The sequence below is a fragment of the Symphodus melops genome (assembly GCF_947650265.1).
Source record: "Symphodus melops genome assembly, chromosome: 4".
Classification (NCBI taxonomy): Eukaryota; Metazoa; Chordata; class Actinopteri; order Labriformes; family Labridae; genus Symphodus; species Symphodus melops.
Window position 1 is genome coordinate 12,882,921 of NC_136694.1, and position 105,163 is coordinate 12,988,083.

General features: G+C 41.1%; 6 protein-coding genes across 8 annotated transcripts; 3 read left to right on the forward strand and 3 right to left on the reverse strand.

Moving 5' to 3' along the window:
• Nucleotides 1–4,272: 4,272 nt before the first annotated feature.
• On the reverse strand, nucleotides 4,273–9,671 carry LOC306822918 (transmembrane protein 233). Its single transcript, XM_079342219.1, has 3 exons — nucleotides 9,269–9,671; nucleotides 8,137–8,271; nucleotides 4,273–7,232 (listed from the first exon to the last, which is right to left on the reverse strand). The coding sequence occupies exons 1-3, from the start codon at nucleotides 9,452–9,454 to the stop codon at nucleotides 7,221–7,223; spliced, it is 333 nt and encodes a 110-aa protein (XP_079198345.1). The 5' UTR covers nucleotides 9,455–9,671; the 3' UTR covers nucleotides 4,273–7,220.
• Nucleotides 9,672–11,850: 2,179 nt separating this feature from the next.
• LOC306823221 (RNA-binding protein Musashi homolog 1-like) lies at nucleotides 11,851–33,065 on the reverse strand. Of its 3 annotated transcripts, XM_079342656.1 has the most exons (15): nucleotides 32,890–33,065; nucleotides 32,293–32,333; nucleotides 31,505–31,586; nucleotides 31,267–31,351; nucleotides 26,788–26,817; nucleotides 22,887–22,928; nucleotides 22,316–22,408; nucleotides 16,649–16,697; nucleotides 15,877–15,959; nucleotides 15,656–15,773; nucleotides 14,544–14,624; nucleotides 14,097–14,153; nucleotides 12,930–12,989; nucleotides 12,606–12,760; nucleotides 11,851–12,500 (listed from the first exon to the last, which is right to left on the reverse strand). In XM_079342656.1, the coding sequence occupies exons 1-15, from the start codon at nucleotides 32,952–32,954 to the stop codon at nucleotides 12,459–12,461; spliced, it is 1,083 nt and encodes a 360-aa protein (XP_079198782.1). In that variant the 5' UTR covers nucleotides 32,955–33,065; the 3' UTR covers nucleotides 11,851–12,458. The 3 variants fall into 3 exon arrangements, with proteins under 3 accessions (XP_079198782.1, XP_079198781.1, XP_079198780.1); XM_079342655.1 differs by lacking the exon at nucleotides 26,788–26,817; XM_079342654.1 differs by lacking the exon at nucleotides 26,788–26,817 and having other exon boundaries at nucleotides 11,851–12,527.
• Nucleotides 33,066–41,677: 8,612 nt separating this feature from the next.
• LOC306823223 (protein unc-119 homolog B-like) lies at nucleotides 41,678–46,469 on the reverse strand. Its single transcript, XM_079342658.1, has 5 exons — nucleotides 46,071–46,469; nucleotides 45,122–45,235; nucleotides 44,827–44,926; nucleotides 44,476–44,648; nucleotides 41,678–42,993 (listed from the first exon to the last, which is right to left on the reverse strand). The coding sequence occupies exons 1-5, from the start codon at nucleotides 46,294–46,296 to the stop codon at nucleotides 42,881–42,883; spliced, it is 726 nt and encodes a 241-aa protein (XP_079198784.1). The 5' UTR covers nucleotides 46,297–46,469; the 3' UTR covers nucleotides 41,678–42,880.
• Nucleotides 46,470–46,690: 221 nt separating this feature from the next.
• On the forward strand, nucleotides 46,691–66,159 carry tnks1bp1 (tankyrase 1 binding protein 1). The gene is made up of 11 exons (XM_079342657.1): nucleotides 46,691–46,783; nucleotides 48,851–49,090; nucleotides 51,240–52,172; nucleotides 53,539–55,708; nucleotides 62,338–62,450; nucleotides 63,283–63,433; nucleotides 63,548–63,692; nucleotides 63,822–63,952; nucleotides 64,057–64,259; nucleotides 64,360–64,445; nucleotides 65,186–66,159. Exons 3-10 carry the CDS (start codon nucleotides 51,250–51,252, stop codon nucleotides 64,433–64,435), a joined length of 3,912 nt encoding a protein of 1,303 aa, XP_079198783.1. The 5' UTR covers nucleotides 46,691–46,783; nucleotides 48,851–49,090; nucleotides 51,240–51,249; the 3' UTR covers nucleotides 64,436–64,445; nucleotides 65,186–66,159.
• Nucleotides 66,160–66,406: 247 nt separating this feature from the next.
• Nucleotides 66,407–68,387, forward strand: LOC306822497 (beta-crystallin B3-like). Its single transcript, XM_079341579.1, has 6 exons — nucleotides 66,407–66,702; nucleotides 66,998–67,079; nucleotides 67,189–67,304; nucleotides 67,394–67,526; nucleotides 67,610–67,752; nucleotides 67,907–68,387. Exons 1-6 carry the CDS (start codon nucleotides 66,422–66,424, stop codon nucleotides 68,211–68,213), a joined length of 1,062 nt encoding a protein of 353 aa, XP_079197705.1. The 5' UTR covers nucleotides 66,407–66,421; the 3' UTR covers nucleotides 68,214–68,387.
• A 628-nt stretch (nucleotides 68,388–69,015) lies between these two features.
• cita (citron rho-interacting serine/threonine kinase a) lies at nucleotides 69,016–104,588 on the forward strand. Its single transcript, XM_079342272.1, has 50 exons — nucleotides 69,016–69,171; nucleotides 69,430–69,540; nucleotides 69,877–70,018; nucleotides 70,295–70,470; nucleotides 71,557–71,658; nucleotides 73,354–73,496; nucleotides 73,890–73,983; nucleotides 74,062–74,268; nucleotides 74,478–74,631; nucleotides 76,034–76,223; nucleotides 79,847–79,952; nucleotides 80,449–80,592; nucleotides 80,767–80,886; nucleotides 82,200–82,370; nucleotides 82,677–82,730; nucleotides 82,824–82,877; nucleotides 83,197–83,337; nucleotides 83,468–83,593; nucleotides 84,152–84,247; nucleotides 84,772–84,888; nucleotides 85,881–85,990; nucleotides 87,330–87,504; nucleotides 88,957–89,154; nucleotides 89,385–89,438; nucleotides 89,961–90,158; nucleotides 90,388–90,581; nucleotides 90,678–90,813; nucleotides 90,928–91,032; nucleotides 91,223–91,363; nucleotides 91,569–91,676; nucleotides 91,806–92,001; nucleotides 92,474–92,635; nucleotides 93,341–93,364; nucleotides 93,875–94,012; nucleotides 94,494–94,674; nucleotides 94,759–94,850; nucleotides 94,957–95,061; nucleotides 95,304–95,473; nucleotides 95,880–95,924; nucleotides 97,454–97,534; nucleotides 97,628–97,763; nucleotides 98,050–98,189; nucleotides 98,348–98,440; nucleotides 98,527–98,635; nucleotides 98,850–98,978; nucleotides 99,144–99,224; nucleotides 99,686–99,764; nucleotides 100,046–100,228; nucleotides 101,778–102,165; nucleotides 102,575–104,588. The coding sequence occupies exons 2-50, from the start codon at nucleotides 69,451–69,453 to the stop codon at nucleotides 102,596–102,598; spliced, it is 6,402 nt and encodes a 2,133-aa protein (XP_079198398.1). The 5' UTR covers nucleotides 69,016–69,171; nucleotides 69,430–69,450; the 3' UTR covers nucleotides 102,599–104,588.
• The last annotated feature ends 575 nt before the right edge of the window (nucleotides 104,589–105,163 follow it).

The following is a 105,163-nucleotide window of genomic DNA, read 5'->3' on the forward strand; positions in this document are numbered from 1 at the left end:
ATGGTCACAACAGGCTGCGTTTTGACATGGGCAAATTGAAACACAGCAGCCACAAAGTGTTGGGATCCACCTCAGGATTGTGACCCTTATATAGCGGCATCAGTTAAGAAATGGTGATCTCACAGAGGTATGTACATAAGTAAGTATCCATTTCAAGTTAGGATCTGAAATTATAAAGGCAGCAGGTCCAAGTGCTGGGAGAGCAAACAAGCGTATAAGATCAGATGTCCAGCTGAAGATGCTGCAGATACCTGATGAATAGCTCCCATAATCTTGCGGGATTCCTAATAAAGACTGTCAGGACTCGAGTGAGGGATGAGCAGGTGCAGCTCTTTAACCAACCCATTGGTACAACTTGTGCAGGTTGATCATTCCCAGATGCTCATTAGCTCTTGAATCACCTGTTCAATCATTCATCATCTAAAATACCGTGATCCCTCTAGGCTCATAAAACATGACAGCAGATGCCAAAATGTTAAATAGTTAGAAAGCAGGTTTTTCTTGGATAAAATGGAACATGGAAGAAGACTATGACAAAGCAGTACACACCTGAAACAGCATAAAATAACACTCAAAACTTTTTTTTATCTGTCATCTGGATGCCACTAAGTGTATTTCCATGCATCACTAAACAATACAGCAAGAAAAAGTGAACTTCTGTACTGAGGAATTTCCAATTTAGACTGTTTAGTTTGAAAAAATCAACTTGTAAGTGATGCAGAAGACACATTGAAGAGACCAAGATTTTCAGATTGAGTCGGATCTGAAGGAATCCGAATCCGAAAAAACAAACTACATAAAATCTAGATGTGCTAAACATCAGATTTGGAGGTGCAATGTGAACAGATAGGCCTTGGAGACTTGAGAAGACGTTTTTCTCTGTGTGTGTCAGTTTAACTAATTTTGCTATGCACGTCATTTTAGTGTGTTAGCAATTGGAAAAAACTCTAAGATCACCAATTCCATTACGTTATAATTCTTTCAATGGTTACAACTTCGCTCCTATTTGTAACAAGGAATTAGAGGGTTTTATTTCTTCACTCATAACAAGGACAGCAAAACATGCAAATCTGTGAAATCAGTGACACTCACAAAAAGCATGACACTGTAAGAGACACTGTAACTGTATGTGTGTCAAAAGTTAGACCATAACAAAACAAGCTGTAAGTCAGGAGCTGGTCCGATCCCTGGCAGTCCATCCTGACAACATGACAGAGGGTTCTGGGTCTACAGCTTCTTAGCTGAAGTGGAGCCAGAGAGCCAGGTGCTCTTCATTGGCCTAATGAAACCCTTCTCACTCTGCTGGCTACATGGACACAAGTTAATAGTGACAGGGTGAGTTAAATTAGCAGGGAATTCTGTTTATAGTGGCAATTGAATCAAAAAAACATTGGCTTTAATCAACTTTTAAATTGTATAATTTCTGTTTCTATTGTATATAATCGTTCTTCTGCATTTGTCTTGAAATAGAATTTTGTGTCTGTTTAAATAATGATGAAGTCAAGACTCTGTCATCTGACCACTAATTGTCAAGGTCCACTTAACATAAGCTTTGGATCTGTGCTCTACTGAAAGGGGTTGTGAAGCTAATAAAGCAAACTAAAAACAGGGCTATGTGTTAGAAGGAGTCGTTTCAGACAATATTACCAATTAACAACTGATTATAGACAAACCTTTGATGACACAGATGAAATCAAATATTCAGTATTTATTTAAAAAAAACATTTATAATGAAGGATTCGATTTGGCTCCATCTGGTGGTTGAATAAATGAGAGTAGTACACCATGCGCTTCTTTGAAACACTAAATTGGTCACATTTAAATTATAAATACAAGTTTCATGTTCCTATTGTGTATATACAGTATACATACAGTGACATTTGTTATTCTGATACACACACGGATTATTGAGAAACACTCAAAATTTCAAGAGTGTCTTGTGTAAATTCTGTTGGTGCTGGGTAGGTATAACCCAACCTGTTCTTCTCTTTTTGAGGCAGGCCTGTTGCCATTGTGTTCTGGTTTTGGTTTGTTTCCTTGATCTGAGATTTTAGTTGCTATTCAGTTGCTCTGCAGCTTAGTTTTATAAAAGTGTGGGGGTTTTTATTATTATTTTATACACTCAACAAAAATATAAACGCAACACTTTTGTTTTTGCTCCCATTTGTCATGAGATGGACTCAAAGATCTAAAATTCATTCCAGATACACAATATTACCATTTCTCTCAAACATTGTTCATAAATCTGTCTAAATGTGTGATAGTGAGCACTTTTGCTTTGCTGAGATAATCCATCCCACCTCACAGGTGTGCCACATCAAGATGCTCATCAGACACCATGATTAGTGCATAGGTGTACCTTAGACTGTCCACAATAAAAGGCCACCCTGAAATGTGCAGTTTTTGCTTTATTGAGGGTCTGGGGACTCAGAACCAGTCAGTATCTGGTGTGACCACCATTTGCCTCATGCAGTGCAACACATCTTCTTCGCATAGAGTTTATCAGATTGTCAATTGTGGCCTGTGGAATGTTGGTCCACTCCTCTTCAATGGCTGTGCGAAGTTGCTGGATATTAGTGGGAACTGGTACGCGCTGTCGTATACGCCGGTCAAGCACATCCCAAACATGCTCAATGGGTGACATGTCCGGTGAGTATGCTGGCCATGCAAGAACTGGGACATTTTCAGCTTCCAAGAATTGTGTACAGATCCTTGCAACATGGGGCCGTGCATTATCTTGCTGAAACATGAGGTGATGTTCATGGATGTATGGCACAACAATGGGCCTCAGGATCTCATCACGGTATCTCTGTGCATTCAAAATGCCATCAATAAAATGCACCTGTGTTCTTCGTCCATAACAGATGCCTGCCCATACCATAACCCCACCACCACCATGGGCCACTCGATCCACAACATTGACATCAGCAAAGCGCTCACCCACACGACGCCACACACGCTGTCTGCCATCTGCCCTGAACAATGTAAACCGAGATTCATCCGTGAAGAGAACACCTCTCCAACGTGCCAGACGCCATCGAATGTGAGCATTTGCCCACTCAAGTCTGTTACGGCGACGATCTGGAGTCAGGTTAAGACCCCGATGAGGACGACGAGCATGCAGTTGAGCTTCCCTGAGACGGTTTCTGACAGTTTGTGCAGAAATTCTTTGGTTATGCAAACCAATTGTTTCAGCAGCTGTCTGAGTAGCTGGTCTCAGACGATCTTGGAGGTGAACCTGCTGGATGTGGAGGTCCTGGGCTGGTGTGGTTACACGTGGTCTGCGGTTGTGAGGCCGGTTGGATGTACTGCCATATTCTCTGAAACGCCTTTGGAGACGGCTTATGGTGGAGAAATGAACATTCAATGCCCGAGCAACAGATCTGGTTGACATTCCTGCTGTCAGCATGCCAATTGCACGCTCCCTCAATGCTTGCGCCATCTGTGGCATTTTGCTGTGAGACAAAACTGCACATTTCAGAGTGGCCTTTTATTGTGGGCAGTATAAGGTACACCTGTGCACTAATCATGGTGTCTGATGAGCATCTTGATGTGGCACACCTGTGAGGTGGGATGGATTGTCTCAGCAAAGCAAAAGTGCTCACTATCACACATTTAGACAGATTTGTGAACAATGTTTGAGAGAAATGGTAATATTGTGTATCTGGAATGAATTTTAGATCTTTGAGTCCATCTCATGACAAATGGGAGCAAAAACAAAAGTGTTGCGTTTATATTTTTGTTGAGTGTATTTTACTCTCTCATCAAAGTTCTCTGTTGTTTTTTATGTCTAGGATAACTTTTATACATGGGAATGTAATTAGATAACACTGATGGACACTTAGCAGAGTGCCATCAGTGTGTCCATGAGTAGGCCCTTTACCATTGACCTTAATTGCAAAAGATTTTAATCTTGAACTTAAAAGGAAACAGAAAAACTAAACACACTCACTGTTCTTTATTGTTTAATAATCTTTGTAGAGCAGACGTATGCTGATGGAGGCTTTATGCTTGAACCTGAAATGCATTCATTGTTGATGTGCATGCTGCTGCTCTACCCAGATTACAAAGTGTTAAAGAACATTGAGTGTGCTGAGTTTTCTGTTTTCTTGTCAGTCTTTTTGCATTCACCTAAAGATGTATTACCGTTTGAGTGTGATCTTTTTCTGCATTTTATTCCTAAAGAGAGACAAATGACCAACTTCACAGGTTTTTGATGTGTCTAACAATGGCCACGTACCACTTTCCAATTAAAATGAATCAATCTGCATATGTGTGTTCCAATGTTTATTCAGGATTCTTGTCAAAAATAACAATCAAACATTCAATTAGATAATTTAGCTGCACCTGCTGCCACATTTGTTATTTAGAAAACATTTATTCAGTATCTTCTGCCAAATGACTCCCAAACAGTTTTCATCAAAAGTATTCCGGGGACTAATTTTGTGTCGAGTTCCTTCATACAAGTTCATATTTCCCTGTCTTAACTCCTTCTTTACCACAGTTATACTCTTTCATTTATTCAAACTGGAACAAACTGCTGCTCGCAGGAAGGAATGTGTCACAGGATATGTACACATGGATGCTGTATCTAATGGAAACAGAGAGGGCCATTTATAAGTACTTCATGTGAGTCATGGAGTGCTCGCCAAATGTGTTGGCTGTAGTGCAGCTAGCAGCACAACAGAACAGCCAGGACCGGCCCGTGGCATAGGCAGTGTAGGCAAATGCTGACCATTCAAAGGGAGTGTTCTGGCACCCGAAATGAGTGAGGAAGGAAAGTTGAAGATAATAAGATGGAAAAAAAAGGGAAATGTGTTTAACTCTTATTTGCTATTTTATGTAATGTGATTTGCATGCTAATATTCATTAATATAACAGAAGAAGCCAAGAAAACATAACTTCCTTTCCTAAGGCTCTATTTTCTTGCTCCCTGTTCAACACCGCTGCTCGTTACCTGCTCTTTGCGGGGGAGGAGTTCAGACGAGTTATCAGAAGTGACACTGACCACACTGATAAATATCAGTTCAAACAAAGCCAGTTTTCTTCAAGTGTATGAATACTGTGATTGAAGGTGGAATTGGTTGCAATACCAGTGGCACCAGCTACAATCTTGCCTATGGGGCACCAAGTGGGTTAGGGACAGCTCTGAGCACAGCTACAGGTGATTCAACGCTGAACCTCAGCATCTCCTTTTCATGGAAACTGAAAAAGTGATTGAAAGCTATTAATTGAACATGTTTGTGAGTACTTTTTATGTACAAAGGAGCTTCATTACATAATGAGGGAATCATTTTCCTGTCACAAAGTGGCTCTAATTCCTGCATTATCTGAGGTTGCTTTCAAGTCACCTAATCCCTGCACTCGTTTCATTTTTCTTCTTGTTCTCTCAAATTCTGCTTTGGTGTGACATCAAAGAGGTGACACTACAAACACTGCATTTCTCTCTCAACAAATGGGACGTAATCGTACAAGATTACTGCCAAAACTCATTTGTGTGAGTGCCAGTGAAAAACCGCTGAAATTTAGCCGTTGAGTTTACATAAGAGACAGCTTTCAAGAACACCTGCACTGAAGATTGTTGTAAGAGAAGAGGTTTGTACAGCACATAACCTAAGTCAAGCAATACATTTTATTGTAGTGTTGGGCAAAGCATTAATCTGTAATGGTGACACAAAAAGGTCTGTTTCTAGAAAGATTTAAAAAGGACTGCATGACAACAGCCTGAAATAAAAAAATAATATATTTAAATGGACATCAAGTATCCTCCTGCTTGGACACGTCTGAATTATTACTGTAGATCTATCTTTACCTCCAATGATACTTAGATTAGTTTTTGTTACCTCGCAGCAGGTTCAGTTCTGCTGACTCATGTGACATGCTGGGCAACCTGCAACTTGAAGGGAACATCTTCTATTTGTAGACTAGCATGTTATTACATATCAGACTTCAAAAACATGTCCAACACAGATTAAAGTCAGTAAGGCCAACAAGAAGTTTCAGAGTGAACTATCGGGAAAGAAATATATTTTACATTGACCCAGGTCCCTTTTGCTTATCTTAATTATTATACAATAAATACCCATTATAGAATAATAGACAAGGAGTTGGGGTATTAGAAAATCTCAGTTATATTAAGACAACAATCTTTTTGTTTGTGTTGACCTCTTTAATGTAGCTTTGAACACAAGTCGACTGATATGAAGGAAGGAATTAAAAACTTCCCCACAGAAAAATAAATGTCTCTCTATGGTTCTCTTGCAGCTGTTTTTGTTTCTTCTTTTAAGGGTGGGAGCAGGGTCTCTCTCTTTAAAACATTCACTTTTAATCAACACTTGACAGAAAACAATTGATTGTATATAACAAACTTAGTTTAATATAATTAATTACAGACACTATGTAATTATTATAAATGTAGCACAAAATATCAATAGCATTAGATATTTCTTTTGAATGTAATCATTTAAGCCCTTAGGCAAACAGATATTTGTTGTGGCCTCATTCTACAAATAGTTTCAACGTTTTAAGAAAATAGTGGAAAAAACATTCTTTACATGGGGTTCACAGCCAAACACAGACTTGCAGTAAACCATGAATTTCCCAAACTTTGTCAAAAGCTGCCATTTTGGTTCAAAGCATAATTCACATAAGGCACTAAAATGTATACATAAAGGCAGGGTATAATTTTAGAAAACTAGCATGATTTTGATTCTTCACCCACCCCCTCCCCTCTGTGCTCCCTCAAAAGCCACGCCCCTCACTTAACTGCACTAGCGCCATTGGTCCAGAAGTGGATTTCAGCTCATGTTTTGAGTGTGGGCTCCTGCATGCCTTGGTTAGAGAACGAGCAAGGAGACAGAGAGGCATGATTGGTTCATAAAACTCGTACCAAGTACAGCCATTGGCCGAACTTTTTACAAGTTTACAACTGGATTTTTGTCAGAGCACATGAATTATAAATTCCTGTCACGACCTAAAGACAATTTCAACCAAAATCTTAATGTGTATCTGGAGAAAAGTACCAACCCTGCATTTAAACCAATTTTAGAGACCTTTTTATCCAACATGAAGAACAGAAGATGTGAGAGGAAGTGAGAAACACTTTGAAGTCCTTTCATCAGCGGATGGTTAACCAACCACCTCAGCCCATCCACAACATGGATCGTCTCTGTTCCAATATCGTTTTTCTCTTTTTTTCCCCTCTCTTAACTTCTAAAGCATTAAAAATCCATCTGTAACACAAACACAAAAAACATATAATATCTCATTGAAGAACATTTTTGATTACATGATGTTCACCAGCATCTGTTAATCAATGTCAAAGTAATTCTGAACCAGTTGTAGCACTGAGGTAAGATTACTTTATCCCACCTACACCTCTGTGACATACATCTAGAAGGTGAGATGTTACTGTGGCGTACATTTGGTGTCTCGAAGTGCCAATTTGAAAAAAACAACTCTCTTTACTCTTTACTTTGTTCGCAAAATAAGCTCACAGGCAGGCCTCGCCTAACCTGTCACCATAGTAAATAGCTGACCTTGGTAAGCTAAGGCTTAAAACTAAAATGATTCAGTACCTTCTCATTTATAATTTACAGCAGCAGTCATACAGCTGATTAGGAATGTGTTTTTAGCATTTGATGTTGGTCTAGCAGCATTCTAGTGTGAGCGATCCCAGTTGGTAATCCTGTTCTTTCTTCGTTGTGCACACTGTTGGTCATACACTATTGAAGTAACAAAGAAATACTTTCGGTACATTCGTTATTTTTATATATTTTATATATTTAACCTTTATTTTAAGTAAAATTATCCATTAGTTAACATTTTGGTTTGGCAATTAAATAGGCCTTTATTGTCACGATATTAAAAATGCAGGATCACTTTAATGGGGTAGATTATAGTTCATGTTTCCTAATACAGATATATTCAATAAACAACATTGTTTTATTCTGAAAATGACACTTTGAAAGTAAGCTGTTTGTCTGTTTGTCGAGAAATACTTCAATCTAAGTGATTTTTACATTTTATTAATGACATTGAAAGGGTTAATTGTCAGAAATGTCAACCTATATGCCAGCTATACATGCAATTACCCCATGCTGATGAAGAATGAATATAATGAGAAGTGAGTCTTACAGTAGTAAAATGAACAATGCAGGAGATAGCGATGATAAGAAGGCCAATGACGATGGAGGCAACAGCAACATAAAGAGCGTTCTTTCCCAGCCGTCTCGAGCCGTCATAGTCACGCTGATAATAGCTGTTCCTTGACTGTGAATGAGAAATCACTGTAAAAATACAGCCAATATGTTTGAGGGTTGTACTTAAAAAGAAAACCTGTGACACTACTGGTTGGCTGATCTTGAAGAAATCAGGAGTCAAGATAATGAAAGTGAGATTTACAAAATAATCATTGTTTGAAAGTTAAGTTAGTAATCTTTAAATTGTCCAAATAAATCTTTCATTAAGCGATAGGTATTCATGACACTGGTGACTATTATGTGACCTGATGTAATTGCCTTGAGACCCTATATCCGGTGGGTGAAGTTTTTCAACATTGGCGGCCTCCATTCCTATGCTAGAGTTAGTTAATATTAGGTACACAATTTACATTCTTGGCAAGATAAACAGAATGAAGTCTCACAGGATTTAGGACTCATCATGTATTTAAATTGTTCTGCCACAACTATCAAGAGTCATTTGCTTAAATTGCCTTTACATGTGAACTCTGAACAAGCAGGTCCTCACATTTTGTAGACCTGCGATTTCCAACATGGAAGAGCAGAGTGCAGGTCATTTTTAAGTTATATCTTAAAGGTGAAGTGTATTTATTAAGCCTTCATCTAAATTTATTTTCAGTAACTTTTAAATTGTTAGCATAAGAACACTTGGGCCTGGGCTGGGCTGAAGACAGATTACCAGTATGGTTATAAAACCATACTTAGAGTTTGGTTTGTGATATGTAAATATAATAATAATAATAATATCAGTTTTCTAAATGGATAATCTGGTGTCATTTCCCGAAACGGAACATGGTGTTGGTTTGTTTGATGGGCAGAACAGGTGTGTGTGACTCAGTCATATTTAGTGTCCAACACTTCCTTACAGCACATCATATCAGAAGATAGTGTAACGAAAATAAAAAGTCAAACCCTGAATAGAGAGCTAAACTTAAATCTCTCTGACACATATACAGTAGGCCTGCATAGATATACCGCAAAATGATTTATATTCATCAAGTGCTACTTTAGGTATGCTACATGCTCACCATGATAGAGAAGACCAGGGCCACAATGTTGACCGGATATGCAGGACAAAAGCAGGTGAAAATAGTCAAACAAAGGTAGCTACGGAGAGGAGGTGGAGGTCCTTGTTCTTCTATTGAACTGTGGTCAAAAAACACACTCCCACTCAACGAATTTTTGCCTTGTGAATTAAATACTCCAAGAGACATGATGGTGCCTGAAAGCAGGGAAACACCGGTGGTAGAAAAAAAGAAACAAAAAGTTAAAGGGATAAGAAGTCACAAAGGAAGAAAAAAACTGACAGAAATCCAAGTTTTAACCAAAAAAGCCAGGAGTTCGAGAGTCTGGTTGTTATGTCTGATAATGATTTGAGTCCTCTTTGAGGAAGTTTGTTTGAAGGGAGGGAGCAGTAGACGGATGGAAGAGGATCACTAACCCTGCTGGCCTCCCTCCAGAACAAATGTGAGGGATCAGACTCTGTTTACAACTGAAAGCACCTCACAGATACACACACACAACATGCTGATATGAATAATACTGAGTGTTTAGAGAATAAGCTTTTCTTTTTTTAGTTTGGTTCAGTCACTGGTCAGTTGAATACAGGGATATTCTCAGGCTGCATATGGTCACGAAGGTACAGAAATGACCAGCGAGCTTAGACAGAACAACCACTTCTGAGAATTTTAATATGACTCTTATAATCTGGATGAGAGCTGATGTCTTCTCTATGCGTTTGTTTTCTGACCAACCTTTAGTACCAGAACATCATATTAAAAAATAAAGATTTTTTTTTTCTGCTCTTCTCGCTGAAAGCCGACTATGATCAAAAAGTTTTTCACCCGGGGAATTAAGCTATGTTAACAGTAAATTTGAAATGTAATAACCTCCATTGCCTTAATGTCTGCCTTTCACTCAGAGATTTCATATGAGCACAGGGTAAACAATCTGGCATCAGTGTGTTTGCATAAAAAAAGTAATAAGAGCAACTGCATTTGAATGCTTTCGAATAATTTATTAGGATTTTAAAATTGAAATTATCAGGGGGAAAAAAAACAAGGAAAAAAGAAAAGCATTGCTATAAAGCTTGGCAGGGGACATCCCAAATGTTAAACTTCAACTTAGCTCATGTAGAGCTACAAGCTCCATCCAAAGCATTGGCCCTTTTCCTTACATCAAGACAACAAAATACATCATTAAAATCAATATACAAGGGGAACGAGATCTCAAAACAGAAAAATATAGTTTCTTATTTTCTGAAAATAAGTCTTAATGCCGCAGATTTATCCACACAGCGTCTGCTATTACCAATAATAGTACTATTTTCATTTGTAAGGTAAAAAATAACTTATTGCTTTATTGTAAGTTAAAAAGTTACAGTGTTGGTGTCCAGCAGTAGTTTTTTTTGTCGTGTCCCAAGCGCTCTGACAGAGGAACTACTGGCTGGATCAGGAAGTTTTCTGCTGTGCTGAACATCAAACAGGCTGCAGTAAGAAGAGGCTGAACAAACAGGCTTTCTCTTGTTTGCAAGTGTTGACTTTGATCCAGCTTTCAGACTTTTCCTGCCAGTCAGTGTCGTCTGGACTGAGGTCCTATATCAGAGCCGACCGGGAGCGAGACCCTGTTCCATTTCTGGTTCCCTGCCCACACCCCCTGTGTTCATCACTACACGGAGCAGCAACTGTATAGAAACAATAACAAGTCATTCCAGATGAGACAAATGAGTGAAATCTAAAAATGAAATAGGAGGGAGGCAGGGGAGCCAAAGTGGAACAGGGCAGTCTTTTTTTTTTTTTTCAGTACCGAAAAACAGCAAACAAAATGCTCCTTTGTTTGCCAAAAAGTAGTTCCATATTACACCTTGATGTATGCGCACAAACACTCACTCACACACTCAGACGCATTCACATGCACCTTCAATAGTGATAAGAGGACAGAACATGATTGTGATGTTTTTACAATTGCTTCTCTGAGAATGTCCTTCATTTGTTTCCACGGTGGAGAGCACCGCATAAAAGAATTTTTCAAAAAGAAAACAATAAACAGAAAACATTAAGAAGTGACATTGCGCAAACAAAATATATAATATTTCCAAAAAAAGAGGGTGTCAAGTCAGCTCCGGACCCTAGAACCCCTGATTTCTCCCGCTTTTCAGTCTTCATCATCTTATTGTTTGTATGAAGTTAAAAGGATTCTGGTTCATCCATGGTGGTATGAATGAAAAAGTCAAAGCTGCAAACAAGTTGCTGACTTTTGGAACAGAGCTTCTTTTCTTTTACCGGACAAATCTGCAAAACAAACTCCATTAAGTTTGGCGTATGTCAAAAACGCTGCACTGAAGTCGCTGGAGTGGACTGGCCAAAAAGGTATACATAAACAATATGCATACTGATAAATGACATCCAGTCAAAATGCTGTCAACCCTTTCAGAACCAACCAATGACATGCCAGCCGGTTCAGTAACCCCCTCCCCACCTCCCCACTCACCCCAACGTTTATGTACAATATCTTACAGGAAGACATAAAAACATTGTTTTAAAACCAATTACAGAATAAAATACCTTACAGATTATCATTAATATGTCAATATTAATAACAATATTACAAAGGTTTTGTTTTTAAAGACTACCAAAATATACATTTTAGTTTTTTTTTTCATGTTTCCGTGATGCCAAAGTTAAAAAAGGACTTTGTTGGATTTGTTCTTCCTTTGTGAAAAACATTTTTTCTGTCAAAGACCCATCTTGCATCTCTATCTGTCCACATCGGTAACAGCTGTGAGGGATTTCATCTTAAAGCGACATATCACATTGAAATAAAAAATAAAAAGAATAAAAAAACTCAAAAATAGTCCTCTGTGTCATTGTCAAAGATGACAAATGTTTCCTCAGAGATTTTTTTTTTTTTTTTTTTGCAGTTCTTTGCCCCAGCTTCAGTAAAGAAAATAATGGATAAAGTTGGGTTCTAGTTATTAGACTAAATGAGGACAAACGAGGCGAGACGGGGAAATTATGTTGAAGTGAGATTAGTACAGCAAAAAACAGAGTTCAGGATTTAAAAAGATATTCAGTCGGTGGGTGAAGCCACAGGGAGCCAGGAAGATCCCAGAAGAGCCTGTGGTCGGCCAATCAGGTTTTGCCATCAGTGGGCAGCCAGCGTTCTGATTGGCTCGTCAGCAGAGAAGAAGCCCTCCCATCTTCAGTGACCTGGATCCTCTCAGTGGTAGCCGTTAGTGAATGCAGTAGCAATCAGAGGACCCTGAGGATACAAGAGGGGATACGCTTTCTATGAGCTTTGTTAAGAATATGTGCACCAATTCATACATTTGAAAATGTGTGTTTGTCTGTTGGGGCTGTGACCTACCCCTAGTCCATGGCTGAACCCTGTGCTGGGGGCTGGGCTAGCTGCGCTGATGTAGCTGCTGACTCCTGAGTCCTGATTGGCTGCTGCATATAAGTCAGCCATTGGTCCAGGGCTGCTGGTTCCCAGGAAACCAGCTGTGCGTGAAGGGGTGGAGCCTAAGAGAGAGCGCGAGAGAGGACAGTAGTCAGGCTTGACACCAGAGGGCTTCATGCGCACACACATATCTAAAAATATACCTTCATTTGTCCAGCCAGGACTGTACACACATTTTAGGAAAGTATACACTAATTTTCATCTCTCTCACACACATACAGACACACATACCTCTAACTACTGCTGCTGCAGCGGCTGCTGCCATTGGTCCATATGCAGTCAGGGGAATGGCTATGAGATAGAAACAGACAGAATGAATGCACTGATGACAGCCACTGTGGATCCCTCAGTACAAGAGAATGAGTAACAATCGGCTGATTGCACATCTGCTGAAACATCTGTCATCTTGTTTAAATCCATCAGGTGGAGGGGTAAATTGAAAAGGATATATAAAACTGTGCCAAAGATATAACATCTGATAGATGTGACTTGTCACTCCTTAAATGTGAAACAGAATAACGCTCTTCATAAAAGCAAGCATAAACATTTCAAGCAGAGATGCAATTACATCTCAAAGACACTGGATGGCAGCGTGAAGGAAGGGCTAGAGATGTGGGGGTCATATTCACTAAACATATTTGATCTAAAGTTAGCTCCAAACAGAAAGTCCTAAAAACAAATCTGTCCTCACTGAAGGACGTCAGTCACAAGTCCGAGAATACGGGGCAGAACAGACTTGCTCACAATTAGTCAAATGCAGTTCCCTTAGATTGACTATATTTCAAGATATTTGTCACTGTGATTGAGTTGAAATGGATTTTTAAATACATTTTTCCCAGAATGCACCAACTGAGAAATGAGGGCTGATAATTTTTTCTTCATACATTTTTACTTTTTTTGGTTATGAATTACCCAGTGTTAGCTAATGACCACAACTAATCAACAATATAAAAACCTTGGTAAAAAATATTAAAGCCATACCGGCCTTATTTACACTATCTTGACATTTTAAAATGATGCTAACTTTTTCTGTGAAAGCATGGGGAAACAAATGCTTCGAAAGATTTTAAAGCTGGCTTTGCAATCACAATCTCCGAAAAAGCAATTTTCAGTATTCACACAGAGGTGAATTTTTAGATCAAAAGTATTTTAATGTATTAATTTGCCTCGTCTCAGCTGATGAGAGCAACATTTACAAGACAAAGTCTCTGATTCAATTATCAGGAAATTTGTTTTCACCACAGCTAAATAATCATTTGACTGCAGGTTTTGCCTTTTTGATCTCCTGGGAAAACTTTCCAAGTCACTTCAGTGAAACTGAATGGGAAAAAAATACACCGATTGGCTTTTTTTTTTGCCAAGCACTATGTCACTTTTTTCTCTCTAGGTGCCACTGACCTGCCAGCTCAGGGGGGTGGGATGATGTCAGGAGGGGGGTCCTCTCTAAATGGAATTCTAGAAACAGAGAAGGGAGAGAGAGAGAGAGAGAGAGAGCGCTTTGTCAATACAGACCACATACACAGACAATTAGCACAGAACAGGCAAGAAGGTGGTAGCAAAGGAACCAGAGGGTTGATACAGTCAAATAAACACTAAAGAAGATAAAGGAGGAACCAGTCAGATTTAAAACATAAGGAGATCTTTTAGAAGAGAATTCTTTAGAAAGACAGAAAGGAAGAGTTCAAACATCACATTCCTAAATCTACAAGCAGCCTGAGACCCGATTATATACACGCAAGACCCCCGTAGGTCACAGCTGAATCAACTAAATGTAACAGCATGTTTTCTTTAACCTCTTTCCTCTAAAGACCTTAAGACAGAGCTTCAGTTTGTACACAGACTTACCTGGGAACTGATAAGTATAACCAGGAGCGATACCAGAGTAACTACGGCTCGTGTAGGTAGCAGTCTGGAAGCCTGGATAACCTGATAGAAAACATTGAAAACACAATCACTTCAAATGTTTTGCCAAGTTTTGGAAAACTTGGTTCATATCTATCGAACGAAACTTTTTTATTTTTATTTTGACAAACACAACCATCTATATCGCTGGATGTGTGTTGCCATTACATCATCATTATTTGTTGTAATAATGTGGTGATTATCTGTAAAACAAGGAAATGCTCTTGAACACACAGGTTGTATTTAACTCTGTCTGGCTTCCCAAACAGCCACTTTTGACCTTTGTACAAAACACCACATGTCCAGTAGAGGGAGCCAGGCGACGACAAATAAAACATGCAGCTCTTGGTTTGTTTTCTCAATGAGAATCCTTCCGAACCATATTTTACTCCAGTATGTGAACATCATTTGCCCTTCAGCGTGTGACCTCTAAATATACAATACATTATTGCTGTTTTTTCCCAGGAGATAAGCATTGGAGAATCAGCACAGCGTTATTCAAGGAGCCATTTTTAGTTATTCTTCCACATTTCACTGGTTAAGTCAAGACATGTTTCAAATAAACATGTTCATGGTGGACATTTTAAATGTAGCCTTACATTAAAGCATAAAGACAAGAACTGTTTATTGGTATGGACAAAGACATACGTCATTTAGAAAATTAGGTATATTCAGTGGTGAGCGGTCACCATCAACTTCCTGTCCGTAGACATTTTGATTATTGAATCGCATCTAAATGACCTGTAAACTCAGGAAGGTCATTTTCCATCCAGGCTGTAAATAAGCTTCAGAAAAGACCAGTAATTCAAATAGCATATGTTATATATGTAAAAATTCCCTTTAATTACAGATGTAACAGTGACCAGATTATTTGTTATAAATTATTTGAAGGTATAAAAAACGTCCCTTTAGATTCTGCTACTTACTGCCCATTAAGAAGACCTCCCAGGGTCTTTTGGTTGTTATTGCATGGGCTACAGTACTCATATTTGCTGCTATCAAGTGTTATCTTTCTTGAAAATACACTTGATATCTTTCTTAATTGTGTATATTACCCAGCATGCCGATGCCCAGCATGAAGGCGTCCATCCCATAAGGCATCACTCTGGAGCGTCCTCTGGCTGAGCCTGTCGGCGTCATCACCTCTTTGGGCTGAGCTTTCTTACACTCCACCTAAAGCACAGGAGGCAAATGAGCATTCAGAACGTTCAGCTAGAATACAGACATGATAATCAACAGCAGAGTATCAAAGTGGGTTAACTGCTGACATCCGTACCATTTTGTTGTTGATCTCATGGAAGTGGATCTCGCACACTTTCTCGACCACATCTTCGTTCTCAAATGTAACAAAGCCAAAACCTGCGAACACACAATAAACAGACTCTTATTTCAACACATGACCTCTTCGATTGTTTGCGTTTGTGATATCCTGCAGGATGTAACAAAGACAACCTCTGACTTGGGAAATACACTGATAAAAACAGAAGTTCTCTACAAAGAATAAGAAAATGGAATATTCTCAATATGTAAATCGATTTAGTAGCCCAGATGATGCACTACATGTAGCCAATGCGTGGATATACTTTCACCAACATGAACCATTTGTAACAGGATGAGCTGACAACATCAGAACAAGCTGTGCTTGGCTCTCCTGTCAATCATCCAGAGGAGCAGGGGTGGGGCGAGCTCAGATTCACTGTCCTCTCCCTATTATCACACCCAATTTCTCTAACTCCACCTCCACCCTTTCCTGCCTCTTCTCCTTGTCTGCTCTCTCGTCTCATTAAGTAACATCCTCACTGTGCTGCCCCTGCATGGTGACCCTCAGCGGGCGCTGCATTGACTGAAGACAGAGATAAATGAATATGAGGAGGTGAGAGCATCAGAAAGACAAAAGAATATGATTGGAGATTTTATTTTTATTTTTTGGCTCTTTTGCTGAGGCTCACCCAGTGACTCTCTCACGCTGTTTCCCCTTTTTAATTTCTCACTTAGTGTGTCTACACACATTACTGTAATGTGTGTGTATCATCACTGTGCGTACGTACCTCTGTGTCTGTTGGTTGTTTTGTCAAACATGAGCATGGCATCATCGACCTGGGAGAACAAAGCAGAGAATAGATGAGCTTCGACATATTAACACACACACATTCAAATGCATGCAAACACACACACACACACACACACACACACACACACATCATTACACAGCATGGGGTGCCATTGTCCCTCTTTAGCATTGGAGCAAGAGGAGAAAACAGATGGAGAGGGTGGAGGGGAGAGAGGGAGGGGGTGACAGGTGACAAAGGAGAAAAGAAAAAGAAAGAAAGAGAGGGAGGGGGGAGAAAGGAAGAGAGGAATGGGGAAAGGAGGGAGAACAAGGGAGAGAAGGGTGGAGAGTAGGCATGGTGTATACAAATAAAATAAAAATGAAACGCAATCTACCAAGGTGGAATAGAAGTGAATGCTGCCAGTCCACATGGTGCTGGAGTAAGTTCCTGCCCATTCTTTGCGAGTTCTCACAAACTTTTCTCTCCCTCTTTTTCTATCCCCTTTCATTCGTTCACCCTTGCTTGTCTTTCTTTCCCTCTCCACAAAGTTTACTATTCCCATGGAGACGCTGTAAAGAATTTCAATTAGAAGAACTTGCCCCCCAGTCCACCCCGGCTATTTTCAATGAATAGAACGCAGAGAAAGGAGAAAGCAGAAGGAGAGTTAGCATATGACAAAAAAAAAGGGAGAAGCTGATGAATAATGGGGGGGCTGTTAGGGAAAAAAAAACATAGAAGGTAAAGTTTGATGAAGGATGAAAAAACCCTGTCATCTAATATTTTAGATCAGAGAGTGAAGAACAAAGTGAAACTTTGGGTCTTTGTCAACATGCGTCTTTCTTTTATTCTCCTTCCATTTTTCTTTTTCGCACTCACTCCACTGCCCTATTCATATTCCTGCTCCTCCTCTTTTCACCCTCTCTCCTCCCTCCCTCCCTCGCTCACTTGTCTTTCACTGGCAGGAAAGTTAGCAGCCTCTGCTCTAACTCCGACAACATGAGAAGGGAGAAAAGGGAAGCCAAGACCTGGGGCCAAAGCAGGAATCAACGTTTTTATTTTTCATCTATCGGTGTTGATGTATTTTTCACTAAAGAGTCATGATGACTTCTTGAAACCTCTGCAACACAGCCTGTTAACACACGTGAAGTATGACTAGATTTCTATTTTCATTGGGCAACAAGCACTGTAACTCAAACCAGTGTAACATGAGTTGCTGAGACCTCTAAATGACCAGGCCATCTGATTACTCAGACGGTAAACATGTCCTCTATTCTGACTGAGATTTTTCAAAGGTGCTTATGTGTGCAGATATTTCAAGATTCTTCTTTGCTAAGTGATCCCTGTGTAGAGTCGCTTCTTCATAGTCCCTGAAGCTTTTAACTCTCATCCTTGTCACTAAATGCAAACACAGAGCACCCCCCCCCCTCCTCGTTCTGTCCTTCATTCAGATTTTACCTCCCCTCCTCCTTCTCTCATGCTTTTCTTCCCTTCCGGTAGTCCAAACTCAATGACACAGCAGCCAGCGAGGGAACAGGACAGTAAGTAGACAGCTGCAGGCCAACATGTTATCATAAGAGTAGAGTTACATGCACAGCTAGTCCCCCCCCTCCTGTTAGCATAAGCATTAACATCTATTCTGAAGGAGATGTATGACAGTTATCCCTGCATTTTTTAAGGACAGAACAGAGGTAACCTGCTGCACAGTCATGCTAACAGGGTACATCTAATTGCCCCCCATTGGATTATAATGGTGTGATGACTTGAGAAATATTCTGTCACGTGTGTGAGCTTATGCTGTGGTCGCACACTAGCCCCCTGCCCTTCCCATACCCAGTAAGAAGACGATCTCCGATGTCCACTGCCCAGGGTGCTGTAAGACAATCTGATTGGATAGCTGTGGGGGTCTGAGATTGGCTTAGCAGCAGCTCAGTCGCTAGCCGGTCAGCACGCATGCGAGCAGCGAGCGAAGAGAAAAAGTTAAGGTCATATTCTCATGAAGTTCTGACATTCTCAGATGTAGGAGAAACAAGGCCTGACTGTGATGCGGCATCAAAAATATCCCGTTTTTAGTGAAGCGTGCAGCTATTGTCTGAAGAACAAGCGTTTGCTGACAAGTCCATTACACTACTTGTGAGATTATGAAAGGTGGCATTCACATTTTTTCCCCCTTCTGTCTCCTCACATCTCCCTCTTTCATTCTCTCTCTCTCTCTCTCTGGCCATCTCTCTCTAAACAGGCCAGCAGACAAAGTGTTCAGTCAAGCCTCCTAATCGCCAGCTCACATGGGTGAGTGGATTCCCAACTTTTCCCCGTCTGCCCCGTCCATCCTGCATTTTTCATCTTATCCACTCCTTCCCTTTTGCTCACTGCATTGACCTATTCTCTCTCTCTCTCTCTCTCTCTCTCTCTGGCTTTGATTTCGGCTGAGTTTAAAAAAGGGGGGATTTTAAATGTTAGTTCTTCGTGTAAGGTACTTTCAAGAATGCGGTATAGGGAGGCAAGATGAACGTAGAACCAGGGATTTCCTCTGGATTAGTTATAATTGACTGCATCACCAAAACACCTGAGATACTAATTATGGAATTACCTAACAACATGTCGGTTGTAGAGCTTTAAACATAAATATACAACTTGTTTCTCTGCTCCGTACAGTCATTTTTCAGCCAAAAAATTGAGCTGTTCAACTCTCCACTATAGGTTGAAAGGATTAGAAGGCTGTCACCTCAGAACTCAGACTGATTTCCAACACAAACTATCTCTGGTGAGGCTGGAGGCTGGATGGTATTGATTGATGCAGCTTTAAATGCCTTACTATGCAGCAGATGTTTAATAAAATTGCAATGCAAGTTGCTGTAATATTGTGTAAAATATGCAGATAGCAGCAACCATGGTGAATGTATTTAGTTACCAAAAAAGAAACATCTATCAAACTGACCCTGCTTGTAATAATAAACCTAGGGGGTAATTTAGGGTAAAATGATAAAAGTTTGCAATGCAGAGGACATTGATATATGTCATGAACACTGACAACCCTTGGGTTTAAAGGAGCAACTCGAACAAGAGGGTAGTTACTGTATATGCACATCACGTAGGTGCAGGGCAGAGCAAAAAGAGCAGACTTAGGAAGAAGATACGCCTGCACGCAAAAAGTTTTTATTCAATTACAATCACAACGTTTCGACGAGAGGCCATTCTTAGGTGATAATTTTGATGGTGATAAAGGATCTACACACCATTTATTAAATTGACTTTTTCTTAGTGTCTGCTTTACTTGGTCCAAAACACCTGATGTTTCAGCTGAGCAGCCATTTCAATTCAGTCCAATGAGGTTTGTGTAGGTGTGCTTTCAGAAGCGTGCTCCAAAAACATAGTGCCGGCCTGTATCAAAGCTTTGCAGAAAATGCATAGTGCATTCTGTGTTTTCCTTTGCGAGGCGGTGCCACAGTATGAAAATAAACAGGACACTGAGTCCGACTCCATCCCAACGTGCACCTTGTAACCAGGCTCAGACAATAAACAAGAAATACCTCCTGCTCAGCAGGAATGCACTGTGGGATTGGCGCTATCCACAATCCAGCTTTGGTCTCACGTGTCCAAACAGTCCAAATATTCCCTCATCCTGCGGAGGGAGTGTTGTCTTAGATATGAGTGTGCATGATCACCGGGGAGAACTGATTCGACACAGAGCTGCCATTTTAGAAAACACAGTCAGGATGCAAAACACTTGTCCCAACACACCTCACAGTGCTTTAAACAATGTGATGGACACATATATAATCCAGGTTTACGACCCATAAATGGAGAAAGTTATTTCAATTTGAGCTAACACCTGAAACCTGGTAATATCCAAAGCATGTGTCAGAGGGCAAATGAGAGAAAACAGAGGCGGACAGGAGACAGAAGGAGGTTCGTGCTGTTAATTTCTTCCAACCCATTAGGCCGACATCCTGAAGCAAGTTCATTTTCAAACTCTTTCCTGCTCTACGACAGCAGAACAGCACGATTAATGTTTGTGACACACTGCATCTCTGCCTATGAGTATCACAGTCTGCACAAACATATGCAGTCTTGCCCCCCTCCGCAACTACTGTCACACTTTCTTCTTTTCATTCATGCAAAGACACACTTCTTACTCATTTTTAAAGGAAACAAAAAAAACTCTGAATTACAGCAGGACAATGGGCAAAAGCAGGTCACCACGGCAACAAGACAGGGAGTGGAGCAGGGTGTGTGTATATATGGGAGGGGAGGTGAGGGACTGATTTTGGGTAAGGTGAGGGGGGCTGTTACAGGAGCAGCTGTTGCATTTGATTAGTTAATATTGAAGAGCCGGAACTCCTTTCACACACACTCCGAAACTCCCTAATGTGTAGTAAGCTAAAAAATAACCCAACCTTTCATGCATGATGGACACATTTACTGCTCATCAGATTGGTGTTTTTCTCTTTAATAGTCACTTTTTCTTCTCAACATCTTTACATTCCTCCTTTTCTCTGCCCTTCAACCCTTCTGAGTTGCCCTCCCTCTCTCTCCATGGGGGGCTGCTTCTTCCCTTTCAGCCCCCCGCCATCTCCCCTCCTCTCCTCCCTTCCTCTCCCTGCTTTTTTTCTTCTTCCTCCCTCTCCCTGGCCACTCATCTGTCTCCACAGCATGTGTTTGCCTTTCACCAAATTTCATTCAAAGGAGCTGAGCAGGACATGTGTAAGAAGCCAAAAACACAGAGATGTGATTGGGAAAAGAGCAGAATGGCTTACAAAAGCGATAAACTAACAACCAAAAATTATAACGTGGCAGAGAGAGAGCAACATGACGTGGAATCTTTGTTATCCTAATAGTTTACTATTTTCTCCTTATGAGGAGATGTTCTGAGTTTAGGCATATTTCACACATTTTGTAATGCCTTAATTTAAATAAAGGAGAAAAGAAAGCTAAATCTAAAAAATGCCAAAGGGATAGAGAAGAGAATACAATAAAGAAGCAAGGGACTGACTAACAAGGGGAACCTGAAATTAAGGCAGCTGCCTGGAGAAAGTGGAAATATTGTTTAGAAGCTAAACTGATTGAATGAATTTATTGATTTTAGAAGCAAATCTACAAAACTAGACAATTTGACACTTAAAACCACTATTTGTGACCAAAGGTGTGTGACTATTAGCATTCAGTAAAACTTAGCAAAACAGCTAAAGTTAGCTAAAAGTTAAGGGTAGAAACACAATAGAATAGAATATAGCCAACTCTATGTTATAGTTAAAGTTAGTTATCTAAAATTAACACATACACAGTGGATTTAGCTTACAGAAAAATGGCTGAAACACAGTCAAGTAGCAGAAAGTAATGAACATTTGAAAAAGTTAGCTTACTGAAAAAGTAATAAAACATCCAACTGCCATCAGAAAAAAGCTAACAGCCTAATGAGCAGTAAGTATATAAATAAAATTAAAAAATATGTCATTAAATTAATTGTTTTATTATTACATATAAGATCTAATTTGCAGTTGGTTAATTTTGAACATATTTGTTACATAATGTTCGGAGGGTTGTTGCTGAGGGAGTATTTTAGGTCGAATGTTTCTGGAAATCACTGCTCAGTGGAATCAAAAAGACAGAAGCTAATCACTATGAGGGACATCAACAAAATAGATGCCAGATTTATGTATAGTTTACCTTTCCAAACTGGTCGAAGTAATGCTTCACATCTTCAATGGTGGTATTGACTGAAAGTCCTCCGACAAAGATCTTCTTTGTCCTGGTCACCAGCTAGCAACAGAAGACGAAGAAGGCATCGTTTACCACAAATCACATTAGGCAGGGGGATGATGAGGGTGATAAAAGAGACTTTGTGTTTGTTTGTGTTTATCTAATCTCTGAAAGCTCTTCTGAGCATTCATCCAATTTCCCCTCAGTTAAACGTCTGTTGAGTTTAAGTCTCTGAGGTGTATGCAGGGATACAGGTAAGTACTGTGTATAACAGAGAGTGTGTGTGTGTATGTGTGTGTGTGTGTGTGTGTGTGTGTGTGTGTGTGTGTGTGTGTGTGTGTTGATTGCTGCTTGTGGGGATGGGTTGGTTAGGGTCAGGGCATTGGGTCACAGGGTCAGGCTGGACAAGTGGATTGCTGCTCCTCTTTTGTCACGTGCCTTGACTCTAATCCCAGCCAACCAGAGCTGAGTTATGAGAGGTGACACATGACAGCATCACCGCTCCTCCTCAGTGTTAACCCCTTCAGGGTGCACTCACCTTAGGCTGAGCCCGGCGAGGGAATGCTACCTTCGGATCGATCTGTAGGGGAGAGATGAGTGAAGATAAGTTTACACGGGTAAAAGCAAAAATATACACTCGCATTTTTGAACATTCTGCCATTGGTTATTTGCATCTTTGATGACGAATAAACAATGATTGTAATAAGCTGCAATTACAGAAAGTTAGAGGTTACTTTTGCTTAACCTACACTTTTTTCTGAAAGAAGTAATAAATTCCCCACCATGACAACATGCTTTTATCTTCTATTAAGGTAATTCAATCAAAAGACACTGATAAATAAACACAAATATTTCATATCTTATAAAACATGAAGATAATTTATGAAGTAATATGTATTTCTTTAGTTTTTAAAAAACCTTTCACTGCCAGAAAAAAGTACCATTTCTTATACATGCATTACATATGTGTAGATTAGATTATGTATGTAAAGATCTACTCTCTTATAAATTGTCAATCAATTAGAACTCTACAGTCAATAAATTAGTATGGCTTGAATACATATTTTGCGTAACCAATTACTACAGCTGGGGTCCCTGAGACATGAAGAAGAGTCATTAAGAAAAAGAGGTTCAAACATGTTTAAGTTGTGAGAGATGGGTGCTGGGTTTTAAGAACCCCAAATGAATGGTACGGTTATATAAGGGTTAAAAATCAAACAAATATTTTCCCTGCTTCTTTTTAGCCTGGGCGGTAAACCTCCTCTTACTCACCATTAAAACACTACCGGCCCTAAGCTTAAGTTTCTATGAGCAGAGACACTAAATCTCTACCTGCTCCGGAAATGTTGTTCAGTAGCTGATCCTGTGCTTGCATGAACTGAATGTTACTCTGGGCGCTGATGAATTATCACACTGTTAACTAACTAGAATTAGGTACAACACAGAGCCTCGAAGTCTGGACCCTTCTGAAGGCCTGCATGTCCAAAAATAGCATTTATGCTAATCTGCCAGCATGTATAGTAGACCCTTGTTTATGCAAGCCCCAAAAAAATCTGAACACACCAGCCGAACAAACAGGCACAGGGAACAAAATACACAGCCAGACATAAATATGTACATACTCAAAAATTGTATGTTAAGACGCAACTAAATGTATCTTAGTCCCAAAGTAGACAGCAATAGGCAGGTTGGATCCAAAATGAGCATTTAATATTCTGAATACTTTTCGGACAGATGTATATTTTTATAAATCTTATAAATCCAGACAACCTCCATTTTGGATTAGCCAGATTTGACTGTATCCATATTGCTCCCAAGTGGCATGTCTCAGCACTGGTCAAGGTTACAGATAAAATTAGAAGCAAATGAGTTTTGAATGAGCTGGCCTTTAATAATGCGAAATATGCAAAGCCCAGCCTGGCATTTTAAATTTGTGAGGAATCTGGTGTTATTCTCACTCAAGCCGAAGAGAGAGTGAGAGATGATTTTAGGTCACAGGACCTTGTAGTGTATTATGGTCTTAGAGTTTCATCTTTGTTCTAATAATTGGACGTGTGAAGCATAACCTCTTGTGTCTCCCACAGCCGCTGTCAGAGGTATTAGATTGATATTGGCAACTAAAAGGAGCCTATCAAATGGCCAGAAATAAGCACTTATCGTGTGAATAAACCACACAATACACGGGTGGTAGTTCATTCAATATTCAAGTAATCCTTTCATCTCCTTCCTGTGATAATTCCCTGCTTCTGATGACAAATCTACAGACGAAAATACCCTTCGAGGACCTTTGAGAACCTCAGATTTAACACTGCGTTCGAGAGCCAAACGCTGTGATGCAGCTGCAGCGTCCTTGGGAAGGATTGCAGAGGGACTTTGCACCTTGAAGTGGGGCACAAAGACGAGAGGAGTCGTGTCACCTCCAGCTGCTCTGAGCACAAAGACAAAGGTGACAAGGACACGTGAAGCCAACGGCGATTGTAGGCAACAGCAGTGCACCAGCACAGCCACTCACAGAAACAACGACAGCACAGCACTTCTTATGGGGTCTATGCTTAGTAGGCCAAATGTGACATTATACATGTGTGGCCTAGAACTGTATGATTAATAACAGAAATACTGTGCTCATTCCTTTGAAACTTCAACAGACTAATGAAATATGAGAGCAAAATACACAGATGCTATAAATGAATAGTGCAGATGAAGCCATACACAGTATACATGTCTCCCTGTTTACTCCTTGCAGCACATGTACCAGCGCACCTGTACTCCTGAATTTAAAAATCATATTTTAATGCTATTTATAGCAACAGGCAAAAACATTATAGAAACGCCAACCTGCAGTGACCTCTGAAGCGGAACACAATGACAGAATCACTACTACAGCAGGCAGTAATGTGCCTAGTCATTATTAAATGTGGTGTTGTGCTGTTTCTGCGTAAATCGCAGGCAACGTGTCCGCTGTTCCTTCCAAACTGAAAGTGCCAAGATGTAACAACGTCTCGTGTTGTTCAGGTCAGCCCACCTGCCTTTAACTCTTTTTACTGAATGGGAGGACAGGTGCTGCCCCGGGGCAAGAGTGTGCGGCAGAGACACACATACAATGAGCTGACAATGATAGCGGTCAAAAAGCAGCTCTTGTGATTGACACAGGGCTGCACTCACATACAGCGTACACGTTCAAACATATCTGTTTTTTTTACAAAGTACAGGCAAAAGATTTTTGTAAATTTCCAGGATGTGGAGCTGTTTGAAAATCAGTCTTCTTTTAAATGTTACTCTGTAAGATTGTTTTCCTCTTCCGCTTGGATCGAATTCAATTCAATTGGATCGAAATGTTGTGTTGAGACACATTTTCAAAGTCAGAAAACTGTTACGAGACTCTACAACCGGACTAATCTGCTAAATCAAACACCTGACGAATTAAGTAAAGAAAGCGATAACATGAGAAGAAGTGTATATGCTTAATGCTGGTGTAGGGGCTGCAGGATTTCATCGCTATCCCAATGTTAGAATTTGCAATAAAAACATCACTTTAGATATTTATCCATGGTGGCAGAAGGCCTGATTATCACGGCAATGCTTTCAAACGATAGTGATGCAGTCAGATGAAGCTCAGACTATTAACTTCCTCTGAGTTATGATCGCTAATTCAGTGATGAAAAAAAGGCTTTTTGGATTTATTTTGGATTCAGGCAAAAACATGCTGCAAACATAGGTATCATGTAAAACACAAAGAATGGCAAATAGACAACACTGAATAAAAGCCAATGTTCTCTTTTCAATATTCAATGTTATCCCACATCATATATTCTTTACATACTGTCAAAACACACACATTTGAAAGCTTCTTCATTTTCAGGAGCTATTTAAAAATAGCTTAAAATACATTGTTAATCTTACCAACTAGACTAGGTTAGGCCTAATGCAATATCTGTAGTGGTGCTACTATAGCTACGGACATGCCATGCTGTTAAAAAAAATAATCATTCCACCCCACAGAAATAAGAGATTATATCTAATATGCAACTTCTACATCTGGCTGTACTCAGAGGAAGGCTGTATATGAGAACTAAAGCATCTATCAGACTGGTAGATTAGCCTGGAGGAAGACTGATAGGCCACAAAGCAAAAAGTAAAAAAGACTTAGCCAGGTCTCTGTTTGCAACACTCAGAAATAGCTCTCATGGAGCGTGACATTGAGAAGTCCCAATCAGCAGTGGAGAAAATGTAACTTTCTATTAAGAGAAGGAAGGTTGTTCTTCCCAGACCGGCAGAGAGGAGTTATGACTGAGTGTTGGTGAAACGGTCTGACTAACATCCTGCTTCATGACATCCAACCTCCGCTCAATCTAGAGTAGCAAAGTGACGGCAGTAGAGCCTACAGTATGATTTAGGTGGTTTAGCTTTGAAGACTAATCTACGAACAATAGTCACCTCACGTGGCCCAGCGTGTCCACCAGTGTTACAAACTGGAAAACAAAACAAAAAATTAAAAAAAAGATAAATCCATAGCTCGACAAAAAGAGAGACAGAGTGTCGAAATGAGAACGAATGGGGAGAAAGAGGAGGTATTCATTTGGAAAACAGAGTCAGCTCTTGAGAAAGATGGGCCTGTCCGGTGTAGCGGGGCAGTGGGGCCGTCCCAGCAGGCAGCCCCTCTGATTTCATTAATTAACAGGACAAAGAGTACAAAACAGATGGGCCCGTAGAGGATCTGGGGCTCCCATGCTACCCCCACAGGCACATACACACAGAGGCACAAACATTACAGAGACACTAACACACATATATACAAAGTGACATATATGTAATTAAACTGGCAAGGAGACACAATAAAACACAAACATTTGGAGTAATCCTCCCTTTCCCGACTGCTCAAAAACAAGTCATACAAAGACGCTCAAGCTCTGACACGTTTGCCAACCTGCCAAGACATTCTAGCAACAAAATGGCAAACACCCACAGTGGTAAACAACAGAAAGGCACCACAGGCTGCCCCAATATGGCACAATAATCAATATGAGCGAAACAAAAAGCAATAAACAGAGGAGAGGGACAAAGGGGAGTTAGCGTGTCAGAGCATGCACAGAGATAGAGACTTTGGGTTCAGGCCAGCAGGGTCAGTCCGCACAGCTAAACAATGGCACGGTAATTAGTTAACGAAGCTGACTAATGAGGAACCCCACCACACCCCATCCCCGTACCCCTGCTAGGGTTCCACTACAGCAGGGCGGTGGTGGGAGGGGGGTGTGGTTGTAGCACACATAGAGAGAAAACCTGGATCCACCTTCAGAGCAGGGCCAGGCTTTAACCCCGGATCTGAGGCCACGCATGGACCTTCAGAAGCCCAATCCAGTTTGCTCTCTTCAATCCGATTAGTTGCTTTTCAGATCTATACTAATTACAGCACTGGAGCAGGGCCTCCCTCTCCTCTCCTCTCCTCCACCTTCTCCATCCCCCCTCTCCCCAGTTTTGTCCACGTCAGCAGTTACAGCTAATCTCCAGTCAGGAGTGAGGATCGAGCACTATAGCATCTGAAGAAAGTCTCCGCTAGCAGGTGGCAGACTGTGGTGGCAACAGTCCACAGAGGCTGGTGCCAACATATGCTGTTACAGTGCACAGCTATAAACAAAAACAGCTACATTAGCACCATGCTGGTTGCTACAACTGTACTGTAGCAGGCAATGGTGGAAAAAGCAGCAATTAACACCTACTTTAGCACAACTTGAAAGGGGGTTTCTGTTTAGTGCAGTACACATGAAAATTCAAAAATGTTTTTTCTGCATATTCCTTATTTTTAAAGGTGTAATTTAGGGGGTTTATTGTCTTTATGAATATAGGACAGTGGATAGCCGGGGAAATAAAGACAGGTCAAAGAGTCACAGGTCGGATTTGAACTCAGCTGTCCACTTAGAGAACTACAGCTTTCATACATAGGGTCTGTAAAGCACACTAATCACTACGCCACTGACTACCCAGTATTGATTATTTTTGCTACTGATTCCCAAACAAATGTCAAAAATCCTTGATAAAATAAATAGTTTTAAAGTGGTGGCGTCTTCTCCTCTGTATTTTTTTTTACTCGTCATAGGTACAATAGTGTGAACAATAATCCCTTCCTTATATTATTCTAAATCAGTGATGCAAAATTGCGCTGACAGTGTCCAGGTCACAAATCTCATAAATGACCTTTTGCCCCGACTGAAAACTCTCTGATCTACACCACAAACAATAACGCACGGCAATCTAAAAAATCACCCTACACTAATCCGAGAGGATGAGAGGTTTCGGAGAATATCGGGGCCCGGTCTTTTCTTCTCCTCACAACTGCTTCCAGTAAAGAATCTCTTTTAGAGAAAACAAATACCAGTTGTGCCTTCTTCTCTTTCCAGAGAAACACAACAGCACACCATGGCCCTAAGGCAAAACTGTGGCCAGGCAGGAAATCTAACCTCCAACCAAAACAACAAACCCCAACAGACCTTGCTCTGAAAAAACAGACAACCACTCATTTGTTGCATCTAAATGTTAGGCCCACAGGTACAGACAGCATCTATAACGTCCAATAAATGTTTGGTTTGCTTTCTATGTCTGGATGAGACAATACTGGATGTAACAGGGCTGTAAATGTTTAATATCACTTGCAGCAGGGGATTTGGACCTTGTACCGACTAATGTAGTTTACTTCTCACCCTGGGTGTCCTCGAACAGCATCCTGTTGCTCTGTTATATCTTTCTTTATTAACCTTCCTTGTCTCTATCCTTTCTATGTCAGCCACTGTGGCGTCTTTGCTCACCAAAGAAACAAAAAAAACAAAGGCTTGGCATTAAAAGGAAGAAAAAAACAAAACAAAAAAATCAGAGAAGCGAGTGTCCTCCTCATTTCTCACAACTCACGCTGATCAAACAATAGTTATCCCCGTCTCACTGTGGAGACGGGGGAAGTGCGTCCAGGTGTTGGGAGGAGAAAAAAAAAGTTAAAAGTTAAATAAATAAATGTAAAAAAAAATAGCCCAAATGGAGCAGGTGTTGCAAAGAGGTTGGTCCCAGACAGATGCAGAACTTGCTCCAGATATTTCAACCTATCACAGAATCGACCTTAGAATGACCTCAAAGCTGAGTGCTGAAGAAAGATTATACTTCTTCTTTGAAAGCATGTTAAAGAGGTTTCGATTCGATTTTTTCTTTAAAACAGGTCACCTAAAATCTCTTGAACAACAAAATTAGCATTTTTTTTAACAGCCGCACAACGTTCTGTCATTTTCGCCTGTGGTGTTAACAACAAGTATAATATATGATCGTCCTCAAAGATAGATCATGTTTAAAAAAACAGTGGGGGAGGGAAAATATTAGCCTATTTTTTTAAATACATTGACAAAATGGATAACAAAACCCCTGCTTTAATACCAAACTTCCTATGTGCCCTGGTGCCACAACAACCTGAGCAAACCAAAGCAGCATTTGAGTGGTTCACATTATTATTGTTTAGCCTTACGCTGTATTTTGGTTTATAATAGGGCAACGCCTTAACCCACCATCGGCCTGACAGGCTAAGCTTCTGCCTCCAAACCAGTGTTCACATCAGACAGACGAGCTCTCTCTCTCACTGTACCTACTTTTAATAGGTAATATGACTTAGCGAGCAACACTTCACAGTTGCTTAGAACATACTTCCAAGCTAACTGGAAAAAAAGGTGGATTACAAGTAGCATTTAGTTGTTGTTGTTTTTTTTTTTTTAAATCAAAGCAGCAGTGCACGCACACATCCAACTTTTCGACTCATATTGTAAAACACATAAAACTACACAAATAATAACTCTCCATATATACAAAAACTATGTATATTAAGCCCCAGACCTGCTTCCCAACCAAGCTGAGTGTTTTTAGTTAATGCAAAATAGCTGAGAAGTTGTTATGGAGACATAAATCCCATCAGGCCATGCAGTTACAGCGTGGTCTCTGGTGGCTGGCGTCTCCCCCAGCAACAGGCTTGATCCAACAGCTAACCAACTCTACCTTTTCTCCACCCCTGGGCACTGCTGCCTTTCTGTGCCACCGATTTTCACTGTCAAATAATCCTATTGTAGGTGTGTGTGTATGTATGTATGCGTGTTTTGTACTGTGTGTGTATACCGATGTGCCCCACTGCTACCAATCTACATGACCAAGACATTAACACTCGCATAGATATTTAAATCCTAGCCAGTTGCCTTGGTTTGACCAAATACACACTGCATTGATTCACACATGTTTTAAATCCACCTCCCTGTGTAGTAGTAGCAGCAAATATATGCGTAGAAAACATGGTGTGCTCTGGTCTCTATTTGGTAACTTATTTTCTAATTAGCCCACATTTAAGTTTTTATGTGAGTGTAAAAGTGTAGGAGGGAAAATAACAGAGAACCTCCAGATCACAGCAGTTGTACAAACAAACATCTGCATGAATATTTAAATGAAGACTCTTTCGGACCTCACAGAAGACTTCCTCCCCCTGACATCAGTTTTGGAACCACAAACACAACTGTTTCCTTCCCTCAAACTTCTTTCTTACCTCTGCCACTAGAAAGCCGTTGCTGTTATTTTCTATGAAAAAAAAGGGAAAACTTCTCTCTGCATAAACCCTTTGAGGGTTTTTTTTGCAAGGGGCTCCTACCCCACTCAGGTCCCCAGGTAACCATGGCAATGAAGACCAAGAAAGAACGCTTTCATGTTGGCGCCCTGAACCGGGATTTGGAGGGGGAAATGAGCAGAGAGGGGGGGAGGAGGGGTGCTCCACAACCTACTCCTCAACTTTACAAGCCATACGGTGGGAGGCAAAATGCACCGAGGGGAAGGGAAATAACATGCAACACAGAAGCCGATTTGGAAAAGTTGTTCAACTGGCAGCATCCAGCTCTTCAAAGGGAGAAAGAACTCACCGTTTTGGAGTCCAACTCGTGTCTGTTTTGCGCCAAAACCTTTTCAACGCCTGCTTGCTCTGCATATGTTACAAATCCAAAGCCCCTGGGAAGAAAAAATCAACAAAAAACAACAACAAATTAGCTCCGGGAGAAGAAAAAAAATCAAAAGCAAACTAACGACAATCGTGTGTAAAAGCATGGCAGAGCATGAGGCATCCAGTGATAGGACGGTGGAGCGCACACTCCTCCTTCTTACCTCGACCGCTTGGTAACGGGATCCCGCATCACCATGCACTCCTTCACCTCGCCGAATTTGCAGAAGTACTCCTTTAAACCCTCTGAAAACAAAAAAAAGCAAAGAAACCGGTTAAGTTTACCCAAATTACAATAATTTCTCTCCAGGCATTTGTGGCTGGAAAGAGACAATAGGGGTCGGGCAGACCACGTTGTTTGTATGTCCCCTCTTGAGATTGTAGGCTATCTGGCCATTCAGCATAATAGCCCATTAGGCCCTGCGGACCACAAACAAAGCTCCACTAGGTGACGATTGCCGTTTTGACACAACGGCATGCAGCAGTGAGATAATAACACAGGCCATCCTCACAAGAATAAACTGTCTACATGCACCAGCCGGCGCTCATGCTTCTTAAAATAAATGAATGGACCCATCGGAGTGCAACAATAAGGAAAACAACACACGAGCGAGCGCGGGCATCAATATGAGACGAACTTGTGCTTTAACGCTCAATAATCGATGGCTTTCACTAGACATGCCCTTCAGTGTAATGAAAGCACACGCAAAAAGGCAGACAAAGTGGTTGAATGTGCATGCATTTCCCCTTCTTAATCTCCCTGCGTCTCGGAAGTCTAAATCCTAGAGCTGATCCTTATTGAATAGGAGGCTTTGATTTAACTATTTACAGTGTTCCTCCGTAACTTCACGGGTGTCCAGGAAGCGATCTTTAAACTAAATGTGTGCAGAAGAAAGAGGAATAACAAGAGGGTTTCTTCTGTCTTATTAAAGTAGCGTGTGGGACAGCTCACCTTGTGTTGTCTGCCAACTCAGCCCACCGATGAACATTTTGCTGAATGAGAGAAATACAAGCTGTAAGTCACACAGGATAACACGCGTCTCTCATGCACAACACAGACACAGTAGCAAAATGGAAGGGGGGAACTGGGGAGGAAATTATATATTTTTTTAAAAATAGCATCAATAAAGTAAAAGAAAGCATCGGCCATGTTGCGAAGTCACCGATCGGCCAGTCGGGCCGTTATAATCCCCTGGAGGAGGAGGAAAATAGGAGAGGGTCTTCCAGATGATGGAGGAGAAGTTGCAATGGAGGATAATGGAAATAAATAAACAAACAAGAGGAAGCAGCCGCGCGTCTGTGTCTCCTCTCCGCTGAGTGGATCCATCCCACACATACATACATACACACACACACACACACACACACACACAGACAGACACACACACACACACACACACACACACACACACACACACACACACAGCGTGCTTGTCTTTTGTCTCGGCGCTGCTCCTCTCCCGCACTGAACTCAACTAAAGTCCAAGGTGAACTCAAACCGGGCCGAGAGCCGAGCGAAAGCGCGTGCTCCTGGGGTAAAGGCTGTTACCAGGGGTCGTGGGGGGAGTTGTCCGTGCCGGAGGACAGGCTGCTCTGGCTCCCTTCCGTATCCATTCTGCTCTCCGCTGCTATATTCCCGCACTGTGAGGCGAGGAGAGGCAGTGAAGCTCCACTGCTGCTGCTGCTGCTGCTGCTCCAGACTCAGGGGCGGGCAGCCGAGCAAGGGAGGGGAGGGGAGAGAGGGGAGGGGAGAGGAGAAGTGGGGGAAGGAAAGGTGGGGGTGGGGGTGGAGTGGTGAAAAAAAGAGGAGGGGTTGAGCGAGGAGACACGCACACAAGCATGCATACACGCGCAGAGAGAGGCCCCGCCCCCTACCTCGTTTTTTCCCGTAGCCTACCCCCGGCCTCGTACCTCCCTCTCCTTCCCTCCCACCTCCCTCCCTTCTGCACGTTGCCTGCCATTATTCATGCTGCCACTGGCGCTCACTGTAGTGTTTCCCCGCCGTCCTTGTCATTGGTTGATCATAGCAGCATGGCCCATTAAAGCGTTTGAATGTTTATAGAGATACAGTTGTTTTCCCTCTAATCAATGCTGTATCATTAGAATGAATGCAGACACATTTGGACAAAAAGAAATAGAAGGCATGGGCTAAATTAACAACACCAGCATTTATTGAATGGACCATTAAAAACGTGTTCTTAATTGATGACATATCTTTTTATCCTCTTTAAATTGCCCAATTTGAAATAAATGCATTCTGCAGAATCTGAAGCGTTGAATGATGGAAAATGATGTCTTCCTGTTGCTCCAGGTTGGGTCTCAGGTGAAATGAGACATCTGCAACCAGGATACTGGCTCCCAGCACATTTAGCCAGACAGCAGATTACATAAAAGCAGCAGGCTGCTTATGAAGTCATCCATTGCATAGAGGTCATTGAGGTCATGTTTTGTTAAAAAGGGGATGTTCATGTTGAATTGTGATGTGCCTGTATGAGGATGAGGTAATGTGATGTGACCTTTGAGGATGTAGTATGTTGTCATCTTTATAACATAATGAGATGAGATCTATTAATAAACCATGTGTTAGTATGTGATGAGTTTTTATATATTGTAATATAATGTGACCCAATAATATTTTATACAGTGTTACAGTATTTAATTTGATATGCTATGACTCAATTATGTTTAGTGACTGTACATCATATGATGTGATCCAACCTATAGAAAAACATAAGGCTATATGACATTATTTGATTCAATATAATCTGACCCTATTGGAGTAATATAATGACCCTAAAGAGTAGCATATAATGTGATGTGAGCTGATATGATGTTATTAGACTGTGTACATTATATGATGTGACCTTACAATATATGATGTACTTTGATGTGACCTTGTACTGTGTACTGTAAATGGCTGTCATTTGACCCTATATTTGTAATGTGATTTGACCTTGTGATGATACCGAACACAATCTTTTATGATGAAATGTGATGAAAATCCTTTATTGTGTAATGTAATGACAACCTATGTGGAAAACAAATGAATACAATGTAGCAGTCACAGTGATGTTCCAGGAAGTAAACCCTTAAAGCTCCTGTGAGTCGTTTTTGCAGGTTATGAAAAATATTGAAATTAATGCTGATGCCTCCATATGACCTATTAAAGCAAAAAATACTTTTATCAACAATATTGGTTATTAATATATTTGAATAATTGGTGACTAAAACCACTGCTGAGGGGCAGGTGTCAAATGAAGTAATTGGCAGCACGTGCAGAAACAGATCTTTTTACTTCTTCATGAACATTAACGATTTTCGAGTGTTTATGGGACAAGATCAGCAATGAGGTAAGGGGTTCCACTTTGTTCACAGCTATCCCAAAAATTGACACAAAGTTGTTCCTAGTAAGAGCTTTAAGATGCAATCTAAATTGAAGAAATGTGATGCGACTGTTCATGATGTATATTTGATTTGGTATGATGCTCTGTGATCTCATGTGGCATAATACATGTGATCTTGTTTGATTTATGTGAATCAATAGAAAAGACATCATATGACTCCACATGTGATGTAATGTACTGACCTTTTATGTATGCTTTAATGTATGATTGAATATAGGAATGTAGTGTGAACTGTGATTTGAATAATGTCAAGTAATGGGATTGGTTACTGATTTAATGTGGTTTATCTTGTAACACACAATACCATACTACATGATGATGATGTGCTGTCTTCACAAATTATATCGTAAAATTTAGCAAGGATTTTTTTTTTTTTACGATAGAATGTAATGAGTTATCATGTTCATGATATGACAATGTCAAAGTATGTGTTTTTATTACTTTTGATCAATTCGGCCCCTCTAATCAAACTCTACTCGGCCAGGTCCTATTTATAATATTGCATGTATTAAACTTACTGTATGGGAAACATTTAAATTGCTTCAATATAGTGCCCCTTGTGGTCAAAGAGGAACTTCTAACCTCATTGCTAATGAGTATGATGATGAGAAATGTCATCCTGTTGTCTTTTAACACTCCAACAGTATCACTTTCTGTGAAGCTTTGCTGTTGAAAATGTCAAGGCTGATTCCACTAGTTGATAGTTAAATTATCCTCATGTCAGCTACCAGGTGGCTGTGATACAAGGACAACAAAATTAACTATAAAGACATGCTACTTTTTTTGCTAATGGTCTTTTTTTGCTTTTGCAGGTCACAGAAATGTGTTCATTTCAGTCTGTTTCATAACCAGATAAAAAATCTCCTCACAGGAGCTTTCACCTGCTTTCTGTTTTAGTCACCCTCTGGACTTATTGTCATAATCAGCAACTTTAACTCAACATCCACATGGTCTTTAAAAACCCATAAGTCACTCCTTTTAATTTACTGCCCATTCATCATCATCATAGCCTGGTCCCAACCTCACACACCCCTCAGCCCACCTGTTCCTTCCACCCATCTCTCATCCTCATCTATCACACCCAAAACAGCTGTGATCGACATTCTACACCATTCATTCTCTTCTTATCCAATCACAGCTCAACCCCTCATCTAAACCTGATCTTACTCACTCACTCACTCTCTCTTTTATCCCACGTGACAGGCCAACCTAACCAGCTAAGTGGAAGATTAGCAGCATTACCTCTAAGTCAGCCTCTCTCTTGGCCAGGGCAAGCCTGGTCAGCTGAGCAGTTTTGTCACATACCTCAGCGGCTTGAGCAAAAGTGAAACAAGTGCAACCACAGTTATGTGAGATGCACTTGCTTATGGTGAAGCTTGATCCACAGAAAACCTAAAACTCATACTGGCTGTTTTAAAGCACAGGGTAAAAAGACGTTGTTTTGTGATCTTTTTTTTTGTGGACAAGAAAAATCGTTACAAGCATACTTTTTTATTTTAGGTTATTTGGACACTTTGGTGTGACGGTAATAGAACTGAATGTCCTCTTAAAACATTTATTAGCTTGTGAAACAAGAAAGAAGTGAGACTGATTTAAAGAACAACCTTACTAAGTTGCACCTTACAAAGTTTTTGGTAAGGCTGAGTTAACATTCCCAGTACCACATGATGAACGTTCTGAGATGGGCTGTTGTTGTGTTCGTGTGTGTGTGTGTGTGTGGCAGTGGTGGGAGAACAGGGGGAGGGTGTGACGTTGGCCTGGTGGACCATAGCGAGAGAACAGTATGTAGGACAGGGCCTTACGAACCTATCCTGGCTAGTGCCATGGCTGGGCGTGCTGAATTTCTGCATGCATGATCAATGGCACTGAATAAAAAAGAGAAGAGAAAGACAGCGGCATGGGGGAAGGGCGAGGGCAAGTTAGAGCCACGTGAAAGGATACGAGTAGATAGAGCTAAAACACTTTTGATTATAACCTAAAACAAGCACATTTAAACCCAACTACAAGAATATGAATGGAAAGCTTAGATAAAGGTGTCAAGGTTTTCAGCAAAATATAGCTCATTTGTTCTTGATGCTAAAGCAACAGTTTTTCCAAATGTTGAGTTCTGGTAAAGTACATTAAAAGATAAAATTCTTCTTTTCTGTGAATGTTTGTGCTTTATGCACTCATCGCACTTTTAATCCTGTTCTTTCTCCTCTCCCTCTGTCTGTCTTGTTGTCACCTTCCAACACTGCATTAGTTTGTCGAATCCGAATCCTCGGTGCTTTTGTTTCCTTGACCAAAGCTGACCCACAGTGGGAACATTCTTTTGTCTGTGAGCAACCTTTGACCAGCAAGGGCCTGGGACCTGCTCTCCACCACCCTCGAGGCAGTTGAAAGAGGTTAGCAGAGAGAATAAAAGAGGTGGAAAGGCAAATTTCGACCATCTGAAAGGCTCGGGCTGTGGCTATGTCAGCTGTGTGCTTCAGCTCCAGCAGTTTTTAAAGGCAAAAGCCAACATTTGCATGTAATGCAAAATGTAAACCAGCAAAAAGTAGTTCCAGTAGGCACCATTGAAATAAGTTCAGGCAATGGATAATAAATATGGAGCACACTGCCTGTTTTCTTCGATGAAGACACAGTCTGAAGCCATAAGGCCTTTTTTTAAAAAGCTGTGGGTGTTTTTTTTTCCACCTGGCAGGTGGCGAGCCAAAGAAATCATTACATGATAGAAGAGAAGCACACCTGTGGTTGCACCAGCAGCTCCACCTCCGTTCTCCGATCACAATCCCTCCATCCCCCAGGGGAAGGTGTGGCAAAGGGAGAGAGACAAAGGGAGGAGAGAAAGGGAGAGGAAGGAAGAGATTGAGGGGGAGATTTACAGGCCTCTTTAAAAAGTTGACTGAAGGTTGTGTTAACCTTTTATTAATCATATGCACACACAAAATCAAGCTGGAGTGACGGTGGAAGTCTCTGAGTGGCTTCCAAAGGCGGCTATGGGCTTCCTGTGAGCGCAAACAGACGGCAACCTATTTACCCGGATGACACAGGACTATTTCTGTCTGTCTGCTGTATGAGAGTAAGCAGCAGTGAAGGGCTATGCTGTAATACCACACAGACGGTAGGGCGGACAAACGCAGAGAAACACACACACACTCTCAGAACAGAAGGTGCACAAAAGCGTCTGGTTACAAATCAGTTGAGACCTAACACTTAAAGACAGATTGTCAATACTGCTGTTGCCACCATGAAAATTGGTAGGAGAATCACAGTCTGTTAAAGGCCCATCTATCCATCACTCCAGAATTGAGTGCATTATTAACTCCCTAATAACTAATTATCTGTTGTCTTATCACATCTGTAAGCTTTGAATGGCATGACATGTGCCAAATTATTAAATCTATTCAATATAAAAGGATTTTCATTTAAAATAGACATCATGGCTTTCACTTTGTTTTAAAATAAGTTTTGACTAATCTTAAATTTTTTACCCTTAAGTAGTTGTTTATATTTACATGAACCACCCTCTATGTCAGACCTGACCTCTTTTCATGGCTGGCATGATGTCACTAAACGATTGCTGGAAATGACATAGTGACACATACAGACGGAGTCACGACCATCTCTGAGACCATCATCGTGGCGACCTCGAAGACAGGACTGTGGAGTGACTCATCATCTCTTTGTTGGATGACGTACCGCGGGTAATGCAGTGTTTACACATGATGGACTTCACACTAGGGCCTCGGAGCAAATCAGAGAAGAGGAAGAAAAGAAGGAGAGAAATGAAGAGCCACGCAAGAATGGCGAAAAGAGGGGATGAGGAAGTGTTTGCTGTAAATGTGAGAGGATGGGTGATGGGTTTTTGGACAAGGGAAGGGGGTCTGAGAGAGAGAGAGTTTTGTTGGTAGAAAGAAATGCATACCACCTTGTTTATAAGTATCTTAGAAGGCACACACAATTACAGACACACACATACACATGAATCAGTGGAGTAGCAGTGTGTCCCTGTATCTCTTTTAATCCTTTTTCCACTCCCCCCTCCATTTCTTTTCACAGGACCTATCAACGCCATTCCTGCTACTATTTATAGGCGACCACTGTCCCCCCTGTCTCCGCCTGAGTGTACATCTGTGTGTGTGTGTGTGTGTGTGTGTGTTTGTGTCAGAGAGAGCGAGAGTGAGAGTGTATGTGTTTTTCTGGGGGACCTCAATAAAGCAGTGCTTCTCACTCCTAATCTCAACCCGGTGTGATTCACCAAACAGGATATATGGGAAAGCCAATCACAAAGATAGGTGTGTGTGTGTGTGTGTGTGTGTGTGTGTGTGTGTGTGTGTGTGTGTGTGTGCGTGTGTGTGTGTGTGTGTGTGCAGGGGGGAGGGGAAGAATGAGGTTGATTTATCCCACCTGTCCAGTTGTTTCCGGCGCGTGTGTCGATCCATGACTGACTGCTGAAATGTATTCCAACAAGGCCTGGGAACACGCAAATCATCCCAGGAAAGTGTGTGTATTTATTGCCCTCACTGTGTCTGTGCATGTGCTTCCATTCATTGTAAACACTCAGACTGGATATATTGGGATTTGTATGATACCAACACATGGTTCAGTGCAATACAGCTGCGCTACATGCATGCTGCAGTGTGCAGGACCGACAGCCTGATGGAAGGCAGTGGTTATTGATTTATGAGCTCACAGTTGTGCCCTGCTTTGTGCTCTAATCAGCAACTGACACATCAGATCTTCACACCATTAATTTTAATGTGTTTTAAAGGAGTGCATCACTTTCTGTTGTAAAATTTTATAATGACTAAAGGCTGTTTAAAGCTGATGATAATAAGTTTTAATAAGTTATTGTCTTCTATGTTAAGTCGACACCAATTAGTAAAAAATAAACAATTAAGTCAAATAGAAATAAAAAGTTCTCCAATTACAGTAGGCTAGTCAAAATAATCTTGGGTATTTCTAATATTGTTATAAAAGCCCATTAAAGCTTCACTTATAATATTTAATATAAACAATAGATAACAGAAAAGGCAAGTTTTACTACAACAAGCCGCTTGACAGTCAAAGACTCACCCCCTTTCAGTTTTTATTAATAAAGAAACAAGCTATGACCTCTCTAAGACTGATCTTCTTGTTAACCCAGCCAGTCCATCTACAATCCTAGATCAATATCCAGATTGGACCAACCAAACTTAAACCCATAGAAACCCCAGGTTTTATGATTGCTGTCAGATTACCATTAGGGTTGATGTGCCCCTGATTGCTCTGACGTGTCAATATGCACTGCACGGCATCAGGAAGATCAGACCATACCTACCAGAGCCTCTCCAGGTAGGCTAGGCTTTTGTATTATCACACATGGACACTGCAACTCCTTGCTGACAGGTCTCCCTGCTTACACATTCAAACCTCTGCAGATGATCCAAATCACTCCACCATTCATCTCCCTCCATTGGCACCCAGTTGCGGCTCCTTTCAAATTCGTAACCCTGTTGCTTACTTAGAAAACAGCAAACATTGCTGCTGCCTCCCTGAACTTCCTTATCCAGGTGTACACTCCCTCCCGCCCACTATACACTCTGCAAGTCAAAGAAGGATGGACCTATCTGTACAACAAACAAGCACAAAGCAGGGCACAAGCGTGTAGTACTGTTTCCTTCACATGCTAGCAAATTTACTAACATAGTAATTAAATGTCCAAACAGTTTTTTTTGTAGTGAAATTCTGTTGCCCAATTATTGTGTCAATTATTACTTCTGTATTTCTAAAGAAAATCTGATTATATGAACCTTCTAACCAACATATGTTTGAATATTCTTAAAACAGCGACTCAAAATGTGAGATTTAAAGGAAATCCTTCAAAGTGACCATCTCTTAATGACCAATCATCTTTGATCAGATTTAACCATATAGCATTCAAGAGATATAGTAGCAATCAATTTGAATTGATACAATTGACAATGTACCAAAGTTAGCTTTGCTTTTTCAAGGGTGTAATGACAGACAGAAAGTGTCAATTGTTGGTCCAGTAAACAACGTAATAGTGTATGAGAACAATAAAAGATAAAAGGGACAGGAATGTGACAAGAATTCAATACAAAGATTTTAAGAGGAGAAAAATATGAAGAAAGGGGTCAAGCAAAGAGAAAGCATGTGTGTGTCTGTGTGTGCAGCTGTGCAGGGACAGAGTAAAGGGAGGAGAGAGCAAAGGGGGTCCATTGTGGGTCTTTGTGTGGCTCAGATTGTCCTCTTCTCTGGGAAAGTGGAAACTTAACACTCCTCTCCAGAGGTCTGGTTACCAGGTGAGACAGGAGGGAAGAAAAGGGAAAAACAGAGCAGGAGGAGAGTGAGGGAGGGAGAGAGAGATGCATAGGTGTGGAGAGCGAAGTAGAAAAGGAGAAAAGGAAATGGAGAGAGGCTGAGAGAGATCAAGAGAGGAACACAGAGATTGTGATTAACAGAGACAGAATGAATAAAGAGAGGATCCGATTTTGGTTTAAAATCCTAGACACCAATAATAGATAATCAAAGTGCAACAATTTAGCACAAATTGTAAAATGTATCTTCTGCTACGCTAGCCCATCACATGTGGTTTGTAGATGAACTAAACATGGAATTAAAATGATCAGATATGAACTCTTTCAAAAACCATAGGCAAAGCAGAATAGTAAGCGCTCAGATCATGACCTCACCTGAAGGTTGCAGCAAATCCCGGACATGAAGGTCAACACAACCCAAAATTATTATAAAACAAATACACTTGCAGCTTCTTTTCAAAAACCAAACATGAAGCTGAACAAGGGGGAGTGATAGTTTAGTTATAATAGAACTCCTCCTAGTGGCCACTTTGGGGATTTCAATTGTTGTCTTTCATCCAAGTCAGTAGAACGTCCATCCCCTTGTTTCCTCTTTAGAAATGATTTAAACATAACACCTCTTATCAGACACTCTGTATTAGAAAATGTACATTTATTTTCTAATAATCACTTTTTACAAACTATACATAGATTTTTTTTTTTACAAACATCACCTTCAACCCTGAACACCAAAGTTTACAAAGTACAAATAGCGAGGACACCATCTAGTTAGCGGAAAGACCACTCTGTATCCAGACAAACTCCAACTTGATGGTTAAGACATGCGTGACAGAGTTAAGATTAAAAAATACAATTAAAAAAGAACTCAGATGGGGAAAGGGGATATCGGATGCGACTTTACAAGAAGAACATTTTTAGTGGCCCAAGTATACTTCTCTCTTTTATTTTTCACATATTGAAACCAGATAATTTCTTAAAAATATACTGCCTTTTTTGTTTGTCATCACATGCATCATGATATTACATCATTTCTGTCCCTCTCAGAACTTATGGGCATATTCAGCTTAAACATGTCCTTTTGAATGCTTATTTATATCAGTGAAAGGTTACAGTTTTGTTGAAGATAACCATAATGTGATCTAACAGAAAAGAACTTTAAAAAAAAAAATCATATGCAGTTCTTTTTTGTTTATATCATAAGGTGAGTTTGTATGAAAGCCAGAGAGGAGGGGGAGATAGGGCAGATGCTGGGGTGACCATGTGTGTTTGACGGGAGTAGGTTCTCCCTTTCTCCCCCCATATTGTCTGGAGTGGATTGTGGAGGCGGCAGCTCTAAGAACAGCTGCTTCTGACACACACTGCATAAACACTATGTGTGTCACTTGGGGATTGAGTGTGTGGAGTGTGTGTGTGTATGTGTGTGTCTATGTGGATGTGTGTTGAGGGGGTGGTAGGACACTTTTAAAATTGCCAAGAGGAACTCTCTAATAACCATTTGGTCTGTTTGAGACACACATCACATGGCCACTAGAGTGAGGAATCCTCTTTTGGTGTTAAACACATCTGTTCATAATTAAAGAAGATGAATTCACCCTTCTTCTTCTTTTTAACCCTTTTGTTTACTGTAGTGTCCTGTCAGTAAAGCAGAGCAGTCCTCCTCTTTTTCAAATACACCCCCTGATAAAGGGGACAATTGTTGTTGTATGTTCAGACATGCATGTACATGTATAAATGTGAGTACACATTTGTGTGTGTGTGTGTGTGTGTGTGTGTGTGTGTGTGTGTGTGTGTGTGTGTGCGTGTGTGTGTGTGCATGCTATCTGGCTGGCAGATATCACTGTCCTCCGTTATAAGCATAGTCTGCCTTGTTGTGCATGACCAGTCTGTTCTCCACAAAATAGAAGCTGTCTGACCGGGTCTCATAAGGACACTCCACCATCTGACGGACTGGAAAACAGACAACACATACATGTCAGTGATGCAAACAGAAGCCATAATGAGTTTCTACGCAATTATTATAACTGTAAAGAGACAGACAAAATGGTTAAAACTACAAATGCATGGTGCCGCTGTTGCTCAGGGGAAATAATTTCACTTTTAATTTGGGCCACTATTGAAAATCAGTGATACTAATGTACATTAGTAATAACATTACATTTACAAACTGATGCATAATGCAATTATTCAAGGAGAATTAAAGGACAGATTAAAATGTTTTTATAGCTGTACTGACATGCATATTATTCACACTGGAAATATTATTTTTACTGATCGTTCCGCCTCGCCTTGCTGTACTTGCCTTGACACAGTTGATTCCCAAAGTAACATGTAGAAGTTCAGTCTGAGCTAATAAAAAAATGAGTTCAGCAGTGTTCATTTTCCAAAGTGAAATACTCAGGACGATGTGCCTTTTTATTCAACCCCTGGCAGTCTTTTCATAACTTTACACGAAAAGATTGAATTTTGGTTGCTGTATGTGGGTAATGCTGAGGCTCAGATGATAAACAAGTTACAAGCTAATATTAGCTTTAGCTGAACTCTAGAGTGAACACATGGTAGATTTTGTATCGGCTCAAAGTTAATAAGTATAACAACCTTTACGTATGTGTGTAGATTTTCAGTCATCAAGGTCATGATAAATTTAAACATGATCCAAAGGCAACTGGACTTGATTGAAGACGTGTCACCTCTTCTCTGGAAGGCTTCAGTTCTAAACTATCTACTAGACAGAGCTAGAAATGTAAACCTCTGTGGCTCATTAGCATGCTAATGCTAAGTCTTCAACATCACCAACCAAGTCCACTTGCCTTTGGATCAAGCTTCAGATTCACCAAACTTTAGGAAGTTAAAGTTGCTTAATGAAACCAGTGTTCCCCATTTAAATACAAGTTACTGCAGCAAGGAGCTGCTAAATCTAATGGGATCATCTAGTTTAGGGTGAGATCATTTGAAGTTATTATCCATTATTTTAAAGGGTTTTTGTCCATTACGTGCAGACAGAACTGCAGTCATTTCCTTCATGATTTATCACCTTCATAAAATCTTTGAGTATCATAAAAATGCAAAAACGGGTCTGGATGAAATGATCCTCTATACAGTGTAAACACGACATGTAATGCTGTGCATATTTATGACTGAAACCTGGCTTGCACAGAGATAAAGGATTTTGTCGCTGATGTGGGTCACATGTCCTTGATCAAAATGCTCGCACAGTTTCAGTGTGAAGTCTTCCTCTATGACACAGGACAAAGGAGGCATCACCAGTCTCCATTAACGCGATGTCGAATGAACTTTAATCCTTCACCATGCGTCATGGACGGATCATGACATGACAATAACGAATGATGGAAAGTGAAGTACACTTTAAAATACCTGTTTTAAACTAGTTTTAAAGTGTGAACTGTCGTGGGCTAGTAACAGATGACTCACCCAGGCTCTCAGACAGCTGAGGAAACTCATAGATGTGTTCACAGGTGTTCCGGCTGTTTGGGATACAGAAACCAAAGTCAAAGTCGAAGCTCTTCAGCAGGTGATCGCGGAAGTAGTGTCTCTCGATCATGCGGAAGTTGTTTAGAGGCCGGTTTCCAACTGTGAATTCCACCCTGAATGATAAACACAGAGAGAGGGGTAAGACTGAGATGTTACAAGGCTGGAGGTCTGTTAGTGTGTAATGATAATGTTGTTACAGTCCAAATACATAGACAGAGAAAGCTGCAATAGTGTCCATTGTTTGTGAATGGAAGAGGTGAGGTGTGCGTTGGTGGTGTGTGAGTCACTCACGTAGCTCCAACAGTTCTCAGGCGCAGGAAGGCTGGGGTGAACTGGTATCGTACAAACCGGCCTGCGCTGGTGTCTGCTTCTCTGTTTTCCTCGTCATCATCTAAAACGAACAACATACGATTCAAACCGAGGACTCTCTTTTGTGATCCAAATATCCAGCCATGGCTGTTTCTGGTTATTGAAAATGCTTTTAGACTTTGAAGCTAAGAACAAGCAGTCAGCAGAGACACAGCAGTGTTCAGAGGGAAGATCCTTAGCAGTCAACATCTTAATTTTCTTTATCCACATACAGTACCTGCATGTGGAGGCTTGGCAATTTCAAACAGGACAGTGCTGGTCTCCAGGTCTCTGATCTTAAAGCGTACAAAGTCGATGTTATAAACATTTTCCTCAGGTTTACAGAGGTAGCCTGTAGCAATGACAGACAGGAGGGAAAAGTCATGAACACTGAAATTATTGTCAAGCCATTTTGGTAAAGTTACTATGTAAACCTGGAAAACTCTGCGCTTGACTTTATTCAACGCACCCACTTCGTGTTGCTTATACAGAGAAACACGCAGCTTTAATTACCCTCAATATAAAACATAACATACTATCATTGGCATCATTTTGTCATACTGTAATGAGTCAATGCAGTCATAATGTAAATTATGAACATACAATGACAAAAGGTGTGTGTTATAAGAAACAATAAATAAAAACCATGTACTTCCGAGTTCAATTACAAATAGCAGACACCCTCTTATGAGAAGCAGATGAACTGTTTGATTCAGTCTGTAGCTTCCATTCATATCAGATTGTATGTTTCCTCAGCAGCTGCAAAAGTAGGCTACAGCACTGGTGACAACCTACTTTAATTTCAGAGTTGTTGTGTTTATATATTACCATATAAGGTCATCCTGATAAACCCTATGATGTCACAGTGGTCGACGCATTAGCAGGATCTTAAACAGTTAAAGACACAGTAGAGGACTCAAGATGGTCAGATGACATCTTATTTCATGATGTCATATGGAGGCTTTTATCTGTCAGATAATCAGACTAGCCTACAACTTTTTATAAATAATTCCATATAGCCTATAAATCTTGCCTCCATTTTCGACTATATGCTTACGTAACTTGCTCTATTTTAATTGATCGTAATTACTAACTATCCTCTTTAGTGTAGGGACGGTTACATTATGTTCAATAATCAACGGCAGCTCTCTAAGCTTCAGAGGTGCACTTTAATAAGAGACTCAAACCTCTCGTAGCTATCCGCAGTCCTAACACATCCTCCGGCGTGATGTGCCCACTCTGTGTCCGCAGGTCCTCCTCCGTGACGGGCCTGCTTTCCACCTGACTCCTCCGGGACTTGAGCCTCTTCAGAACCCCTCCACCAGGCTTACGCTGAGGAGCCGCAGTGCTGTGTCCGCCGCTGGAGACATTGTCAGCAACAGGCGCGTCGCTGCGGGCTTTCGCTCCGCTCATCGCTGGGCTCTTTAGGGTCTTCCCTTGTCTTTTTTTTTTTGTTTGTTTGTTGTTGTTTTTTTACCGACAATCTTCCGCCTTCTTAGTCTCTGATAAATGCAAGAAGGAGAAGAAGAAGAAGATGGCGTCGTAGATGTCGAGTGTCGAGAGAACTGTCGGTGAACGGTCAAGCGCTTGTTTTTGTAAGCACATGCTGTACAGTTGCCATGACAACTCGTCCTATGAGCCAGAGGAAGCAGCGAAGTAGTGCGTTGTAAAGTCCACCAGGGGGCGACGGCTGCTAGGCCTAGTACTAATTCAACAACTGTACTGATGCTGTTAGGCCAAATACTACGGGAGGAGCAATATAGTTGTTGTTGGAGCAGTAGTGGCCTCGTGTTGTTGTGGCAATTAAACTACATCTTTTACTACTAAAAGGCAATAATAACATATTCACAACTGATTCAATTACTTTAAAGCAACATTTAAATACTCTGTGTTCTAGAAGGTGAGTTTTCAGAAGCCGTAAACTCCTACTTCAGTAAAAGTTATAGATTAAGCACAGCTTCAATGTTGATATTCTGAATACAATTCAATATTTTGTAAAGCAGTCTTAATTTAAGTGTAATAAAATAATTGTAATTATTTTTATTATTAATATTCCTTCTGAGAAAAGAGGCTATGAACTTTTATGAAGAAGAAAAAAAGATCAAATTCCCCGAAGAAGCTATAGACACTTGTATTGAAGTAATCTTTTGTCAAGGTCCTCCACTGTAGGTCAGCAGTCGTATCTTTAGGGACAATTGTAGGAAAGTTCTATTTAAAGAAGTCCTCAGATTTGCAACAAGTCTTGGATCAGTTGGCTTGCGTGTGACGTTTCCTTCAACGCAAATTAACCCTGGAGAGACCCAGGTGTTATGCAAATGAAGGTAATTGGCATTTCCTGCCATTGAGAAAGTAACCTCCGCACTCTCCATAAAAGAGCTGCGTGGATCTGAATCCTTTCACTGTTTGTTAAACAGTATTGCGCTCAGTGAGAACCAGTTTATCCAGTCTAATGAGGCGAGTGTTTCCGTCAAGCTCGGAAAAATTACATGGTATTTCCGTTTCAAAATTTCACAATAAAAGAATAATTAAGCCTCGCTTTTTTTTAGTCTAGGCTACTACACTATATGACTACATTTTTATTATTGAGTAAGTTTTCACGAAGAAAACAACTTATATTTTGGTTGGTTATTTGGTTTGTGAACCACATTTAAAAACATATTTCTAAGCATTTTTTGGATGCAGGCTATAATTTTGTTTTACTATCAAAAAATTGTTAGCAGACATCTTAGTATCAAAAATGATTCAACAAAAACTGAATCCCTACTTAAGCCTTTGGTGTGCTTCTTTTCTCACCAACAGAGTCCAGTTGGTAAAGGTGAAAAACATTGTTTTGTCTATCAGGACTAATGTTGGCGCTCTGTGAGTTCCGCTGTACTTTTCACTTTTTATACAGATGATTGTCAGTCAGATAATCAAAATCAGTACATTCGGAAGTACTCTGATGACACAGCTCTGATTTCTATGTTAAGTAACTCTGGTGACCCATGGGCTGCACCAACATGCTGAACAAAATAGCTGCGTGATCAACACGCCTTAGAGATCAGAAAACAGAAAACAGAGGAAATTGTATTTGGTTTACTTACAAGGCTCCTACTTTCATTCATAATGAAAAAAAATCAAGCAAGTGTCATTTTATAAATATTTGGGTATAATGATTGATCATTCCTGGATCATTTTCTGTCCTGGAAAGATCACATTGATTACATCTGTAAAAAGAAAATAATTTATTTCTTTGCTTACTGGGCTCTTTTGGGGCGAGTCGACAGATTCTGGTTTTGTTCTATACTTCTGTGTTTCTCAGGGGTCTAATATACTATAATATATGGTATTGTAACACTTCAGTGTGTCTGAAGTCTAAACTGCTCAAACAGTTCAACATCTGGTCAAAGATTATAGGCTAACCAATGCAAAGACTCTGATCCTGACCACATGCTGAAAACAGAAAATGAATTATTACCATCAAACTGGGGATACAGGGTATGTTTTAAAAAGTTTAAACTGATACCATCTGTTGTTTACCATTTAATTCTAAAACTGAATGTGGACCTGAATCCTTGAGCAAAGCAAATTGAATTGGCTTTTTATGCCTTTATTGGACAGATAGGACATAGTTGGAAAATCAGGGAGAGAGTATTGGGAATGACATGCAGGAAAGGAGGCACAGTTTGGAACCTTGGCCGCTTTAAGTACTGCAGCCTCCATGCTTGGGTCGCGCGCACAAACCACTGCACCACCAGCGCCCCTTATCTTAATTTTCATGGATATTTGCAGAAAGATTCAGATGATTTTTTTTTTTTTAATAAAAACGACTAACTCAATGGCAAACTGACTCTGAGATTTAAAAAAAAAAACGGGGACGGAACCTTTTCAGTTATTCATTAAATTAAATGTACGTCGCAAAATCCTTGAGCTTTTATTTTGAAATACACTTATGTGTCCCTTCTAGTGTAATCGGTTCTTTCTGCAGGTAACTTGATCGTGTATCAGCGTGACTCGTCCTGGGGCGGGCTGGCAGAGGGAGGAGGGAGTGTCTGCAGGGTGCAGCAGCAGCAGCAGCCTGACGTCTTCTTAGTTTGATGACTTGGGGGGGAAAACACTGACAACAGCTCAGCAGGCGAGAACGTCGAGGAGAAAACTGAGAGACAATTTTCTTTTGTAACTTCTTCCCACTTCCCTCCCCCACCTGTATGACTACGTGAAGACAAAGGTAAAAGAAAACTTTGTAACGTTACTGATAATGAAATTTAAACATTTCAAACGTTCTGGTAAAAAGTTCATAGAGCTACTGTTAAGAGCAGGTGCATCATATGTATGAGGTATTTTACTGCAGCCTGTTAAATATAACGTGATCCTAAATGTGAGTATTCTCACTTGTATCCTTACTAATAAAATCAAACAGCAGACTTGGGGACTGATACATGTAAAGTTACATTCATTTATCTCACTTTCCATTGTCCAGCTGCAGCTGTCACACTACTGGTTCAATGACTGGGAGTTCAGTGTTGACGTGGTAATAAGTAACTTATTAACAATCCTTAACTTAACACTCGAGATGTAACTTCGCACATTTACAATCATCTGCGTTATGTTATATCGTGAGAATTGAACCTTTGGGGACCTTGAAGCTTCTCACAGCATTAGGCTACTTAGAAGTACATAATTAATACTCTGGACATCAAAATGAAAAGTACCTACTGTAAGTCAACGTTAGCATTGGATGGCTAACATTCACTGGAGGTAAACAAGGAAAATCCCCCAAATTTCCCACAAGCTACAGCAAGTGATTTTTCACTAATGTCCCGAGGTTACTGAATGTTGCCTTAACTAAATAAGCAACAACAAAAAAATCCTCTTTCAACTGCAGATTTCTCTGCCAGACAGTGTTTGTTTCTCAGGAATGCAACGTTAGGAAGAGTTAAACACATTTATCCTGAGTGCAGTTTTTAAAGTTTACTCCCACAAGATCCCATAACACAACATCATGCACACCCAGAGGTGTTATGCTAGAGGTCATTTCAAAACAAATCACATGCATAAAAGACAAGAATGCCCACACTTAACGGAGTAGGTGAATTCACGGTAGCTGTAGATTCAAAATGTTAGAGTGACACAGTGAACATTTTGCTGACACACTGAACTGCACAGTATAAAAGTGTATAGGGTGTGGAGTTACCGGTTTGTACTATAGTCTTACTGGTCAAACCAGAAAACATGCTGCATACAATACCTTTGGTATCTAGTGTTACAAATTGGGGAATGTTACTATAATCTTCTTCACAGGCTGTTTATATGTGGACTGTGTCGAGGTTTTCAGCTTTCACCAAAATGATCATGCGATAGTACTTAAATAGCAGCTTGTTTTACCTGTCAGCGGGTTTCGATTCTATTGAAGATCTGGCTTTATGTTGTTTGTGTTTTTCTGCAGACCATAATGTTGATGACTCATCTGGGCTTCTTTATTCACTGTGTCATACCTGCTGTCGTTCCTTAATTTTAGTAACTTCACTGAAAGTTGGATAAAAAAAAAAGAACACACAAAAACTGCAGACTTGATTTCCGCTGTAAAAAAACCCAAAACATTTAAAAAATGATATTGTGTTATCAGGCCACACTTTTAAGGCTAAAAACGTTGCTAGAACCGCTTTATGTAAAATGCATTTTCAGCATGTTTTAGAGAGATTTGAGTAGTTTATCCTAATCACATGTGCACCACCACTGTTTACTCGATCGGTGCAAAGTGACGACGAAATGATCAAAGATCCTCAGCAGAGGCTGGTATCACTCAGATATGATAAAGGCTGATTGTGGATCTAACTTTTCAAGGGTCCTGTACTGATGTATTGAATAAAAACAACAGATCTCTGTTTCTCAGAGATTTTTAGACAATGGAAAGACTTATGGATTTAGTTGGATTTGAAGTGTTCTTTAAAGCTGCCTCTGTCAACTTGAAAGTATCAACCTGATGAAAGAGGTCGAGCATTGATTGTGTAATAGACTGTTTTCTTTATTGTTGGGGGGGGGGCACAATGGCCCACCAACATCTTGCCACTTTTAAATTGTAATGTTGTTCGATTTTTAAAAAGGATTAATCAACCTAGTAGTAGATCTAAAATATGGGATAATTCTATGATGGTGGGGGTTAATTTAATGTTTTCTAATGTGCTCATTAATTTGGATAATTTTTAACGAAGAAGAAACAGAGAAAAATAGATCAACATCTAGACCAACCAGACCTGTCCAGTGATCTATATAACAACAAAACTGACTATGTCCTCACTCAGAGAAGTAATGTTTTTATTTTTATTTAAATGTGTAGTTTGCAGTATGTTAACAGTTCTTCTCCTCTTTTCTTTAAGCGGCTCAGTCATGGAGAGCTCCATAAAGACTTCCCCAAGTGCTGGCATCTCTCCACCGAGGCCGCCTCTGACCCCCAAACCTCGGCTTGCTCCGAAGCCCTTCTCCCTGCAGAAGAACTCGAGCATTCGCTCCATCAATGCTCCAAAGACGGTCAGCGCAACCACGAGAACAACGTCGCAGAAGACTTTACCCTCCCCTGCTCAGCAAACCCCCACCTCTGATTCCACACCCAGCGCTGTGAGTGTGCTGAACACCAAAAATCAAGAAAAGACAGATACTATTGATTCTGGTGTTGGAAAATCTGAGCCTTCCTCACAAACCTCTCCACCCAAAGAAACACCCAAGTCTGACCTAATCGAGAAGGACGATGTCATCCAAATAAACAACAAAGCATCTGCAGTTATTGTGCCTGAACCTGAACAGATCGATGGAAAAAAGAAAGAAGAAGAAGAAGAATCTCCGACTTCTGTGGTCAAGAAGCTCGAAGACTCAGGTAGTGACGTTTCCTCGGCAGCCGATCCCAAATATCACTTGGGTAGCATCAGGAAGCGCCTGCCCACCGAGCTCACCTCCAAGTTTGAGTCAGGCGGCCCGTGTTTGCCCCCCCAGCCGAGTAAAAACACCCCAACAATCAAAAACATAGCAAGCAAGCCAGAACCTTCAGATCCGGAGGAGAACCAGAGAGCATCAGAGCCATCAAACACGGAGAGTGATGAAGGAGGACTGAGGGAGGACTATGGTGGAGGAGGCAGTATAAAACGCAGAATCAGTATGTTGTTTGACTCTTCATCGAGGCCAGAGGTCATGGCAAAGAAAGAGGAGCCGGAAATTGTCAATGGTACCGGAGGAGTGAAAGAAAGAATTAAAAACTGGGTCACAGACACTGAAGCTGAGAAGAAGCCTCAAGTTGTACAGAGAGGTCGCTCGAAGAGGTGAGCTATCCTCCCTTTAACTCTCATGTTTCATGCTTGGGGATGTGTTCAGACACGAATAAAAGAAAAACCGCATTCTCTTGCGAGTCCAATCAAGCAATATATTTATTGAAATGTTAAGTATGAGTTGTATTGTTTGGACATTGGCCATTTTCACTCCTGATTTATCTTCTCCTGTCAGATAACCGCAATTGATGATTCAAAGCTTTTCTTTGTTTGAACTTGGGGCTTTCAGTATCACAGATACAATCTGCAGTGTGCAAAGCAACTTTTTTTCTGCACTTTCCATCGAGCGAGAGAGAGAGAGAAAGGTCTCACTGTTTCTGTGAAAATGTGATGAAGTGATAAGTGCAGGTCTAGAACTGTTCTGGCAGGAACGATGAGCACCACTGTCCTTATTTTCTCTTCATCTTCTTTCTTGCTGTGCGTTCTCTGGGCATGGAGTTGGTAGTGAATGTTTCACTCTCCTGTACTCGCGACATCATGATTGGTCAGACTTATTTACTGCACTATTATTTGTTTGTCTGACTCAGTTCAAAGTGTCCAAAACTCATAATTAACACCTGGACTCTGCAATCACTGCTGGTTGCCTGGCAACAAACCTCACCGTGATGACAAGACTCTAGAAAGTCAGAGCGCCTGGTCAACATAGACTATCAGCTTGTCCCTCTCTGTTAAACAACAGAAAGTGTCTTTCTGACCCTGTGGATGTGTATCACATTTACACCCATTCACACCACTATATGACTTACAGCGTCTTGCCTAAAGGAACTTCAACATTAGACTTGTGATCGAGCTGCCAACCTTTCAGTTGAAACCACAATGACCCACCAACGTCGTATCACTTTTAAATTGAAATGTTTTTCAATTGGAAAAAAAAAAGTTAATTAATCAGCCAGCCTATAGTCGGTCTAGTACAACATTTTATTGTATGTTTCAGCACTGCAGTGTCATATATGATTTGCCAATGATTAAACTAATGTTAAAATGTGCTTCATAGCCATCATTTAGCGTTCCTTTCCCTCTCTTTGGCTGTACGTTTTTTTCCACTCTCTGTGTATCAGCCGGTAGCTGATGGCTAGCAGGTGCTCTGTCTTATGAGTAAACCCTATGTATCCAGTCATTCATCTGATAAGTCACATTTAGATTGTAAGCATGGATTTATCTACTGTGTTCAATGATGATGAACATGTGACTCAATGGTGAGAAGTTAGCTTCTAGGAACATTTCTTCACTTTTGGACTGAGCCATTTTATTTGTATGCTCATTCATGCTCAGCTTAACTATTAAGAATAACTCCATTTAAGTATCATACTCCTTCAGACATGAACTCAACCATTACATGTTTTTTCTTCCTCTCTGACAGTTTTGAGCCAGGAACTGCTCCATTAGAAGTGGAAACACCTGAAAAACCAAATGTTGAGCCCCCTGCCAGCAAGACATCGCCCAGTGAGACGGTGGATCATTCTTCAAGAGTGTCACCTGCTGAACAACCTACAGACACCCCGACGGAAACATCCAAACGGGCGAGTACAGGAAAGGAGCCATCGGAAATCTTGGGAGACGCATCAAAAGTGCAGAACAAATCAAACGAGGGGGAAGTCCAGTTACGAAACCGCAGCCGATCAGCCACTGACGAGGGAGACTCAGCTGCCGGTCGAGGTCTGCAGCGCGTCAAACGCCGCTCTGTTCACTTTGGTGTGGTGGAGAGAGATGATGGAGGGCCTCCCGTGCCCCTGGGCTCAGACCCTGATTCCAGCGAGGAAGAGGAGGAACCAAAGGATGACACTAAGGAGGAAATCCCCGAGTCAATACCAGTCTACAGGAGAGTGGGGTCATTTCAAAAGAAGAATGATGAGGCGCAAAGGGAAGAAGAGGAACAACTGAAACACCTGGAATTTGAAAGGAGACGGAGAACAGAGGAGCACGAACAGGCGCGACTTCAGATCGAGCAGGAAGAAGAGAGGGAGAAAGAAGAGGCAAGGCAGCGGGAGGAGGAAGAAAAGGAACGAGTGAGGCTGAGGGAGGAGGAAATGGAGAGACAGCGGAAGGAGGAATATGAAAGAGAGAGGTTAAAAGAAGAAGAGAGAGCCAGGGCAAAGCAGAGAGAAGAAGATATGGAGAGGGAGAGGCAGATGGAGTTGATGCTGAAGAGACAGAGGGAGGAGGAAAAAGAAAAGGCGAGACAAGAAGAGGAGAGACTCAAAAAGGAACAGGAGGAGAGGGAGAAAGAGAGACTGAGGGAGGAGGAGAGACTGAGGGAGGAAAGAGCAAGACAGAGGCTGAGAGAAGAGGAGAGGGAGAGAGAGAGGGAGTTGATGTTGCAGAGACAAAGGGAGGAGGAAAGAGAGAGGGCAAAACAAGAAGAGGAAAGGGAAAAACAAGAGGAGGAAGAAAGGACAAAAAAGAGATTAATGGAGGAGGACAGGCTGAGGGAGGAAAGAGAAAGACAGAGGCTGAGGGAAGAGGAGATGGAGAGACTGAGGGAGGAAAGAGAAAGACAGAGGCTGAGGGAAGAGGAGATGGAGAGACTGAGGGAGGAAAGAGAAAGACAGAGGCTGAGGGAAGAGGAGATGGAGAGACTGAGGGAGGAAAGAGAAGAGGAAAAGAGACTTGTCCGTGAACAAAATGAACAAAAAGTTGAGAAAAAACGGAGAGAGGAGGAAATTAACATAGAGAAGCAAAGAGAAGAGGAGTGGGAGAAAGAGTGGTTGAAAAAGACGGAAGAGTTGGGAGGGAGAGAAAAAGAAGAGGAGACGGGAAGAGAGACAGAGTTGATGTGGCAGAGGCGAAGACAAGAGGAGATGGAGAAAGAAAGGTTAAGAGAAGAGGCGGAGGAGAGGGAGCAGAAGAGGCTTAGAGAGCAGCAAGAAAAGGAAGAAATTGAGAGAGTGAGGGAAATAGAAGTTGAGAGACGAAGAGAGGAGGAGAGAAGGGAAGAGGAAAGGAGGAGACGGATCGAGATAGAAAGAGTGGAAGAGCTGGAGAGGAAAGTGAAAGAGGAGTTGGAAAGAAAGCGAGCAAAAGAAATGGAAGAAAAGCGAAGGTTAGAAGAAGAGAGGCAAAAACAAAAAACACTCTTAAGTAGCTTTGACTCTGAAGGTGCTCCTCCAAAGGTAGAATCCCCCTCTGTAAAAATGTCAGAGAGTCAAATAGAAGTAGCTTACGATGACTTCTCCGTCAAACAGCCTCTGAAGGATTTGGATTTTGAGGACTTCTCCGTCAAACCAAAGAGATGGGGATCACAGGCTAAAGCAGAAGCTACTCCTGTCGCCCAAAGACGGGAAGAGGATCCTGCCGAGAAACGAGGAGTGGAAGCCACGATGCCAACGGAAGTCAGCCAGGGAGAAAATAAAGACCCAGAGAGCACACTGCCCACATTAACCCAGAAAAGTCCTGTGGAAGAGGAGGTGGTACAGCTCATCTCCATAAAGTTTGTAGAAGAGGAAAGGGTGGTGGAGAGGGAGAGGGATGTGAAGGAAGTGAAGGAGGTGGTGGAAGAGGAGACGAAGCAAGAGGAAGACGACACGCAGGAGGTAAACACTTCTTGGATTCCTTTTTTTTTTACTTCCATAACTTTTCATGTTGATTCGCTGTGAGGGTGAGGTTAGGAAAAGACACAGGCGTGTACATGCAAATGTGCTTCTTTTTTTTCTTTTTTTTTTCTTCCTATGAATCACATCAGCCTGGCAGAAACACACACACACACCTCACCTGCACTAACACATCGCATTTCCTGTAGCCCGGTGAGAAGCATCTTGTTTTACTTGCTTCAGTCTGATCAGTCACTGCTTAAGAGCTTGAGTGTGTGTGTGTGTGTGTGTGTGTGTGTGTGTGTGTGTGTGTGTGTGTGTGTGTGTGTGTGTGTGTGTGTGTGTGTGTGTGTGTGTGCGCGCATTTAGGTGTGACACTAGGCGTGAGTAATAAATCAAGCACAGCCTGAAAGATACTTCTACATGCCAAGTGTCAGTGGTATTAAGTGGTTTTATTCACAGCTTCCATCTTTATAACATTTCAAATTCTCAGAGTGAAGAGTGTAGCGTTAGGAGGTGTGACAGTAAAAAGAAAAAAACAAACATTGTTTTGATCTGCATTGTTTTCAGTTTGTGTCAGTTCACTCATAGTTGTTATATCAAACCGTATATAAACCCTTCATTGTTGCGTGTGTTTACGTAACAGGAAGACATCTAACAGAAAGCAAAGTGCAGCTACTTTCACTTTAGCCTGACTCAAAACACTTGACTTGTCTTTTAGAGCACAAAACACTTTAAATAGAACATGATGGCGTGGCTTTATGAAGGAGTGAGAGATTATTTCTCATGGACGTCTTGGATTAGTTATCTCCAGCAGTTATGGGTGAGTCTTTCTCGAAAGGTTTCGTAATACAGGAGCGTTGTTTTGAAACAAGTACAGCAATCTCAGGCAGGATCACGGAGATTTAGAAAAAGCCTGTGTGATTTACCCTAACCCTAACTGATGCCATCCATACATTTAGCTTTGCATAAAAAACACAAAACAGGTTTTTCCAGTTCTGGTTTTATTTGCAGTTCTATCTAAAATGTTTTGGGCTGTTTGTTTCTTTTGCACTTCTGCCAAAGGGAAATTTTCCATCTAGAACAACAATTTAATCTTATCTCTCATCTCATTTCGTCTCATCTCGATTATTATTTGTCTCCCACTTCCTTTAGTTGTTGCTTTCAGTATTTAGACGTAGCATAGCTTTCCATTTTCCACCTGATTTTCTAGCTTTATGCTCGGCTTGGCTGTTTCATACAGTAAAAATAAATAAAGAGTGAGTGTTGAGCAGAAATGACAAAGACTCAAAGTCATCCTTGAAATCACTGGATACTGAAAACAGACTTACTTTTAACCATTAGAAGTATCTCTGTTAATTTCCCTATTAACCCTAACCCCAAAACTATACCAAGGTATATAATGGTAAAGTATAAGTAGTGTATCAGTATTTGCTATGAATGCTGTGATATGGGATCTCTTCCATTTTGCCATTATCGAGTTTTGATTCTGTCCATTAATCTGATTTGATAAGTAAGCTGGCTTCTTCGAAGTTTGTTTTATGTTTCAGTAGAAGCCCAGTGTATCATGTCTAGGTCTAACTTTTGGGCGTTCCCATAAAAGAACATCATCACTGTTCAGTCTGACTGAAGTATTTTAATCACTTTAGGGTTCTAAAGATTTATTTATGTTGAGGGGAGATGTTTTTTTCTCTCTCACTGTAAGTCAACGAGACAAAAGTACAATTAACTTGTACAAAATTACGCACCTAAGAAGACTTAAAAACAAGAAAAAGGACACCAACATGATTGACTATATGAACTAAGATTACACTTGAAAACATACATGAATATTGAATATCTCAGCCTGACCGTGGGTTGGAGAATTGACTGCACTTTACTTTAAAAGAGAGACAGCGTCAGACCCAAACAGTTCAAGGCAAACAGAGCTGCAGACAGTAACTATGAAGAGTAAATAAACTGCTAACATAAGTTCACCACCTGTTTGCACATTCAACATTTTTGCAAAGTTAATGAAAATAGACCCCCCCTAACCGTTTGTGTGGATCTTTGTGATATCATGTCTCTGTTTGCTGCTCGCAGTAAGTTACAAAAATTGTGTACAACTCTGTTTTTTTACCACATGGTGGTGCTGCAGCTTCTTTTAAAAAATCACTTCCTTATTCTACAGTACAGAATACTACACCTTTAGCTTACATGGAGCACCTTACTCTGTAATTATAACACTCACCCGCGTATGTTAAAATATGAAATGCAGTCATTTCTGTGCTCCAAGGAAACCTTTGCTGCAGATGCTCTATAGTGCAACAGAGAAAGGGTTTTGTTTTTTTTTTGTCTTTGTCACAAGCTACCCACTCAAAGACAGACACAGACAGACAGATGGATCTTATAGTGTGAAGAGGTGAGATGTTATGTGGTCATCATGTCCTCATTTGGATCTGGTCAACAGGGCAGCATGTCAAAATGTCCATACATGGTGCCCCTTTCCCAGTCTCTTTCTCTCTCCTATCTCTCCACCCCATTCTAGGAGAGCTCATCCCCCCCCCCCCCCAGACACACACACACACATACTTTCTGCCACTCTTACAGACAAAAGAGGATGGGCTAAAGCACAGACAAGTTTTCATTCTTGCTGTAATCTAGTGGTCCCTGTTGATCCCGCTTTTATTTCAACTCTCCAAAAGTCTTCCTGTTTTCTGCTGGTCCCTCTGCCTTTTGCTCTCACAAAGAGCTGCTTCATCCAGTTACCTGCATGTACCTACAGGGGAGCACTGAAGCCTGTTGCAGAGAGCGGCGCTTCACAGCCGACCACACCTTCCTTCTTTTGGGATTTTCAGAGAACAGTGCTCTGCTTTGTTTTGACGTGCTCTGACATCACCCAGGTCGAAAGGAGATAAAGGATCTGCTCTACTTTACTTTGCCCTGCTTTGGATGTTTGGAGTGGCCGATATTTCTCATATTTCTGGGGGTTTTTTTCCCCCTCAATGAAAAATGGAGATGTGATGTGAGCAGGGATGTAGTTGAACAAGCAAAGAGGCTTGACTGTGGCAGAAACAAGTCTCGACAAAAGAAAGACACGAAAGAGGTAACCGTCGAGATATTTTTTTGTGCAGGACGAAACTTTTTTTTCTTCCTTTTTTTTTTCTTCTCTTGAAGCAAAGAGACCTCTGTCAGTGTCTTTAAATAGACTAACATGTGAAGATTAGTGAGTCTTTTTACGGACTGCTTCTGGATGTCACATCCATCATTGTGAACGCTGCTGCGGAATAATGTTGTCACAGTGTCAACACATGCCCTCTCAGACTGTTTACCTCTTTACTGAAAGCAAATAATAGACTGTTCCAGGAAGTTTGTGCGGACTATAACAATATGGAGATAGAGGAGGAATCCAGTTCAATGAACATATGGACACTCTGCCGTTTTGGATGACGTCAGACACTTTTAAACTTTGTGCTTCCTTTACTGGCAGCTCTCTAAAAATGACAAATGAGAGCAGGATCATAGACACAGCTTCCTGATTCACTCAAACATCAAACACACCTCAGTGTCTGTGGTGACGCCGATTCCAATGGTGTCCTTAGTGGCTGTACAGCCATCAGTTTGAGGGGTTTTTTTTTCCAACATGCAGTACTTTGGAGGGAAACTGTCGGCTGCCCAGCTGCAAATGGCAGGCTGGGTGGGCAGCATGCGACGCTCCTTGCAAGGGGCTCTGGAGCTGGTGTGGGGCACTGAAGAAGAGAAGCAGGAGGAGGAGGATAGAGGAGAAGAAGAAGAAGAAGAAGAAGAAGAAGAAAGGGGTGGAGATGGCGGAGGACGGTTTCAGAGAGCTGTGTCACCGCTCCGTAGTTTCGCCAGGCGTAGCAGGAGGTCGCTGCGCCGCTTCTCTGTCAGAAGTCGCCAGACTCTGCAGAGAAGAGCCACCGAAAGCTGCTCAGTAAGAGCTGACACAGTTATCCAGCAGATTTCAATGTGCAGGTTTATAATAAGGACCCTCAGCTGCTCTATACAGTTTATAAAAAAAAGGCTCCATGTTTATAGATGACTGCAATTGTAACAAGGGGAGAGGAGAAGGTGTTTTGTTTCAGGAAGGATGCAGGGCCGTGATAAAGTTTCCCATATTTGGTGTTTTATCAGAGCTAATGCATGTTGTGGTGTGTGTCAGCGATAAAACAGAGCGCTGTGACAAAGTGTGGCCTTGTTAGATAAGCTATGGCTGTGCATTTCTGCCCTCTGCATCTGTGACTGCTTTGTGTTGAACAGGAGGTATGCTACCAAGAAAGGCATGGCACCGCAGTGAAACAAGCGGCTATGTTGTCGTTGTCTGGTTCAGAGAGGAGGCAGCTTTCGAGACGCTCACATGCCCATGTCTTTCTTGCTAGATTTAAACTAGTTTACAAGCTGCTTCTTGAACGTGAGTGTGAACAATGTGTGCGTGTGTCAATGCACATGTGGGTTTACACACACACGCACACACACAGGGAAGTAACCTGAAGGCCAGTTTCACTTCATGTAGATGAGCCATCACTTCCTGTTATCGGAGGTGATGTTTTGTTGATAGTCCTAAAGTTAATGTTTAAGGTATCGCCTTGTTTTGGTTTATTCCTGCGACATCTTCAGGGGTTGTAATCCTCTCTGCGCCCCCCCCCCCCCCCCCCCCCCCCCCCCCCCCCCCGCACATTAACAAGCCCTCTTATACATTCCATTGACCCGGAAAAATATGTGATGCAGGTAAACTATAATAAAGCTGCCTCTGTCTCGACTTGCACAGCATACTGTACCTGCATAGTCAGTCAGTCATACACACACACACACACACACACAGGTATACTTTGGTTTAAAAGGTGCTGTTGTTCATGGTTCTTGTGTCTGTACTGCTCTGGGTTGTTGAGTTGTTATCAGGTCCTACACACTGAATGAGGAAACTAAAAGCATGCCTCAATAGATTCTTTATGTGTACCTCTACTTTTCTCTGGGCATGTGTGCAGTTTAAAGCTGCAGTCACATATTTCCTTTACGTTGACACAAGCCTGACAATCTAGTTGATGGAAAAAGACACTCTTTGTACCAACAAACCCAGAGTAAATGATCTGTTTTCCCCCAGCAGTTCAATGTTTGATAAAAAAAACTTAACTGGAATTCAGTAAGACACTCATCAACATGGGTTCAAGTCATAGCTAGCATTAGCTTGTCAGTTAGTGAAAATCATCTGACAGACAGCTTCTGACACGAGCTGGTGGTCATAATGTAGCGTGTAGCTGAGAAAAGAAAAGCTGTTTTCCCTTTAAGAGGCAGTGAAGGTCAAAACACAGCTCTGAGTGGAGTCATTTATAAAAGTGTAGATTTTTAGACAGCGAGAATCAGAAATTTTAAAAAGAATTCTGAAGTTGCTCTGTATCTACTATGTGTGCATAAAGACAACCGTTAGCTTACATGTTCACTTTCTAACTTAAAATGGTGATCATTTGGATTTTTTTGTATCCGTTTCCTTTAAATCAAGGTCGATAACAGGATGTTTAAATTGATGTTTCAAAGAGAAAAAGGTTTTCATTTCTATAAAGAAAAGTTGTTTTCCCTTTTCATTTTAAATATGTGAAAAAGGGGTGCCCTTGTCTATAGCCTCATTGTACTGATGCCAGGAAGTACTCCAAAAAATAAGCACTGTTTTTCTTTTGAAATCACTCGATGATTTTAGAGTCAGATGTTTTACTGCGTATAATCAAGTGAACTTAATTAAACCTAGTTAAATGAAGTGGCTACTTCTGTCAGAACGGTGCCGCAGATCCAGGAGAAATGCATGTCTGTGGACTTGCACCACCTGTAGAACGTAGAGCGTCAGAACAGACGTTGTTTTCCTTTTAGCAGACAAACACAGCCTGTGGTTATCACTAGAAGCCTGTTCTTTCGTGCTGTGGCGTAGCCAGAGAACAGGCGTGCAGATGAAGCTGCTCCGTGAGCTGTGAGTGATAAATGCACTCATGAAGGAGATGTGTGTGACGTCATACAGAGAATAGGCCGTTTTATTTGAGTATTGTTTTGTATCCAGGTAACTATCACACAACACAACACTGGGATGTGCCCCTTGACGAAACTTGAAGTGAGCTAAAAGGAATGTGTATGAGGATGTGAGCTGTGGTTGATTTTGTTTGGAACGTATGGGTGTGTGTGTGTGTGTGTGTGTGTGTGTGTACAAATAGGTGTGCGTGCATACTCATGCTTGTGGTGTTCATTGAGGACAGCCCAGCCTCTGTGACCTGCTCATTAAAAGATGCATGCTCGGCTGGTCCTCAGTTCTCTCGCCCTCTGTAGTTAGCAATCTTGGCTCCGCACACAGTCCACTTTCTCCCTGCCTGAGCTCCACCATGTGCAGACTTTCAGATTAAAAGAGTGTTTACGCGATTGGATTTGATATGTCAAATAAGCAAGTCAACCAAAAGAGAGAGAGAGAGAGCAGCAAGAGGAGCAAGAAACAAACAAAAACAAGATCAGATAAACATTTATTGATCCCACAATGGAAAATGCAGTTTATCCAACGAATGATAGCTCGCTTATTGTCCCCACTGCTTCTGTTAAGTGAGATGTTTTTCCTCATTCTGTTTACATTTGTACTGAATATTCAGTTTTCTGTCTCTCAGACACAGGATAACAGTTATAGCAGAACCGATGAGGACAAAGACACTGATGCCTTGATCGACAGTGACCCAGAGCAGCAGCGTGAGGCCTTCGAGGAGCCATCTCAAATTGGCAGGTAGGAAAGTTGCACTTAAACGTCAGACAAACTCCACATTCTGTGACCAACAGATGTGTGTTCAAGTGGATTCCTTTTCCTCTTTTTTTTCCTCCCAAAAACAGACAGACAGGCAGGATCAGACAAGTTTACAGTGTCATCCTTTCTCTGGATTTCTACTGACAGCATGGCTTCACATATTTGATTCAGAATGAGCACAAATGCAAACACAAGCCTGATAGCTGTGTTACGTTACAGTGTGAAAGAACAAGTTTAGCTCTTGTTTCCTTCAGTGTAACCACTGATAAGCACGTGAATGTGAAACCATAACAACTTTTCCTTTTGTAGGTTTACAACTGGACTTCACATTTAGACATTTTTCTGAACTTTGTCAGGTCAAAACTTCATTATTCCGTCCAATCAACAGCGTAGTTCACTGTCTTAAAAACTATATGTATTTTTTAATTACACATAAATAATTCTAAACAGAAATTAAATTAAAAAAAGAAAAGAAAACAGTATTTACATATAGTGTATATAGTGTTTATAATAATAACTAAAATGAAAACAATAATGGTCAAATAGTTTCCTATTTTGTGATGGATTTTTTTCTCATAAATCTTGTGACAGCAAAACCCAGAGTAGCTGCATACTTACTGTTTTTAAGCCCTTACAAGTAGATTGGAGAGTTGAATCATTGTGCCCCCTTGTGGTTATTAGAGCACAGCACAGAAGAGAGAAACTTCGAAGTAGTTGAAGTTAATTTAACCTGATCTGAAATAATAATAACACAGTTAGAATTCACTTTATTTTCTTTCAAAAATAATTTGAATGACATTTTCTTTCTTTTCAGTCCACAGCCTGCGCCTGAGGAAGCCCCTGAGGGCTTCACTGAAGATGAAGTCTCCCCTGAAGATGAAGTCTCCCCTGAAGATGAGAGCTCCCCTAAAGATGTTGATATCACAAATTTTCACTCCGTGGAAGTGCCAGCTCCATTCCCCGAGGTGGGCTATTCTTTTATTTTGAATCCTCCCTCCTTTGTGAGCAGTGGCAGTTTGTTTCTGTATCATTAACTGCATACAGAGTATTTTGATCATTCTGCATGCGTCTGTGCACAGAGCTCCGTTCCTCTCCTTGACACCAGCGTGCAGAAATCGAAGGCAGACCTGGGTAAGAGGCGAATCCGGTCGCGTCCATCAAAGGTGTTTCGTTCGGGTCTGAAGACGAATGAAAGCCCTGACTGGAGGAGTTGTGACACCACAGGTTATTGAAGCATCATCTTATCCGGTCTTCACTGAAGGATAGAGCTCAAGGGATCAACATTTCAGCAAACACTTCTGCTCCGGGCAAACATTATTCTTATGACTGATCTGCGTATTTCAATGTTTTTAGATGAAAAGGAGGTAAAACAAAAGGATTCAGACTCTGAGGAGGAACAGCCACAACTAAAGAAAGTCAGCTCTACTCCTCCCTCTTCTCAGAGAGTCTCCGCCTTCCCTGGTTTGAGTCCTTCAGCCTTAATTGTAAGTTCCGAGTTTAGGAAGAACTTCAGCTGCAATATATCTTATCTCATGCTGCAAATGAGCAACGTTTGAACTAAGCAAAGTGTATTTAACTTGCTCCGAAGGCTCAGCTTAAAAGGAGAACAGGTGGAGGACGGGCTGGAGGAGGAGAGAAAACAGAGGACAACAAGGGAAGGGAAGAGAAAGAAAGCCAAAAAGAGGAAGACACAGGACCATCTCCCTCTCTGCTGTCACGTTCTCCTCGCTCTGCCTCTCATCTAGCGGGGGCTGCACGAGTGCTGCCACCCATAGGTGGCGCGGACACAGGGTAAGAAAAGAGTTTGACTGCCTCAAACCGTTATTCAGAATTGGATGTGCATTTGTTAACATGACATCTCTCTGAACTGTCTCTCTGGTGTGACATTCAGTGTCGTCGCCTCTCCTGCCTGGCTGAAAGAACTCAAGTCCAAGAAACGTCTGAGTCATCATGATGGGGAGGCGTAGCAAGCATCAGGTAGCTAATGTGAAAGCGTTTGGTTATAAAATGTGTAAAACTGAGATTCTTGACTACTTCAAGACAAATTCTGAAAAAAAGTCACAACAGCTGGCATGAAATGTTTTATTTACAGAGGAAAAGCTCTGTGTATGTGACCAATCAAATTAGTCTTTATAGTGTTCACATATTATATAATGTATAACCCTCAAACTGCTCATGAAATATGGACGATTGTTGGACATAAGATGATTGGACATAGAGGAGCATTGAGCACACAAGCTTTGACATTTGTCTTATGCCCGGAATTACTGCTGTCAGAGTGATGGGAGTATCTACGAGGAGTTGTTTGCTTGTGATTCATAACGTAGGGAAGCTGGATACATTTGAGGTGATAGTAAGCGAATGGTTTAAACTTTCAGGCAGTGCTGTCAAGAATACATTTCGTGCAAACTGTGACTAAACTGACAGCAACGACAAAAACATCTCTACAAAGCGTTCTCTTATCCTGATAAGAAATACTCTTTGGGATCTCTGCCAGCAGCTTTATTTTGCTTTTAGTTGCATATAAAGCAAAGTGAAAGGGACACGTCTACATAACAGGGTTATGGCTACCCTGCTAGAATGAAATAAACTTGTGGTTGTGCAGCGTACCAAAGTGTCAACCAAAGTGAGACATGTTGAAGAATTTAATACATTTGATGACTCCTGTCTGTTTTCAAGACTTCCTCCTGAACTATTCTATTTGTCGTTTCCTTCAGGCCACACAGGGATCTTGCTGCTCAGAATGCTGCGTCTGCTGTCAGGTGCCTTGCTGTAATGGCTCTGTGTTGACTTGTTTTGGACCTTTACTGAGAAACGCTGGAGGGAAAAATCTGGCTTTACGGATCGAAGAGGCCATCAAGAACTGTGTTTATCTTGTTGATAAAGATATGTTACCGTTGCTCTGTGCCAAGACTGTGATGTGTTCGTACAAATTTGGTTTCTGTTGTACAGAGGCTTAGTACAGGGGTAATACCACAGTGTAGTTTAAAGCAAAGCCATAGTAGACTGTTTTATTATATGAATGTGCAAACCTATTATTTACAGACTGGGACTAATGACACTCAGCATCCAGCAAGTCCAACATCCACTACACAAAGGACATGTACAGAACATACTGAATATAAATAATGCATTGCAACTTTTGTGTAATTACTATAAATGTGCAAAATGTCTTCAAAATTATCTTTTTAATCACAGATCATCGCAAGTTATCCTTGAAGCACTTTAACTCCCTTTATTTTTGTTTGTTTCTTTTTTTTCTTTCTTTTTTTTTTTTTTTTTTTTTACAAATGATCGTCCACGCAATACCTCTTAACAACAGAATTAAGTGCCTAACTGTAGAAGCAGGGTCAAGGGAATTTATCTTTTTTCTTAAAACTGTATTATCGTTCTGCTTTTTAATGAAATTCCACAAAACTTCATAATGCACTTCCTGTTTTTTATTCAAAACCCCAACTGCTTGTTTGGGCGGCAACAATGAGCAGGGAGAACATTTTTGGCATGCTTTGAGAAAAAATCTTTTGTAAAATGTTTAACTGTGCAAAATGTTTTAATGTGCTCTCGACTATTTTACGTCTTTTTAATGTTCAAAAATGACTTGCTATCAGTGATGTAATCATCTATGATTAACAAACTGTGTGATAAGAGGAAACTGAGGGAATTTTATTAAAAAAAAATTCTATGAAATGCATTCAAGTGTGAATTTTTGGGGCGAAACTTAACTTCTACAGTGTACAAGTCATGAGCAACCACAATGGATGCAGGTTTTCAGATGCTGGATGAAGACAAAAGGTACAGAAAGAGGTAGAAGACAGGAAGCTGGGGGGGGGGGGGGGGGGGGGGGGGGTTAGCTGGGTGGGGCCAATAGTGCTGAGTGAGACTGATCACTGTTCATTCTCTTGGCAGCCAGTCAGTGCATGTGCCCATTATAGGATCATGGTCAGGATGGCAGCATGGGCAGAGCCAGGCAGCGTTTGCCAGTGTGCCAGGGACAGAGGGGCATGCCTATTGAGAAGCAGTGTGATGGACACAATGGGTGCGACAGACTTGCTGCATCAACAGGCTTTTTGCTGCTGTGGCCAGAAATAAACCATAAATACCCCCACTGGCCTCCACCGATTGCTCGCCAGGCCTCCACACCCACAAACACCCTCACACTGAGACGGACAGAAAAGAGAGAGAAAAGAAGGAGAGCGTGGCTTGTACCTGGTGCAGTGAAGCACAAGCCATCCAGGTAAAAGAAATGTAGACCCTCCTTCATTTCATCGTTCCTTTTTCTTCAACTCTCTCTCACGCTCTGTCCATTCTTCTATCTAAACCCAGAGGCTAGCTTATAGTCCTTGGTATGTGCTCTATTCATGTTCTTCTCAGTAGAACAGCTTGAATAAGTATGAATGTGCAACTGTCTTGTGCTTTGGATTTGAGAACAAAATTCCAACCAAACAAAAAACTTTTTGTTTTCTAGAAGTAAATATATATCAAATGTGTCAAATAATATCAATAGACAATGCATTTGTTGTGCTCTGTAGAGGGAATATGACAGAACAACAGGGATCTCCAGACCAGCTGCCTGCAGAGAAGAGCCAAGGAGGAGCTGGAGCCACATATAAGGTGAACACGAACTTTTCTGTTGAAAAAAAAAATATGTTTGTGTTGACATAAAAAACATAAGTCCATGAGTTGGGCTTAAACACAATTTAACTCTTTGTCTGTCTTGCAGTTGACATTTTTTGAGTATGAGAACTTCCTTGGAAAGAAGGTGGAGCTGACTGGTGAATGTAAGGATGCATGGGAGAAGGCACAGAAAATTGGCTCAATCATCGTGGAGTCAGGACCGTGAGTCCTCCTATTTACTTGTATTACCATTATTAGGATTAACATGTGCCTTTTACCGTATATGTAATTATTTCCATTCATATTGTCAGATGGGTTGGGTATGAGCGGCCAGGATACACAGGGGAGCAGTTTGTGCTGGAGAAAGGAGAGTATCCTCGCTGGAGCACCTGGACCAACAGGCAGAACAGCATCATGCTGAGCTGCTTCAGGCCTTTGAAAGTGGTCAGTATTATGAGAGTCACATTAGGTCATGAAACTTTCTGTCAAACATTCTGAAACATGTTTGTTTTTTTCTTCTTCTTCAGGATAGTGCAGAGCACAAGCTGCACCTGTTTGAGAATTCAGGCTTTGAAGGTAGAAAGATGGAGATTGTTGACGACGATGTCCCCAGTCTGTGGGCTTATGGTTTCCAGGATCGTGTGGCCAGTGCTAAGGCTATCAATGGAACGTAAGATGGAACCTTAAATACTATTTACTGAAGATTTCTTTTCAAAAATAATTTAAAATGTGTATATTTTAAGCATAAAACTATGCAGTGCATGATGCAGCCCTTTAACTTTTCCAGAAATGTAATCCTTGATTCTTTCCTCATCCCTCTAAAGGTGGGTTGGATACTCCTATCCAGGCTACAGAGGGCGCCAGTATGTGTTTGAACATGGAGATTTCAAGCACTGGAATGATTGGGGAGCCACTGCACCTCAGATCCAGTCCGTCCGACGTGTGCGGGACATGCAGTGGCACAAGAGAGGGTGCTATATTGCCCCTTCCCCTTCCCCTACACCTCCAAATCCCAATCCCAATCCAAATCCCAATCCCACTCCAAATCCCAACCCTAATCCTAACCCAAAACCCAAACCCAATCCTAACCCTACTCCCAACCCCAAATCCCAAACTCAACCCCAACCTTAGCACCAGAACTCCAGCACCTCCTACACCAACTGGGACAGGACCCAAAGTCCCCAGTCTCTCTCCTGCACAACCTCTTAGTCTATAGAATATCTGACATGCTATTTCTGACTTCTGGAACTGAATTGACAGTAACTGAACATTTAAATCTGTTGGGAATAAAGGTTTTGGCCCTGATTTTAGCTGTCTGAAAATAATTGCATGTGTTCTATTATTCATAAAATGTGTTTTATTTAATTATTTGTTTTGTAATAATCATATTTGAGGCCATTATGCGCCATTCTTGTTCTCTATTACTAAAGAACAGAATTGAAAATAATGTTATTATCGTAAGGTCTATTCCACAAAATGTAAACATATAATAGTGTCAGACAGTATAATTATTACATTAAGGAGGGGGCTGAGTCTTACAATTTATGTATAAAAAGTATAACTTTACGTTTGTTATTTTTTACAAATTATAATTGCATGTATTACTGCATTTTATTGCATCTCTTAGTCATGCACAAATTCAAATATTTTGAAGGTCCTCCAATTAGTGGGATATATCTCCTAACAGCTAATCCTTATAGGAAATTAAATTGTAAGACTTGGTATTTAGATCTCTAATAAATGAAAAATCGTATTCTTTTCTTGGTACACAGTTTCACACGATATAATTAATCTTCTATGGTTTACTTTACTTTGCACGAATCTTTTAAGCTTTCCTTTCTTGAGGAAAACAAACGAGAGACAAAACATGTGTCATTGGTTAAAATAACAAGTAGACCCGCCCATAAAATCCCAGTGACCCAATCAAGCTCCACCTTCATTCAGCAGGCTCGAGAGGGAGGCGACGAACGCGCAAAATTTGAAAGTTGACCGGAAACGACGCTGATAGGGAAGAAAACTGTGTTGCTTAGCATGTCAAGGTTTCCGAGAATATAAAATACATTTATTTAGCTTCTTGCATGGCAGTTAGGTGAGTATTGTATGTGTTTGTTTTGAGTCTGTAAACATAACCGAACTCATGAAGATCGCGCAAACCTTTTGTTTGTTAAGTTACCAAAAGCTAGCCAACGTCAAACTTAGCATGCTAAAGGGTCTCCTTGTTGACATTTATTGACATATTCGATTGCTTCTTCTTCAACCAAATTGTACAGTCTAGGGTATGATTAGTCCTTTTATACATTAAGTGTAATCTTTCTTTCACTTATACCTGCTGTTTGTTATCCCTCAGGTTACCTGTTGTTAAGAAACCATGTTGAAGTTTAAATATGTGAGTCAGGGAAGTCTGACAACGACGGACCCCATCACCATCCGCAGCTCGCGACTCAATCAGGTGTTTCAGGTAAATGTGTGGCTGTCCTGAAGCCCCCTAGCTTCTTCTTCTTCTCTAACTATTTGTGTAGTTTGAACCCACCACCAATTGCTGCCACTTTAAATCATCACTGGTCACTTTAACCTGCCATCCACTGCACATCATGTCTTCATTGTTTAGTTCAGCACATTATGTATAGAACTTATTCTACTATTTTTCATATTGTGTTCATGCTACTATTATATTCGGTTTATGACTTTTAGATTTCTGTAATTCTGCTACAATGCCCGAATTTCCCTCTTGGTGATCAATAAAGTAATATCTTATCAGACTTCCTTGTTCATGTGTGTCTGTTTTGTCCTTCAGGGCCGAGTGGGCCTCAGTGGGCAGAAGGGAGGATGCACTTTAGGTCGGGAAGAGTTTCTGGAGGCTCTGCTGCTGCTTTACCAAGAGTGCAGCTCACCAGAGTTAATGAAGATGCATCATGTGGCAAATTTTGTCAATAAGTGTAAGCAAATATTTTCATACACATGTACTAGTGAATGATTTTTAGCTGTTGTTTTGCTGCTGCAGTTGATAGATAACTTATTAAAACACAGATTATATAATAAGCAAATCAACTTTAAATAATGTTACTATTATATTTCCAACACTATTTAGATGTTGATGTGCATTCAAATGGTGTATCGAAATGGTCCTGCTGTTTACAATTTTACAATCCTTGCATGTATTTCACATAGCTAAAGTGTTAATCCTCTGTTTTTGTGTCGGTTTTTCTAAACAGTTTCTGAGGTGGTCTCTGAGCTGCGGTCCCTGCAGCCTTTGCTTCATGACTTTGAAGTGCGCGGTGTGGTGGGTCGTGGACACTTTGCTGAAGTCAAAGTAGTCCGGGAGAAGGCTACTGGAGACGTTTGTGCTCTGAAAATTATGGACAAGACGCTCTTACGCACTCGAGAAAATGTAAGAGTCACATTTTTTTAGTTAGTTAATGAAATGCAGTTTGAATGTTGAACTTTAGAGAGACAATTTAGGAAGTGATATTCCCCATTTCCTTTCATTAATGATTGTATCTATCTACATAATAGTCAGCCTTTTTTTTTACATCAAATTAGGAAAACCAAACATAAAAATATGATGTATGATATATGTGATCAGTTTAATAGTAACCTTATCTTGCACACTGTCATGGCTTACTGAGACGAGTAGCCATTGTTGATGTTGTTGGTACAGCTTTTTCTTTTCTTGCAGGGATCAATTGCAATACGTTTGGGCAAGAAGGCATACTCTGATTTAACGTTTCTCTCGACCAGCATCAAGGGCTAAAAGAAAAGCTTTATTGCTGAAAAATACATGTTAAATAAATCCAAAATATCATCAAAAACTTAAGACAGATTTCTGAAAACCACAATCACGAGAGATGAAAAACAAAAAAATCAACACTGCTAAATTTAAAATTCAAGACTGTCATTACTTGATCAAGATGAATATGAAGAAAATTATAAATTAAAGAAGAAAAGCATGTGCAAAACCGGATGTCAGATGTTGCGGTCTACGAAAGGCCCACTAGAGGGTGCTGTATGGTTGAAATAGAAATCTGTCTACATTATTTCACAGCTGTGCACTCTGGCATGTGACTAATAGGACAAATCTGAGTCAGAATAGTACATGAGCTGTGACAGGGAATGATCTGGAGAAAGAAGTGCAATAATCCACTTGTATGAACAAGACATGTTTTGCTCCTGCCACCTGATTTTCATAACCCCACAGAAAACTAACTGAAGCTAAGAATGGAGGGCATGAATCCTTGTAGTTAAAAGGTACATTTAGATACCATGCAGTTAAATGTCTGCGAAGCACTGTGAATTGCCTTGTGTCTGAACAGCGCTATATAAATAAACTTGCCTTGCCTTAAAAAGAAACATTACTTACAGTTTATATTACATGTGCATCCTTCTGAAGCCCCTGATACACGAGCTGCACAGCAAAGATTTGTTGTACCTACTTAATGTTGCTATGTTGATTGCAGACTTTGTTTATCTTTCTCAGGTGGTTTTCCATGAAGAGGAGCGAAGGATCCTAGCTCTGAACAGCAGTCCATGGATCCCGGAGCTTCTCTATGCCTTCCAGGATAAAGATCATGTCTACCTGGTGAGACTGTAGGACTGTAGGTCAAAAGAGAAACTTATTTGTATGTCTGACCTAAAACCTGTGTAATACCAGCGACATGATATCGTACAATCCACCGAGCCCAATGATTTTGATTAAATATTTTTATTAGATGCATTCTTTTCCTTGGTTGGTAATTTGAACAAAGAAGGATTACTGTAATTCGACTGTCAAAACTATGTCTTGTCTTTTTCGAAATGTTCAACAAAATCCCAGTATAGGGTATTTAGAATGTATGCATTTTCATAACTCAATAACTTGAGGAAGGAAGGGGGGGGTCCACCTGGTGTAAAAAAGGGCCCTACTACGCCGGCATCTACAGAAAAGCTCAAATATCCTCAAGTTATCTTTCATTCCATCCACATTTCCCTGTTTTTCTATTCCTTTTTTTTTATGTTTGCACCAAAATACTAAATATTTTATTTGACAAAAAAAGTGTGCAAGAAAGCTGTGTCGGCGATGTAATTTGTCCTTTCTGTCACAGCTGTGGTTTCCATAATGAGACTGATTGAACACTTGGATCAGTCAGAATAGTCGATGAGCTGCTGCAGGAAGGGATGTGAAGTGAGCAAGGAAAAGGAACAATTCTTTATGTATAAGAAATGTCTTGAAACCTGCACTGATGTTTCTCAAAGCCACACGTATGTCACACGTACAGAAAAACAGCCAGTGGGTGTCTGTAGTTACTGTGGAGGAGCTAAACAGGCAGATTTACCAAACTGTTAATGTCGGTACAACAGGCTAATTTTCAACTGGGGGGGCGGGGGATAAACAACACATTTTCTGCACAACCATGCCTTCACTTTATCCTGCGCTTTCTTTCTTTTTTATCCCCTCACCTTCCTCTTATGTCTCCCTGCCTGCGTGTAGTCCACTCATTCTTCCTCCTCCTCTCTTCTCACTCCCCCTCTGTCTTACCCTTCTCCCTAACTGAGCATGGAGGAAAATACAAAGCATCCATCTTTATCCGTGTGTCAGAGAGGCACCCAGTCTCACTGTTGCTAGGTAACACTGGAGAATGCTCCCCTTCATTCAGACTCGCCAACCATTCATGCACCAGGGGCACTCGCCTGTGACGGCTGTATGGCTGCAACCATATAGCTCAAATCAGCCTGACCGATGACTTTCAGCTCAGAGCGCAAAAAAACAAAAAAAAAAAGCAGAAAAAAAAGAACCCGTTGTTAAACAAGGCCATGGTTTGGTGTGTTGATTTAAAAACTTTACACATCCTGGATGACATCTCGTTTGTTTGTTTTTATTGTTGTTTTGACATGTTGCTCTTACTGTTAACATCTTGATCAGAGACACGGAAGGCGATCACATTCATTGTAGGTGTATTTTTAGCCACTGAAGACCCATCCTCTGACTGCAGTATCACAGGAAAATCTGCTATAGTAGCCTGTGTTGCATAACTGAATCCATGATGAGAAGAGCTACCCTATGAGCTTAAGCTGAGAAGCGCTTTGATGTTGGCTCAGAAACACACGCGCTCCTTCACTTGTTGCTCTGTGTTGATTCCTAAATATAGACTCGTCTATAGGCATTCATAAATGTTTCAACAGCACGTGACAAACTTAATTATCACAACACTACATCACATGATCATTCCATTTTCAGACGTTACATTAGCTGGGTAGTTAGGACGATGATTTTGACTGCATACTGATGTGTTTGCAGGCGATGGAGTATCTGCCAGGTGGCGACCTGATGTCCCTGCTGAACCGATACGAAGATCAGTTTGACGAGTCTATGGCCCAGTTTTATTTAGCTGAGCTGGTGGAGGCCATTCATGCTGTTCACCTGCTTGGATACGTCCACAGGTACAACACCCAGCTACTGAATTCAACCTCTCAGTTATGTAGGATTGTCTTTTTGAGGCTTTGAGGAATAAAGCAAACGCACGGAAAAAGAGCAAGACATCCTCATTTGGTTCTTGTACTCTTAAATCTCCCCTAAATCGAATTCTTTGTTTGCCTTTTGTTTTCACTTGAGGACCAAATGCTCATAAATCAGGAATCATTAACTGGACATGAGAAATGACTCATTGTAATTTAACCTGAAGCACTGAGTGTGAGTTATATAACACAAAAAACATTGCTGGAGTTTACAAATGTATTCCATTATCATCAGATTGGCAGACATATAACCGTACTCAGGCTACAAACAGCTCTGTAAAAGCTCTATCAAATCTCTTCTAAACTATCCACTTGCAGAGATGTCAAACCAGAGAACGTTCTCATCGATCGGACGGGTCACATTAAGCTGGCAGACTTCGGATCAGCTGCCAGGCTGACTGCTAACAAAACAGTAAGTAGATTACAGAGTTTGCTGTTCCTTCAATGGGAGTCACAGTGACATCATTGTGTTTTGTTCATGTGTATCCAGGTCGCAGTTTCCTCAGTGCCTGCTGGGACTCAGGACTTTTTGTCGCCCGAGATTCTGGCAGCTATGGATGGGGGCTCTAACAGCTCCTACGGGGTTGAATGTGACTGGTGGTCTCTTGGAGTCATAGCCTATGAGATGATCTACGCAAAGTCACCCTTTTCTGGTGGCTCTTCTTCAAAGACAATCCACAACATCCTTAACTTTCAGGTACATGAACTGAAATCTAGACCTGCACTGACACTTGTCACTGGTTAAATGTGATCGATCACGCTCTCTGATTATATAGGCAGTAAACTTTCTGTTCCCCCTCCCCAGTTCAATGAATTAAAAATAACGGAATTAGGTGAAGAAGTATCTGATCAGTCTGTGCATAATGTGTTGAATCTATATCTTTGGGGGGGTTTTTTCGCCACCAGCGGTTCCTTAAGTTTCCAGCAGAGCCTCGAGCCAGTAAGCAGTTTGTGGACCTACTGCAGAGACTGCTCTGTGGAGCCAAAGAGCGCCTTGGTTTCCAGGGACTCCGCTGTCACTCTTTCTTCTCCGGTGTAGACTGGAACAATTTAAGACAAGGTGAGGAGATCCCTCTCCTCTCAGATCCTTTTCTCTTTTTTCTTCCCAGTGAAGATGCTTCATTTGGCTCAAACGCACACAGAGGAGCTGCGTCTGCATTGTTGGACAGATGATGTGAATCAGCCTTTGAAATATTTGGATTGTATAAAGTGTGCATTAGTGTTCTGTGTTTGTGTGTGTGTGTGTGGTTGCACAGAACCAACAAACAGCAGTCGTGTAGTGTTGTCCATACGTAGTAAAATAATGAGATCCTGTGTGCTGTTGGCGGTCGGCCAGCTCGTTTCCTGAGGAGGAGGACAGGAGGGAGGCAGATACGAGAAGCGGTGCAGGCAGATTAAAGATCTGCACCTCAACTGTCTTTCAACAGTTACAGCCAAAAATCTTACATACACCAGCGACACACACGCCACCCACGCTCACCATGACGGAAACACACGTGCTTTTTGCTGCACGTTCATTGTTGCCGTCAAATGCGAGACACTGCTCTGAATGACAAAGAGTTTGACATTTTCACCTGAGCAGCTGTGGAAAAACACGCCCATAACATTCACATTTATGGGTGTTTTTCAGTGAAGCATGGCCACATTCAAAGCACTGCAGCCTTCTAGGGCTTCTGTGACTCGAGCAGTACAGCTGCAGGGCTGATGAGTGTTTGTGTTTTGTTTTTTTGCTGTGCTGAATACCTCATGGCATCAGATGAATAAACCTCTCTTTATGTGATTCCGGAGCAATTACCAAACATTGTTATGCCGGTCACTACCTCTGAGCCGTTTTCTGATATAATGCTCCTATCAATGCTGAATATTAATGAATCTAATTGTTTGTCTAAAATCCTCCTGATTATGCACAGACTATGATACAGTATTTGAAATGGAGGAGCTCTTTGTGCCTGTATTTGCAAAAGAGAAGATTTATTGATTTTTTTATTTTATTTTTTATTATTATTATATCCTGAATGTTAATTATTTAGATTTATTTTCTTTTATTGAAAAATATGAAATACAATACAAAATCATTAAGATGAATGATTTATTTCAAAATACAGACGCTGTGTATTGATTGTCACACAGTAATAGAGCTTCCTACTTCGGCGTTGCTCCAGCTGATTAGCTTGCTCTGCTGCAGTGAGGGAGAGCGAGCGAGCATGTGTATGGGAGAGAGCGAGCAAGGAGGGGAGAAGGAGGGACGGAGAGGCAGCATGTGCATCAACGCGCGACTTACCGCACTCTAGGCTCCCACCACTGTGCGCCGCTCCTCCTCCCTTCCTTTCTCTCCCCCTTTCTCCTTGTTGTGTTTTTTTTTTCTTCCTTTTCCAATATTTCCTTACTAGTTTATTGGTTGCTGCTTCTTTTCCTCCCTCCTCAACCTCTCTCACTTCATCCTCTTAACCCTTCTCCTGCAGTTCTCCCGCCTTTTGTTCCTGCATTGCACGCTGAAGATGACACCTCGAATTTTGAGGAGCCGGAGCAGGCAGCCCCCCGGCCAGCCTCAGCAGCCCAGCGAGGAGCTCTTCCAGCGGGCTTCCAGGGCAAGGATCTGCCCTTTCTAGGCTGGTTCTTCAGTAGAGCGTTGACGACATTGGCCAAAACTGAGTAAGTGCTGCATGTTTACTCTGTATTGTTTGTCTTTTCTTTCAAACAGAACCCCTTGTTTTCTCCCAGTAAGCAACGCAGAGACCTACTGCATTCATCTCTCTAACACACCTTTGTTGATTTACCACTGTATTGCTATTTTACTCCTCATAACAGCAACAGCTATTTCTTTCTTTTCTTTTTTTTTTGTGACCTAGTGTTGTTTCCTGTACAGTACGTGTGAGCCCCTGTCATTAGTGTTGTGCCTGTGAGGGCCAAAATGGGTTTGGCCATATGCTGTGTCAGACAGGGAGTGAAGGGATCTCCCTGTTCTCCGGCACTCTCTTCCTTTGATTCCTTATTTTCTGCTTCAGGGTGGCACTTAGGTGATCCGATGCATAGACAGACTGAGTGAATGGACGGAGAGAATGTGAGCTGTCTTTATCTTGCCAGTGGCGCTGATTGGTATGCGGCTGAGTGTGTAAATGAGGTTTGCTGAGAGGTGGAACCCCAGACATCGACACACTCCCACCTCTCCGCTGTTATTGTGCTTTTTCTGTCACCGTGCTGCATAATGGGGCTCCTGACTTTTACAGCATGCGCTTGGGATGGTAATTATCCCTAATGGTGTTTGGCTTTTTAACCTCTGATTATAATGCATGAGACTGGGTTTCATTTGTGTCGCCCTGTGGCAGTGCACTAGCAGGTTAATGGTCCTGGAGACTGCGGCTCATGACAGCAGCAGGAAGAGAAGGGAAGAAGAAAAAAAAACGCTCGCAGATTAGACAGGGAAAAGGATGAGAGCTCAGATTGGGGGAGAAAATCTATTTCTATGGTTACAACCATGATGTTTTTTTTGTTTTTTTTTTCCTAGTCCCCACCCCCATCTTTAACAGTCTCCTCTCCTCCTCTCCTTTTTCTCTCTTTTTTTTCCTAACGTCTCTGTCCCTTGCTGTTACACCATCAGTCATCTGCTCTCGGTTTTTAAGTGAAGCCTGTGCTGCATCTGATCAAGAAACGCTCCTTGAACGTGGGAGACGTGTGTGCACATTCTTCATTAAAATACAAAGAAGGGAAAAAGAAACTGAATGAACCCAAACAGTGGGAATGAAGTGCTAATCATTTGTTTTGGGGGATCCTGCTGCTGCTGCTGCTTCTTCTTTTTTTTCTTTTTCTTTTTTTTCTTTCTCTGTGAATGTGTCTGTCTGAGTCATAAACAACAAAATCCTGTGAACAGCTTGCTATCCACGGTTAAATGTCAGACAATCATCCACTGAAGTTGGCTTTCACATCTGCTTCTTTAAAATTCCTATAAAATCAACTTCATTTAAAGTCTTAGAGGCGAAACAATTTCAAGGTGTTTTGGAATATGTGGTCATTTACAGATTTAAAATATATCCTTATTTTTTGTGTTCGACGGTCAGACCTCTAACATTTTTCAAAGGAGTAGGATATCTTAGCAAATGCTGACCATATTAATTCTGTCTACGTGTACAGTCAAATAGCCATGGTTTAACATAGTCACCAGAGGATGATTCTTTATCATGTTTTACTTTTTTTTATGTGGTGCCAAGATGGTATCTCAACAATTCTCTGCACATGAATCATCAGGGAGCATTCTAGTTTTTAATCATCCTTTCTGCCAGCATCAGCCTAACATCTCTATAAGCACCAAAAAAAAAGTCTTTATGACAAAGACATTGTAAATATTGCTTCCTCTCCACAGCAGGTAAACCCCCTTTGACATAGAGCAACCGATAGTCCCTAATCTAGCACCACCCAATGGACATTAATGATACAACCTGTAAACCGTAACATTTATGGTTTTCTTTTCAAGACATGCTTTCCGAGTATTGTTTGAACTCTTTCATGAATTAAGATGAACATTTACAATTTTAAACAAGTTCCTAATTTCAGAAAGTAGAAAACAGTCCGGTGAAATCAGTTGATGTTGTTTACAAGTTAAAAGCAATGTTTAAAGTGGAACACGTGTTTGTTACCCGTGACCTCGATTGTTAAAACGAGTCTAAACATTTACTGATTCACAGACTCTGATTGGTTCAAATGTTTAAATCAATGTCCTTTAATCCAAGGAAGGACTGTGTATAAGACTGGTATCAGTTTCTCTCAGGCTGATTCTGTGAATTTGTGTCTGAATGCTCAAAGAAACGATTCATGGAGAGTCTGTGAAGGTGTCCTTTTTTTGTGTTCTGTGTCTGTATGCATTTTCTTTAGTCTATTCATGGGTGAATGAATGTGTTCTATTGTTGTTGTTTACATGATGGGTGCTTCAGATTTTCTCTGCCTCTCCTTCAGCAGCATTGCTGAAGGAGAGGCAGATGGGGGGGGGAAAAATCCATCCATCCTCAATACCCACTCAGTTTAAATTCAGAAACTTCTTTCACGAAAAGAAGGGGGAAAAATGTCGACCTAATGCAGAAAAAAACCCCCGCTGTTAAGGATATTTTAATCAGATCAGACCGTAATCTCAACCAACACTGCTCAGCAGCTCTGAAGAACTTTGATACATTTTTGCTGTCTAACATCAATTTTTAATTGGCACAGATTCAGCTCTCCGGATCTCCTCGTCATTTGATTTGACTTCCTGTGAAAAAGACTGCATATACGCTGTTGCTGTTTTTGTCTATTCTCTCTCTCTCTCTCTCTGGCTTTCTCATATATATGTACGGTACAGTGTTTGTGTGTTACTGCGTGTGTGCTCTCTATATGTCTGTGTGTGTCTGTGTCTGTTTGTGTGTTTCTATTTTCTCGATGCAAAGGGCGAAAGAGAGCAGCCGCGCTTGCTTTTAGGATTATTTTTAACACTGTGACTCAGGCTGAGTCAACTATATTAAAGAGCCCTCTGCGGTACTCGGGAAACTCATTCATAACCATTCAGACCCATTCACTTATTACCAACACTTAGATTTCAGAGTTGTCTCTCCTCTGGATATAATTAAGATCACAAAGTCAATTTCCACCGGACGCTTGACCAAAGGATGAAAGCACAATCACATATCCTCTTACATCAATCAGAGCGATGAGGGCGTCCGACTCACTCAAGCACTCAAACACATTCTCCTGTCAGATTTTTTTGTCAACTATTCGAGGTCTGAACTGCATTTCATCGGAGGTAGTCAGTTCCTTTCTACTCTATTGAATGTTGTCTGTTTTGTTATGAACATATACTTCTCACAGAACTTTCCATTTCAAAGGAAACTGGAGTCAGTTCATATTTAAACGCGAGCGCTTTCCCTGTCTGTTGCTCATTTTGGATGTGTGGGTGTTGTGTCTGCATTTCAGCCCAATTAATTATAGCTCTTATACGAGGGAGGCTCGCTGTTGGATTTGACAGCTCTATGTCGTGATATGAGATTGTTGAACATCTTTTTGTTCGGCTGATGTGATGAGGCTAGTTTTGATATCTTGAATGTATTCTCTTAAAAAAAAAAAAGCAGGGATACTTAAAATGATGTTAGTTTGTTGGACTTGTGTAACAGACCTCTTAAGACAGTCTATGGCAGTAATTCAAACGTGTGCCCCATATCTATTTTGACTTTAGTCGAGCTGGCGTGCAATCCTTGGCGACGAAGCTCCAGACTTTTAAGAGTTCTAAAGATGATTAAACATGTTGTTCTCCTCAGGGCAGTGTCAGCAGCCCTCAACTCTCCTGCCAGGACCAACTCCATGGAAAAGAAACTACACATTAAAAGCAGAGAACTACAAGAAACTCAAGACAAATGTCACAAGGTGAGCTCACACTGAACAGCTTACTTATCATGACAGGCCTTTATTCTCCATCTATCAAGCCAGAGATGAAAGAAATAAGTGCACTGGCTGTAGAATTTTGTAGTTCCATATTGTAGCACTTTGTTTAAAAAAAATAAAAAAAAATTCCTCCATGGGTTTGTTACTCGTCGTCTCGTGTTTATTCTGGCTTGAATGTGGATCAAGCAGGCTTCTGTTTTTGCTGTAATGACGCCGAGTTCAGCTCTTTGTGTTTTCCAGGTTACAACTACAGTTTCAAACATTCTGAGTTGTTTAGAGGTTGGGTATATCTGTAAACAGCACAATGTAAGGTTAATGAACTCTTCTTTCTGGTTTCATTCACCACTATAACCACCTTTACATCCGTTTGCTTCAATCCCTTCTATCAACCAATGAACATCTATCAAACGAGTACATGTGGACGCTTCAGTAAAGTGTCCGTCATTGTGTTAATCGTTCATTTCTCTGGTGGATTCAGATGGAGCAAGAGATCTCCAGGTTTCAGCGTAAAATGACTGACCTGGAGTCAGTCCTCCACCAGAAGGATGTGGAGCTGAAGGCGTCTGAGACTCAGCGGGGCATCCTGGAGCAAGACCTCGCCACCTACATTACCGAGTGCAGCGTGAGTCGTGATAACAACTGGCAGTCTTTGTGTGTGACGGGTTCAACCAAAATAAATAAACAATGCACAGTTAAAACTTTGGCTCTGTTGCTGCCTTCTAAACGTGAATAAAAAAAAAAGGATTGTTTTGAACAAACAGCAGCCTTGATTTTGTGTGCACATGTTTGTTTGTAGAGCCTGAAGCGAAGCTTGGAGGAGGCACGTGTGGAGGTCTCCAGAGAGGATGACAAGGCCTTGCAGCTGCTGCACGACATCCGTGAACAGAGCAACAAGCTGCAGGAAATTAAAGAGCAAGTAAGTAAATATTCTCATTCCAATGACCCACTGTCTCCTGCTGCTCATTGTGATGATGATATGGTGCATTCGTGAGATGAATACACTGAAAGGTATTCATTCAATTCAATTCAAAAAAACATTATATTTTCCAGGGTGCCAAATGAAAAATGTGGTAAAAGCAAAAAAAAAAAAGCATTCACAATACGTTCTCAGCGCTATCTTGTTATTTGAGGGGAGACTTTCTGCAGTGTCCTATTCAGGCTATCATGGCTGATAAAGATGGAACTGAAACAGCAGGTAGATTACACTTTACTCAGTGTGTCCCTGTAAGTCAGGCCGGGCTTCCCCTCAGAGGACTCCCCTGTCCTCAACTCACATTAAGGTCATCTCTGCAGATGGCTTTCCTGCAAGGTACACTCTGAAGAGGAGCCCTGATCTGTACTCAAGAGATTCGTTCACTATCTTCTCCAGGGGAAGTTTTCGAATAAACAATCATGATTTAAGTCATTGTTTGGGGTTTAATAGATAGATATCTATACAGAAAAACCTTCTTCCAAGACGACGGAGATCTTTGCTGTAACAGATGAGAGATTTCCTCCCTGACGATTCAGACCTCGTCTTGCAGTCTCATTTACCTCCAGCTCTCTGACTAACATCAGTCTTAAGTTTCTTTCATTGACTGAAGTGTTTATTTGTGTTTCCTTTTGACGTCTCAGTAGAGCAAAGTTGTAGCTACAGCTGTACCTTTGTAAACCTGGAGTTCTCATGCTGATATTTTGACACTTTAAGGGATAAATGTTCATTGCAGCAGGGCACTGCAGGGCCTATAGATCACTGAACAATGAAACGGATTCAGCAGATCTGTGAAGTATACGTCTTGTCTGTCTAAGGTTGGCAGCCGTTGTTGCTTGCGTTAAAAGCCCTGTTCCACTGCTCAGGCTGTGCCAAACAAACCCCTGCTGCTGCTGTTGTTTCTTGTCAAAGCAAACACATAAAACCCCGCTGGATGTTTTCAGACAAAGTCGTTTTCCTCTCCTTATATCAAATATAAATAATAATAAAAAAAGAGAGAGAGAGGGAAGAGAGAAATAAACATATCCTCTCACAAAGATGACAACAGTGATTTGTTTCCAGTTTGTACAGAATTATTGTGATCACAGCTTGAAGTCCTTCGGCATGTTTAAAAACATGAAATGTCACGATGCGATCCACAGTTCACTCCTCTGCACAACATTTGGTCGTATCGGGAATACAAAGTCCTCTTATGCTCACCAGTTGTTTCCCCCACATCGATGTCTACTGTTTGCTTCTTCTTTTTTTAATGCTCTCAGGAGTACCATGCCCAGCTGGAGGAGATGCAGGTGACCATCAGACAGCTGGAGGAGGACCTGTCAGCCGCTCGCCGCCGCAGTGATCTTTACGAATCTGAACTTCGAGACTCCAGGCAAACGAGCGAGGAACTCAAGAGGAAAGCTGTTGAATACCAGCAGAGAATCCAAAAGGTATGTTGCACCGGATATGCTTTACTAGTTATGTTATATTATAACTTTAATTCTATAGCACCTTTTATTTAAAAAAAAACAAGGGTTTTCACACTATGCATATCTGGATGGAGAAATGTTGCCATTAAAATAGTTATTTTTTACAGTATGAATTTCTCAGTCTGAGAGCACTTCAGGCTTTTTTTGAGAGAAGTGCTGCCTGGGCTGCTGTGCTTCCTCTTTAACGACTGCAAACAACAGGACGTGGGTGGATTGTACTGCATCAGTCTCTGATCAGTCTGTATTTATATACCAATTATTTGTCAGGCTAAAGAGCAGGGAAAAGCTGACGTGGAAGAACTTCTCTCCAAACTAGAGAAGGTAAAACTTCTGATTTCTCAGGTCATTCTACAGGCTGAGCGTTGATGGGAAATTTAGTCTCTTATTAGAAATCTTCTTCTTTTGTTTCCCCAGACCAATTCTGAGCAGCAGGTGAAAATCCAGGAGCTGCAAGACAAATTGTCCAAGGTGAATAAATGATTGTCTTAGTTACTTTAATTGTGTAGTGACAGTTCTTTATCCAAATGTTTTTATGCAACTTATTCTCATCAGGATTAATTGTTTAAATCAACAAAGAGGATCCATCTTAGTTGAGTTTTTCATAAGCATGATAGCATATGTTTAACAGACTTTAAAAATTCTCCCCATTCAGCCGTTTATACCCAAGAGTAGCTTTTTTTTTTTTTTTTTTTTTTTTCATCGTCTCTGTGAATGGGGATTGCCCAAGCATATCAGTAAGGCTGTCTTGGGATCCACTAACAGTCTATGACCTCCTGAACTCCCACAGGCAGTGAAAGCGAGCACAGAAGCCACTGAGCTGCTGCAAAATGTTCGACAGGCAAAAGAGCGACTGGAACGAGACCTGGAGCGCCTGAGAGGCAAAACCGACTCCAGTGACACTTTAAAACGACGCCTGAGGGAGACGGAGGTATCTGAGTAAAGACAGTCATAAAGTCTAAAAAATGTGTTGACTGCCTTATTAAATACAGCTTTCCAACACAAGTCCATTCTTTTCTGTGTGGTTAGCCTTACGTTGTGTTTCTTTGTTGTGTAAGCAGGAGGGCAGGAAGACCCTGGAGAACCAGGTAAAGAGGCTGGAGATGGTGGAGCGGCGGGAGAATAAGCTGAAAGATGACATTCAGACCAAATCCCAGCAGATCCAGCAGATGGCTGAAAAGATCCTGGTGAGAGAGCTGCAGATAAGGCTTTAATACTCAACCCTTCATTTCACCCCCCCACCTCCTGTCCCCCCCCCCCTCCCATTCATCCAGCCCTCTCCCAGTCAAACTTACCAGTCATCTTAGAACACACGCACACACTTCTACTTCGACTCCTCTTGCCAACTGAGCAGTCACACATGGCTTCCAGTTAACCTGTCTTTACAAACATCATTAAAAAAACTATAGCAGCGTCAACATGAACAGGGAACGCTTCAGTCGACTTCTGGATTTCAAGCTTTTCAGTGCAAGTTTCCTCCTCTCTTTTGATTTCAACACTTTTGTTATTAGAGTAAAAATATTCAAATAGCTTGAACTGTTTTTTTCCAGTAGATGTGCTTTCATGTATTTTGATTGGCTACTCTGTGCAGTGACAGTTTTAGGGTTTTTTTTTGGGGGGGGGGGGGGAGTGTTTAAATAGGGAAACAAATCAGTGTCACATTTTAAACACACTTGTGAGAATGTTGTAGAGTGACTTAGATTCATAATTAGATGGGATATGTTTTTCATGTGACTCCCCTGCAGGAACTAGAGGAGAACCTGAGAGATGCACAGTCAACGGCCCAGAGGATGGAAACTCAGCTGACTCAGAAGGAGAGGCTTTTTGAAGATAAGATCAAGGTGTGCCATTCTTCTGTCAACTGTATTTATCTGTGAATATTTCTGTTATGATTATTGATAGGGCTTTGAGGCCTTCATTGTAGAGGAGGACCGTGGATTGAGTTGGAAATGGGGGTGAGAGAGTGGAACCCAGGCAGCCAACTTCTATGACTACAGCCTCTGTACATGGAGTGTGCAACATAAGTGCTAAGATATCCGCCATCCCATTATTTTCTTTTTTGGTTCTTTATTTAGCAGGGATCATGCTCAGTACATTTAAATAACCAGCTAGTTGTTCACAGGTTACACTTTGGTTGTAGGTTATGCGTCGTAACTCCTTGCATCCCGTGTCATTTGAAATCAGCACTGTTGTTTCTGTGAAGTCAGAGCTATCAACACGTTTCACAGCAAGCTTCGACACCGAATAAATTACTGTTTTCACATTTTCATTTTTAAAATGCGCTTTGTCACGTCGATATTTACAGAGTTAAACCTCCTCCGTGTATTTGTATCAGTGTAAAAGTTGCCTTTTCTGTGTGATGAAGGTTCTGGAGACCCAGATGAAGACTGACCTGGCTGACAAGGAGAGCCTGGAGGCCAGAAGAGCCCAGCAGGAGGAGGAGTCAAGAGAGAACTGCAAACTCATCAGCGAACAGAAAGCAGTAAGAATACACCACAGGCTTTTTATTTCAGCTGATTAATATATCCAGTCAGGTATCTGGGCTGATAAAGTTCTAGAGGTGGACAGAAAACTTCATTGAAACCAATGAATAAAGTGTTGAATATTGTCTCTGTCTGAACAACAGATTATTTTATAGGATCATGCAATAGAGGAAGCCACAGTCAGTGTTATTTGATATGCAAGTCTTGGTTTGCTGAAGTTGTGCGAGATCTTTTGGTCCATTTTTCATCCTCTGAATTCATTTTTAAAAACAATTGACAGCAAGTCTCCATGATATCAGTATGACTGTCTGTATTTACACAGTCATTTATTTTCATACATTTTATATCTATGTACCTACTGTCGGATTAAATGAATATGCAGTATACTTCATGTTGTACTATAAAGCCGGGGCTCCAGTCCTAATCTGGTTAATGTGGTAGAATTGAGGCAGTTAAGGAGCTTTTCAAGGCAGTCAGCTGACTTTGACAGGAGAAGATTCAGGCGACACCTTAATGGTCTCTAATAGGATTTAACTGCAGTATAAAATTCTGTTTTTCATAAAAGAAAATAGTGCTGAGGAATTTCGTGTACACCATGAATTTTAGTAGGATTTGGCTATCAATCAAGGTACCCTGGAACTAAACTGGCACTGTGAATGTACATAAACACATATGGTTTAATTCAATGATTATCTATACACCTTCTTTAATGTAAATACTATAACTACCTCATGTTTACTTCATCATCCTTTTTGCACTTCTGACCACTGCACTATTATCTCATTTAGTCTGGTACATATTAGTCTTTAATTACTTGTTTATATTTTTAGTAGATTTTTTAGATTTATTTAATGTTTTCATCTGCACAGAGAGAGCACAGACAACCACAGTTAAATTCCTTGTGTGTTTTCATACCTGACCAATAAAGCCAATCCGAGCATGTTTTCCATTGATGCAATTCTCACCACCTTACTGTGTCTCCTTCCTACAGACCATTAATGCTATGGATTCCAAGATGAAGAACCTCGAGCAGCGCATTGCTGAGTTGTCAGAGGCTAACAAGCTGGCCGCCAACAGCAGCATCTACACCCAGAAGAATATGTGAGTTAACTAGACCTTCTGCCCACACTGCTTTTTTTTTTTTTTTTTTTTTTTTTAAAGAGGTCCCCCGCCCACACTGTCTCGATAGCTTCATTAGTGTGAACTCACATCTCCGGCACCATGGCTGATCAGTCTCCCCTGTGTGTGCACTCTGTGTCATCACTCGGACTTACTGCCTGTAAACAAATGTTTTCATTTTCTTCATAATCAAATGTAAAGACAATGCAGCAGGGGACTTGTAGGGATGAACTTTCATTAAATGATCAGCTGAACCTGCTTCTCCCCCCAGACTGGACAAACTTTATGCTGCTCAAGTTCTTAATGTTCTCTCTGTAATGTTGTCTCTTTGCTTCATCAGCACTGCTCTCACAGAGAAGTTTACATCCACCATTTACAGCAGAAAGCCTCTAACTCTCAATATATGCCCCATCAGCTCAACTCAAACCGTATTTCAGCTAGCTGCTGAACATGGCGGATCATTTAGTAGACAGTAGCTGCTGTTTTCCCTCGTAAGTTTGTACGAGCATTAACAGTACTGAAGAGTGAATATCAACTGTCCCCAGACATGTCTCCAAATGAATGCCTACGTTGTACTGTCGGTGCTTCAATTGTAAAAGAGCAAATACGTTCATAGACTTCAAATGTGAGAATGGGTCAATATTTTGTTTACAACTCTTGTTTTTTGTCTCCAAATGGCGAATCATATAGCAGAATCAATTAAAACATAATTTGTTGTTTGATCCTTAGTTGTTTCATAAAAGGCAGGGTTGGTCATTTTTGAGACTAGCATGATTTTGAAAGTAGCGTCCTCTCCGTGCTCCGTCTTCACCCACCTCCTCAACTCTGTGCTCCCTCAAAAGCCACGCCCCTCACTTACATGCACTCGCACCATTGGTCCGGAAGCAGATTACAGCTCATGCTTTGAGTGTGGGCTCGTGTATGCATGGGGTAGAGAACGAGCAGAGAGGGAGGCATGATTGTTTCATTACTTGTATCGAGTGCAGTCATTGGTCAAAGTTTTTACAGGCTTTCAACTGCTACAGATGATGGATTTTTTTTCTTTTTCAGAGCACATGAATTATTAATTACTGTCAGGACCTAAAGACAATTTTAACTAAAATCTTAACAAGTATATCTGTAGAAAATGACCAACCCTGCCTTTAGTTTTGACACAATAATCTTTGTATGATGTAAACATTGACAGGTCATTTTTACAGTAGATGTTTTGTCGACAGTACATCATCGACTAACTGAACTAACTGTCTTGCTGCATTTTCCAGAGTTTTCTGTTAAAGAGCAAGCCATATAAAATCCTACTTGTGTGTTTTTTTTCTGACAGGAAAGCACAGGAGGAGATGATCTCAGAGCTTCGGCAACAAAAGTTCTATTTGGAGTCTCAAGCAGGAAAGCTGGAGGCCCAAAATGCCAAGCTGGAGGAGCACCTGGAGAAGATGAGTCAGCAGGAGCAGACCAAGAGGACCCGCCTGCTGGAGCTGGAGAGCAGGCTGCGGGAGGTAAGGCAACAGGAAGCAGATACACTGCTCAAGATTAAGCAATTCACTTGAACTATCACAGTGTATCCTGACATTATTACCATCCACAATAGGGATTAAAGCATTGGATCAGCTCGCCCAGATCCCTATCAGATTAACAGCTAATTAAATTCTGTTGGTCTTTAATGGATTCTCTACAAAATTGCCACTGGACATAAGCAGGCACAGCGTGGACAATTTTCATTTGCTATCTCTGGAAAAAAAATGTGTTTTTGTTTGCTTGTAGCAGGTGAAGGCATGTTTAACCATAAGAAAATACAGCAAGCCATTCAGGTCACGTCCCAATTGAAATGTCCTCCAGCAAATCCCTCATATAGCTATGTCTGCAGTCTGACCTCAACGTGGTTAAATGAATCCTAACGCTCATTCATTAATTAAAAGCAAAGAGGAGAAGTGCTTATTTTTTTGCCTATTAGCGGAACACTTGTAAATATTTGATCGTGCATTAGACTAAAGTTGTCAGTTTTTGAAGTACATAGCGTTTCTTTCATAAAATCCACGAGTTGTGTCCAAAGTGAATCTATCCTATGAGACCCCGAGCTCCCACCTTGGAGGCGTGCTGATGTGCCGATGTTCCCTGTAGACAACCTGCTGGCTGGATGTCACATCTCTACCTCCACATATGCTTCCCCGCTGAGATGTGATTCAGAGATTGGCACTAATTGCTGGCCTTGCTGCACCCTCACTTATAAACACACACGTTCCTCCCCCACAAATAAATGTGTCCTCTGAGATGAGATCTCCTGTTCCATCTCTATAGAAGTCAGACACTTAAAGAGACTGGTGCATGTATCCATGTGCTCCTCAACTGAGCTTTCACTTGAAATGCTTATTCATCGTGGCCATTCGCCGTATTTCAAATCAAATTAGCAGAGGTCTTATTTTTCAGCACTCATTGCTCTCTCTGCTCTGTCTAATTTTTTTTTAGTATCTGCTTTCTGTATCGGCTGGTTCGACTTGTGTCCCCTGACATTCTCTAATTATTCTAATTATCCTCCTGCCCATTCAGCTCGTAGTTCCTCAGTTTAACTGGATGCTTTTTCAGACTCTGCTCTTTTAATTGGTCCTAAATACACATCATTAAAAAAAAAGTATACATATATTGGCTGTATCTTGTTGAAAGCAAAAGAATGCCTGTATGTAGTTTATACAGTTTATAAACATTACTGTTTTAAATTAATATCAAAAGTACCAGAAAATGTTTGCAAAACAGAGAGATGTAGGTCAAATTGTTTGAGGCAGTTTATTTAAATCAGTATTTCGATTCTTTCCAAAAATTCTGAATCACCCTGATATCCTAAAACGCCTACCACCTGAAGCTAGCTGGAAAAGCTGCAAACAAAATCTGTTTCAGGTCTGATGAACTCTGTGATAAACGCACAGCATTAACCCCTCGTCCTTCTGTCCGTGTAGATGGGTCTAGAACATGAAGAGGAGAAGCTGGAGATCAAGAGACAGGTGTCAGAGTTGACCCTATCCCTGCAGGAGCGCGAGTCTCAGATTAGCAGCCTGCAGGCTGCACGGCTGGCCCTGGAGAGCCAGCTGCAACAAGCAAAGACCGAGCTGGAGGAGACCACCGCTGAGGCTGAGGAGGAAATCACCGCCCTCAGGGTGAGAAAAACAGATCGTAGCAGTCCCTTATAGAAACACAGGTGTATGTGTGCATATGGAAGAAGTAGATTCATATGAAGGCTGTCTGTACTGTTCATGCAAGAGAAAGGGAAGTTCATATGTTTCACTCTGATTTTAGCAATGCTGCAGGCAATACACCACTCTACATCGTTTCATGTCGTAGCAGATGTATTTGTAATTTTGCTTTTCATTTGCACTTGTTCTCACAGAATCACAGAGATGAAATTCAGCGCAAGTTTGACGCCTTGAGAGACAGCTGCTCAGTAAGTTCTGCCAAAGCATTTAGTCTCTGTTGCAAAAGAAACTTTAGATAAAGGTTTAGCAAAACCTTTAAAAAAAAATACATTTCTATATATAACCTCTTTTTTGCCAGGTTTGTTCTATCGAAGTCAGATCTCTTTTTCAAGTCGTAGTTGTTGTTTTATGTGTAACTCTAGTAGTTCATAGTGTATCCATGCTGTCTCCTGAATTAAGAGCAAAGCCACTTGTTCGAGGGCTTCTTTTTATGCATCTACGTATATAGATTGTTTAGCTGAATGTAACACACTCAACAAATCCCACCCTTTAACTTTCTGATAAAATATGAAATAACCTTTTATGTTTTTTTGAGTCAATTGAATATCATATACCTTCTTGAAAGTCACTAACTGAGGACATTTTGAACATTCACTATTAGTTTGCACATGAATGAGTGTCCTTTTTAAAACTGTGAAATAACTTAAGTACATATGTTAACTTCCATATGCCCCCGTAACGCCTCTCTCCAACTGTTGGTGTTGCCTCAGGTGATCACTGACCTGGAAGAGCAGCTCACACAGCTGAGTCAGGAAAATGCCGAGCTGAACCGCCAGAACTTTTACCTGTCGAAACAGCTTGATGAAGCGTCGGATGAAAGGGAGGACCAGCTGCAGCTCAGCCAGGAGGTGGACAGGCTGAGGAGGGAGGTGGCTGACCGAGAAATGCACCTCAACAACCAGAAACAGGTAACATGCGAGCACACACAAATACACATATGATGACTTGATGCCCATGGACCCTCATGTTGTTTTTCACCTTATTTATCCTCATTTTATAACATTTAAACATCATTAAGATGAAACTGCGTTCTCTTTCTGAAAATGCATAAAGACAACAATCTCATGGTTTCACCCAAAAGCTTTGAAAGATTTTCATTTTAATCCTACTCTTCCGTTTTTTTTTGTCTTCTCCCAGAACATTGAGACCCTGAAGACCACATGCAGCATGCTGGAGGAGCAGGTGGTGGAGCTGGAGTCCCTAAACGACGAGCTTCTGGAGAAGGAGAGGCAGTGGGAGGCTTGGAGAGGCGCCCTGGAAGATGAAAAAAGCCAAGCTGAGAGACGCACCAGAGACCTGCAGAGAATATTGGACAATGAGAAGCAGAACAGGTAACATACAAGCAGACAACACACACACACATAAATATGATCTTGAGAGTGCCTGGATTATACCCTTCAATGAGACATGTTGTCAATCCATTACAGGCTGCGTGCAGACCAGCGCAGCACTGAATCTCGCCAGGCGGTGGAACTGGCGGTTAAAGAGCACAATGCTGAGATACTCGCCTTACAGCAGGCCTTAAAGGAGCAGAGACTGAAGGCTGAGAGTCTGTCTGATACTGTGAGTTCCAAGTGTTTGTGTATTACTATTAGAAAACTATTTGTTTACATCCTTAAAGTGTGAATATCAAGGATGTTGTGGTGGTTTCATACACGCCTTTACATATTCCCACAGCTCAACGATCTAGAGAAGAAGCACGCCATGCTGGAGATGAATGCCCGCAGCCTGCAGCAGAAACTGGAGACAGAGAGAGAGTTGAAACAGAGGCTGATGGAAGAGGTGGAGTAAAAAGCTGCATATAGCTTTTTTTTTTTTAGCTAAAAATGTTTTTCTGTTTGTACTGTTTGAGTCACATGCTTTGCTAATTAGGTTCATGATACAGTTTTTGCTAATTAACTCCAAGTTTTCTGTTTTTTAATCATTTAAAACACCTCATTTGAATAAGTGTTTTCTTTTGTTCTGTCAACAGCAAGGAAAGCTGCAGCAGCAGATGGACCTCCAGAAAAGCCACATATTCCGTCTTACCCAAGGCCTGCAGGACGCCTTGGACCAGACCGACATGCTCAAGACTGAGCGTACCGACCTGGAGTACCAGCTGGAGAACATACAGGTGCTCAATGTAGTTCTTTTGCAACTAGATGATATACAGCCGCCTTTAGGGAAAGAGCGAGTCCTAGTTAGATATTACAATAGTGCTACTGATTTTGAGCAAGGCGTCTCATGGGGACGTTCTCTGGTCTTACACTGAATTCTTTTTTTAAAACTTTTCTTCAGAGGTATTTTCACTCTCACGATCCTTTTTCCCCTTGTTGCAGGCTGTATACTCCCATGAGAAGGTGAAGATGGAAGGGACAATCTCTCAGCAGACCAAACTCATTGACTTCCTTCAGGCCAAAATGGACCAGCCTACAAAGAAGAAGAAGGTCTGGGGGAAACATTATCCTGACATCTTTAAGCCAAAGATGTCTGGAATAAAACAAAACGCTTATATCAAAGAAGAACTTGTGGATCTTTTTGCTTATCTTTCACTTTTTTTTTTAACTCACTTTCAGCAGGGTATATTTGGGAGGCGTAGAGAGGATGTAGGCACCACCACTAACGGCGCGCTGGCTCCACAGCCTCAGCCAGCTGTTCCCTTGCAGTACGGTGACATGAAACTGGCTCTTGAGAAGGAGCGCTCGAGGTGTGCGGATCTTGAAGAGGCCCTGCAGAAGATGAGGATAGAGTTACGATCCCTCAGAGAAGAAGGTCAGTCTTAGTGTTACTGCAGCAGATCAGGGACAGGCTCTATCACCTCTATTCTTCCTGGCACTAAAATATACTCTGTAGCTTAGCATGTATTATTATTCTTCCACAGAGAGGGGCAACATCTCTTGTGTCATCAGTCACTAAATGTAAAACTTTTAACCGTTAATGACACAAAGTCAGAGGTGAGCCATGAAAACTCATTACACAATAAAACTAGATCTGCCCTCTGAGATGAGCATTAACAGCCTGAGCCCACTCAGGAGAACCTGTGTTGTGCCTCCTCCCCTTATCTTTTCCCAGACATCTTTTAACATTGTTGCCATGGCAGCCTCTTGCTCATTACCTACACCCGCCAGGTCCTATGAGATTCATTTCAGAATCTTCTTTTTTTTTTTTTTTTGTGCGATTGGAGCCACACATTTCCAGCTTAACATCTAATATTAGGTTGTTTTATTTGTTTATGCTGATACAGCGGCTCATTTCAAAGTCCAGGAACATATGGCTCCTTCCACTCCGGCTCAGGCTCGACATCAAATCCTAATGTCAGCGATTGTCAAATCTCCAGAACATCAACCCAACCCCAGCAGCCTTCTCAACCCCTCCACCCGCTGCAAGGAGACCTCCACCCCTGAGGGTGAGTCACACACGGACAAAATAAAAAAAACCAAACACAACTGAATGATTCCCCCCCACTGATCCCTTTATGCTGTCTATGTCAACACAAACAGACTCTCTGTTCACTGATTTTGTCTGTGTGGTGTTTTGTGTGTATTCGATCTATGGCCTGTCTCATACAGCAGGATTATGAGGTTTAAAAGAGTTGGATAATTTAGCTATGCACATGTTAAACCTGGAATTCGCTCCCGAAAAAGGGACAGACTTAAGTTTCTGGTTACATTCACTGTGCATTTATCCATCTTACATTGTAATCCTGCTTGGGTTTGAATCACAAAGTAAGAATAGTGGATTAGCCAGGTTACATCGGCCTTAATCCAGGCTTTCCTGTATTACAAAGCTATAGTGCTTTTTTTTCTGCAAGGTTGATCACTATGGTAACATTTAGCAGGTTCAGTGAATTGTATCAAAAGTGCAAACAGCCCATTTCTTTGAACACAGTGTTTTAATAAATGGAATAACTATTCCAGATGAGTCCTTTAAATCGCAAAACTATAAAATTATTTTACAAAACCAAAAAGTTTATGAACCATAGCAGGATGTATGATTTATCAGAGACACATGTTTGTGGCTACTTCCTTTGTGATGCAGGCTGCTCACTGTTTCATGTAGCTGTTGTTAGACTGCTGTCTCCTTTCTGTCTCTTTTCCCTTGCTCCTCACAGAAAAGAGGAGGGTCACCTTTGAAAGTAAGTTAGCAGTCATCACAGGGTGTCTTAAGAGCATGCATGAAGTCATCCACATGCATGTTTTACTGTAAACGTCATGCTCATGTTAAACATCTGTCTCGTCCTGTTAAACTGAAAAGTTGACTTCACTCTTTAAGGTCAGGTTCGGACGTTCCTGGAATCATGGTTCAGATTAGATATAGTCCAACTGGTTGTTTTTCACCCCGAAACATTTAAATGCATCCCATGTCCACTGGCATGCATTATCTGAATGATTCTGATTGACTTTATCATTAGACCAGAATATTGATTATGCTATTTAATGCAAAAAAAAAACTTTATTTTTTCCCCGAGGGGGCGATTAAAAAAAAAAAGCATATGCTATTAAATATCTAGTTATTCATTCATTATTCAAATTGTCCCTCTGACTCTTGTGGCCTTGTTTTCTACTTAGAGCAAAATATTTTGAAGATTTCGTGTTTTTCTTCATTAACTCGCTCCACTGTCCACTTCTCCTTTCTTGCACCACAGAGTTTGGTCGTCGTGTAAAGGAGCGAATGCACCACAACATCCCTCATCGCTTCACTGTGGGCCTGAACATGAGGGCCGCCAAATGTGCCGTCTGCCTGGACACTGTGCACTTTGGACGACAGGCTGCCACTTGTCTAGGTTTGTAGGCTGCACTGTGGCTGGCAGCGTTGAATGTGAAGATATTTCAAAGGACACATTTATTGGTCAGTCTTAACAAACGTGCTAAAAATAGTTCTTGTGGTGCAGCCAGCATATTAGGCAGCATTCACACTGCAAGCCTTAATCCTCAATGCTTTTTTTTGTTTGGCTTTTCACACTGCTTTTTATATTTGGCCTGTATCAGACTCCTGTGGGAATCCACATATGAAAGTGGCCAAATCTAATTTGGAAAGATCAGCTTCCACGTGACTTGTGTTGTTTACACAGCTTTTAAAAAAGTCAGATATGAGCGATACAGGATCAAAAACAATCCAATTCAGGTCTTTTGCCTGCAGCCTAACTCTCCCTCTGACGGTGGAATTAGATTTTTCTGCTCTGACTACCTTACCTTAGAATAAAAAATACCATATCTCAGAATGCACATACAATTTTTAAATAACTTTTCTTTCTTGTATTATAGAGTGTCACACCTTGTGTCACCCTAAATGCTCACCATGTCTGCCGGCGACCTGTGGGCTGCCAGCCGAGTATGCCACTCACTTCTCAGAGGCTCTGTGCAGAGAAAAGGCAAACTCTCCAGCCCTGCAGGTCAAAGAGGCCAGTGGGCATGTCCGCCTGGAGGGGTGGATGAAGCAACCTAGGTAACCTTCGATCTGGGACCCCACGGCCTTATTGATCACACACATCTCAGACAGCAGTGTGATTGTGTTTGTTTGCTCACACAGGAATGGAAAACGAGGTCAGCAGGGCTGGGAGAGGAAATATGTGGTGCTCGATGGAACCAAAGTATCCATCTATGACACTGAGCCCAGAGAAGGTCAGTACTACTACTTTTATCGCTGCTTAATTTCCTTATAAGACAGATCTTTAAATGACTATGAGATCACTGCAGCAGTATCTAATAACAAAAAGCTTTCTTCTAGATTGTATAAAAGCCGAAGATGAGTTTGAGCTTTGCCTGCCTGATGGAGAGGTGACCGTCCACGGAGCTGTCGGAGCCTCTGAGCTCATCAACACCGCCAAGTCAGGTACGGGATCAATGCAAGCTAATCACGCCACACTCAGCCTACTGTCAGATTTCAAGTGCATCACCCTCTCCCCAAGTTTTAAATTGGATCCACGTATCCCATCTACACTTCAGATCTCGAAATACAACAAAATGTCGACACCTCTGCTCAGCTGTGAAATTAAGCTGTGAACAATACAGCCAACCAGTCCTTCTTTCTTTGTGTCTACGCGCGTGTGTGTGTGTGTGTGCATGCATGTACAGACATCCCTTATGTGTTGAAGCTGGAGTCACATCCCCACACCACCTGCTGGCCAGGCCAGTCGCTCTTTTTCATGGCTCCGAGCTTCCCTGACAAGCAGCGCTGGGTGGCTGTCCTGGAGTCCGTGGTGGCTGGCAGCCGTGGATCCAGAGACAAATGTGATGCTGATGCTGTGAGTAGCTTTTGTGCATAAATGATTCTTTCTTCTTTTTTTTTTGCTTGTGTCAGGCCTGATTAGGTAAAGAAATGTAAGAAATGTTTCCTATCAGATGTGTATGAAAGAGCCGAGTGTCTCCTTCAAGACAAAACACACTTATTATGCACATTTCAAATAGTAGCTTTATCCAGGGATGGCTATATTGTTCGGTGTGTGAAAAGACATAGATAACCTGAATGCTTCCATTGAACATCAGCCAGTGCCTTCACTTCTTTTTCTCTCCCTCCCTCTTCCTTCCTCTCTCTGCATGTTCTCGTCATACATGTCTCCTCTCTGTGTGTTTTCATCACCTTCGTTGATGTGACTGTACCGTGTGCGTTTTGTATCTCCATTCAACTCGGTCGTGTGGATCACATTATAGGCAGGTGTCTCTAAAAGACAGAAGAACCTTTCCCCTCTGGTTCAGGTACAGTAAGTAGCTGCACGAACGCTTGGGCTTCAGTCGACCGAACGGCTGAGCATGCAGTGGCTGCACACATCTAAGCTAACGACACTGATGCTAATCAGTGCAGGTCAACACAGTCACAAGCTGAGTCACTGAAAAAAAAAATGTTTCATGGAATCAAGTTCTCTGTGAAAACATGAGTGATCAGACAGGCAAATGTGCATAGTGCATGGATGTGAATAGGTGTGCACCTTTGGCCTGGTGTCATATGCTGTCTCCTGCATGAATCTGCTATTTGCCATGCACTGCTGCAGCCCCTCTCACTGAAACATGACAGACACATGAACACGCTCCTCAACCAATCAGAGATGAACGTCAGTCTGCAGGCTTCTGCTGTTGGTGTTTTTATGTGCTTATCGCCAATCGGGGTCCCATGGGCTTACATTCTGTGATAAATGACCCTTGAAAATGAAATTAGATTCTCTCTAAACTGCACCTCTTTACTTTAGACAGTGTAATCCATGCTCAGCATATTGTATAACCTCTGAATTTAAATCTCAGAAAACAACTAAATAGCTCAAACCTGAGCAGTACAGCTTGATGTGGTTGAATCAAACTAATTATAATTAGGCTTAAATGTGATTCATCCCAAACATGATTAAAGTGTTGATGTTTTAAGGTCTCCACAGTATTCATTTTTACCTATATTTGGGGATTTAATGGTACCAATATGTCCTTATTTTTTAATATGTACCTTAATTATCCTGTACAGATGTGATATGATGACATGTCTCGGATAACTACGGTAATTGACATCTTCCCAAAAAGAAGAGCAAAACTATCAGGACAATCAGCTCAGATTAATTCTCCTCCTGACACCGTAAACACTCAACACTTGATACCAAAGCTTTGGGTGTTTCAGAAGAGCGACTCTTTTCTACAATGCTGCTGTGTAGGACGAGTGCAGAGAAACTCAGTTTCTTAGTAGCTACCGACTTCCCAACTCAAATCGTGAAACATCCAAATGATCAGACAGATGTTGTAACCTACAGTAACTGGTCTGTTTCACACAGCATACTGTATGAGCTGCTGTGAACAGCAGCCAACACTATTTCAATGCTGATGATAAATTTACACGAGGAACCACCAGTGTTTAAGTTTCTATGATTTTCACTACTTTGCACAACTAGTGTTGTTGATTTGGTGTTTTTCTTTATAGCTGAATAGAAAACAGTTCGACAGCATTTCATGTACTGATGCAATTTTATTTAAAGCACTTACTATCACATACATGCATCTTGTACCTGATCACTTCCTAGTCTTGTTGACATACTGTTTGATATTTAAGAATAGTTTTTTTTTTTTTTGGCACAACTTATTATATTGGTAAAGGTCAGTCACTGCGTTTAGCTCTCTGGCAGTGCTCTGTTGCTGGCTAATCTTATTTTCTTTGGAAGCAATGTATTTGTAAAAAAGACTGGCCTGACCCGCCTCCTCCTTCTGCTCTATATCTCTTCTCTCCCTCTTTCTGCCTCTTCTTTCAATCATAGAAACTTCTGGGCAATTCTCTGTTGAAGCTGGAGGGTGACGACCGTCTGGACATCAACTGCACTCTGCCTCTCACTGACCAGGTACAGTGACCAAAAACATGCTGCATGAACAGCGCCATTAATACATTGCCTTGTTGTTGATGGATTGTTTCGTTCACTTGATCACTTTATCAGATTGTGTTGGTCGGCTCAGAGGAGGGTTTGTATGCTCTCAACGTCATAAAGAACTCTTTGACGCACATCCCCGGCCTGACCTCCGTCTTTCAGATCCAGGTCTTGAAGGACCTCGATAAGCTTCTGATGATCACTGGTCAGTAAAAACTTAAACCTGATCCTGACTGTCTTGCCTTCTCTATAATAGATAATCATTCATAAGAAGCACTTTAGCCTATTTTGCCGTATCAATTTTTTTTTTGAGCAAATCCCTACGGTTTTGTGTATAGGATTTTGAAATGGGAAATATGTTCTTAATAAATCAGATAATACCTGCATCAGGCTTATGAAAGACTTTCTTGTAAAATATACATATTCCTTTTTTTGTCTGACATTAAGCTGAGATTTCTTGTGTTTCTGATTTCTCATATTGTGTCCAACAGGAGAGGACAGGGCTTTGTGTCTGGTGGAGATCAAGAAGATCAAACAGTCTTTGTCTCAGTCCCACCTCCCCGCTCCACCTGACCTCAACCCCTTCATCTTTGAGACAGTCAAGGGATGCCACCTCTTTTCCTCTGGAAAGGTATGTTTATTTAAACGTAAACGGAGGGAAACGGCTCTGAGGAAAGCCTCCTGTTCGTCAGTTAATGAGCTGCGTTTAAAACTAATAGTGTAGCAGTTTGCTGTCTGATTGCATAAATGTGCCGCTGGCCTGATTGCTGTCTTGTTCTTTCTTTACAGATAGATAATGGCATGTGTATCTGTGCTGCTATGCCGAACAAGATTACAATCCTGAGACACAATGAAAGCCTGAACAAGTTCTGCATCCGAAAGGTGAGCGGGGATGGAGACAGTTTCATGAAGATAGTACGTGCTTTGTTGTTTCTACAGGGAGACATTTTGCATGTTTTTGTTTGCAGGAGATCGAGACATCGGAGCCCTGCAGCTGTATCCACTTCACTGGATACAGTATTATTATTGGCACCAACAAGTTCTATGAGATTGAGATGAAGCAGTATGTGCTGGAAGGTTGGTCTACCAAGACTGTCATGTATTGATCAAACAAATTGAGCAAACAAATCTCGTATTTATATAACTTTATTTTTTTTATTTTTTTTTAAAAGTCATAAATACTCTCATCCAGATGGTGTTCTTAAAAGTCTGCCTGTTTTCTGTGCCTGTGAGTTTTCAATGTTCACACTTCAAGGAGTTCACTGATGCATGGTTTGGTTTCTGTCCACAGAGTTCCTTGATAAAAACGATGTGACGCTGGCTTCAGCAGTCTTTGCCGCGTCCTCCCACAGCTTCCCCATCTCCATCATCCAGGTCACCACGGCTCCACAGAAAGATGAATACCTGCTTTGTTTTCATGGTAAACGCCGATTTATTTATTTTTTGTCTCCATGTGTGTGCACAAATGTGCAGTACCTTGTTTATATCTTCAGTCTTTTTAACACATGAATATCTAAAAGGAAAATGTACACTTATTCTATTGGTGAATAGAGTTCTCAATCTCTCTTCTTTTTTTCTTTTGCAGAGTTTGGTGTGTTTGTGGACGCATATGGCCGCAGGAGTAGAAGCGATGACATCAAATGGAGCCGCCTGCCTCTTTCGTTTGGTAAGTGTGAATCTTTTCTTTCATTACTTAAAGCCAGGGTTGGTCATTTTCAAAAACTAGCATGACTTTGAAGATAGCCTTAAACTCTGTAGCACTTTTGAGATTCACGAATGTAAAGCTTTACAAATAAAATGTATTATTATTATTATTATTATTAGCCTTCCCCTCAGTGCTCCTTCTCCATCTTTGCTCCCTCAAAAGCCACGCTCCTCACTTACATGCACAAGCGCTGTTGGTCCAGAAGCGGACCTCAGCTCGTGCGAGTGTGGGCTCATGTATGCATGGGGTAGCGAACGAGCAGGGAAACAGGAAGGTGTGATTAGTTTAAAAAACTTCAGGACTTAAAGATAATTTCAACCAAAATCTTAAAAAGTGTATCTGGAGAAAAAACCCTGCCTTTTCTCTTGGATTGGTAAAAATACGATTACTGATATTTGCATGTTTTTTTTTCTTTATTTCAGCCTATAGAGAACCATACCTATTTGTGACCTATTTTAACTCCCTGGATGTTATTGAAATTCTGGGACATGCTGCTCTGGGGTAAGCTCTCCTTCTGCTCATTTGTCAGACGCAATGCGCCTGTTAGCTTTTATGATAATAAATTGTTTTCTCATAAAACATCATCATCATTTTGTGTACACCTTTACATTACTGTATCATTTTATATTAGCCGAGTTTATTTGTTTAGCGCATTTATAACCGCCTCAGCTGCACCAAAGCGCATTACTACAAGGTGTAATAAAACGGATAACAAAAACATAATGTAGCCATTACAAGCATCATCTATTTCAATCACTGCTGTCTAATCTCTACCTGCATAGACCCCACTCATACGCACACCTGGATATTCCCAATCCCCGCTACCTTGGCCCAGCCATCTCCTCCGGGGCCATCTACCTGGCTTCCTCCTACCAAAACAAACTGAGGGTCATCTGCTGTAAGGGCAATCTGGTCCAGAGTCAAGAGGGTGCAGGAGACCTGCAGCGGAGCAGCTCTGGACGCAGGTGAGAACAAGCACAACGACTATCCTCATTTCTTTATTTACAGAATTACTCCGAACAAAAACGTCTGTTTCGGGTGTTGAATAGTTACACATCTTTATTTGCCACAAGCTTTACACTTTCACTTTCTTATTAAGGCACACACACCTTTAACTGTTCCACATTTCTTCATATCTCTGTTTGATTTGAACTCACATTCAACGGCTTTCATCTAAATCAATCAATCAAATCAAATAAACTTTATTTATCCGTTAGGAACTTCGTTGCAGGGAAAGCGCCAGTACAAAGGATATGTATTTTATTTACTGTGAAAGCTGTGGATTTGTAGCAAAGTTGGTCCTCTCTCAGTGGGGGAGGGTCGGGGGTTTGACCCCCAGCTCCTACAGTCACATGTTGAAGTGTCCTTGGTCAAGACATAGGATCCACAAATTTCTCCCGCTGAAGCGTCTGCAACGAGTAAATGTGTATGAAATGAATGAGTTAATACTGACAAACACTAAACATAGCATCCTCTGTGCCATCAGTGTGTGAATGAGACCTGCGGTGTTAAACTGCCTTTGAATAGTTAGAAGACAAGAAACGCTTCATATTTCACCATTTAAAGGTTTCAAAGTGCACCGAAACACAAACAAACCACATATCCATTCTCAGTCATTATTTATGAAAACATAGATTCCCATTTTTTATAATATCCATATTAATATATCCATCCAGGTCCATATCCATAAAGGACCAAATAATAAAGTGATAATGCTTACAGTACAAATCAACCCCAGTATGATGATGCATGACCCTGAAGCAAAGCAGTCTGTTATGTACTACTAATAAGAGAGGGAAGCTGAATAGAACTAAATGAAGGATCGCAGCCACTGATTGAAAGATTCTGCCTCGTATCTCACTTCACTGATGAATCCTACATATATGCAGGGGTTTTTTTGTTTTTTTTTCTGTGAAGCTGCAGCATGTCAAACACACTTCTACTCCTTTCTCATGTTCACTGGTGTTGTTGAAGGATTGTTGGGATTAGCAGGCACTGCTGGGCACAGGTCAACATCCATAGGTGAATATTTCGGTCTTTATGTTTGATCCAGACGGTGACACCTTAATTTTGCTCTTTACAGGAGGAAGAGTTCTTTTTTTATCTGTAGCAAATCCTGAAATATGTTTTTCAGAATCTAATTCCTGAACTTTTTAAAAAACGTCTCGTCAAATGTAGAGAGGAAACTGTTAAATAAAGACTCACTTTCTGCTTTTATGTTGTGAGAATGATGTCTTTATTTATGATGCTCACTGACTTCGGTATCTACAGCTGCTGAACCTTTTCTCACTTAGAAAAAATAAATCCAGTTGATGGGTAAACATCTTCTAAATATGGATTACTAAATCCTTAGATTAACAAACAACCGTAATTGTAGTCCTAAATTCTTAAGACATCTGTTGACTGACCTGGCAGTGCCAAGCAAAGCCCATGATCCAGTTTTATAAAAAAAAATCCCTTCTTTATTGACCATTGCTCCCTGCCCGTCTTTATGCCTCGGTTCCCCTCTTACAGCCCTAACAAGCGTGGTCCTCCCTCCTACAATGAGCACATCTCTAAAAGGCTGGCAGCCAATCCCGTGGTTCACGGAGACCCGGGCACACCTCACCGTTACAGAGAGGCCCGCACAGAGTTTCGACAGGACAAGTCCCCTAGCCGTCCACTGGAGAGAGAGAAGTCTCCAGGCAGGATGCTGGAGAGTCGGATAGTTGGCTCTCCAGGAAGGGCCATGGCTGACCCCCGGTTAGAGCGATCCCCGGGAAGGGCCATGGCAGACCCTCGCATGGACCGCTCCCCTGGACGAATGATGGAGGTTCACAGGGAGAGATCTCCCGGACGATACGAAGAGCGCCAAAGGCTTCATACTGGCTCTGGTCGCACGCCCATAAACCCTGTCAACAAGGTCAGTCATCGCCTTTGTTTACTTTGAACTACTCTACAGAATTACAATTATTGTCCCAAATAATTTTCTGTCTGTAAGTCAGACAGTCCAACATTTTGTCCTAGACAGAACAACTGGTTGATTACTTTTACTAATTAGTAAATGTAAACATGCTTACAGTATAAACTCAGCTGGTCTGTTTATTTCCTACTTCAATCAGAACGTTAGCATTTTCACTGTGTACACGTGCTTAAACTAAGCTAAGAAACTAGCTAAGACTCTTAAAATGCCTTTAGACTCAGAGTCCTGCTGTCTTTATTCTGTGTTCTGATTTTTAGTAAACATATTTCATTATTCTGACAATCAAGCTGCTGGTTGATGTTTTTATTTTTTTGGTTAAATCTCATCCTTTTTTTACTTAATCCTCTAGGTTTGGGATCAATCATCTGTTTGAGAGATGCATTCCAGCAAAGGGAAAAGACGGAGCAGAGAAACCCGTGAGAAGGCCACCTACTCATGATGAAACACTGCCACACATCCGTTTTGTCTGACAAACCCACAGAGGAAAAAAACACTGTAGCAGTCACAGCAAAGAGAGAAATAAATTGACGTCAGTAGAGTCAGGTTATTTCTCTCAATGAACCAATCCGAGTCAATAAAGGTCAACAAAATGCCATATTTAAAAAACTTTCTGAGCAGAGTTTATGCCATGTATTTAAGGATGTAGAAGGGATTACATTTGACTTCGTCCTTAAGCAGAATATGTGCTAGGAGGTCTCAACTGGAGACTGTCCTCAGTGGGTTTTTCTAGGTTTAAGATGACTCAGTAGTGACTATGATAGAGAAGCACAGCCGTAGCAACCTTATCTTAAAAGTTGATGCCTAAATATTTACAAAGTGAGTCACAAGTGAAGAGAGGTTCACTCAAAATAGTCATAACACATCCAGCCTTGTTTCATGCTCTGTACACAATAGCTACAGTTCCGGGCAGAAGCGTTCTGTACATCTAAAAGCATTTCTGGCTCCAGCCATGCACCGATATGTCAACACACAATCATTACCAGCTGATTACAATCATTCTCCACTGATATCTCAGTCTGAGGTTAGTTATTGAGACCTGAACTGGCTGGAGCACAAATAGTTTTAAATGACATTAAAGTACATGAGCCCTGTCTGCCCTGTTGAACCACACACCCGATGATTGTCTGCCCTGGGATAGGTTGACACTAAAAAAAAAAAATTACAAAAAAAAGCTGCACTACCCACAATCCTCAGCAGGACTTTCTAACCCTTCAGAACGTTATCTGACTGTAAATAGACAAGACATAATTTTATATATATTGAGAAGGAATTTCAAGGCTGGATAAGCCATGTCTATTTTTGTTAAAGAAAAAAAAAACGGATTATGTGTCCTCTTGAATGTCGGATAAATATTCTTTTAACATGTTCAAACATTCTTTATCAAGTGATTGATTGTATCTGGATCCAACCCGTGTATGCACTTCCATCTGTCAAAGGCCAAACCTCAGTGCTGAACTACATGACAGGAGAAAAAAAAGATCATGTTTGAAAGTTACACGTAGTAATTGAGCATTTCTTTTTGTACTTTGTCCCTTATATTGTATATAGCCCAACATTGTGCAAGGTGAAGATGAAAATAATCTTTGTTTTTATTCCTGATTCGTAAACGGCATGGATATGTATATCTGAAATGAAATGGAGTGTTGTCTTCTGCTTCAGCCTCATCCGGGTTCTATTTTTAGTCCACCATCTAACAGCGAAGCACGTGAATAACATCTCCTTCCTTTGACTCTTACCAATTTGCACAGCAACTTCATATGAATATAGTTACTCGTTCTTTTACCGAGGCATTCTTGGCATGTTCAGCAGCCAGTCCAACCTTAAAAGGCGCTTAAATCAGTCCAAATATATCTTTACTTTCACTGTCATCATGCCAACAACTGAAATAGTGGATGATATTAATGTACAGCATCATCTGATCAACAGAAATATAACATTTTGGTCGTTTTTAAGTCATGTTTTTTTTCTCTCTGATGACATGCTGAGCGTGTCTCTTAACAGTTGTATGCTCAATAGAGGGCCATCGATTTCTTTGCCAACGAGGGTTAATTTGAGACGTGAATATATCTTCCTGAATGTATTAAAGCCAAGAAGATGGAGCTGTTTCATGAATCGATTAAAAGCACTCAGTGCTACAGATTGCACACGTTTCCCACTGGTCTATATAAGATTCTATACAAAAGGATTTCTCATCTTTAATTTTATTTTTGTATTCTGTTTCACTTGCTTTTCTGTTGACATGATCCAGAATCATAATGCTGTAACGCTGGATATGATATTGATGTCTGCTAACAAATGTTTTATTAGCGTTCCCTGTAGAGATTTTGTCACAGAATATTAAATATTATAACCATTGTCTTTCACTTCTCCTCCTTATGTTGTGATTTTATCCTCTGATGCCACTCTTACATTATGTAGTGATTATAAAGTGACAGACACACACACACACACACACACACACACACACACACACACACATGCTTTCTCCTCACTGGCGGATAGTCTATTTTTAGGCATCTGATCCCTGTGCTGAGCCGATGCGACGATGGCCTGCCATTCCAGTCACGGTAGCTGCAGTGAGCTGGGAGGAGCTGATGGAGAAGAAGAGTTTTTAACAATAGCCTCAGCTCTGTTTGGTTAACAATAACTCTTCTAAATCTGACCTCCTTGTACACACTGTGAGACGACACAGCTGACATCTGCTGTTCGCTCATCAACAGCATTTTATTTGTCAGTATGTACTGAGGGGCTTTCAGCACTGCTCTTTATATATAGACCACCCATCCTCGTCTCACCTTCTAACCCCCCGGCCCATCCGGCTCATTATCACAGACTGTCACTTTTCTTGACCTGAGAGCCACAAGTGATATAGGGTGACCTGTTAATGGTGCAGAGACATGGCACATTGTAAGGACGTGTTCACTGTCAGCAGTTACAC

Coding starts and splice junctions, on each gene's coding strand:
- LOC306822918 (XM_079342219.1), bottom strand. CDS start 9,454: ATGTCTCTTGGAGTATTTAATTCACAAGGCAAAAATTCGTTGAGTGGG. Junction 8,272..9,268: donor CCCTGGTCTTCTCTATCATG/GTGAGCATGTAG, acceptor TCTCATTCACAG/TCAAGGAACAGCTATTATCA.
- LOC306823221 (XM_079342656.1), bottom strand. CDS start 32,954: ATGGATACGGAAGGGAGCCAGAGCAGCCTGTCCTCCGGCACGGACAAC. Junction 26,818..31,266: donor ACGAGTTGGACTCCAAAACG/GTGAGTTCTTTC, acceptor TTTGTTTTCCAG/TTTGTAACACTGGTGGACAC. Junction 22,929..26,787: donor TGGTGGACACGCTGGGCCAC/GTGAGGTGACTA, acceptor TCTCCCCTACAG/ATCGATCCGAAGGTAGCATT.
- LOC306823223 (XM_079342658.1), bottom strand. CDS start 46,296: ATGAGCGGAGCGAAAGCCCGCAGCGACGCGCCTGTTGCTGACAATGTC. Junction 44,649..44,826: donor CTGAGAACTGTTGGAGCTAC/GTGAGTGACTCA, acceptor TTTATCATTCAG/GGTGGAATTCACAGTTGGAA. Junction 42,994..44,475: donor TCAGCTGTCTGAGAGCCTGG/GTGAGTCATCTG, acceptor TCTGTTTTCCAG/TCCGTCAGATGGTGGAGTGT.
- tnks1bp1 (XM_079342657.1), top strand. CDS start 51,250: ATGGAGAGCTCCATAAAGACTTCCCCAAGTGCTGGCATCTCTCCACCG. Junction 52,173..53,538: donor CAGAGAGGTCGCTCGAAGAG/GTGAGCTATCCT, acceptor CCTCTCTGACAG/TTTTGAGCCAGGAACTGCTC. Junction 55,709..62,337: donor AGGAAGACGACACGCAGGAG/GTAAACACTTCT, acceptor TCTGTCTCTCAG/ACACAGGATAACAGTTATAG.
- LOC306822497 (XM_079341579.1), top strand. CDS start 66,422: ATGGGCAGAGCCAGGCAGCGTTTGCCAGTGTGCCAGGGACAGAGGGGC. Junction 66,703..66,997: donor GTGAAGCACAAGCCATCCAG/GTAAAAGAAATG, acceptor TGTGCTCTGTAG/AGGGAATATGACAGAACAAC. Junction 67,753..67,906: donor GCTAAGGCTATCAATGGAAC/GTAAGATGGAAC, acceptor ATCCCTCTAAAG/GTGGGTTGGATACTCCTATC.
- cita (XM_079342272.1), top strand. CDS start 69,451: ATGTTGAAGTTTAAATATGTGAGTCAGGGAAGTCTGACAACGACGGAC. Junction 76,224..79,846: donor ACGACATTGGCCAAAACTGA/GTAAGTGCTGCA, acceptor TGTTCTCCTCAG/GGCAGTGTCAGCAGCCCTCA. Junction 94,675..94,758: donor GGGTGGATGAAGCAACCTAG/GTAACCTTCGAT, acceptor TTGCTCACACAG/GAATGGAAAACGAGGTCAGC.